Source organism: Girardinichthys multiradiatus, chromosome 10 (genome assembly GCF_021462225.1).
Source record: "Girardinichthys multiradiatus isolate DD_20200921_A chromosome 10, DD_fGirMul_XY1, whole genome shotgun sequence".
NCBI lineage: Eukaryota > Metazoa > Chordata > Actinopteri > Cyprinodontiformes > Goodeidae > Girardinichthys > Girardinichthys multiradiatus.
The window spans coordinates 24,195,028-24,312,774 of NC_061803.1; the positions used below are offsets into that span (position 1 = coordinate 24,195,028).

The 117,747-nt window shown below is 39.2% G+C and overlaps 3 protein-coding genes across 7 annotated transcripts; 1 reads left to right on the plus strand and 2 right to left on the minus strand.

The window, feature by feature from the left end:
* Positions 1 to 2,442: 2,442 nt before the first annotated feature.
* mapk8b (mitogen-activated protein kinase 8b) lies at positions 2,443 to 47,149 on the plus strand. Of its 3 annotated transcripts, none has more exons than XM_047377391.1 (12): positions 2,443 to 2,752; positions 22,737 to 22,917; positions 26,255 to 26,384; positions 26,849 to 26,907; positions 29,482 to 29,620; positions 29,904 to 30,069; positions 32,646 to 32,717; positions 35,445 to 35,627; positions 37,250 to 37,374; positions 39,696 to 39,759; positions 40,657 to 40,734; positions 41,773 to 47,149. In XM_047377391.1, the coding sequence occupies exons 2-12, from the start codon at positions 22,796 to 22,798 to the stop codon at positions 41,952 to 41,954; spliced, it is 1,320 nt and encodes a 439-aa protein (XP_047233347.1). In that variant the 5' UTR covers positions 2,443 to 2,752; positions 22,737 to 22,795; the 3' UTR covers positions 41,955 to 47,149. The 3 variants fall into 3 exon arrangements, with proteins under 3 accessions (XP_047233347.1, XP_047233346.1, XP_047233348.1); XM_047377390.1 differs by lacking the exon at positions 32,646 to 32,717 and adding an exon at positions 33,459 to 33,530; XM_047377392.1 differs by lacking the exon at positions 32,646 to 32,717 and adding an exon at positions 33,459 to 33,530 and having other exon boundaries at positions 41,768 to 41,931.
* A 1,104-nt stretch (positions 47,150 to 48,253) lies between these two features.
* Positions 48,254 to 93,991, minus strand: si:dkey-191m6.4 (rho GTPase-activating protein 22). 3 transcript variants are annotated; one of them, XM_047377386.1, is made up of 11 exons: positions 93,867 to 93,991; positions 92,697 to 92,860; positions 76,367 to 76,566; positions 72,656 to 72,743; positions 60,419 to 60,547; positions 57,325 to 57,532; positions 57,078 to 57,210; positions 56,929 to 57,002; positions 56,720 to 56,841; positions 52,799 to 53,822; positions 48,254 to 51,574 (listed from the first exon to the last, which is right to left on the minus strand). In XM_047377386.1, exons 2-11 carry the CDS (start codon positions 92,737 to 92,739, stop codon positions 51,352 to 51,354), a joined length of 2,244 nt encoding a protein of 747 aa, XP_047233342.1. In that variant the 5' UTR covers positions 92,740 to 92,860; positions 93,867 to 93,991; the 3' UTR covers positions 48,254 to 51,351. The 3 variants fall into 3 exon arrangements, with proteins under 3 accessions (XP_047233342.1, XP_047233344.1, XP_047233345.1); XM_047377388.1 differs by lacking the exons at positions 72,656 to 72,743; positions 76,367 to 76,566; positions 92,697 to 92,860; positions 93,867 to 93,991 and adding an exon at positions 67,865 to 68,302; XM_047377389.1 differs by lacking the exons at positions 60,419 to 60,547; positions 72,656 to 72,743; positions 76,367 to 76,566; positions 92,697 to 92,860; positions 93,867 to 93,991 and adding an exon at positions 59,031 to 60,106.
* An 11,442-nt stretch (positions 93,992 to 105,433) lies between these two features.
* On the minus strand, positions 105,434 to 108,791 carry lrrc18b (leucine rich repeat containing 18b). Its single transcript, XM_047377737.1, has 3 exons — positions 108,561 to 108,791; positions 108,076 to 108,331; positions 105,434 to 106,291 (listed from the first exon to the last, which is right to left on the minus strand). Exons 2-3 carry the CDS (start codon positions 108,322 to 108,324, stop codon positions 105,866 to 105,868), a joined length of 675 nt encoding a protein of 224 aa, XP_047233693.1. The 5' UTR covers positions 108,325 to 108,331; positions 108,561 to 108,791; the 3' UTR covers positions 105,434 to 105,865.
* Positions 108,792 to 117,747: the final 8,956 nt, after the last annotated feature.

Sequence of the window (117,747 nt, forward strand, 5' to 3'; positions counted from 1 at the left end):
TGTTTCATGGGTATTAACACAGATTTTGAATGTAAAGACACGTATAAACAATGATAGGATAAATTCTTATATTAAACCAGGAGCATAATCTCATTTTTTTTTTTTAGAAACAAACCTCTCAAATCTCTAATTTGGGTTTTGTAATGATTGGGGAAAACCCATGTTAGCAAGTAATAACTTTTTGCCTATTTTTCCTTTTTTACTGAATTAGCCGTACCAAAATTACTGGCACCCTGCTGTTAATACTTTGTATACCTCTTTGGCTAATAGAATTAAACAGGACAAGATGTGGACCCGTTTTGAAAGGAATATTCTTGATATATTATCCAGATACATAATGGATCAGAAACGTTCTAAAGAGTTGCCTCCTATCCAGATTTTATGTTAAAGAAAATATGGGCCTAGAGCATCGAGTGCATTCATTAATTTTAGTCTGTAGCTTAAATTTTCTTTTCTTTATGATGCCACTGCAATTTACTTTTCTTTTCTTTTCCTTTTTTTTTTATCACTGTAATGTACCTTTTTCATCGTGTAATTGTAATTTGAATTGTCTTGTTGCTGAAATGTGCTATAAACATAAATAAAAAATACATTTGCCTTGCCTTGCCTCCAGAAAGAGATTTTTGACCATTCCTCTCCTGCAGGGTCTCTTTAGATTGACCACAATCCTGGGGTCCTCTTGGTCCTTCCAGTATAGATCAGGAAACTTCACATGTAGATAGCTTTTAATTTGTTGTTTTGGAGACTTAATGAGCCCAAGATGCCGCCCTTTGTTACAGATCAATGAAAGTGATTTTTAGAGATTTTTGTCCACCTCCCTTACCATCCTGTTCATGTTGCGTGGTGACATGTTAGACATGGGTCCTCATTCAACCTGGAGGCTAAAGGCTAAAGGAAATAGGCTTTATGTCATGTCATTCCTCAGGGATGCAGAAAGTTATGGATTATTAGATACATTTTAACACTCTGATCAAATGAAATTTTTTTTTGGGATACATTCTGGTATCCCCGCCATAAGGCTTTGAAAAGATTTAATTTCCAGGTTGGTTTCAAATGACATTCCCAAGTTTTGCAACTCTACCATTATCATATGCAGATCTGAGTTCTTTGAATACCGTTGCACTCCTTAGTATTAGTCAATCCATTTCTGAGGACTGTGAAGCAAATATCTTTTAGGACAGCAAACACAAACAGGATTATTTAGGGGAAGTTAATACACCATGGCCTTCTCAAATTAAAAGATATTCTGGGCGCCGCATGGCTGAGTGCTAGAGCAGGTACACCATATTTAGAAGCTTTAGGTCTCGATGCATCTGTCCCCATTTCGATTCCCGGGCCTGAACCATTTACTGTCTTCCCCTTCTCTTTCCATCAAGGTACTGATGAATAAAGTCAGTAGTGCCATAAAATCTTGAAATAAAATTTATTTTTAAACCTTTACTACCACTTCTTAAAAGATTAAAGTAAATGTATATTCATATTTAAGACTGTATTTGTTTAGACTTGACATCAACAACTTTCAGTATAGTCGTATGTGATGCTGAACAGGAGACATGACTCTCCAAACAACTGACTGGATTTGTCACACTGGACCTCAAGCAGTCTTCTCCACCGTTCCTTGAGAGTCTGTGACTTTGACTTCCAAGTGAATCAGAAATAAAAAATCAGGCTATTATGACCTATAAGATTCCAGTCCTTTTCTCTAGATACCAGATAGAGTGCTTCTCACGTTGTCTCTGGGTCAGGAGAGGCACAAGAAATGTGACAGCTGTAGCCTGGACATGTCCGTGTGTAGTGGTTCTTGAACCACTCAAGCTGCAGTCCACACCTCGTAAATATCCTCACAATTCTTGAACAGGGTTTGCTTCACAATTCTCTTAAGGCTGAGGTTATCCAGTTTGCTTGTGCACCCTTCTTTACCGTTCCTTTTCCTTCCACTGAACTTTTCATTCATATGCTTGGAAGCAGATCTCTGTGAACAGCAAGCATCTTTAGCAATCCCCTTTTGTGGTTTACCCTTCTTTTAAGGGGTGTCATTGGCAGTCTCCTGGACAACTGTAAAGTCAGCAGTCTTCCCCATGATTGTGTAGGAATAACTGTGTTAAAACCCCCTTTTATTGAACAGATTTTTGGAGAAACAGAATTCTTAATTGTCATCAGCGGGAAGCCACGATCATCATAGTGAACACAAATAAATGCCTTAAATATCACCTTGTGTGTAATGAATCTATTTATTAGTTTCATTTTTTGACTAGAATTCTAAATAAAAATTATACTCTCGAAAATTACATATGCTCAAACGTAACCTAACCTTGTATATATGTTTATGAAAATTTGGCATTTTATAGCTTTTAAAGGCTAAATAAATGTATGTACAATATGTGTAAGCGTAAATAACACGTCGTGTGCGACGTCATTATGAAACGTTGCAAAACAGTTTCTTCCGGGCGCTCTTGAACGTCCCCCGGCTCTCATTGTGCAGCCGAGGAAAGGTTTCGACGACGTCGGTATGAAATGGCAGAAATTGGCCGTGTCGCGGAAGCACCGAGATTAGGCTACGTAGGAGCTACACATGTTTGTTGTGTTGACCCCGGCCTGCTGAACTGAGAGCTAACGGGAGTGCTTTTGAGGGGGTTAAACGTGGATTAAAGACCACCAGGATTTCCTGCCTTAAAAACCCGTCCAGCTTGCGTCTGAGGGAGGGTGCAGGCGGCGGCTGCAGGTCGACAGTGCTGGAATTAACCGGAGAGCGGTGAGCTTTGCGTCTAGATTTTGTACCTATTTTATACGTATTATGGTCAGCCGTGGGGGAGAGGGATGGGCCGAGTGGGGTTGCTCAAAATTTGTGTAAGTGTAGCGTTTAGGCAGAGCAGCACAGCAGGCAGGACAGGTCTGGCCTAAAGGCGAGAAGACAGCCGGACTGAGTGACTGCTGAGAAGCTCTATACAGTTACATATTTATGACGGCGCTACACAGTTTAGCACCAGCCCGGACTGCAAATAAACCGCGGGTCCTGTTTTTACTCACACAATGTTCATCTATAATGGTGACCTCCACTCAGTGCTCATATAAACCCAGAATACCAGTCTCCATGTAAACACTAAGCACCAGTTGTTGCTTTGAATACACCCTGTTTCCAGCTAGCACCAAGTTGACTACCTCAACTTTAAATGTGACTTACTAGCTAATTTGCTAAAAACTGACCCTACGACACCATTATAGTATATATTATACTGTAAAAGCATGTTTGTGTGTCGGAGCGGATTATAATTGCATGCCTTTTCTGACTCAAGACTTTGTTTTTGTGTATTATTTTGTAATACATCCATGCAATACTGGATCATATGTGTATGCCTTCTTCTAATGGTTTGATAATCTTACATTAAAAATACAACTATTTCACATATTTGCAGTAAACTGTTTTTTCCATAAACAATCAATGGGGAGTTTGCTGAAAACAGCTGGGTAATTGGTCAGCCTATTTGCTCTGCTAGAGCCTGCAGTCAGTTGCTGCTTTTAGACGGCCCACTCTAGATTTAAAACGGTGTTGCGAGTTAGGAGTGATTGGTGGCGCTTCTTTCGTTTTTATACCATGACTACTTGTTTTTTGTGACTGGAAATTTCCTTCAAACAGCTGTTTGTTGTTGTTGTGATCAAGGAAAAAGTGTAGTTGCCTTCTCTCAGCCAGCTGACCAGCAGTGTTCAGCAACAGCTGGGTGTGTGGCAGTATTGGTCTACTCTACATACAGTAAGGAAAAAACTCAATCATTTTGTCAGTCTTCTCATTGAAAGGACCTCAGACTGAATAGTATGATGGAAAGTATTATCGGTTTTGAAACCATACATTTTAAAAATCTTGCTATACCTATTCTAGAGATAAGGTTTTGTTTCTGACTTACTCATTAGGTCTGGCAGACACGTCCAGAGTGCAACATTTCATCGCAGGCTCATTGAGGTTAGGAAGAGGGGCCAGTTGTCACATGTGTAATAATTTGTTTACAGTTACTTTATCCATGAAACTTAATTCTAGTACAGACACAAGTAGCAGACGTGCTTCAACCTGTGACATTAAAATATATCAATGCAACATGCATTGGAATATTTTCAGTTTGTTCGTTCTTGACCATTGACTGGATAATCAGAAACTCAATAATCAATCCTTTCATCGGATTGATAAATGCACCGTAATGTAAGCGCTACCAGTTCACACCGGTTGATGTAGAAGTTGTTACTGTGGGAAGAACACACAAAGTTAGCCATTTTTAGTATCAGTGAGTTGTTTAAAATGAAGTCAGATGAAGCTAAGAGATGTAGGAGCTATTTAATCGGAAGCTGTATTGTCTACGATATGTGAAGACTTGTCTGTGGTTTATTCTGGCCGTGAGAGAGCGGAATTTTCAGAAGGCTAAACCAGGTACAAGACAGTTGTTCTGTTTTATCTTTCTGAGCTTTCAACCTCAGGATCTATATTCTTTGGGGAATACACACAAAGACTGCTGTTTTAGTAATAGTAGATGTGCTGACTGTGCTTATTACTAATATAAGTACATTTGTCAGTTCTTTCTTTGATGATTTTGTGGCAGTGGTGGCCTTTATTTAACAGGAAATTGGTCAAAGGGAGAAGGCAGAGACCGTGGGATAAGTGACTCGGGACCGGGGATTCCATTATTTATTGCTTATTGCGACAGGCGTAGTTCCTCCCACTCTACCAAATGAGCTGCACCACAGCTCATTTGGTAATATAATGTCAGTTCTTTAGAAACCTAGTCCTAAGTAAATCTACGTAAAAAATGTTAAAGGTATACACAGTGGGATAAGTGGCTCGGGACAGGGGTTGATCTGCGAAGGCTGCATTAAGACTGGCTGACTTAACACTGGTTCCTCCTAGGCCTGTCACGATAACAAATATGCTAGATGATAAATTGTCCCAGAATTTATTGCACTAAACGATAATATTGTCATTTTAGACCATTTTCAACTAGTATTATGATAATGGCATAATAATGAAAGTAGCTACACCCTCTTAAAGATCAATAAACGTTCATTTCTAAAGAATATTTAACTCTGGAAGACATTTAAATATCCAAATAAAATGGATTATGAAGTCTCTGTAAATTTGCCCCTCAAAATTGCCCTTCAAAAATTATTAATCATTAGGCTCAGAAAGAGAAAACAGGCAAACCTGCTGGTTTTATAAACAAAAAGTGCAAACTAACAACAAAAACCCTTCAGTTGAGTAAGAGCAGATGCCTCGACAGGCCATATGTAAATATGTAGCTACTGTAGTTTGGCAGATTAAACAAATAAACGCAACAGTGATTGTGGACTGCCGACTGACGACCTGTCTCAGTCTTCCCGGCTGGTCTTCTTTTCCAACTGCATTGGATGATTATGTTTTAGGTGCAGATGCAGGTTTGTTTTATTGTCGCATTTAGTTGCTACTGTATTACAAGAAATGCGACATACCGGCTCGCTCAGGTTAAGCGGTTCACCACGGTCATTCGATTTGAATCCAAAGTGCTCCCACACTGCAGCTGTCGCGTTCGGCTTTGAAACCAATTCCATCTCTGTTTTTCCAAATCTCAACTAGCGTTTTCTGGCTTGCTACTCCTCACGGGGCTCTCATTCTAAACTCTGAGGTACGTAACGAGACCATGTACCTGGCAAGTACCTGACGCAAGAGTTCACGCCTCCCTACGCTAAGGAAACGAAAAGGGGAGGGGTGAGTCACAACTGATGTCATCCAGTCTCTTTAGTAGAAAGATAGGGAGACACATAGAAAACAAACAAGCATGCAAACAGAATTTATTTAGCTCATTATAATTTATAATTTGATTATTTTAATTCATTTGTGATAAAATGATTTATTGCTTATTGCGACAGGCGTAGTACCTCCTACTCTACCCACTGAGCTGCACAACACCCTGTCAGTTCTGTAGAAACCTGTGTAGAATGAGGCTCAATGCTTAAATGAGCAGGTAACAGCCCAGGTCTTTAAGCAAAGCTTTGAAACTAATCATTTCAGAGCACTGAGTGTGAAGTTAGATTATTGTACTCATAATCAGTGGTATTATTATTTATCAAGATTCATTGTAGTTGAAGCAGACTAAGATAGGTTTCAGCTTATGTCTTGGCTGTGTTTCCAGTAAATGTGTTTTGTTACACTATTGATCTTGTATGTTTGGGTAGGGATGTTTTGGCTCCGAGGGCTCCAAGACTGCACTGCAAACTGCTGCAGTCTTCCAAGCAGCTGTTCAAGTGAGCAGGGACTTCTAAATGAATGCACCAAGAAATCTGACTCCTTTACCAAAAAGTGAAAGGTGGCCAGTCTCAGCATGCATTTGTACATAAAGTGGGTATAGAGAATAGGTTGATGGGTTTGTTCAATTGTTTTATATGTTGTTTCTCTGTTGTCTGACCCGTTTGCAAAGACCCTGACTATCGCATAAACAAGTGACATTACGTGTCACAGTTCAGTCAAGAGTCAGGTAAGATCTTGCTCAGATCCTCCTCTCTTAGGCGTCAGTGCCTCTTGTTGTTCTGCCATCACTGTGCAAACAGGTTTAAAGCACACATCTCTTGCTTCTGTTCAAATAAGACACAAGGTTTTAAAACAAGGTACATCTACAATCAAACAGTTGGGGATAACATAATTCCTAATTACAAATTTATATTGTTACACATCAGAAGAGTATTTGTCAGCATTTAAAATGGATTAGCATTAGATTCCAAGCAGTGATCAGCAAAAGGACCATTGTGGGGGAAGTGTAAAAAGGCACATACATGTGGAAATTTGCTGTGGTGTACTTTTCTCAGCAACCTCATGATGTTGGGCTGTTAGAGCACGTTGATGCCTAAGCAGAGTATAAGATCTAACAGACAATTGAGGGCATGCAACATCATCATCACCCTAAAAATCTTTGTTTACCAAGTCTACAGAGACTGTTATGACATTTTGAAGAAAACTGTCAGTTTTTCATGTCAGAAATATAATGCATGGATAATAGGTGTTAGTGTAGCGTAGGTGGAAGATGACGGTATCAGGATGGGTTTTGCTTTGTTTTTGCCATGTGCGGGTATTCTTTTAAATTTGGTGTCAGCTTGTTGGGCTCAGATAGATATGTGTCGGTACGAATTCTTAATAGAAACATAACCTTGAGTAAAAATACCACGGTTTATGGGTATCAGGTAATACACCTACAGTTTTCAATAAATAAATATAAAAACATGATTTGATCGCTTTTATTTAAAACACAAAAAACAATTATTCCTGTAGCTATGAAATTATTCTAATAAAAAAACAGACTAAACACCAGATAAATATAGCAATAGTTTTCAAGTTGTTTTTGTCAAGGATATTCAAACCTTTTTGCTGTTTCTCTTTTTATAAAGTAACAAGTACAACAAGCTGATATTAGCTGGTTAGTTAGTCAGGCTATCTACTCAGGTTGTCAGCCTGCAGTTGGCTGCTAAACAGACATACTGCTTGTAGTTTGACAACTGCAGCTTTAAAACTGTTTTAACTTAATAAGAGTAATAGGAGGTGCTGCTTCAGTTTTATCACGATGACTTTCAGTGTTTTCTCCATACAAAATATTTGCAAGCAGACAAATTTGTAGGCATGGGATAAGTGTAGCCTTCTTTCAGCCAGCTCTGGATCGACAGTGTTTCAGCGTTGTGCAACATTACATTCCATAAAGTTTGAGAAAACGTGGTCACTTTTGCTGGCATCTCATTAAAGAGACTTAAAAAAAAAAATATGTGTAATGTCGGTACATTTGGTAAGCGGCCCATGCCTAGCTCAGGTGCCCCCAAGATGCTATTTCTTTTAATTTCTTTCACATTGGTCAGTGATAAGGGAACTGCATATAGGCACAGTTTTGGTTTCATCTCTACTCATAGCAGCAGCCTCCTCCCTGACTGAAGGGAAAAACCCTGGAGGATGTCAGGATATGCCCAGATAACTGCGGAGCTGTTTGATTTATCACAGCCTCTGAGTGATGCAGTGCAGACCTGCAGAGCCCCATTGGAGACAGATAACCTCTTAGGAGAGAGAGTGTGATTGACAGCTGTAAGTGGGCGAGGACCTGGACCAAAGCGCCTGTTCGAAAGCTACATGTAGCTCTCTTTGACACAGTTATCATTCATTTTTACCTGACTCTCAGAGACATCATGTCTCCACAGTTTCTCAAAAGCTAATGGCCACGTTAGTTGTGTTTAATGGTATTTCAGTGACTATATATAACATCTGTGCAAACAGACAGAGCACACTTTAAAACTAAACTAGTTCATTTATGCACACTGCAACCCTTGGCAGGCAGTATTTTTTATTATGATTCTGAGCCTCCTAACAGTTGAAATCAACAGCCTGACGCATCCTGGATCTGCATGTGCAGAGAGCAAATTATTGTGGCTGAAATAATCTGCTTATATAGACATACTTTATGTGTACAACTGCAGGGAGAAAATGTACATCTTAATGTCAGCTATATTTGGCATTTTCATGTTAGAAGTGACTCAGCTCCTGCAACAAATTAAGCTAACAGTTTTTGCTGCCCGTTAAAAGAAGGCTAAATGTGACATGACAGGGTGTTAAGTTGTTTTAGGTGAGGAAACAGACATGATGTGGCTGAAGCATCTCAAAGGTTAAAGATGCTGAGCGTACCAGAATAATTCCCAGCCCCTTACACGACCACACATTGTAAACGTTTATTGCACCATAGCTTGGCTAAGAGTTGAGAGTCAGTGTGTTGACTTGATCCACTCAGACTGTGGAAAGATGCACTGATTGTAGTTAACTTCTAATTTATTCTTTCTGCAACTGACAGGTTGTGGAATGATTCTTGTAACTTACCTGCACAATGTATCAAATTGCAGTTGTCTTTGCACTTTTAACGTGTGCACTATCGCAATGGCAACAGATTGCTTGGATGCAATATTTGGTCCATAACATTCCAAAGGCTATACATTCAAACTGTTGGCCAAAAGTATATCTGGTGAGTTGGATGGACTTTAACTTTTGTTTATTCCCACAACTAATACAGATTTTTGTGACCAATAAGCTATAGCTAGGAGAGATCACAAGAATGGAAACGGAAGAAAAGAGTGAACACAATGCAGATTAATCGCAACAATATCATTATTTAAATTTTCAATGAAATGTCTAGTTCAAAAATATTATGATTCTATAATTATGTCTTACATGTTCTCTAAAATAAATAATGTCGAACTGTTAAAGTGAGACAGTGCCCATAAACACAGTTAAAGAGCAAATAATTTGACTTGTAATGTATGTGCAGTGCTGTGAAAAAAGTGTTTACACTCTTACAGTTTTCTTCGGTGATTTTTTACTTTTTTGTCACACTTAAGTGTTTCAGATCATAAAACAAATCATGAATTAATTGTGATTAAACTACATTTATTAGAAAGCTGAGCTCAATTTCAAACCCAGTCATGATTATTACCTGACCTGCAGATAGATAAGCTAAATAGAACATTTCTGATGGCGTTCTTTGTGAGATTTCTGAAAGGACCGAGGGGGCAAGGGGGAAGTTCAAATCAACCTGCTGCTGTTACACATCTTAGCCGCCAAATGAGCCAGTGAGAGAGCCGAAATGGTTGACTTATGTTACTGGCTTTGTTGCTCTAGTGTTAGTGATGTCAGATTGTCTATGAGACGACCCCTGTTTATAATACTGCTGCCACAGGCTGGTGCGCACCAATCCTCTGTAAATAAATGCACAGGATCTTTATTTACCCCTTTTACATATTCCTGATGGCTTATAAGCTTGTTTTCTTTAAAATGTTCTTGTTTTATTACATTTTCATTTTATTCTCGATTATTAATCAGCCATTTGAAATGTTCAAAAATATTTTTTATATTCATAGATATAAAAAAATAACACAGTAAATAAAGTATATTGATAATGGTAATTGAAATTTTAATTTAGCACAGCGGGAGCGGACATCTCCGAACACATCTTTGCAATTATGTGAAATCTTGGTAAACAGAGCAGACATTTCAGGTTTACACAGCTACATTCTGGCCTAAAAACATTGTAAAACGTATTTACGTGTCACAGAAAGAGTAATATATCCAAATTTATTCACTTCTTTTCTCACTGCTCTGGCAACGTCTTAACAATCTGCTTAGACCCACAATGAATCATAGGTAGGTTGGGCCACATAGTATACACTGGACCCATCCTTCAAATCGGGGAAAAGAAGGACGCATTTGTTGGCCCCCTTTGGAGGTGTCTTCCAATTTGAACAGTCTTCGTTGCATCGCTGTGACGTAATCGACCTGCAAATGCTGCCTTATAAGGATGCAGTTCCTGGATTTGACGCAGCCCTCCTCGACGTCTTTCCGTCGCTACCCTGACAACTTCTTCTACTGAAAAAATTTGAAAACTTTCAGTAGTGTGTGTAAGAGCATGTAGTGTTTCAATAGTGTGTTTGAGAGCAAATTTAGAATAATGTCCCTAATGGCCCCTCATATGTTTGTAAAGCATCATCCAGGTGTCCAACACAGAGACAGTGTACATATTTCCATCTTTTGTTTGATTATACTTTGTTTACAAACACGATGTTTATGATTTGAAGCCCCACGCCCCCTCATGCAGTACAACCCTATAGCCGGGTTCAGGCTGTCCTAAACTTGGCTTTTGAAGTGTACATAAAGAATTGATCTAAAATTGATCTAGAGGGAAATAAATGAGGTTCCAAAACTTGATCTACAGGTCATCATTTAAGCTGTAATCTGACCAACTCCTGTCACCTGTGGAGGAGTTGTAATGTAACTGCACATTCTGAACATGGAGATCACAGAAAATTCTTGACAAATCAGGAAGTTGTTATTTTATGCAGTATCATTAATACCCCCTTGCACTACTCAGTTACTATTGAGTACTAAAATATGTAGGTTTTGGTGAATAACACTTCAGCATTAGCTTTTTATGCATCTAATATTGAAACTCACATACTTTTATCTCCTGTAACCTTAGGTTTGGGACATGTTGAAAAATTTACTTGGAGACTCCACACATACAGGGGTTGGACAATGAAACTGAAACACCTGGTTTTAATTTAATTTATTAGTATGGTGTAGTGCCTCCTTTTGCGGCCAAAACAACGTTAATTCGTCTTGGGAATGACATATACAAGTCCTGCACAGTGGTCAGAGGGATTTTAAGACATTCTTCTTGCAGGATACTGGTGGAGGAAAACGTTTCCTGACTCGCTCCTCCAAAACACCCCAAAGTGGCTCAATAAAATATTTAGATCTGGTGACTGTGCAGGCCATGGGAGATGTTCAACTTCACTTTCATGTTCATCAAACCAAACTTTCACCAGTCTTCCAGTTGGTATTGGTGCATTGTCATCCTGATACACGGCACTGCCTTCAGGATACAATGTTTGAACCATTGGATCCACATGGTCCTCAAGAATGGTTCGGTAGTCCTTGGCCCATCTAGCACAAGTATTGGGCCAAGGGAATGCCATGATATGGCAGCCCAAACCATCACTCTGGGCATGCAACAGTCTGGGTGGTACGCTTCTTTGGGGCTTCTCCACACCGTAACTCTCCCAGATGTGGGGAAAACAGTAAGGGTGGACTCATCAGAGAACAATACATGTTTCACATTGTCCACAGCCCAAGATTTGCACTCCTTGCACCATTGAAACCGACGTTTGGCATTGGCATGAGTGACCAAAGGTTTGGCTATAGCAGCCCGGCCGTGTATATTGACCCTGTGGAGCTCCCGACGGACAGTTCTGGTGGAAACAGGCGAGTTGAGGTGCACATTTAATTCTGTCGTGATTTGGGCAGCCGTGGTTTTATTTTTTTGGGATAAAATCCGGGTTAGCACCGGAACATCCCTTTCAGACAGCTTCCTCTTGCGTCCACAGTTAATCCTGTTGGATGTGGTTCGTCCTTCTTGGTGGTATGCTGACATTACCCTGGATACCGTGGCTCTTGATACATCACAAAGACTTGCTGTCTTGGTCACAGATGCGCCAGCAAGACGTGCACCAACAATTTGTCCTCTTTTGAACTCTGGTATGTCACCCATAATGTTGTGTGCATTTCAATATTTTGAGCAAAACTGTGCTCTTACCCTGCTAATTGAACCTTCACACTCTGCTCTTACTGGTGCAATGTGCAATCAATGAAGACAGGCTACCAGGCTGGTCCAATTTAGCCATGAAACCTCCCACTCTAAAATGACAGGTGTTTCAGTTTCATTGTCCAACCCCTGTAGGTGCCTCTGCTATGGAGTTTATGATAGTGCCACCGAAATATCGCAGCAATGAACGGATAATAACACTATTTAAATGCATGCCATTTTGTTCAGATGCCTAGTCTGTGCTGATAAAGAATCTTTCACCTCGGCATGCTGGATGCTTGAAACAGAAAGTAAGTGCCCTACTTTCTGATGAAATGCAGCTAATAATTATCTGTCCACTTGTGGATGTGCATAATTTCAAATTTAGACCCACGTATAGGTTTGGGCATTGAGTCTCGAGAATCAATTGGAACCGGAACTAACATTCCGGTTTCAATTGAAAACATTTTCCCGAAATCGTTCAAAGTTTGACATTTTTATACCTAGTTTTGATACCTAGTCCGCCGACTGGAAGAAGAAGCCGCCGAACACCAATAAAGAAGAATCAGCAGGGATTGTGCGTACAACCATTGACAGGACGCAGCGGCAATCGACCGTGAGGCTTAACTTTAATAAAATAAATGACCAATCGGCTCAGTGCAAGGCTTGAAATAAGATTATATCTTGATTATATCATGATTATATCATGACCAACATGATTCAACAACTCCGAATTCATGGTGTAGAAGTAACACAGTGTGTCATCTCAAATGCAAATACCCTGCTTATGTTAGCGGGTATGCAAATGTATTTGCATTTGAGATGATGCATTGGGCCCATATACTTCTTCATAGACAAACGACTTAGGTCCTGATCTTCAAAGATCTACTGCCCCCAGCAGAACAAGAGGAAAAGGGAAAAGCAAAGCAAAAAAGGAAAAACAAAAGCTGTGGTGCCTGAAACATACAGGGGTTGTTGCGTTGCATCATTGTGAATGATCCAGTTGCTGATTTTTTCCTTCTATTCCATGCTGCTCTTGCTTTTCTGTTCTGTTACAGTTTGGTTACCTTTCTCGTCGCTATTCACTGCGGCAGGTTTGTTATCTTAGCCTCTGCCCTGACAAGATTATTTTCCCTCTGTTCATTTGCGCTGGGCACTTCTGAGTGCTTAATTGCGCATGCGGAAGGCTGAGTTTGAAGTTGTTCTGCGAGCAGATGCTTTATGTTTGTGGACCGGATGGACCCAGTGAGACAAAGTCTACATCCTGCTTCGCCTTTAATCTGGATGATGGATTACAGGCTATTGTGCAGGAGGGCAGAGATGTGTCCAGATTGGCACGCGCTCTCCGCCATCGGTGCGCATACGGGGCAGCTGGTTGGTGCTGCGTCTGCACCACAGGAAAGCACACAGCTTGTTAACTGTGTTGCTCGATGTAACTCGCAACGGTTGCAGCTTAGAAATTGGCCAATCAATATTAACAATAATAAAGACAGATATGCATGTCAATTAATTTATTAGAGGTTAGCCACCCTTCAACTTTTAATTCTTTTCAGAGACTCAACGTGTCCTTGTTCTTTTTTTTTTGAGTGTTAGATTTTGGAGTTTATCTTAAACAGTCTCAAAATGTAAGCCTGAATGTAATATTAGCAACATAAGAATAATTTTTTGTAAGGGTTGGCTATCGGTATGTTATAGCTTTGCTAATTAAAAAAATATAATTTCACATCACTGTCCTCCAAAGAATTAAAATCGAGCATTTATGTATATAAAAATACATTATTTTCTAATGATTTTATTGAATTCGTTTAGTTTGTTTTGCCAATATTTTAATGATTAACAAGATGATTGATTGTTTGTATTGTTGTTTGGTGAAACAAAATCTTTTTTTACTGTATAAACTCTCCCCTGGCATATGTTCGCAATTAAACAATCTAATCAAACTGATCAGCTCCAATTGCTCTGTAATGTTACTGTCAATAATGCAATGTGTTTCATTTAGTGACAAGTTTAAAGCATACACTCTTTCTCACCACATGGAATAGGCTGCTGTAAAATGGTGATTTTTTTTATCTGCTAAAAAGTGATTTTAGGGTCCAGTTTGCATATTAAGGATTTAATCTGCCTTATAATGACTATATTTCATTCCTATTATTGTATTATCAACATCAAAGCACAGTGGGTCCTGTGCATGATGTGCAATACATTTAACAGGCTGTGAGCGATTGATCACTATGTGCGCACTTCCCCATGATCAGGTTTGTGAGCGTTCAGCAGATGATGATCTTGCTGACAGTGATGGTGCGCTGGAATGATCCAGAAACAAGAAAAAAAGCATTGCAAGTGTTTTATTATGGGAGATATGTCATGGCTTTATTGGCTCTAATTCAGAGCTTAAATGATCCTACTTAGAATCCTCCATTCTCATCTCTTTTTATTATTTTTATTTTTGAAAATCCAAATCTGTTGACACATGTTCAGACGATTCTATCTATGCCTCCTTCTGGCCACAGTGACAGCAGATCTTTTTATGTCCCAGTTAGTACCTGCATTTCAAAGGTGCTAAATCTAGACGCAAAAACAGCATCGCAATCCGTTTCAGGTTTGATAAATTGCGTTGCCAGTGATAAGGGATTACATTTATACGTTCGGGTCTTTATCCTATGTTTTGCATATTCATGAAGACAAACATGCTAAAAAGTTTGCGCCTGCAGTTCCGCTGATTTTACTCACGCAATCTGATTAGCATCAGTTTTGTAGATCGGTTTTGCAGACGTGAACAGGTTTGCATGTAGTTTTGTATACACAAACGTTTTGAAGATCAGGCTAAAATGTTAGCCAGGCAGTTTACTAGACAATATGTGTTGTGACATTTTCTGTGGCACTATTTTATCCAGAAAGAAATCTGGTTTACATTGTTTATTTTAACTGTGTAAACCTTTTTGACCCTGCCTCTCAAAAGAATTGGAATAGGGAATTGCTAGGAACCGGCATCTAAACAAGGAATCGGAATCGTGCTTATTAAAATGATGGCTCACCATTTCTGCATACATGACAATTTAGGAACATGTGGCAACAGCTTTAGCTTTTACCTTCGTTTTTATTGTTAAATTTAGTTACTTGTGTCATTTTGTGAGCCACATTCACTAAATTTACCCGCACTATAGGCTGTTCTTGTGTTGAAAACTGTTCCTTTTCACAGCTTTGGTTTCTGCCTTAACCCCCATTTCCTTGGTTTGCTACAGGGGTGGGATGCAGATCGTTACAGATGCATGTGGAGGTTTACATGTGCGGTCAAACTGAGAGGTATTCTTACAGCATTAAAACTCAGCAGCTGGTAGTAAATCGCTTGTTTTTTCTCTTAAAAGAGCAAAAGCAAGGTATATGGCCTGATACCAAGAAAATCTGTGCAAGGTGTCCCTGATAAGAATATACAAGGATTGTGTTTACAGCTGTTGCATTCTTATCAGTCTTTACTCAAGTGCATGTCTTTTTTTATACTAAACACCCCACAGTCAGCCTCATTCTGTAGGATTAGATGACTGTGTTCTGGCTCTTTAGTAATATGAACACACTCTTCATCTCTGTGGCTCCTGACTGTTTTGCTTAGATGCACTTCTTATCTGAGACGAGGTGAATATGGGAGGAGAGAAGGGGGAATATGATGCAGATGAAATGAAGCAGAAAGCATCAAACATCTGTAGGAGAAAAGGAGGAGGCATATAGTGTTCAGAAATCTTACTGATTTTAATGTGTCACATTACAACCACAAATTTCAGTGGATTTCAGTGTTTTATGTTGTGTATAATTGTTAATTGGAAGGTCAACTACATGATTTTGAAAATGTTTTAGAAAGAAAGAAAAGGTTTGGTATGCATTTGTATTTAACTCTGATTCAGTACTAGAAAAATCTTTCACTGTGATTTCATCTGTAAGTCTTTTAGGGGTTATGTCTCTACCAGCTGTGCACATCTCCAGACATATTTGTCCATTCATCTTTTTATAATAAATCAGGCATGTCAGATTACAGGCAAAATGTCTTTGAACAAACATTTTAAGCATCAATTCTCAATTGAATTTAGGTCTGGACTTTGAGACAGCCTTTGTGACAGACTGTATAAATATGGTTTGATATAAACCATTCCATTGTTAGCTCTGTCTGCACGTTTAGTGTTGTTCTGCTGCAAGTTAATCTGCACCCCAATCTCAAGTCTTTTGCAGCTTCCAACCGGTTTTTCTCAAGTATTGCTCTGTAACTGAGGCGACTGGCTCAGGTGGTAGGAGTTCATCCTGTAACCGGTGGGTTGCTGGTTTGAACCCCCGTTACGTCTGTCGCAGTCACCAATTGTATGGCAACCTTACTTATGTCAGTCTTCCCAGGTCAGCAGTGGGTACATTGTGGCTCACCGCTGTCAGTGTGTGAATGGGTGGATGACCTCGAACTTGAATAAAGCACTATACAGGTACAGGCCATTTACCATCCGTCTTTCATTCAGATCTGCCAGTCTTCCCTGTACCTGCCGAAGAAAAGCATTCCCACAGCATGATGTTGCATGGTCGGGACTGTGTGGTCAGTGTTATGTATTTATGGAGAGCATTAATACTATCTTCTACCTGAGCTGTGGATCTCTGCAGCTCCTACAGTTCCATCGGCCTCTTGGCTTCTTCTTTGATTTTTCTCCTCCTGCCCGACCTGGACTACCATGTCTTTTTGGGCTGGCAGTTGTGATATGTGCTATATTTTCAGATAATGTGTTGAACATTGCTCCGGGAGATGTTCTAAGTTTGGGATATTGTTTTTATACCCTAACTTGCTTTGAACATCTTCACATCCCTGGCCTGTCTGCTGTGCCCTTTTTCCTTATCTTGCTGTTCTTTGACTAATGTTCTCTTAACAGAACTTTGGTAGTCAGAGCTGAGTTCCCCAACCTTTTGCTCATCGTGAACCGGACAGGTTGGTGATGTGAAGTGGTCTGGGGGAGGGGTTTGCAGTATCCTGTAAGAGCGGCTGTGGGACCCATGTGTTGCTGCATATTTGCACCTAGAAATCCATGTCAATTGAATTGAATTGAGGTATTCACAGAACAGCTGTATTTATAGATGAAACTATGCACAAATTGACTTTTTTAGTCACACTAGGTTTTATTTTGGTGTATCAGTGCTGGTCTGTCACATAAAAAGGTGACATGACAAAATGTCTTCAAGATATACTGTATGGTTACAGCAAGAAGAGAGAAAGTGATACACAGCAGTCTTTGGCAACTCCAAGTTTGGGTTTAGTGTGACACACAATGATCTCCAGTGCATGTGTTGTAATTTAATAAATCGGTTCTGCGTCAATTGTCTGATTTTAATCATGCTGCTACTTTTTGTCGTTCACTTCCTGTCTGAACTACAACTAGAATTGGGTCGGGTTCAAATAAACTGACCTGTCCTCCAGTAGCAAGAGGGGAAAAAAACTAAACAAATTAATGTCTATTAATAAAGGGGTGGGAAAAGAAAGGGCTCGTAGGCTAACAAATGCTGAAAGGGAAGGGGTAAGATGGCAGTATTTAGAGAAATCACTACAAAGCCTATACCTTCTCAGTTCAGTGCTCCAAATCCTACTAATGATTTGTCATTCTCATACCCAACATGAAACCCTGCTTCCTTTCTGCCTTTGCCTGGATCATTGCTCTATTACCCCAAACGTTTAGATTTCATGTACACTGCATGTACAGCTTATCTGGGTTATATTACATGACAAGTTTCAGAGGTGCAGTAATCTCTATAATGGATGCAGCTCTCTTTTGGATTGTATGCATGGCTGGATTGATTTTTCTGCCATTTGAATTAGTACTTTTACTGGTGAGTGAGCCTATAGGAAGAGGCTTGCATTTGCACATTTAAGATTGATCATTTTTACAGTAATGGTCTTTAAAGAATAGTTTATTCCACATAAGAGGAAATCTATTTCAAATTATTAGAGGCCAACAGGTAACTGCAGTTGATGGTATTCTATTTTGTCTAACTTCTGATTTTTGTAATATTCGAATCTGGTAATTTGGCCCACTTTGATTTCTCTCTAAGAACTAAAACTGATAGCATGCAGATATTCTCTTATCCAATTTCTGTTTAAATATCTAATTTGACAGATAACAGTACTTTATTCTTAAGTTTTACTGGCCGATATCAATTTTCAGTTTTCTTTGAGGTCTGATCTGCTGATTAGGATTTTCTAAGGATAAACTCATTTGTGTGAACTTTCTTTTAATTCAATGATATAATGTCACAAACATCAGCCATAAAAAAACAAAAAAACAAAATGCAGTATAGAGGCAGTATTTTTGAATCAAACAGAAGATGAAGGGATTACAAATCCCAAATATTGGACTAAGGTCTCGACCAAGTCATTTTAAATGATAAGTTGTGGACGCCTGACTAAATTAAACTGCCCATACCTGTTGTTTTTGTTGTACTATATGGTCATGTTTAATGCGACCAGTTATAAAATCACAGCCTGCTTTGGGGGGCGGGAGTGTTGGAGACCTATGTCACAGGTCTTATGCATGTTTTATTTTAATGACTGCATTTTCCTTAACACTCTGTGTTTTTCACCTTACATTAAATAGAGCCTGTAAAGTATATTTAATATTCTCACTTCCTCTTAGCCTGTGACCTAGCAGTTGCACACTGTCATTCTATTGGCTAACATGGTTGCTAGGAGATGATATGACTTTAATGTGAGAGAGATCAGATCAGAGATCAGAGCGCAGAAACACAGATTTGAGAAAACAGAGTATATTTGAAAGAAAGCAGAAGATTTGAGTGCAAGCTTTACTAAGTTTGAGTACAAGCAGAATTAAATCCTGCTCTCAAATTGAAAATATGTGCCATCAAGAGAATTCTTCTCAAAGAATTAAATCCCCAAGATACACTCATAGGTCAAGGCTCATGTGCAGAAACAAGTGACAAAGGGGATGTGGTTTTCTGCAACAACTGGTTTATTGACTAGCATTGGCGGTAGTGGACAACCAAACACATGCAGCTTTACAGTGAATTTCATCTCTCCAGAGTGGAAACTGAAGTCCTTCTGTGTAGAAACTATGTTTTTTTCCAGGGGACCACGGTGCTGAACTCATCTTGGAGTTTTTTGTAAAGATGTTGCTGGAGTGGAACATCACAAAATGCAGTTTGTCTACCATCACAACAGACAAAACATTGATCTTGAAAAACATTTCAAGATCAATCCTATGTTTGGCTTGACTGTTTTGGCGATAATCTTAACCTAGCTATAGTTATGACACTCAAAATCCAAAAGGTTGACCCAGCTGTATGAGCGTGCAGGCATCTTGTACAAGGTTTCTTTAGCAGCTGGAAAAGAAAAAGCAGCAGTGAACTTGAGAAATTCCTGAAAAATCACTCATGATGTGGTGGCAAGATAGACGTCCACTTTCAAAATGATTGAGAGATTTTTTGAGCAGCAACAAGCATGTTGTGCAATTTTTGCAGCAGACTGGATCTTATGGCATTCAATACCCAAAGCGGTGGTATGCAATCGCTGGAGGGAGTCTGCCAACTCCTGAGTTCTCTTAATAACTTTACAGATTTACTTGGCTCTGGAACAAAGACCACACTCTCCTCTTTAAAGCCTGTTATGGGACACATCACTAACCTACTAAAGGGAAGGATGGGCATGATGACCTAACAAAACAAATAATGATGGATGATGTGCAACACCATTGCTCCTGTGAGAAAGTCAAGAAGCTGCTTAGCAATGCTTGCTTCATTGATCCCCGATTTAAGGACAACTTTAGTCAAAACAAGTATGATGTCATCAGGTTTGCTGAAAAAGAAGCTATGAACCTGCCAGACACAACTTTAATCAGGCGTTTAACCTCAATATTCACCTGCAGCCACTGCTGATCAAGAACAGGGAATCAGCAATTCCACCACCAGTATCAGCTCTCCTTCTGCAAAGAAGAACAACAAATCTCTGACCTGTTTGCTGAAAGAAATTACATCAGAAAGTTGAAGTCAAGCGAGAATGAAAATTGAGATAAAGCAATATTTGACTTACAATCTCATATCCTCTGATGCTAACCCACTGGCATGGTGGAAGACCAGTGTGGAGGAGTTACTTTATCTTAGCAGTGTAGCAAGATAATTTATTTGCATCCCATCCAACAGTGTGCCCTTATAGAGGGTCTCAGTTACACTGGACACATCCTCTCACCTCACAGCTCCAACTAAATTCAGGGATAGTGAACATGCTCACATTCCTGCATCATAACTTGCATAAGAGAAATGTTTATAATTGAGTAAGTCTCCAAATATTTTCAAATTCAGTTTTAGGTTTCTGTCTGCATTTGTTTTATAAGCTTCTCAAAGTATTGCGTTAAGGACTGCATTTATTTTTTAAAGTTGTTTTAAATACATATTTCTTATGTTGCATGTTCCATATACTTTTTAAAAATAAATGACTGTTCAATGGAAACGTTTTTTTTCTTTTTTGTTTTTAAATACACACATTTCAAAATAATATATTTTAGAGCTGTAGTCATACCATGATACCATGAAACCCACGACAGAATGTGTGAAAAATATGAAAAATAAAAAAGGCAAGAGGAAGATATAAGAAACAGATGTTATCTTATTTTTAGACCTAATCAGTGCAGTGGTTTTATGAATGATAAACTAGAAAATCCATCAAACTGCTGTGTGGAATTAAACACCTGCACACTACAGGCATAATACACCAGGTTAGTCCTCCTAATATACACACACAATCTGTTGGTCCGTGGTCACTAACCATCAGTATTAAACGCTTAAAGTAAGAAACCATCCATCCGTCCATCCATCCATCCGTCCGTCCATCCATCCATCCATCCAGGAAACGGATTTCTCACCAGATGTAACTAAAACGTGATCAGTGACCCTTATACAGCTTATCATATATGCGCCAAACATGTTGACAATGCATCAATGATGGGTTAATTAAGTTAAGTTCTTACATTATTTTTTATACTTTATTTAGGGCTTAAATTGTAATCATAATGATTTTAAACAGTCTTGAATTACATTTACTCCAACTTACAGAAACCCCATATTAAAGATAGTTTGCTTTGTGAGTTACTAACAGAGAATTTAGTGTCACATACCTCTCATACAGCTGAACAGGTGCTGGGACACAAGTGGTAGAACAGGTTTTATGTATAGTTTGTGGTTTTCCATTATTCAGAGCCAACAAAGCCTGAATATTCTACAAACATAGTTTGTAGAATATTCTACAAACTCACTCATTTCAACATGAGAGGTATGTTGAAAGCATCCTGTGCCTCAGTCTGACAGTGTGGTATGGGAGCTGCACGGCACAGGAGAGAAAGGACTTAGCACGGGTGGTGAGGACAGCACAGGGGATTGTGGGATGTCGTCTACCGGATCTGGAATGGATTCTGGATTCCATTTATGCTGCATGAGTCCAGAAAAGGGCCAGACACTTTGCTACACACCACACCCACCCTGGCATTGCACATTTTATCCCACTTCCAACAGGAAAAGGATTTAGGAACATCACATCAAAAACAAATAGACTCGGAAACAGTTTCTTTCCTAAAACAGTGAAGGCAGCTGTGCCCCCCTTCAGGCAGATACTAAACATCCCTGCTGACAATCAAACCACCAGCCCATCTCATAGACTGTTTCAGCACAAGTTACACTTTATGTAAATGCTAAATACTACATGCCACATTCCATGTACATATGTTCTCTTTTTCTATAAGTGTTTTTAAATGTTGTAAGTCTTTATAACCTACATGTGTATCTTTTGAACCGGGTCACAGCTTAATTATTTTATAGTGACATAATGACAATAAAGAATGTTGAATCTTGAAACACTGAGTGGAAATCTACAGTTGACATTAAAATTTGCTAAATATTCAACCAAAACGTCAAGAAAAATGTAGGGTTTCAAAATGGAGCTATAGGAGCACTGTGTACCATCTGTACCATCTGAATAGTTTAAGCACAAAGTTTAAAAGCTAGCATATGTAGCAACACAATGCCAACAGTGTGGTTTCGTAGTAAAAGAATGCAGGTACTAGGCAGCATGTAGGCACTGTCTCCAGTTTAAAATGTGTTGCACATTATTAAGCGCAAAATATGACAGCAGAGACCCCAGATTGTTGAGCCACTGAAGTTGTACATCAAGCAAAAATAGGAAAGAATTATACTTACAAAGCTTCAACAATTAGTGTCCAAATTGTCCATTGTGTACACAAGAGAAAAAGTGTAGCAGCCTTCATTTAGCCAGCTTACTGGCAGTTTGCAGTAACGAGTAGTGAAGGGCCAGCGCTGTGTTACTAATTGCTCCATACAGCTGCAGAAAACTCTGGCCATGCTGACACTTTCTCTGGTGTCTTATTAAGAGGACATTTTTTGCAGTTTTGAAAATGATTGGTATACTTTGAAACTGGGGACTGACCTTTGTCTAAAATTCAGTTAATCTTGTATGATAATGATGCTCTTTTAAATACTGGGATAAATTAGTCTAAAATGACTTTTAAAAACACCAAAAATTAAATGTGTTAAAAAATGACTAGTTTTATCTTCATCTTAAAAAAATATTAAATGTATATTCTATTTTCACTCCAGATCGTGAGAGGGTTTCCCTTTTTGGATGCCCAGCTGGAGTGCTTTACCAAGGTTTCATCATGAACCGGAACAAGCGTGAAAAGGAGTATTACAGCATAGATGTCGGGGATTCAACTTTTACAGTCTTGAAGCGCTACCAGAACCTCAGACCCATTGGATCTGGAGCTCAAGGAATTGTCTGGTAAGTCTGGTTTTTTGATACTGAAAAAAGGTTGCCATTTTTTTCATTTTTCCTGTCACAACTATTTGACGATATTTCAATATTTCCAAAAGATGTTAGGCCTAATGTTCTACCTATTGCTCTGGCGAACAGGACATTTACTGTTGACCATACATTAGACATGTCATTGCTTATTTAGGGCCTAGCGCCATAATCTAACCTGTGTTATTCTGTGGAAAGTAGGATGTCTACAAATAGTAAAACTCTAGTTGGTTGGTATGAGGGTTTGTTCAGAGAAGGTGACACTAGTTTGCTATGGTCCCGTCTTTTACAGTAACCGCTTTTCCACATAGTTTTCAGATTTGGTTGGTTTGTTTGATATCCCCCTCCTGAAGCCAAACCATCTCCATGCAACAGGAAGACCTTTGTCTTGGCACAAGCTCTGAAGAAGACCAGACCAAAGACGACTGCTAATGTGGCTCTTGTTTTAGTCTTTGCTCTGTTCCAACGTAATGTTCGAATGAAAACAAAATGAAAGGTTTATTTACGTTTGTTAGCATGTTTGCTTTGTAACATAGATTTGTGAAACATGTCTGAGGTACAGCCGGACCCGAAAGTGGAAGCAGAGGGGAGCTGCTTCGGAATCAGGAGACAGACAGATACAGATCAGTTATATTGACACTATTCCGTACAAAGGTTTCACCAGAACGTTTTGGCATGTTTTTATGGATGGTAATGAAAACAAAAAAGTCACAACCCAGCTCACCGTGAAAGCAAGATAGACTATGTTGTATTGCAACATTATTTTACATATATCTTAAGGCAAAGCATTTTCACTATCCGGTTAAAAATGTGATGGAAAACATGTTTTTATTATTATGGTAAACAATGTATATCACAGATCCATACTGGTAATGAGAGGGAACGATGACAATACCATGCACCAGTTAAACATTGCACTCGTAATTGAAATCCTAACTGGCGCACCAAAAAATAGCTGGATGCAATAAAAGAAGTTGGAAGTGTGTTGCTAGTTAATAGGAAAAATGCACATAGTTACCATAAGGCTATCTTTTTTGTCATTTACCACTTTAGGTCTGATAATGCAATGATTTTGTCAGGATGTGCCGTTTTGTGTTTGTTTATTCAGCTCGTTCTCATATGTTCCCTGGTTAGTACTTATTTGCGTTTATGTTTATTCTCTTAGGTTCTCGTATTCAGTTTCCCAGTAATTCTGTGCCTCTTAGTTTTATTAGTTCTTTTTCTCTCATACTTAGTGTCACTTATCTTCTCCCAGGCTTAGTTATTATAGTATAGTTCTCTGGTTAGTTGCTCATGTTTCAGAATCAGAATCAGAAAAGCTTTATTGCCAAGTACGTTTTTGGACATACAAGGAATTTGTTTTGGCGTAGTCGGTGCAATACAGTACAAATTAAACAGTATAAACATATCTACAATATAATATAAATATATGTGCACAGTTTTAAGTGAGTGAGAGTAAAAGTAGAGCAGTATAAGATGCAAGAGCAGTACAACAGTGCAGGTGATCATTGTGCAAGTAAAGCAGGAGTCCATGCTGAGCGTTAATGTAACACATAGAGTTACAGGTTACAGGTGTCCTGTCAGCAAAAAAAGGTGGGGGTGTGGGGGAAAGGGAGAGTGTCAGGGTGGTTTCAGGGCTTTGTTTACAAGGCTGGTGGCAGATGGGAAAAAACTGTTCTTGTGGCGTGAGGTTTTGGTCCGGATGGACCGCAGCCTCCTGCCAGAGGGGAGAGTCTCAAAGAGTCTGTGACCGGGGTGGGAGGGATCAGCCAGAATCTTCCCTGCCCGCTTCAGGGTCCTGGAGGTGTACAGTTCCTGGAGCGACAGTAGACTGCAGCCAATCACCTTCTCAGCAGACCGAATGACACGCTGCAGCCTGCCCTTATCCTTGGCTGTAGCAGCGGCGTACCAGATGGTGATGGAGGAGGTGAGGATGGACTCAATGATGGCTGTGTAGAAGTGCACCATCATAGTCTTTGGCAGGTTGAATTTCTTCAGCTGCCGCAGGAAGAACATCCTCTGCTGGGCTTTCTTGATGAGGGAGCTGATGTTTGGCTCCCACTTGAGATCCTGGGAGATGATGGTTCCCAGGAAGCGGAAAGATTCCACAGTGTCAATTGTGGAGTCACAGAGGGTGATGGGGGCAGGTGGGGCTGGGTTCTGCCTGAAGTCCACAACCATCTCTACTGTCTTTAGAGCGTTGAGCTCAAGGTTGTTCTGGCTGCACCAGTCCAACAGATGGTCCACCTCCCATCTGTACGCGGACTCGTCACCATCAGAGATGAGTCCGATCAGGGTGGTGTCGTCCGCAAACTTCAGAAGTTTGACAGACTGGTGACTGGAGGTGCAGCTGTTGGTGTACAGGGAGAAGAGCAGAGGAGAGAGAACACAGCCTTGGGGGGAACCGGTGCTGTCAGTTGCTGTCTGGCAGTCAGTTATATTCTGTTATTCAGTATTTCTGTTTGTTTGCTTAGTTCTTTCCATGTCCTTAGATTTAGTTCCTACTAGAGTTACTATTTCATGTTAGCGTATGCTTAGGTTTCCTTTCCCTGTTCCTCCCAGTTAGTTTAGTGTTTGTTTCCCTCAGAGTTGTCTCTAGTTTAGTTTCCCCTCGTGTCTGCGTTTCCTAGCTCCTGTTGCCACAGTAACTTATTCCCTCAGTTCCCTTCACCTGGTCATCACACCTGTCAGCACTCACTCTGATTACCTGCCTCTCCTTCCCATAGTCTCACTATTCACTTCCCTTTGTATATAAGCTTACCGGTTTTCCTTGTTCCCTGTCGCCGCGTCTGTCTTCCTTTCCCTCTATCCATCCATCTTGCTCCAGCCAGAGCCGCTGTCAACTGTGACAGATTGTATGACTTGCTATAAGTAAACAAAAACTTAAGTCTGCACTGTTTATGTCAGTCTGTGTTGGGTTTATTACAATCACAGAACTCATATTGAGCAGGATGGCATTTATATATTTAGGTAATATTTACTGCAGTCCAAGGCGTTCTTTGCAATGCTAATATCGCACTCACTGATATTGCGAGGACCATAAATTTGGGATATTGGACAACCTTTATTAGAATAAAAAAAGAAAACAAAAAAAAACCCAGATGTGAACTATGTCTGCAGTTTCTCACACAACCCCACATATAAGCAAAAAAAAACAACAAAACATAAACAGAATTTGCTTTTCCATATGTGTACTGAACTGAAACACATGAAAAAATAACCCTGTGATCCTCAGAGACAGTAAACAAAAATGATAGAGAAGATTTATTTTTACTGGATGCATCACTGTTTACTGCATTTTTTTGTGTCCCAACAGCTCAGCGTATGACCATAACCTGGAGAGGAACGTTGCCATCAAGAAGCTGAGCCGGCCTTTTCAGAATCAAACCCATGCCAAACGGGCCTACAGAGAACTGGTGCTCATGAAATGCGTCAACCACAAGAATGTAAGAGCTCGAGGTTCTTTAAGCTTTGATTTTAATGATTACAATATTAGAGGCAGCTTTAAATGAACAAATATATTTCAAATCTGAGCCAGCACGGCATCTAGTGCCATGAACAGCAAGAATCAGTAGAGGACAGGATGTTTGGATGGAACAAAGCTGACCCTGAAGAATTTTCTGGAAAATGTTAACCGTCACTGTTCATCCCTTTTAATTAGGCTGTATCTGTCTTCATTCGAAAACATAATTTACTGATATGTGGCCATATTCAGGGAGACATAATGTACTACTGGAAAGTCAGCTGTAAATGAGAAAGCTGCCAGCACACCAGTATACCCATTATACAATAACCAAAAACTACAGAGATTATGGTAATGTTTTTCCTTCTGCTGTTTACTCATACCATTTCTTTTGAAAGGTTAGGTTTGCTGTCATCATTTTGAAATTGTTTTCGTTTTATTCCTCAGATCATTGGTTTATTAAACGTATTCACACCACAGAAGACACTGGAGGAGTTCCAAGATGTGTGAGTATCACGTCTCTCTACAGGACACAGCCTGCTAGCAGCTTACATGTTATTTTGGGCTCATTTGGAGTTGTGCAGTTTTATTGAACAGCCGGATAACAGTTGGATATAATTCGCACTCATTACACCTGTTATTTAGTTGTTCAAGAAAATGTACTGAATTTATATAGTGCTTTTCAGTGACACTGACCAAAGTCTTTTTCACCCAACTGCACTCATAATTTTTGCACACTCATACTCCGTTACGCAGATCCTTTGACAACATGGGGTCAAGTGCCTTGCTCAAGGGCACATTAGCATTTAGCAGAGGAAAGCTGCAATAAACCCCCTAACTTTTCGCATTTAATTCAATAAAAAAATACTAAATTAATCTCAAAGGGAAATTAAATGTTGCTGTAGGTTTCTTTAAAGAGCCGTTGTAGATGCTGATGGCTGTGGGCAGGAAGGATCTCCTGTAGCGGTCTGTCTTACAGCACATCTGAAGAAACCTCTGACTGAAGACACTCTGTTGTTGTACAATAGTCTCATGAAGAGGATGCTCAGGGTTCTCCATGAGTTTCTCCACTTTATGATGAATCGGTCTTTGCATAATGATCTCTAGAGGTTCCAGAGGAGTCCGAGAACAGAGCCAGCCTTCTTTATCAACTTGTTGAGTTTTTTTAAGTCCCTGGCTCTGATGCTGCTTCCCCAGCAAATGATGGCAGAAGTGATCACACTTTCCACAACAGACTTATAGAAGATATGAAGCATCTTGCTGCAAACACCAAAGGACCTAAGCTTCCTCAAGAAGTACAGTCTGCTCTGTCCCTTCTTGTAGACTGCTTCACAGTTGCATCTCCACTCCAGTCTGTTGGACAGTGGTCCACCACCATCCTGTACTCATCTTCTTGTCCATCTCTGATCCACCCCACAACTGCAGATACATCTGAGTATTTCTGCAGATAACAAGAGTCTGTCTTGTACTGGAAGTCTGAGGTGTACAGAGTGAAAAGGAATGGTGAGAGTACAGTCCCCTGTGGTGCTCCTGTGCTGCTGACTACCTGGTTAGACTCACAACCCTTCAGTCTCACAAACTGTGGTCTGTTTGTCAGGTAGTCTTTGATCCAGGAGATTGTTGAGGCCTCCACCTGAGTCTTCTGGAGTTTCTGACAAAGCAAATCAGGTTGAATGCAAGATGTCAACTACTCCCACTTAGCCACAGCTAAAGGCCTTCTTTTGTCACTTTTTAGATTTAACTGCTGAAATCTGTTTGATGTTCTGTGCCACACCTTGGTACAACACTTGAACTGTTGTTATTTTGGATTGCAGCTTAAAAACAAAACAGTTATGAAGTGCTCTACAGCAGAGTTCTTGGGTGTCTGTGTGTGGAAACTAGTCTTAACAATTAGAGGAAAATACTGTAATGAGATGGAAGGGAAATTACTGTTTTATGGTGTACGATGAGAACAAACATGATTAATGCAACACAAAGAAAGTGTGTGTATATGTAATAGAGAGGGTAATCCTGTGTGTTTCTATGCGCCTCTGTCTGCCTGATTGGAGCTAAAAAGAAATTGGACATATCATTGCCTGAGGGCTGCAAGACTAAGTCAGAGTTAGAGGATGAAGACTCCATTTGCCTTGTTTGTTTACATGAATGCATGCGTGCATCACAGGAGCCACGACTGCATGTTGTTGAAATTTGTGAAAATGTGAATTTCATAAGCATGTAACTTTTCTATTTTTAGATGATAGTATTTCCAGCTGCAGTCTAAAATGCATGTGAAATATTTGCAATATATACAGGGGTTGGACAATGAAACTGAAACATCTGGTTTTAGACCACAATAATTTATTAGTATGGTGAAGGGCCTCCTTTTGCGGCCAATACAGCGTCAATTCGTCTTGGGAATGACATATACAAGTCCTGCACAGTGGTCAGAGGGATTTTAAGCCATTCTTCTTGCAGGATAGTGGCCAGGTCACTACGTGATACTGGTGGAGGAAAACGTTTCCTGACTCGCTCCTCCAAAACACCCCAAAGTGGCTCAATAATATTTAGATCTGATGACTGTGCAGGCCATGGGAGATGTTCAACTTCACTTTCATGTTCATCAAACCAATCTTTCACCAGTCTTGCTGTGTGTATTGGTGCATTGTCATCCTGATACACGGCACCGCCTTCAGGATACAATGTTTGAACCATTGGATGCACATGGTCCTCAAGAATGGTTCGGTAGTCCTTGGCAGTGACGCGCCCATCTAGCACAAGTATTGGGCCAAGGGAATGCCATGATATGGCAGCCCAAACCATCACTCTGGGCATGCAACAGTCTGGGTGGTAATTGAACCTTCACACTCTGCTCTTACTGGTGCAATGTGCAATCAATGAAGACTGGCTACCAGGCTGGTCCAATTTAGCCATGAAACCTCCCACACTAAAATGACAGGTGTTTCAGTTTCATTGTCCAACCCCTGTACAGTATTAGTTTATCTAATACAGCTTAGTTTAAGCCAACATGTGATGTTTATGCATGTTTGTCTGTGGTGCCTCCTGTATGTGTATCTATGGTAACATGAATTGTTTCCCTACAGGTATCTAGTGATGGAGCTGATGGACGCCAACCTCTGTCAGGTGATTCAGATGGAGCTGGACCATGAGAGGCTGTCCTACCTGCTCTACCAGATGCTGTGTGGAATTAAACACCTGCACGCTGCAGGCATCATACACCGGGTTAGTCCTCCTAATGTACAAACACAATCTGTTGGTCAGTTGTCACTAATCATCAGTATTTAACGCATAAAGTAAGAAATGAGCCGTCTGTTAGTCCAATCTCCAGCTGTTTTGTTACAGTCTGTTTTTTAGCAGATTCTGTATTGAAAGCCTGACCTGGAATTTTGTGATAAATGTGTTGGAAATCTTAGGTGAAGCGCACTGGTGCAGAATATTTTATTTGCTATAATGGACCTATGTCTATCAGCATTTAAATTTTCCATGGTCTGCTTTTTTTGTGCAGGACCTGAAGCCCAGCAACATTGTAGTAAAGTCTGACTGCACGCTGAAGATCCTGGATTTTGGCCTGGCCAGGACAGCTGCCACTGGCCTGCTTATGACGCCCTACGTAGTGACCCGCTATTACCGCGCCCCTGAAGTTATCCTTGGCATGGGTTACCAGGCCAATGGTGAGTGATGGAGGTGGTGGCGATGGCCATTGAGGTGTTGCTGTGTGTGCTCCTGCATGTCCCAAATGCCACCGCCCCAACCCCCTCAGGATCACTTCCTACACACACACAGTGACAAACTCCCTGATTCTGTAAAGATTACCCTTGGGGGAAGTTAGCATGTGGGGCAGCCTTGCTTTGTGGTGAACTTCCCGTGCGAAAACTCTGGTGGTGGCAGCAATGCTTCAGCATGTTGTTAATATTTTATTAAGGAGTTGCTGGTTTTGAGCTTATAAGGCCTGGCTAAAAGCTACCAATATGAATACAGGCACATGTGCATGCTTCAGCAGTTTGCCTTTTGATCTTGCTAGAGATGTTTAACACTTGGAAAAGTATTAGTACATTTTGTCACACTATAACCACAAACTTCTATTTTCATATTTTATTTGATAGACTAACACAACATAGAGTGTAATTGTGAACTAGAAGGAAAAGGATAAATGGCTTTCAAAATATTTTACAAACAGAAATCTGAAAAGCAAGACTTGCATCTGTATTCAGGTCCCTTCACTGTGATCCTCTTAAATTGCAACCAACCAACCTGTGTGTAATTTAAGTTCAGACGCAGCTGTTATGTGATGACCTCAGAGGTTTGTTAGAGAACAGTGAGTGATGAGGTTGTTGAGAAGTTTGCTCACACTAAACGTGGTGCAGCTGTGATGTGGTCTTGCTGCAGAAAGCCACTCACATTACGATGCAGCCATCCCAGCTCAGCTACGGCTCTGGCTGCGGAAACGGCGCCCCAATAGCAGAAGTTCATGTGGGTTCACGCGCTTTCTGGGAGTTCACGCGAGAACTAGCCCAAATATTTAGCAAGTCTCTCATAAGTAGCCCGTATTTGGCCGCAAAACCACTGTCTCGTAGTTTTCTGCAGCTTGCAGGCAAAACAAAAGAGGAAAATCCCTGTCTGCTCCTTTCTGTTGCTATCCCTCTAAATGAGTAAAAACAGCTATGGATTTCGTTTTCTACTCGTTATCCGTGCGCATAACTATCATTTTTCATTCTCAAGTAGCGCCTCCGTTTCCTCGTTTTTCTCTTTTTTGTCATTTTGTTCACACCAGTTAAGTTAGTGTATGTTGGTGGGTTGATTTTATGATGAAATTCACCGGAACTCTTTCCTTTCTGGCTTCCTATTTGGCTGGTAAAATTTAGGAGCTTGATACAGAAGCTGCTGCAGCATCCGGCGAAACTTCCTTCTTGCGTAAACATTTCGTTGAGCCGCACGGCCTCTGTAACTGCAACCGCACTGCTCCGTGGCTGATATGAGTGTACACATTGATTTTAATTATTTGGGTTCCTTGCGGCGCCCCCACCGCAGCTGCATCACGTTCAGTTTAAGCCCGGCGTAACACATCATCTATAGCTTTGGACATTTGCTGAACCAATACAATACCATTAAACATGAAATGCCACAAACCTACTAAACACAGCCATCCACGTAACAGGCCTGGCAAAGAGAACATTAGTCAGAGAAGCAGCCAAGTCACCCTTTATAACTCTGGAGGATTTGCAGAGATTGACAATTCAGGGGGAATGATCTGTTGACAGAACAGTCATGTACTCCACAAATGTAGTCTTTATGGAAGACTGACTGCATCTTGAACATCCATGGGGTAAAATGGTGGTGGCAGTATCATGCTGTGGGGATCATTTTTCTCAGCAGGGACAAAGAAGATAGTCAAAGTTGATAGGAAGATGGACGTAAATAAATACCAGATAATCCTAAAAGATAAACCGTTTGAGACCAGACAGAACAAAGCTACAATGTAATAATCAAAGCATATTCATGTGTTACAATGGCCCAGTCAAAGTCCACAACTAAACTCCGTTGTGAAGTATGGTCAAAAATGTCAATTTGTATATGTGTAAACCTGGTAAAAAAAATATAAAAATACCCAAAATGACTTCCAGCTGTAGCAAAAAGGCTTCACAGAGGTAGTTTTACAAAGTATTTACTCACAGGGGCTGAATACAAATGACCAGCACACAAAGTTTTATTTGTAAAAAAATGTTGAAAACCATGTTTCATTTTCCTTCTACTTGTGACAAAATGCAAAAAAGTCCAAGGGACATGAATATTTTTGCCAGACATATCTATTCCACTAAAATCAGGGCCAGAATTGGTTTACTTGGTATAATATTAGGAACAGTGTATGGGTGAATCATTTAGAGAGGCTTGGTAAACAGTCAGCTTGGCTAACAGGCCCACCTAACTCTGAATTTGTAGTCATGAGTGCAGGAATGAAAGGTTGCCATTTTTTCTTCTTAATTAAAATAGTGTCCTTTTGGAAACAAGACTGTTGTTCATTATCCACAGAGATTATAGCCAGTAAGATGTCACATGTGAAATCCAATGCATAATAACCCTTTGATCAATTCTTCAGGCCATGCATCATAAAGTGCATCCAGACAAAGCTTGATAATCTTGCAATATTTATGAGGTCTTTAACAGAAAAAACACTGACTAATTTTTCCTGCTGACCTGTTGCATTTTTGGCTCCTTCTTTTCTCTCTCCTTTAACGCTGCGCTCATGTAGTGGATATTTGGGCTGTGGGCTGCATTATGGCAGAAATGGTTCGCCACAAAATCCTTTTTCCTGGAAGGGATTGTATCCTTAAGCTGCTTGCAGCTGTGTCTGGCATCGCGTCTGACAAAACGTTTGCACTAAGTCTTTCATGTTTACTTTTTCTTCTGTCAAATTAAAGTTCCATTTCTCTGATTTTTCTGACACTGACTTGCAACCACCCACCTGCTATCCCTACAGATACACAGACAGCTCTATCCGGTCAAGCAGCAATATTGTTGCTAGAGGCGCTGTGACTGTCACAAGAAAAACCTGAATAGAATTTTAATAGTTAACTTTTCAGCAAAAGTGAACTCAGATATCAGAAAGTAACCTTATCTATCCTCCTACTGCTGTATTTATAGTTTCATCTGTAAAGAAAAATAATCTTTTGTAGATATGTATGAATGTAATTCAGTTTTAAATAGCGATGGTGGGTTGCAGTGAGGAGACAGAAGCTGTGAAAAACTAAGGAGTTCTAGAGTCAGGGTGTCACATTTAAAGAAATTTTCAACATCACAAGAAAGAGCCAAATTGAGGATCATAAACATATTAAGTTCACATCGACAAGAAGTGCTACACAGTAGATAAAGGCTTGTGGGTCCCTGACCTCTGTATGAAAATGCACCGTAGCACATGCAATCATTCTTTTGTCATGCCTGACACACACCACCTCATGTACATCATGAGATTTATTTGTAGGGTTCCCCTTTGTTTTATTGTTGTTTGTTGTTCTGTTTTTGGTTATTTGCATGCTAATTTGGTGGATGTCATTTCATTTTTCAGTTGATGTCTGGTCTGTTGGATGCATCATGGCTGAAATGGTCCGAGGTAGTGTGTTGTTTCCAGGCACTGATCGTATCCTTAAGTTAAACCTCCATCCAGCACCTCCCTCCCCCAATCCTAATGCATTGTTGCCTCAGTGTTTGTCTGACATCTTGATAAAATCTTTGCACACAAAGGTAGAACCTTAAGTCATGTAGTCTGTTGAATGAGTGAAAAAGGTGCAGTCCAATGCAGCAACTTTCAATGCTATACATAACAATCAATCGTATTGGATTCTTAGTTTGGGGTTAAATGGACATTTTTGCTGTTCAGAATTCCCACATTTGGAGGTGTTTTAGCTGAATTTTCCTACTTGGAAATCCAAAATTTAATTGCCAGGTTTTTGTGATGTAAAAAAAATATTCCAAGATGAGTGATTTTCAAACTTTTTCAACCATTACTGTGGCATAAAACCTGGACAACTCAGTGGAAAAACCAACGAAAATCTTGAGGTTACAATAAATAAAAAAAACTTTGACAACATAAGTGTGCACACCCCCTTATAACTGGGGATGTGACTTTGTTTAGAATTAACTACCACATTCAAATTCATGTTGAATAAGAGTTGGTGCCTCTTATTATCTTCAAATAAAGTTCAGCTGTTCGCATCTCACAGCAAAAATGTGAAGATGGAAGCCTTTTGCCATCAAGAAAAACACTGAAGCCTGGCTAAAGTTAGTAAAAACACATTTGAAGTCTCCCCAAAGCATGTGTGAAAATGTGTTATGTGCAGGTTAAACGTTTAACTCCAAAAGTTGTGGCTCAAAGACAAGACATTATCAGAAGAATACCATACCCTGAGTGAAGCATGGTGGTGGCAGCATGATACTTTAGGGCTGTTTTTCTTCAGCTGGACCTGCAGCCTTGGAGAAGGTGGAGCTAGTTATGAACAGTTCCAAATAAAAGTCATTGTTTGCAACAAGGTCTTTATGCTTTTGCTACAGTAGATCCAGTACACAACAGTACATCCATATCACAAAAGGGATGGCTTCACTAGAAGAAGATTCAAGTTTTAGAATGGCCCAGCCCAAGCCCAGACCTGAATGATGAATCCTGAAAAACTGTGGGGTGATCTGTACAGCAGATGCCCTCACAGAGGTACATTTGGAGCGGTTTTGTAAAGAAGAGTTGTCAAGGTGTGCCACGCTAACAGACACCTCCCGAAAAAGACTTAGTGCTACAATAAAAATCAAAAGACACCTTAAATATAAGTTTAAGGATGTACACATTTATGCAACCACATTATTCTATTTTTTTTTTATTTATTAGTTATAAAAAGTTCAGAAATTATTTATCTTTGAACATTTACCAGTTGGGTGTAGAGTTTTCATATGAACTGTAGCTGTTTATTAGGCTACCACAGAATGTTCTGCTTATTCTTCATGTTGATTGTGGTTATCCGGAAAAGAAAAAGAATATGAATTTTAAAACGCTTAATGAAAATATTCCGCTTGAATAGATTAGCTAAAACTATGAAAGTTTAGGATATTATTTTGTAAGTGAGCATTTTTTTTGCCATTTGTTAGTGTCATAAAAATGTTAAGAGTATACATACAGTTGTATTTATTGTAAAGGTTGAACAAAAATGTCGAGGATTTTTGTATGAGTTACATCTGTATTTATGTGTTGTGTTTTTACAAACAAAAAAAACTATTTCTTATATTTCAGCATTTGTAATAATCAAAAGTGAGCACCTCAAACTTCTGCCGCTATGCATAACGTAGCACATGGTCAGTACTGGTATGTAGAACGCCTCAGTGAAGCTGTCTGTGAAACAATCATCTTCAGAAAAAGGTTTTCCTTTTCATTAGCCCAGATCTATAAATTGATTTAATCCAGAAATCCAAAACTTTAATAATTTGAATACATGACCAACCTTACATTATGATTGGGAACTCAGTGTTTGCATATCCGTCCTTGTAGTTTTCCTAATTTTTTACACACAAGATATTGATCAGTGGAACAAGGTGATCGAGCAACTGGGGACGCCGTCTCAGGAGTTCCTCATGAAGCTCAACCAGTCAGTGAGAACCTATGTGGAGAACCGGCCGCGTTACGCTGGCTACAGTTTTGAGAAGCTCTTCCCTGATGTCCTGTTTCCTGCAGACTCTGAACACAACAAGCTGAAAGGTGGGCTCACTATTCTCTTCATATGGTTGCTAATCTGTTAAAAACTGGTTTGACGTTTTAAATGTTGTATTTATGTAAAAATTGTATTTTTATTTTTCAGGTTTAGCAGTTTTATGCACCCTATGATTCTCTTGGGCCAACATGATGTCTGTTTGATTATTGAATTCAATTCAGTTTAGTTATATAGCACCAATTCACAACAAATGTCATCTCAAAGCACTTGCTCAGTCCAGTCATACAGACAGATTCCAACTCAAGAACGTACATTCCAAATTGATCCCAGTTATCAAACAATGCAGTCAAGCTCAGTTTATTACTCAAATTGGTTAAAGCATAGTAACGAGAATTGACTCAGGCACTGAACCTTGTGGTACTCCACAGGTAACCCTGGAGTGGGAAGAAGATGTATAATTCACATGAACAAACTGGAAAATGTCGGACAAATGAGATTTAAACCAGCCTGGTGCTGTTCCTTTGATATCTTCTCTCATGGTAGTGGAGGGGAAACCGCTTCGTCGACATCTTCTTGGGGAATCTATATCTCAAATTCTTTTTCAAGGAGCTCAGACAGCCAGTTTCATGCGGCTAGTCTTATTTTCGGCCAGGGTACAGCCATCAAATACACAGATCGCAGACCGTACTTTACTTTGGATCCAAGGTTTTCTCCGAAGATGCAGTCGTTACAGGGATTCCAGCTGTGAAACTCCTTCTTCTTGGGAGCTGTCATGAAAATGGGTTAATGCTGTGCATTCTGGAATTCACAGCTCTTTATCAGTCTCTTATGTTTTTTGTGTGCTGTTCAGTCCTTGTTTCTCCTATGGCTAGGCTCAACAACAGTTAGGCCCAAAATTATTCATACCCTTGGCAGATTTAGGTTGAAAGTGGTCTTTTAATTTGACCAACATGTCAAATTAAGTAATGTTGAGATTTTGGAGTGGCCTAGCTAGTTCCCCGCTTTAGTCTGAAAGACAGGGAGCTAAAGATTAGGGCTTTGCCCTACAACTTCAAAGACTTGGAGCTCATCACCAAAGAGAAATTGTTAAAATAGCAGTGGAAATATGCAAAAACATAGAAGAATATAAATCATTGTTGACATGCCATTTTTAATATATGTAAAAAAAAATGTTTATAAAAAATAAACAATTTATTTCAAATGTATACTCCTTTTACATTGTAACCTTGGGTTGTATCATGTGCGAAGCATCTTCAGTGATGTATTTTTCCTTAACAAAAGAGCATCTCAAGTGGTGCATAATATGTTTAAATACAACTAGAGACATTCCTACGATGTGTCAAAAAAGAAAACATACTCAAAACTGCTGCTACTCCTATAAGCTACTTGATAAAGCATATAATCTAATTTCCAGAAAATGTAAACTATAGTTCAGCTGTTTAATTCAAACCATTTAAAAATCCTTGTACTCCTGCATAATTTCCAGAAATGAGTATTTTCCCTTCTTTGCTAATTTTTAACTGTGTTACATTTGACAATAGTCACTCTCTGCTTTGTTCACTCCACCACCGACATCCGGTTTCAGCTGGAAATGAATCACACTTCCAAGCCAGATCCACTCAGCTGGAACCAATTAGATATCTAAACTGATTTTTCTCATCCCTTTTAGCAAGCCAAGCCAGGGACCTACTTTCCAAAATGTTGGTAATAGATGCTTCCAAGCGGATCTCTGTGGACGAGGCTCTCCAGCACCCTTACATTAATGTGTGGTACGATCCGACTGAAGTGGAGGCAGTAAGTACTCAAAAAACAAACGACAAACACTTTAGAAACAGTGGGCTATGATGGTCTTTAACTCTCACAGACCATGTGAGAGTTGCACCATGATTTATGACTGTAATCAGGCAGATTGACATATGGAGGAAATTCCTGCTTTCATTCGTCTCCTTTGGGTCATGAAAAGATTCCTCAAAACTGAACATACAGCTTTGACAAGTCCATTTATACACACATTGTGGTCTGACATCTCATTATCACATCAGTTCTCAGCATCTCTCTGAAGAAGATGGGTCATTTCTGGTCTGTACAAACAAACTTTAAATTGTGGATGAGAGTTAATTGTATTTGAGTTTAGTGTTGTTTTCTTGTTGAATAGAAAATATCTGCCCTTGTTTGAGGCCTTTTGTAGCTTTTAACAAGTTTTCCTCCCATTACCCTGCCCAGCTTTCCTGTCCCTGCTGAAGAAAGGTATCCCCACATCATAACCTGTAGATATTTCACTAGGCGATGGAGGGCTGAGATGGATGTCCATTGTTAATTCTTCCCATTATTCAGACCCCTGGCAGATTTAGACTTAAAGTAATCTTTAAATTCACCCAGCATGTTTCTTCTGACCTGACTAATATTTATGTTTTGAAGTGGCCCAGACAGCATTCTGACTCATGGAAAATCTGTGGAGGGAGCAAGCTAAAGATTAAATAAAAAAAATAAATTTAGACTTTATTGATCTAACAATGAGAAATTGTCCTCTGCATTTAACCCATCCCTTAGGGAGCAGTGGGCTGCCATTGTGCGGCACCCAGGGACCATTTATGATCTAAGGGTCTTGCTCAGGGACACAGAGTGGCAAGCTGTGGGATTCAAACCGGGGTACTTGTAGCCTCTCCAGGATACAAATGCCCTGCTTTCTAACTACTAGCTCTCCACTCCCCCATTAGTGTGATGGCAAGGATGCATTCCAAGCTCAATAACTTGGAGCTCATCTCCAAAGATAAACCTGAAATGATTTTGAACATGCCAATTTTTTATTCAATTTAAATAAAAATCTTAATATTTTTTCCAAAACTGATCTTTTGAAAGAAGCCTTTCTCATTTCCTTTCAGAAAGTTCCTTCAAATTGTTGGATGGATCAAAATTATTTTAGATCTCAATCTGCAGAGAGCATGAAGACTTTGAGGCTAAACTGCAAACTGTAAATAGACGTTCTTATGACTTTCTGTATCTCTAGCTGTCCTGTCCTCCTTTCCATAAAGGCCAGATATGTGGAGTCAAGAACTAATAAAAGTTCTGTCAACAGATTCTTCAACCTGAGCTGTGGATCTCTGCAGCTCCTCCAGTGTTGTCATGGGCCTCTTGGCATCTTCTCCAATTAATGCTGTCCTTGCCCAACCTGTCAGTTTAGGTGGATGGCCATTACGATCCTATTTTAAACTTCCTTCCTAACCTATTTGCTGTGTTTCTTGGTCTTCGCGATGCTTTTTTTTCACCAATGTTTTATAACAACCCTCTGAGGCCTTCACAGAACAACTGCTTTCATTCTGAGATTAGTAGCAGTTAGTAAATAGCACATAAAGGTGCTACTTACTAACCGAGAATCAAAACCCTCCCCACAGTTTACAGACATTGTTTGCAGAAGCTTTGGTGAACCATGCTTTTTTTTCCTTCCACTAAACAAGATACACTACCTTGTGTTGCTCTTTCATATCAAACCACAAAAATATACAAAGGATTTGTATTATCTGTTGTGTTTATAAAAAGAATGTGCACGAATTAGACAGGAATGCACACTTTTGCCAGGCAATGTATGATCACAGGGAACATTTCTAATGATGTATGCCTTCATTTAGTAATTCAGTTAATCCAAATCTTTATCAATAGAAATACTTTAGACAGGGTGTCTTTATCCCTGCAAAAGTCTTGCTCACAGGCTGGGATCTGGGCGGACTCCATGGCTGAGGTACTGCATGCAGAACTGGTCCTTGCAGGACCTTCTCGACATAAACGTTAGGTTGTTATCACTAAGTTCTGAAGATTCAAGGTGTGAATTAAAATTAGATCAACAACATGTCACCACAAAGAAAGAGTTTGTAACAACCCAACCACATGGTGCACACAGCGCTTACATCCAGAGCATTTGCCTGTATGGGAGAAATATGTTAGCACCCAATTGTTAAGGATTGTTTCTAAAAACATCTTTCCCAGTTTATAACCATTCACTCTGAAATACAGCCGACTGTCATTTAATGTTGAATATTTTGTTTATTGTTTAGAAGAAAAATTTGACATGAAGGCTAAAGCATACAACCATGTGTTTGTGTCTCTGCCGTATTTTAAAGCCACCACCGGCGATCACAGACAAGCAGCTGGATGAGCGAGAGCACACAGTGGAGGAGTGGAAAGGTAAAGGAGAACCTCTTGTCCTTTTTTACATGCCGTAAGCAACCAACAGTTTATAGCATGTTGTCTAAGATACTTCAGTCTCTCTCCTTAAAGATGTTCAACATTTAATTTACATTCTTCCAGGGAGTCATAGTTCTCCCCCTGCTCACTGTCAGAAATATCCTCATATGGAATGAGTATTCCTAATCTTGTAGTGGACTTCATGGATGTGGAAACATCAGAGTGACACATACAAGTTTACAATATGCCCATGACACCTATGCCCCCTCCCTTGCAAATATAGACAATGGATTGATGGATGACCCTTGCCAGAGTTAGAAGGAATTTTTCACTTTTTATCCTTCATTTATCATGTGGAATAACCTGGCAAGAGTTACTGAATGTTAAAGGCCATGTAGTTTTTTTCAAGTGAAAATAAAGCAGATTTTTAAACTGTTTTAAAATACAAAAAAAGTCACATCTAACATGTTGTTTTCTTACCAGATCTCAGGCATCTCAGTAAGGCCGCCTGGGCTTATCAGAAGGTTTCTGTATAGATGTAATCACACAGGTTATAAAGAACAGTAATCACTAATGGCAAATAACATTTTCATTGTTTTTAAACTGTTGTCCTTCTCCCCTAAACATTTCTAAATTCAAAATATGCTTAAATAAACGGTAGAAAAAAGCTATCACTGAGCTGATTGTGTGATAATGATGGATTTCAAATGGATTGTTGAGGGCGGAACATGTCACTTTAGTTTTTTAAAAAACAGATTATCCTGGATATAATCCACTGTTTTATACATTAAATGATTATATACATTAAATAATTGTGTTATGACACATTTTTGTTCTTTCATCTTTTTAAACGCTTAAATTAACTCAAGAAAAGGATATTTTCTCTAATTAATGCAGAGTTGATATATAAAGAAGTGCTGGACTGGGAGGAAAGGACAAAGAATGGCGTCATCAGGGGACAGCCTGCATCTATAGGTTGGTGGAGTGTTTTTGTATTTGAGCTACCCTGCAGTTTCAACTGAGATTAGAAGGGATATTTTAGTCAAACCTTTACACCGACTCTTACAATTTGTTACATTTCCATTTAACACTTTCTCTGTGAACAGAATTAGCCTGCAGCATCCTAGTTTAGCTACATATGCAAACAGATTAGGTTTTAGCAATTCACAAATTTCCATGTTCTTGCATTTTGTTGGCCTTTACTGACACTAACCTCGAACACTTCTCTTTTTATTCTGTTGACTGAGCTTTGTCGTATGTGCTGCAGTTCTGCAAAGTATTTCAGATTAAAAAGATGAAACTGAAGCCATAAACAACACATTAATGAAAACATACAGTATGTAACATTAAAGTGACTCTACAAGGATAAAGCGCTGTATTAAGCCACAGTTTGCTAGCTTAAATAGTAACTTATGTGGAACTAATTGCTAGTTAACTGTCTAATGAGAAATTCCTGATTACATTTTGTTACAACAGATAAATATTTAGTAATAGTTGTTTGCAATTAATCCCCGATTCTTCATTTATTAACTCATCTGTAAAAGAACTAAGAAGTAACTGTCACCATAGATATTTAACATACAATAAGAAGAACGTCATCATTAATTATCAGGGATCTAACATCAGGTAATAGTAACTAAGGCATCATTTGATTTAATACCATTCAATAATTACATTTAATACTATTTAACTTTTATTTAACAGCATGTGCTCCGTTTATCATTAGAGCTAACCATTAGAAATTGAAATCTGAAAAAACATAATTAGAAATCTATCTTCGGTTAATAGAAACTGTTTTTTGAACGTATTACTTATAATTATTGTCTATATTGTTCATAATCGTATTTATTTAGTCAATTTGGTGGCCCTTATTATAAAATGTCACAAAACATTCATACATTTAGTATTTCAAAGTTTTTCTTTGAGTCGCTGCAGCCTCTGAGCAGCTCCGATTTTCCGCACGCTAACTGTGAATGACTGACCACTGGCCTTTTCCTGTTTCTCATAGCACAGGTGCAGCAATAAGCAGCAGCCCTCAACAGCACCACCAGCACCAGCCCTCCACATCCACCAATGACGTCTCCTACATGTCCTCTGACCCGTCCCTGACTGACACGGACAGCAGCCTGGAGACGGCCAGCACCGTCGGCGGCACCGTTGCTACGGCCAGCGGCCCTGTGGGCTGCTGCAGATGACTATCATCCTCTCCTCCTGGTCCTGGCACCAGTCCTACTTTGTGGTCACACCTTTGGACCACCAGCTTAATACTGGTGCTTGTTCCACCCATAGTACCTTCCTCCTCTTCGTGCTTGTCTCCAGTAGTATAGCGTATTAGTCAGATAGCTGTTTAAGAAATCGGGTCTTTGTCCTGTTTTCTTTTAAAATAATTATCCGTAGTCTTAATTGTTTTCAAAATATCATTTATTTTTTGTCCATAATTTATTGTTTCATTTTTTTATTTTTCAGAAACCAATAATGGCTATCAAATTTTTATTTCAGTTTGTACTGACAGTAAGATCTGTAATATATCATAATCTGATCTGTTTTTATTTTGAAAGATCTTTTGGGTGTTTTTACCTGTAAACTAATGCTTTTACAACTTGCCATATAATTGTAGATTACATTCATACAGATTCAACAGTCGTTAGTTTCAACTTCAATATGAACTTTCAGTGAGCCATTGAAACCTAATTTCATTTCCAAATGCATCGCCTTGGATCTTCCCTTATATGGTTTTGTCTAAAATATGGATATACATTTTATTTGTTGTACATGACATATCCATTTATTGGAAACAAGGTAATTTAGATTAATGTGTAAAACAGAAAATACTGCTCATGAGTACTGCTTTATAATTTTCATATTTTTCACTTCCAATTTGAAAGAATGCTGAGATTTAGTTGATTATCCTTTGTCATATTTAAACTAAAGGAGGGAACATGTCAGTTAAGCAGAAGGAATTCCTTCTTTATTTATAAGTGCTTTAAAGTTCCTCTTTTGTCCAAGCAAGCAGTCAAAGTGGCAGTGTGGATAGACCCAGTTAGGTGGAACAGTTCTGGTTACAGATCTGGACTTTGGAATGATCCTTTATTGTGCTTTGAGAGCTTCATTTAGAAATGTGGAGTTGTGTGAGGTTTGTGAAGTTGGTGATGGTGAAACTAGAATGTTCTTCAGTCAAGTAGGGAATCATGGTATTGGGAAACTAGGCAAACGTGTGGTGCATCTCAATAAATTTGAATATAATCAAAAGATAATTTAATTCAGTAATTAAATTCAAAAAGTGAAACTCTTATTCAATAGATAAATTATACACCGAGTGCTATGTTAAAGTGTTTAATTCTTTTCGTTTTGATGATTATGGTTTACAGCTAATGGAAATTGTTCAGAACTCTTTTTGCATATATTACTCCATCAATGCAGTATGGCATGAAGGTGATCAGCCTGTAGCACTGCTAGTGTTAAGGAAGCCTGGTTCCTTTAAGAGCTGTCTTCAGCTAGCCTGCATTTTTGACTCTACTGTCTCATTTTACTCTTGACAGTACCCCATAGATTCTCTACGTCTCTATGCCAAGTCCTATACCAAGGAAAATAAAATCTGCAACTTTTTCTGCCGGGGTTTTTAACTTCCACTGAACCTTCCATAAACATGCTTCGTTACTCTGAGCAGCTAGCTTGTTTAGAAGTGACCATTTGTGGCTTAAGCTCCTTGTTGAGGGTGTTTTTGCCTCACTGCTGGATAAGTATTAGGTCAGCAGTTATCCCTGTGATTATGTAGGCTATAACATGGCCATAACATAAACATAACAGTGTGTGTCACAAATCTATATAAAACACAAGTTTTTAAATTGAATTATCTAAATACATTTTCAAAGATATTCTAATTTATAGAGTTGCACCTGTATTTGGAGTCATGCAGGGAGAGTTATTCGGTTTTGTGGGAATTGCAGCTTCAACTACTTGTGAAATTGAAAATAAGAAAGTGATTTGTGAGTTGGCCAAACAGACAACCTATTCTTATTGAATGCAATAATGCCGCCCTCTTTAAAGTGTGTTTGATCTTGGTTTTGGAAAGGTAAAGTGCCTGTTTGTCATTCATTCCCGTGTCTGCTGGAGGGGTATGTGTTAATTATGTGTAAGCCTTTCTGGTGTCTTGATAACAGTTTCTGTGTCAAAACAATAATGTGTGGTGGGGTTGTGGTTGTCACAAATGTATAATGTATATTTTTTTACTTGTTTTAAGTTTTTGCCCTGGAGCAGGAGAGTGTCATCTTGCAGGTTTAAACGAAAAATGTATGCAGAAACTGAGGAGATTAAGCAAGTGTTTAAGTCGTTTCAGAGGTCTTTCATCAAAGTGAAAAGAAGTCTCTGTTTGCAATGACAGTGAGCAGAACATGTTAAAAACACATTTTCTATGATTTCCTTTGGGTTATTTTCAGATGTTTGGATTGGTAGAGAGACATTTCTTAACTTTCTAAATTGATGTATATTACTGGATTAAGCAGTTTCTGTTGGAAATAACCTTTAATGGCTGAGTTACAAAAACCCTGTGAAAGACAGACCCAGTGATTCTGACTGAGAAAAAGTAACCTAACCATTATGGGTTGGCTGTTTTCCTACAGCAAATTTGGCTGCCAAGTGATAAGGTTATCTTCACACTGTAGAGTACGCTGTACCTCTTTGTTGTGATTGGTTTTGACATCTAGTTGTCATCTGGAAAATGTCAAGCTTTGACACTGATGGAACCATCGGCTTGTGTGTTGCTGCAGCAGACTTTCTTTTCTGTTCTGAGTTAGTCTCAGTCCTAAGACTATCATGTCTATGACAATATCTGTGTCAAAAAAGCTGACATATTTAAATCTAAAGTTACTAAATCGGGTTGCATCAATAAAACTTCACATGTCCTCTAGAGTAAATACACTAGATAATAATTAGCACCCTTATCATGTCTGTTAACCTGTAATAAAGTCATTATCTGTTATGTAAAAGAAAAAAAGAGAACTGTAAATCCCAGTTACTCTGAAAACAGTAATTTTTATTAGTTTGAAATGCCTGGCTAAATTTATAACTTAGTATATGTGATTTTTTTTAAAACATTTTCTTTTATTTTAATATGCTTTGAAATACTTAGTTTACAAAGTACCATTTGTAATGTTATTTTTTAACGAGGCAAGAGAAAATATCCCACAGTTATTTGATGTTAGTAGCACATGAGCAAACACAAAAAAACACAGACTGCAAAAAGATTAACTTCCTATAGTTTCATAATTCTTATTTATCTAGCTTTAAGTTTGTTCAAAAGATAGCTGTATGAAAGGATTCTTGCTTTCTAATGATTTTTAACCAGAAATGAAAGTGAAAATAACTTCTCTCTTTTTACAAAGGTGGCAAATTTCATGAATCAGTAAAACTTCACAACAGATACAGGGACAACCGATTGATATTAGCTCGCAACAAACCATGCCAAAATATATCTTTACTTCTATACTGATGGATGAGTTATTTGTTATATGAAGTACTGATATTTTGTGATTCAAATCTTTTTGTGAGAAACAGGGTTAGCAATACCCAGTTATACATAATGTCAGTAGCTAGTGGGATTTAATCTTTTATTATGTCATTATGTAATAAGTTAGTAATTGTTTGTTGGCAAATTGTTAGCTTGTCAGCTAGCTCCAAAACCAAAAAACAGATAAAACAAATAGTGTCTTCCTGCAAAGTGACTGTGTTTACTGTTTCACTGTGCAGCACCACATATTAGCTTGTCAGCTAGCTCCGAAACATTTAACACTATAATGAAACAGTTGTCAAATAGCAATCCCCACCACATACAAGAAGAAAAACATTGCCTTTATGGGTTTGCCACATTAGTTAAGCAAACAGTATGTCAGCAGCTTTTCATTGTTTTTAAGTTTTTTAAATATAATAAGTTTACAAGTTAATTATACTGCTTTATATGCATTAACTAGCAGGTTCTGTTCAACATCGAAAAAACATGGTCAAACACTGGTTATGCTGAAACGCTGGGCAACTGTTTATATAACAAGAAACTGTAAGGTGCTAAGATCTTTAATAGCAGATTTTACTTTGTCAATGTATTTTCTTTCTTTTTGTTAACTGGTGAAAGGTAAAATATCTTAGAAATAACAGAAAGCGTATTCTTAGCAGCACAGGTGTTAAAGCAAAGCTTCAGCATTGTCACTGAATTATATTACATTTGAACAGTGATGTATAGCAAGCAGAATGCTACGAAATAGCAGTTCAATTTTTAAAAAAAGGGATTGCCTCGTAGCGAGTTTATTTGGTGCAACCCGTTTTAAAAGAATGCTGCGAATCACGCAACTTTGATGCCCGTGGAGCCAAATCCATAAATTAGAAAACTGCAGGAGTTACTGTAGTTTCTGGTTATAATAAAGTATAAGTTTCCAGTAATAAATAAAAAAGTAGAAACAAACAGTGGCATTTGTTCAGTACTGATATTAGCTAAGAGGGAAAAAAGTGGATAAGAAAAAGTTTTATTGTCGGAAGTGCTCTTAATTGTTTTAACCCAACATTAGGGGCATCAATTTGAGATAAATACATATCCATGGTATCATTTTTTTTACGTTGTTGTTCTAGTAGTATTATTTCATCTCTAAACAAATCTACTCTGATTTTAGTTGACTTTGATGAACTACCTCATGCTGAATTTCTGTCAGTTCTTGGTAATATTGTGTCACCTGCAGAATGAGCTTTCAAAGGTGTGTGAATAACAGATTCCATTATTTATTTATTTGAAAGTGTACTATTTGTCAGTTTCAAGCAGACTTCTAGATTTGTACATTATGTATACTTCACCCAGAAGTAAAATAATTGTTGTATCATTACCTTTTCTTTTACTAAATGTGCAATACCTTCAGCAAAGTGTGCTAGTTGTATGTATAGATTTAGCATTTGTTAGCATTCTCCTGAAGGTAAAGAAAATGTTTGGTACTGTCAATCCATGTTTTAATTTTTTTTGTTTTTTACAGATAGGATCGATTTTTATTTGTGACTTGTTTTATAGTTATGTTACGTAATCTGTCACACCCACCGAAAACCTTTGTCAGGGTTTGATGGAGAGACTGATGTTTCTTTGACTTACCCTGGCCAGATAGATTTTTGATGTGGGCTGTATTAGTATAAGATGCACAAAAAAGTGAGTAAATGCCCACAGGAAATCGTTATATCATACTATGGTGCTGGTTTATAATGTTTGCCAGTAAATCCAGCCATGCTACTAGTTTTAAGAATTCCTGGATCTGTGTATTCCCAATGGAAAAAGTGCGCTAACAGAAAACATGCACTGGGATCTTGTGATGCCACCTCATAAAAAATGGAAAGAACATTACTGCAAATAAAGAAATACACTTTGTTTTGTGGCTGTATGTTTTGTTTCAAAAGTTTAACTTTAATTGCTTTCAAGATTTGTTATCTTATATTTTTGGAGGGTTTTTTTTACACAGAAATTAGTGGTACAAAAATGATTCCCATCCTTTGCAATTTCCATAAAATGATTGTAGCTGAAACATTTTTTTAAACACTTTACTTTTTTATGTCAGTTGACAAAGCTCAAGTAAATGATCAATGACTTCCTGTTTCCCTAAAGGGGTATAAACCACCTAACACAGAGATCCATTTCTCTCGCTCACTCTTCAAATTTAGAAAGTCAAGAGAACATACCATTCAAATATTCCAGATGAGTGTTGATGTTCATTAATAAGAAAATTTGGAAAAGAAATCAACTTCCTTTATCGTGATCTTGTCTACAATCAAACAATTTAAATAACTGGAACTGTGACAAACGAAGCAGAAAAGATCAAGTTAACCACCATGTACAGTGAGCACGGTAGTACGTTTCCATAACAACCATTGAATGCCATCTACATGCCATTCTGCACATAAGCCAGACTGCCACAGGCATGCTGGATGACAGGTGCTGAAGCTCAGATGAAAACTGACAGCATGACCCACTTTTTGATTAGTTTGGGTACTGATTTTTCCGGCCACTTTTGGGCACTCATTTCCAGATGATCAGCTGATCCCTAAATGCGAAAAAATAAAGCGTGACGATCAGAAAAATTATTTACCCCATAATAATGGAGCAAGGCACTTTGAATTGAACACCCTTAAACCAAATACACATACCTTATTTAAAATGGTGGCGGACTTAATGTTCAACAAAATGACCTCAAGTTCCTCATGTTTAGACCCACTTTACAAATTTTTTCAACTGGCCAGTATAGAAGATTGAAAACCATGTTATAGCAGCCTAAAGTTGAGGTTTTTGCCAACAAACACAACCAAAGAAATTTAAAAAAACGTTTTTCATAAATGCCATTTATAAAACAGTCACTTTCCAGTTTTATTGCTTGGTTGATAACAAAACTAATAATTTCCTTATGAAATAAGTCAAATCGTGTTGAATTAGACCTTTGCTTTCCATCTCATATACTTTAAGAATTCAGCTTCACCTTTGTCATGTGTGACAGTTATCTTTATTCTCAGATTTGGCCATTCATTACAACAATGCCATTACAACAGTCATAGGGCCCTTTAAGAAATACCTGGCCCTGTTAACACCTCTGGATATTCTTCTGATTAATGAGAAGATGCCAAAAAAATCATTTTTAATAACCACATGCACTTCTCTCAAAACCAAGATCCTCATTTAGCTTAAAAAAAATTTAAGTGTCACAGGCAGCTTATAAAGGATCAGACTAAAACTGCAATAAGATCTCTTACATGCGCAGCTGTACGTGTCTTAGCACCACTTTGTAAAGGTACAGCTGGACCCAGATACATGGGCTGACTAAGAAAAGGTTCACATCTTACATTTCTATCAAAGGGCTGGTTTTGATCCATAGCACATTCACTATAATGATACATTCTTGATGCAAACCTTCCGAACACTTTACAATTGAGTAAGGAGAACTGGCACCATTAAGGGATTCAGTAGCATCAGTCAGTGGTTCCATATTATAATAAAAAAACAAAAAAACAAGCTGCCGTCATGTGGGAGAATATTTACACCACATTGTAGGACAAGCAAGCAGCATTTTCTTTCCTGTTCAAAAACACTTCCCTGAAATCTTAGCCAGGAAACTCCATTGTTTCTCTGAGGGCAGTGTTCAGCTTCATGTGCCAAAATCAACATGGCTTCCAGACAGGCCACTCTGATCTCATGTGAGTGAATTGCTGATGAGACGGTCCAGCTTTGGTATTTACTGTGTGTCAAACAGTGCAGCAGAAAAGTATTTCTCCTCTTACAGATATCCTGTTTTGATTTTTTACACCTTAATGTTTCAGATCAGCAGTCATGGCATGGCAAAGATAACCTGAATTAATACAAAACACAGGTTTTCCGTTGGTGTTTTCTTGTAGTAAGTGGAGAAAGGCTATTCAAGCCAAACTGGCCCTATGTGCAAAAGTATTGCCACACTCACTAGACATTTAAGTGGGACAGAAAAGTAATAACAGAACCAATCTGTAAGGGAGCAACCACATTTTTTACAACACTGTGAGTCACATGTTCTGTATGATAGATTTAATGCTAAATACTAAATGCTTGAGGAATTGTAAATTTAACCCTTGGTATATAATCTATACATTAGAGGCATATTAACAGTGGGAGGATCAAACCAAAGCTCTAGACTTTGCCATCAAATGGACTCAGACACCATGTAGATGGTGACAAGAGGCACTGGAAAAGCCTGAGGACAACTATGAGATTGAGGCAGCTATGGCAGAAGTCCATTCTGTATGTGTTTAGGTTTCACTTAAGAAATTAAAAGTCTAGTTTACTGAAACCTGCTTTTGTTAATACAGTATACAAACTTAACCTTGAACCTCAGCCACAATGTTTGCAGTACAAATATAGAAAATGCAAGACCTCTGCTGAAGTTATTAGTGTAAATAGTCCATTTAGTTAAGTTATTTAAAGGTAAACTGGTTATCTTGTACTCAAATACTTTCATTTGACCAGGTATGAAGATACACTAATCAATGACCAGGTCTTTCAACCTTCATCTCAGGATCATTGTCTGGTTATCACAATATTTCCACTTCTTTACATTTAATTAATCAACAGAAAAGAAATGATCAACTGGCCCTGCAGTATAAGAAAGTGTACGAGCTGAACCCAGTTAGCTTGGGATGACGTAAATCCGAGATAAACCCAAGCTAACTGAAATTTCTAAATCAAATAAATAATCTGAACAGTACAATATATGACTAAGGCAAACATGTAGCAACCTAGCACCACTTTATGTACACATATTGGTACTATATTGGTCAAAGTATTACTTTACACCATAGTTCTATACAGGTACAAGTACCCCTTATAGTACTTGGCCTGCTCTTACTGGTACCTTTACTGATATAGCATTAAATATTTGCAAGGTAGTTGGGGGCAGATAAACTGTGATGTAAACAGCAACATTTCTTCATCAGAAACTTCTCAAAATTTAAATGCAGAGGAGAACATTTTGTGAATTCCTAGTCGGAACCAGTAATAAGTGCTGCTGCCTTTTGCTGTGTTTTTTCACCTTGGAAGTTGGAATTTGGATTTGGGAAAGAGATTAAACCTAGCCTGTCCAGCCTCAGTTACGAGGCTAACTACTATTAACGATACAAATTAATAATGTTTTTTCTGCGTTTTGTATATTCAGTTGCTGCAACAACATGTTCCTTAGGGGACGTTGTATAGACTGAGTGTGTGAAAGATTTAATGAGATACAAGTTGTCAGAAATTCATATGAACTATTTTATTTCTTTTCTTTTTTCTACCACTGTTATAGTCAAGTAGCCATGATGGATTTAGACATCAGGACTGGCGGGAAACCAGTAAAAAAAAAAAAAAATACCTTACCACTGGGAATTCTGATTTCTAGAGACCTTTTAACAAATAAAAAAACTCCATGGTTTATTTTTACACAGTGTTAAAATTGTCTAAGATGGTGTTTCCCCAAAAAACGTACTTACTGAGGTGGTAACTGTTATAAAAAAGTTTGAGAACCACAGAATGAAGGAAAAGGAATAAGTGGATTTACTTGATTCTCAAACTATTGCTTGTGGATATTCTGGAAATATAAATATGAGTGACTTATCTGCATTACATCTGGGGTTCCTACAATTCTACAGTGTTAGTACAAGATTCATGGAAAGTAGTGGTTGAAAAGGTCAGTGCTCTCAAGTACAAAGCTTAAAGGAAGTTCTCATATGATTTCTCAGTCATGTAACACGCACCTGAGATGTTTATGACACTGCCTTCACAAGAAATATCAGTGGAGGGGGTATGCTAATTACGGGAGACCCATCTTCATGTTCAGTTTCAAGCATGCGAAAAAGTCAACCTTTGTAAGAATCATCTCACAGAACAATGATGACATTTGCTTCCTTCAGCATTTGTTTTTTTCAATACTTTCAAGCATATTGGAAATGTGCAACATTATGCTTTCTTTTCTTCATTTACTGTTAATTATTCCTTTATAGGAATGTCCTGTTGCACAAAAAGAAGTCAAGCCCCCAGACTTCCGGTGACAGTTACAATGCTGAAAAAAGGAAATCAATTTAGAATCAAATGTCGCTTGTTCTTGAGCCCAGAGCCAGATCGTCCAGTGTGGAGAAGAAATCCTCCATCTCCTTCTCTAGAAGACGGTTACGGTTCTCAGCATCTTCCCGTGCCCTGTCAGAGTTCCGGAGTTTGATCTCCAGCATGCGCTGCTTCTTCTTCTCTTGCTCCATCTCCTGTTCTAAACGCTCGACCTGGGCACACAATGCGGTGCTGGACTCTTCCAATCTGAAGGGATGCAGCACAGAATGGATAAGGCTTAGGGGTGATTGCATGAGATGATGTACCCCTAAATCTCAAAATTAAATGTGGCCTCCGATGGAAACAAAATCAAGGGGTCTTAACACTTTGGTTTAAAAATAAATCTAATGTGGTTTTTTTAAACATTGAATATTTATGACCTACAGCCACAGAAACATACAGTTTCAGGCTGAACTGATCAAGTCAGATTAAGCATACCACAATGCATTCAGCTTTGGCAATTACCACCTTGAGCTTTCTAGAGCCACAGATGACAATATCAGTTGGTACAAAGAGAAAAAAATTAATTGGTAATTAAGAGAATAAATCTGATATCACTGAAAATCAAATTCCTTTTTTGAATGGGTAACTGTGAACATCTGGGCCCGTATTCATAAAGAATCCTAAGACTAAAAGCAGCTACTATTGACATCAGAGAGAAAAATCTTAGAATTTCTTGGATTCTAAGATTTCTCTCAGAATTGTCCCTCAGTAAGATAAAACTGATTCATGAAGCACTTAGGCCTTAAGAGAACTCCTAAAGTGGACAAACATGAAGAGTAGTGAGGAGAACTTTTTGCGAGCCTAAGATGTATGTATTCATATATATTATTATCAAATAGATGAAGTAGGAAAGTAACCAGCAAGGTGAGTAAATATAATAAGCAAATCAGAATAATGATGAGCATATAATTAAGCTACGTTTAAACATTTTGATGCTCTGTGACAATTTAGTTTTGCTAAGTCATCATCATGGTTTACACATTTCTGAATCCAGTCTAAGTACTATCATTGGTTAATTTCTCTCCATTGATTACTAGGAGTTAGGAATTTGTGTCATCTCCTCACTTAGAGTTGCTCTCAGCAGCGAGCTGAATCACTCTTAAGCTAAGACTCCTTGGCAGAAATGTTGGCTAAGATAGGAGCTCTCTAAGAAGACTCAGAATCTTTGAGAATACAGGGCTTGAAGTCTTCCCCACATTCACACTGCCTCTATAACTGCTTTGATATAAACCATCCCATCATAATCTGGATGTGTTTCGATAGCAGTAGTCCTGTTGGAAGGTGAACCTCCACACCTGTCTGAAATCTGAAAGGTTTAATCTATAAATTAAATGCAATAATACATGACCACATGTCTATCATCACATGTAGATAATGCCAGGAAGAAAATAATATTTATTTCCTACAGTTAATGGTATTTATACTTACTTTTGAATCCTGGCCTCGTATGTGCTCCTCTGTTTTCTTAAGTCCTCCGTCAATCCCTCCACCAGACTGTTCAGGGTCAGGTTTGTCCCATCTCCATCTTCTGTCAAAATAATGGATGCCACTCCTTCTACCACAGGTATGTTTTCACTTTCGCTGCATGCAGCACTGCTGCTGCAAAACTCTATGGCCTCACAGCTGTCCTGTTTCAAGCTCGGCTCTGTCATCCCCCCTTCCTTTTCTCGCTCAGCCTCCTTCTGGCTCTCTGTCCACTCCACCTTCTGATCACCGTCTACTCCACCTCCGAAGTTCTGCTGCATCGAAGGTTCTCCTCCAGAGTCTGGCACAGAGATATCACAAGAGGAGCTTGACCACGGTGTGCTGGAGACACTCAGAACGCTCCCCGTGCTAGAAGATGAGGTGACATTGTCGTAAGTAGACAGTCTCTGGGAGGACCCGGTGGAGTCACGATCTCGGGCAGATCGCTCACCTGAAGATGTGCGACGGTGTCCCCTCAGGGAGGACAAACCATTGATGAGCCAGTTACCTCCTCCACCACCAGAAGAAGCACTTGTATCTGCCACTGTGCCACTAGTGGTAGTTTGCTTAGTCAGTGGCTGTGAACGGGGAGTTGAAGAACTTTTGAAAGAGTATTTCCAGGAAGGCAAGGTCTTGGCTTGTTTACTTGGACTGACCACTGGGTCTCCTTTCCCTGTTAAAGGCCCCGTTTTTGGTCCAGGGTTTGGGTTAGGGGTCTGGGTGGGGGTGACAGCTGTGCACAGTTTGGCATCCAGAGATGAGGCACTGCTGTGCAGTTCTTGGTCATTGTTGAAAGCTGGACCACTCTGTAGGTCTTCCTCAGAGATCCAGGCTCCAAGGCTGCAGTGTTGGAGCTGATGTCCAACACCGCTGCCTGGGTCAGGTAACTGAGTTTGGGGCAAAACAGGTCCCTCCTGGTACCTCCCTGAGTATAACCGATGGTGTTCCCTAATGAGGACTGTCATTAGGTGCTGGACCAGAGAAGTTCCTAGATAATGTAGACCACGTTCATTGAGAAGGTTAGGCAAGTTCTGTAAAGTTTACTGGGCTGTCGAAGAAAATGTTTCTAAACTTCCCCACAATTTGTCACATTACAACCACAAACTTCTGTGTGTGCTTTATTGCGATTACATGAAAGACTATAACACAAAGCAGTGCAGAACTGTGACGTAAAAGGAAAATGATACAGGGTTTTTATGTTTTCACAATAAAAAATCTGAAAAGGGTAGTGTGCATTTGTATTCAGACGCCTTTTATTCTAAAACCCTTAAATAACCTTCTCTGCATTTGCCTTCAGATGGTCTCAAGCTGGTGAACAGGGTGCACTTTAGTGTGATTTAATCTCTGTATAAATCGAGCTGATCTGTAAAGTCCTCAGAGGTTTAGTAGAGAATATTAGTGAACAGGTTTTGGAGAAAGTGAAGCAGTATTAGGTTATAAAACAATATCCGACGGAGCTCTGCTCAATCCATCATCTGTAAACGGAAATGGCACAACTGTTAACCTACCAAGACAAGAAAGCCATAAGAGGTTTGCAGTTTGCCACAAGTCCTGTTGGTGACAGCTAATATGTTGAAAAAGGTGCCCTGGTTAGATAAGACCAAAATCGAACTCTTTGGCCTTTGTGATTTTTAAGATTTAGTTCATCATTCTTCATTTAAGTATGTTTAATCTTGTTCTGTCTGATGGGAAAACTTCTCATGCTTCATTCAGACCTGTGAACTCCATCTGAATTCAGGTTATTTTACCCTAATTCCTTTTGTAACACTGTTTGCCAGTCCAATGTCATAACAACAAGCAACCTATTTTGCTACACTCATCATGAAAAATAAGCAACGTGATGTTGCTTATTTTCCATTAAATCTGTGACTATAAACAGGTGTTCATTCTCTCCTCATGACAGAGAATACAGTATGCATCCACTTTGCTAAAATGTGTAACTTCTCTCTCAGTCTGCAAGCCTGAAGACCTAATAATCAATGTTTAAAGATGCCTTCCTTTCAGTCTGACCTAGTTTGACGTATTTTATAAATTGTCTCCACAGATTGTAGACATACCCCAAAAGACTTGCACCTACAAATATACAGTGCCTTGCGTAAGTACTCGGCCCCCATGAACTGATCAACCTCTTGCCACATTTCAGGCTTCAAACATAAATATATAAAATTTACATTTTTTGTGAAGAATCAACCACAAGTGGGACACAATCGTGAAGTGGAATGAAATTTATTGGATGTGTCAAACTTTTTTAACAAATAAAAAACTGAAAAGTGGGGCGTGCAATATTATTCGGCCCCCTCGCGTTAATACTTTTTAGCGCCACCTTTTGCTGCAATTACAGCTGCAAGTTGCTTGGGGTATGTCTCTATCAGTTTTTCACATCGAGAGACTGAAATTCTTGCCCATTCTTCCTTGCAAAACAGCTGGAGCTCAGTGAGGTTGGATGGAGAGCGTTCATGAACAGCAGTCTTCAGCTCTTTCCACAGATTCTCGATTGGATTCAGGTCTGGACTTTGACGTGGCCATTCCAACACCTGGATACGTTTATTTGTGAACCATTCCATTGTAGATTTGGCTTCATGTTTTGGATCATTGTCTTGTTGGAAGATAAATCTCCGTCCCAGTCTCAGGTCTCTTGCAGACTCCAACAGGTTTTCTTCCAGAATGGTCCTGTATTTGGCTCCATCCATCTTCCCATCAATTTTGACCATCTTCCCTGTCCCTGCTGATGAAAAGCAGGCCCAAACCATGATGCTGCCACCACCATGTTTGACAGTGGGGATGGTGTGTTCAGGTGATGAGTTGTGTTGCTTTTACGCCAAACATATTGTTTTACATTGTGGCCAAACAGTTCGATTTTGGTTTCATCTGACCAGAGCACCTTCTTCCACATGTTTGGTGTGTCTCCCAGGTGGCAAACTTTAAACAAGACTTTTTATGGATATCTTTGAGAAATGGCTTTCTTCTTGCCACTCTTCCATAAAGGCCAGATTTTTGCAGTGTACGACTGATTGTTGTCCTATGGACAGACTCTCCCACCTCAGCTGTAGATCTCTGGAGTTCATCCAGAGTGATCAAGGGCCTCTTGGCTGCATCTCTGATCAGTCTTCTCCTTGTTCAAGATGAAAGTTTAGAAGGACGGCCGGGTCTTGGTAGATTTGCAGTGGTCTGATACTCCTTCCATTTCAATATGATTGCTTGCACAGTGCTCCTTGGGATGTTTAAAGCTTGGGAAATCTTTTTGTATCCAAATCCGGCTTTAAACTTCTCCACAACAGTATCTCGGACCTACCTGGTGTGTTCCTTGGTCTTCATGATGCTCTCTGCGCTTTGAACAAAACCCTGAGACTATCACAGAGCAGGTGCATTTATACGGAGACTTGATTACACACAGGTGGATTCTATTTATCATCATCAGTCATTTGAGACAACATTGGATCATTCAGAGATCCTCACTGAACTTCTGGAGTGAGTTTGCTGCACTGAAAGTAAAGGGGCCGAATAATATTGCACGCCACACTTTTCAGTTTTTTATTTGTTAAAAAAGTTTGACACATCCAATAAATTTCATTCCACTTCACGATTGTGTCCCACTTGTTGTTGATTCTTCACAAAAAATTAGAATTTTATATCTTTATGCTTGAAGCTTGAAATGTGGCAAGAGGTTGACCAGTTCAAGGGGGCCGAGTACTTTCCCAAGGCACTGTAAATATACAGAGTCAAGCCACAATTTTCAGATTTTTTGAAATAATGAGAACCATATATCCTTTTCCGTCCACTGTACAATTATGCACTACACTCTGTTGGTGTTAGCATTTCACAAATGTAAAGAGGTTTAAGGGTTATGAATACATTTCAAAAGCGCTGCGTATCTGGTGTTCGTACCTTCCATGAGAGTTACTGGGTCCTCCATCTTGGTTCGAAGGATATTTGGCCCAAATACTGTGGCAAGGTTCTGGACGCTCATCTTGTTCTCGTTGCAGTGGGACTGAACCTGATCCAGAAATCTAAAAAACAAAACATTCACAACGTTCTAATTGAAGAAGCACAAATCATTTTTCGAGGTGGCAATAAAGGGGGAAAAAAAAACATACTTGCATATGTACTTGAGGAGATTGTAGTTAGGCACAGGTAGAGTGTTAACTTGGTTCCCTAGCTCCTGGATCCCCTGGTTGAAAACAAAGTACAGCAGTTATTATACAAGTCATGGCACCCAAACACATTACAGGTAAACTGTGCAAACCTCCTCCTCGTCTTTGGCCAAAAGCTGTGCACAGGTTAGAAAGTCCTCATATTTGGAGAAGGGGATGACTGGTTCAGGCAGTTCTCTCAGGTACAACTTCAACAAGGATGCCACTGTGTGGACGTCTGTGTTACTGCAAGTCATTACAAATAAAAAGACAGAAATAGAATAAAAGGAGCAAGAACTGTAAAGGTCAGAGATGTTTCATTTCATCACTCCCATCACTAATTGCAACCCTACTCCTTACCTATCAAACAGAGGCTTTTCTCCACAGTCAAAAGCCTCCTGAAGCTCTTTGACAAGGTTAGCCTGACCCGGCATTCGAAAAAGACCCTCCTCATCCAGGCCCCTCTCTCTGATGAAGTCCACACACTGCTCCACCAGCAGCGGTGCCAGCCGAGGGCCAAACTTCCTCTCAAACAGCACTGTATCCTCGAGACGCTGGCCAAAAATTCCTGAGGACAAACATTTAAAACAGAAAGTATGACCAAATAAAATGGCTTGAAGTGTTACTGTGTGCAGAGAGGTTTGTTATGTATGTGTTTTTGAACATATCTTATTGAGGATTGGTGTACCTTTGTCACTATAGATTACTGGAACTAGAGTCATTAAGCATGTACATTGATTACTACAGTAGACTGCTATTTATTTTTTTTTACTGGTATGTGTGGATTATGATGGTATAAAACTCCATGCACTGCCATTTACTGGCCAACCTCTTGAAAACCCACATAACCTGCACTGAGCCAGAAATGCTGAGAACCTTGGAAATATCTTGCCAGTCCTTTAATAGCAAGAGTAAAAAAAAAAAAAATCAAATAAAAACTAAGAAATGCTTTTGATTTTGAATTTTGAAATAATGATTTTATGATGGTAGAAAATTGCAAATAATTATGCGTTAATTAAAGTGAACATTGTGCACCACTGATTATCTTTTAACTAACATTTTAAGACTGTAATGCTCATGAAAATACTTCAAAAGCAGTAACTGGTAAAAAAAAGAAAACATGTTTTTGTTTTTAAGACTCCAATGGTTTTTATTTCAGAAACAATATTTGTGAGGATTAGTTTGATTGTGAGTTACAGTTGGTCTTACAAGATGTAAAGATTCGCAGGTAGAGTTGTGATGGTAATATCTCAGTCAAATGAGGATTCTGTGAATTCCTGTCTATGAATTTCTCTCATAAAATGAAGGATGGGATGGTAGTGGGTAGAGTAGTAAAAAAATTGTAGATATCAAAAGCAAAAAAAATCTCTTTTAGATAGCATCCACCTGATGAGACATGTAGGAAATCTCTTTGAAAAGTACATGTTGTAAATGTTTGTGCATAAGAGAATGTACTGTAAATGTATGTAAAAATACCTTTTAAGTCTTATTTGTAATACTTATTTTTAGAAATATTATTAGTAGGCCTATTAGGTCATGGTCAAGTTTATTTATATAGCACATTTCCAACAACTAATGCTGCACTTAAACTAAAATGCCACTAAAATAAATAAAAAGCATGGCAATGACATGGCAATTAAAATATGAAACACAGGTAAAAATCAATGCAACAATATAATATAATATAATATAATATAATATAATATAATATAATATAATATAATATAACCCCCATCAGCACTAAACTCTGGGCTGAATATTATGGGGAGATATGTTGCATAACTTTAAAATTATTAAGCATTATTCCTTATTTACTAAATAAAATCTGAGCAGTCTTTACTGAAGCATCTGCTTGACAGCAATAAACACATTTTTCTTTCTAATTACTGTGACTATGTTCAGACAGCAAGGAGTTAAACTTTGTTATACTCTGATACTGGCAGCCCACCCATGTCTAACATGAAGGTCAGCATTTCTCATGGACCCTGCCATTTATACACTTGTACACACTGTCAATAGCATAGCTCTTCTAATATCTCAGATGTATTGCATTAGCTGCTAATTACTGTTTGACTGGCTGCAGCAGTCGCAGCTGGCTGGCAGCTCGCCGTAATCGTAGTACTTCACCATACAGGAGCCGCACGGCAGCAGAGAGCGTCTTTCAAACATCCCAAAACTGCATTTCACCAAGTTAATCCATCCCATGTCTGGCATTTCACTCTGGGAACAGGGAGAATAATCCTCTATGTCCAAACTCCAGACCCGATTAAAAAAAGCTGAGGCAAACAAGAAGGCAGCAGAAGAACATGATGAGGTCTGTGTGCTGTGTCTCTGCAATGTTACTGGTAACCTCAGCTGTGAGAGTTTGCGACAGATCTATTCTGGACCGTGAACTGAGACACACACACCTCCGGGGCCTGTGAAACTGAGAGGGCAGCTAGAGACATAACTGGGCCACAGAGAGAGGAACCACACAGAGCTGAGCTCATTAGCCCACTCATGTAACTGTTACTAATTATCTCCCATTGTCACAGTTTAGGATTACAGTTCTTTATCTTGTAAGGTTTGAACTAACTATAGTTCAGTCAAGAAGACTGGTGCATACAACAAGCTAATGTTACAGTGCCACCTAAGGTAGTTTCCATCTTTTTTGTAACATTTGTACTTTAGTTTTGCACATTTTCAGATTATTCTTTCCATTTAAGAGACTACTTTAACAATGTAGATAAAACAAATAAATTGTGTCTCTTTTTAAAGTAGTGTAAAAATGTATAGGTAGAAGAAGCAGCAGAAGAGTTTCTTTGTGAGACAAAATGACAAATATAATGATTCAGCCTGTGATGTCATCCACTGTATTATTGGTAACTTACACACTCCTATTAATATAGTTCTTGTGGTAACATAAGGCGCTGCTGTTCAGCTGTACCTAGGAACTTTACAGCCAGGAATACTTAGACAAGTTTCTGTCTTCTGTCAAGTACTCTAGTCTGGGATGGGAACCCTTCATCAGAACATCAATCCTTTTGGGAAGATTTAAATCAAGGCCATACAGACCAACAAGTTCCCCTCAACTGGTGGCTGAAACAAAATAGAAGGGCCCTGTGATCTAGTTTGGTCTTTGCCGGAAGTGTATCCTGGAACAGATCGACTAGATCACCATTCTGAAGATAAGTGTGTGATGATGTTGTCGTTTCCTGATTCAACATTGAGATCTTGTTTCAAATACAGTTTGTAGATTCCTGGAGCCTGCATGGCAGATAGGAAAAGAACATTTCTCCACCTTCACATTCTTTAGCATAACTTTTGTTAAGAACAGACCCTAATTTTTTTTTTTAACAGAACATTGAAATAATTCTTTAAAGATTACAAATCAAATATGAAGAATACTAGTTGTCTACGACTGTACAAAAATCATGTATGTTGCACATGTTTTAGACTGAAGATTTGGGTTTACCTCCTCCAAACGGCGCCCAGATAACCCGCCGTATGGCCTTGACCCACTCATCCATGTCCGTCTGCGAGTTTGCCATGAGCAGGAAGGATTCATGGTTTATGGGGGCACGGTCCTTCTCTCCTATTCCACCTGGCAGGAGGCAAAGATGGAGAACATGTGACAGGAGTACAAGTGACTGAACATGGGTACAATAAACATGTGAGATACGTATGAAATGGTTAATAAAGCAGCACTGCATAGGTGGGAAGTTTAAACTAAAGCATCCTAGGGAAATTAATATTTGTAGGATTAGTACACAATAAGACCGGAAGAAAAAGGCCTTCTTGTTATAGCCGGTGTATACTGTTTTTTGGCAGTATATGCAAGTGCAAGTGCAAAATTGGTAGCGGATTTAGTAGATCTAGGAAGTGCAAAGGCACCTAAGCTCAGACTAGCAATGGTTTAAGGCAAATTCGAGACAATAGTCTACGAGGGGTTAAAAAAAGACACAGACTGGTAAAACATCCATAGGAGTTTCTTGCAGATTTTAAATTATCAAAGTGTCCTCAGGAAGTACATCCTGCTTTGTCCTTGTCTGTACAGCTCCTGTGAGTTGCTAGTCCAGTCCAACTTGTTGTCCAGCCACAGCCAAAGGTATTTGTATCTACAACCTCCATCTCCTCTCCCCCAATAAAAACTACTAGAAAGGTGCGGCCTCTGCAGCGCCATCTGTAAAAGGAGAACTCTGCAACAGAATGTCAATTCATACCTTTTGAACTTGATTTGTAGACTTTTTAACTCACAAATCTCAGTGTGTGAGAGTCAATAGCTGTTTTCCAATCAGCTCTACCTTTCTTTTGGTTCACAGGGTTGATACTCTTCTCCCCAACTATACATTTATATACCAAGTACTGTTATAGTACACAGGCAAACAGGCATCTCATTAAATACACAGATGATAGAGTCATTCCAAGTCTTCTAAATGGTGAAGAGCTTCACCATAGGCCTGCTGTGGATGAAATTATTTCTTGATGTGATGAGTAATTTTTCAAGATCGACACCATGAAAACCAAGGATATGGTAACTGACTTTAGAAAGTCATCCGCCTATTCTGCACTTACATTAGTAAGTGGTGCTGCTACTGAACTGGTGGATAGTTATAGGTATTTGGGGGTTGTTTTTAATAAGGCTCTGCCCTTGTTGCCACAACTGGTGTTTTTATCATTTAATCTGAGATGATGACCCTTTTTTAAATAAAAGTAAAAAAAAAAAAAAAGGTTTAGTTAAAGCTGTTTTAATGTTCGGTATCACTGCTTGGTATGGTAATCTGTGTCTGACCAATAATATCAGACCTGTTAACTTGGTTAAAATGGCTTAAAGGACTCAGGTCTAGCCTGGGTCCTTTCAGTTTTAAATAATACGGTTATACAATTAAACAATTCTTTGTTTTTATTATTTTTGTGTTTATTCAGAATACTTTTTAACCCCCTGCTTCCTAAATAAAAGGAACAGAGATGCAAAAAGGCTCTCTCACCACTAGATGGCTCTAGCAATAGTGCTGTAAATGCTTGACCTAATCCTGGATGGATTGTTGTGACTTAATCATAAAGTTTTAGTTATAACATCAGCAGAAAAACAACTAGTACATGACATATGAAAACAATTGATATAAAAAATACAAATACATAATTAAAATTGTAAGATGATAATATTGTTTAGTATAAATTCTATGCATAGGAAAACAGAATAAAAAACAAAAACAACAAAAAAATCTTAATCTCAGCTTTTAATTTTTTTGTATTTCTTCTGGAACACACCTGAGTAAATCAGAGAATGTCTATGTTTTCTTGTTTGGAGCCATTAGTGTCAGCTGGTTGTGTTGCAACAGTCACAGTCATTGTTGTCACAGTCATTTAGCCAAATATAAACAGCAGCTCAATAAAAGTTTAGGGCCATTGTCACTCTGCTTTTTTAAAGTCACACTCTCATGATGAGCAGATATATAACCATACCAACCACAAGAATAGCAGTCATGAAGATAATCTGGCTTTATTCAGGAACGCGATGCGTATAAATTAATAAAATGGAAAAGTAAATGTGGGATTAAAACTGGCTGAACAAACTAGAAGTTACATTAAAAAAGGCGAGGATTCTGAATACATCTAATACCATATCTTCAGTGACACACACTCTGAACCACTGAAGCATTCAAAATAATTCCCACATCACTCACAGAAACAACAAAATCTGGACAAATACCCACTCTAGTACCGGTGCAGAAAAATCTGATGGCAAAGTTCAATGACACGTTTACCTGTGTTTTCCTCTCAAAATCCCTTTGAGGAAATTCAGCGTAGTCCCAGTGCATGATCATCAGACAGAGAGAAACATTTGCGCTGAATATTTGAAGCTCAAACTTTAAAAATTACTACTGGTTTTCTTCTTGAAGGTCAGACATGTTGTGGATCCTTTTGACTTTGGGACAAAAAATATAAAAAGGGGAGTAGAAGAGCAGTTTTTAAAATGCTGAAAGGAGAAGAAGCTGCAACTGCAATGAAGATCATGTTCCTAGCAGTGACATCTCTGCAGTAGAACAATTTTGGCCAACTCTTCTTAGCAAAATTGTTCTAATTCAGCCATACTGGAGGGTTTTCCACCAGGAATACACTGTTTTAGTTCATGCCATCTGGGTTGTGCTGTGGGGTTGGCAGGGTGCCTGGTATTTGGCATCCTGTGGTGGCCTTCCTCTGATGTTTCCTTATGTGGCTCTGGCCCCAGGCCTGAAATTCTTGCCCATTCTTCCTTGCAAAACAGCTCGAGCTCAGTGAGGTTGGATGGAGAGCGTTCGTGAACAGCAGTCTTCAGCTCTTTCCACAGATTCCTGATTGGATTCAGGTCTGGACTTTGACTTGGCCATTCTAACACCTGGATACGTTTATTTGTGAACCATTCCATGGCTTTATGTTTTGGATCATTGTCTTGTTGGAAGATAAATCTCCGTCCCAGTCTCAAGTCTCTTGCAGACTCCAACAGGTTCTCTTCCAGAATGGTCAAGTATTTGGCCCCATCCATCGTCCCATCAATTTAGACCATCTTCCCTATCCCTGCTGATGAAAAGCAGGCCCAAACCCAAGCTTTAAACATCCCAAGGAGCATTGTTCAAGCAATCATATTGAAATGGAAGGAGTATCAGACCACTGCAAATCTACCAAGACCCGGCCGTCCCTCTAAACTTTCATCTCGAACAAGGAGAAGACTGATCAGAGATGCAGCCAAGAGGCCCATGATCACTTTGGATGAACTGCAAAGATCTACACCTGAGGTGGGAGAGTCTGTCCGTAGGACAACAATCAGTCGTACACTGCACAAATCTGGCCTTTATGGAAGAGTGGCAAGAAGAAAGCCATTTCTCAAAGATATCCATAAAACGTCTTGATTAAAGTTTGCCACAAGCCACCTGGGAGACACACCAAACATGTGGAAGAAGGTGCTTTGGTCAGATGAAACCAAAATCGAACTGTTTGGCCACAATGCAAAACGATATGTTTGGTGTAAAAGCAACACAGCTCATCACCCTGAACACACCATCCCCACTGTCAAACATGGTGGTGGCAGCATCATGGTTTGGGCCTGCTTTTCGTCAGCAGGGACAGGGAAGATGGTCAAAATTGATGGGAAGATGGATGGAGCCAAATACAGGACCATTCTGGAAGAAAACCTGTTGGAGTCTGCAAGAGACCTGAGACTGGGACGGAGATTTATCTTCCAACAAGACAATGATCCAAAACATAAAGCCAAATCTACAATGGAATGGTTCACAAATAAACGTATCCAGGTGTTGGAGTGGCCAAGTCAAAGTCCAGACCTGAATCCAATCGAAAATCTGTGGAAAGAGCTGAAGACTGCTGTTCATGAACGCTCTCCATCCAACCTCACTGAGCTCGAGCTGTTTTGCAAGGAAGAATGGGCAAGAATTTCAGTCTCTTGATGTGCAAAACTGATAGAGACATACCCCAAGCGACTTGCAGCTGTAATTGCAGCAAAGGGTGGCGCTACAAAGTATTAACGCAAGGGGGCCGAATAATATTGCACGCCCCACTTTTCGGTTTTTTATTTGTTAAACAAATTTGACACATCCAATAAATTTCATTCCACTTCACGATTGTGTCCCACTTGTTGTTGATTCTTCACAAAAAAGTTTAATTTTATACCTTTATGTTTGAAGCCTGAAATGTGGCAAGAGGTTGAAAAGTTCAAGGGGGCCGAGTACTTTCGCAAGGCACTGTATGTGGAGTGTGAATGAGTGTATGATGTCCATTGCTGTGTGTCTTTATGTTGGGTGTTAGTGTTTTGATGTGTAGGCATGCAGGTAGGAATGTGTGATTGTGACTGTGTGTGTCTTTTTTTGCGACAGGTTGTGTCTCGGGCTGCTCCCTTTCCTGGATTAGCTTAGGCCCCCATCAAATATGGGGACTATTTCCTGTGGGCGCTTTGGTGCGTGCCGGCTCACTCCCGGTGGCTGCTTGCCGGGGCTTGGGCACCCTGGCTTTGCCGGGCCTCTGCTTGGGGTTGATTTGCCCCCCGTAGTCTCGGGTCTCTGGGTCCATGGCTGGATCTGCTCTGGCGTAGATGGCTGCCAAACATCCCAAAAAGTTCCACTTTTGTCAGTCTACAAAATATTTTGCTAAAAGCTTTGGTGATCGTCAATGTGTTTTTTTCTGGCAAACCTGAGATGGTACTTTGAGTTCATTTTAGTCAGTAGTGGTTTTCATGTTGGAACTCTGACTTGGATGTGATTTTTAGCTGATCTCTTTCTTATTGTTGAATTGCTAACACTGGTCTTAACTGATGTAAGTAAGATTAGCAGTACTTTAGATATTGTTCTATGTTCTCTTGTAACCTCCTGGATTTGACAGCAAGGCACTGTTGGAGTAATTTCATTCATTTCTTCAGTCATTTCTACTCCTAGGAAGGTTCACCAGTGTTCCATGCTTTCTCCATTTGTGGACAATGGCTTTGAGTGGCTGTAGAACCAAATCCTTAGAAATGGATTTGGTTCTCCAGCCTACGTATTTTAGCCTACTTCATTTTGTCACACAGGTTTTATTTAAGTGATTTATTGATTATGCAGGTCTGGCACTAAGTCAGCTTTGGTATGTCTAGTGAATGTAAACAAATAAAGAGGTTAAGCATAGTAAATTCATGATTTAACAAGGTGGACAGTTACTTTTTCAGATAGAGCCAGGTGAATTTGAATAGCTTTTGTTGCTTTTTGTGACTGATAATACTAACAATTCACATAAAATAAATGTAATTTATAAATTTGGACTAAAGCCCCAGATTCCTGTGACTTTTCGCAATACCCAACACATAACTGTCCCACATGTTTACCCTAAAGACCGGGTGACAGAAAACAGCTATTTCTAAATAACTCTCTCTTCCAGGATAACTAAAATGCAGGTTCTACACAGACAGTTTTTTTTTAATTTGCAATCCCAACTTTCTAAACTGTATCTCTGTGAATTTCTCCACTAATACACCCAGTTCTGTGCTGGAGGTCAAGTTCTGGCCAAACGCAGGACAGATTTATCTCTCTGCAGGGTTCAGCGACAAAAGATGTTCACTGCAGTTCAGCATGAACAATCCCTAAAATGCCAATGGACTAAACATTAATAATGTATTGTGAATGGAATAAGTTCCTCTAATAATTAACAAACGATCAAGTTAAAAATACAGGTCTTTCTCAAAATTTTTAATATTTTGAAAAAGTTAAATTTTTTTGTCACTTACTTCAGATAATTAAAGTCAGATTATATAGGCGACTGTGGCTCAATGGGAAGACTAGTTGTCTTGCAATCCAAAAGTTGTGGTTTCAATTCCAACTTCTGCTGTCACACATTAATATGCCCCCGAATAAGGTCTTTAACCTCAAATTGCCTACTGATATGTGTATCGTGTGTGAATGTGAGTGTGACTGGATAAATGTGGCTCTAGTATAAAGGGCTTTGAGTGGTTGGTATGACTTAAATCAGCCTGTTGCACTGCAGCCCAGGTTGCTTTGATGGCAGCCTTCAGGTCATCTGCATTGTTCAATGAATTTCCCAAATTTAACTATTTCCACAATATTTCAATTTTCTGAGACACAGAATTTTTAGTTTTCATTACCTCTAAGCCATATTGATCAAAATGCCAAGAAATAAAGGCTTAAAATAATTCAAATGGTATATAATAAACCTATATAGGAGTTTCAATTTCTGAACTGATTTTTTAAAATGTACCTCTGTCAAAGCCTAAAGTGGCAATAAATAGAACTTCTAAGAATTTGTGCACTGCACTTAGCAGTTGAGAATTTTTTTGCATTTGCCTGGTTGCCTCTGAATCTATGTCTTGTTGCCATTTAAAAAGAGAACATTGCAGCAGGGCCTGTCACCAATGCTTATAATGCAATGGAAAAGGGGTCCATTGCATTACACGCGTTGGTGACTAACAAGATGGTGGGGCCTGAAATAAAAATATAATTGGAAGTCTAAAGTGTAGACATGGTGGGAAATGTCAAAAAAAGGATATCAGAAAATGAAAGGATGTAAAGTGAAGTATTAATGGAGCCAGAACTTAACCTTATGGAACACCACAGATTATAGAAAGTGACTTTTTTGTCTTGATGGAGAATGTCCTATCAGACAGATCAGAAGACCCAGAGATGCCAGCCAGAACCTTTAACATGCTCACTTAATTCAAACATTTAAACAGAGGTCGGACATACAGTATCAGTTTTCCCTGATGGTGTAACACAGCTGTAGCTGGGTTCAGACAACCCCCATTTCCATCACCAGCTTGGTCCACCAGACCTGGACACAGCAGCTGCTGCTTCTTTCATGAAAAGTGACTGGAATCTTTCAAAACCCCTTAAATATGCATCATACGTAGTGTTAAAACATTTCTCCTTTCAGTGGTACCTGCATTGTGTTAACTTTTAGTGAGGCAAGTCACAAAACAGAAGTTATGGTTGGGGTGTCTGTCCTGTGCAGGAACTGACTTGAACCATCTCCTGAGGGTCTCACCAGTGTGCAGCCCAGAACACGGTAAATGTGTGAACTGCATGTGCTAAGTTACTTTTTTAAACATTTTGTTTTACAAAACTCACATCTTGGTTTCGTCCACATATGAATAAACCACAAAGGTAAAAGGTGTCTGAGATAAAGCTATTGCCATGTTCAGTACCACAATTCACATGTGTACATTCAAAGATTTTGCAGATCTTGCTGTAGAATATGTTTAAGTTTTCTTCAGAACATGTGTAAAGGCCAGGAGTAGAACTAGACCTGAATCAGTGCCTAACTCAATACAACAAACGTTTGTTTTGAGGCTGCTATAAATTCTAGCCTCCAGCAGACTCAAAGCTGCTCAGTTCTCCTCTTCACTGTCTGCCACACTTGTAAAAACTCTCCTGCATCTGTTTCTCGTTACCTTGGAGATGTTGTTTCTTCAGTCTGTCCGGCTTGCAGCACACCGGCCCCATGTCTAAGGCTGCAGAAGGGACAGACTTGGGCCTAAAGCTGCAGCATACAGAAGCAACTCCAACAACACAGGCTCCTTTTGGAAGCAGATCAGCACGCAGGTAGGTGTGCCGGCGGCCAGAACCTCCTACTAAGGCATGCTCAACTCTAGTAGAAACTAGAACCCTCTGACAAGGGTACTCCTACTCCTCACTCAGCTGCTCTTTTCATTCACTCTTTTCTTCTGTCTCTTTCTCACCCAGTAGTGCAGGCAGCAGGTCTGTACTCATAGCACTCCTGGGGAGAGGCAAATCCCTGAGGAGGGGTGGAACAAGGCTCTCTCACTCTCTCTGAATGTCTGTGAGAAGGAACTGGAAGATGGGCTGTCCTCCAATCGAGGGACAAACTTATACCCACGCACACAGGGAAAATACATAAAGCCAGTCAAGCTCCACAAAGCACAGGCAACACTGAAATTGTATTCTTCTCAAGTCAAAGTAGATTTAAGCCTTGGAAACAATATATGCCTTTATCATACAACACATCAATTTTAAGAACTTTTTTAACAAACTTGGCTGCTTAGCAAATAAAACCTAGACTGACTGTATACGCATATATGCACAGAAGAAGTACCAGCAATATTAGCTTCTGGTTTAAAACAGAAAAGAAATATGTTTCATTATCCCTTAATGGGAAAATTCAGATGTACAAGCAGCAAAGTGACAGGCAAAATCTAAGCATACAAATCCACACAGTTAAAATTTAATACCAATAATAATGTAATAACAGTAGGAGTAATAATAATAATAATAATAATACGAAGAATAAGAAATAAGAATTAGCTGCCTTCACCATGAACCACTGACTAAAACTAAACTCTAAAGCAGCCTGACCACTGACACAGGAACTAGGTTGTCACATGAATGTAGCACTGGTTGTGTTATAACAACTGACATTTATGAGGGCTGTGTCATTGACCTTTACACTTGTGCTGCTGTTTGACATCAGGCAGTAAGGATTAGTCAAACACTATTTATTTGTTATAAGGATTTTTGCATTTAGCTTACCTTGTTGCCAATGCCATTTGTTATTCCCTACCTTTTTGATCAAGCCTTGCTGCTTCACATTGGCTCAAAAAAATGAACAGGAAGTGAATTCTCCCTATAGCTGAACAAACTCATTCACACGCGAAAGCAAAGCCCATCAGTTTGTGATGAACAGTCGAAGTCCCTGGGCTCCTTTGAAAATGGATCTATTACTCCAGCAGCAAAGATGGAGAAAGTACAGGAAACCCAGCAACTGATTTATCAGCACATATTGGAGAACAACCTATTTCATCTCTGAGTTGTCCTGACCACACATTGGGTTCTCAATCTAGAAGTCCTAATCAGATCAGTTTTACCTCTTTTATGACAGGTTTTCCATGATTTGCAGACACAGTGCCGATGCTAATGGCACCGCGTTTACAAATGTGAACATGTATGTGTTGTAATTATGAATATATTATTTAATATTTAATATCAATATTTTAATATTGTATCAAATCATATTTCGGTCTGTTAAGGGTTGTCCTGTGAATACCAGCTCAATAAGGTGGTGGTATTAGGACAAAGTCAAAAGGGATGAGACGAGCTCTGACATTATTGAACAGCAAAACTCTGCACACACATGGAATGAATTCACACAATTTCTTAAAATACAAGAATTTATTAACAAAAATAAGTCAACTCAAAGTCAAACATATTTCAATCAACAAACTCTTCACCATGCTGAAACAATCCAACTAAACTACCAAGCAGTATTAAAGAAAAAGGAAGACTAATGGGCTATGTACAATATAAACAAGTTGATCAAAGATGGTTGAAAACCATGACTGAAGGAGTGATGCAACATTACCATGCAATGTTTATGTTTGAGAACCAAGGATTATCTTAAAGAATCTGGAAATGAAGTTAAGTTAGTCTTGGAACTAACTTAGGCAATAATTGGTACAGCTTTAGACAACCATTCACAATGCAAGATCAGATAAAATGTTATTTTAATAAAATTATATTTTAAAGAATGATCTGCTGAATAAAACCAACCTTCTGGATGATCAATTCTCAATGGTGTTTAATTAGCTGCCTTTATTTATTAAAATAATATTTAAAGAAATATTATTAAGGAAATAGTAAAATGTTTAAGGAAATATTTTGAAAAAGAGCCAAATCTTTCTGGTAAAGATTTGGCTCTCTTTGGGGCTTAATGGTGTTTACTTAGTTATCATGTTTAGTAAAATAATGTTTAGGGAACTATTATTTACTGGACTGAAACCTAACAACCTTTTTGGGTAAATTATCTTAGCAGGCGAGCACGTTCTTAGCTGTTAGCTGTTGGAGCTAACAAAAGAAGCTTATAGCTTAGCATCCGAATCAAACACATACCTTTAAAATACCACTAATAAATCCCCCTTTAAATAAAGTTTGTCTTAACTTTAAAAACACACAAACGGACAGTGACATCACGGGAAGTCTGCTGTCTGCCAGGAAGTAGGTTAAAGCGATTTATTTTGAGTTCCAGAAAAGTTCGTACCGGACTTTCATGTTGTAATCCATGGCTGTGGGTCCCAACATATGTATGTATGCATAAACTGCTCCAGAGCACACTGAAAGCCTTTGCTCGAAGACGCCAAGAGAACCACAAAAACGAGACCCTGTGGTCGCCAAACCAGCAACTCTGCTCTCCACAGCTACATCTTGATATTCAGTTCATAAATACCACAAAATACCCAACAGGATCAAAAAAATAGGCCAGCCCTGACTGAGTTCGACTTTATAGGGTTAGCTGGAAACAAGCTCGACCAAGGATGCAGACACAGCTTTTGCTTTGGTTAAACGGGATTGCAGCCCTGGTATCTTGTACTTTTTCAACATCCCCTATAAAATGCATCATAGGACACAGTCATAAACCTTCTCCAGATCCACAAGACTAGTGGACTGGACAACCGAACATCCTGACCCCTGTTAGCAACTCAGTAAGGGTAAAGGTCCAATATTCCGTGGCAAAGATAATAGTCACACTGCTCCTCCTGAATCCAAGGTTTGGCAATCGGTTGGAGTTTCCTTTCCAACACCATGGAGTAAGCATTCAACACAATGTACAACCTAAAGCTTTAAGCCTTTTCCTTTCCTACAACAGTAAGTGAGTAAAGTCTTTATCATTGTCAGAGTATTAGAGAGACTTGACAAAGAAGCACAGAAACTTAAATTTGTTCCCTGAAGGGAACTAACAGTGATTGTAAATACATTTCTATATGTTATAGTCTACATATAGTATCTTTTCAAAGTATGTTTTTTCATCACCTCATGCTTCTGCATCTTTCCTCAACCTTTATGTTTCCACGTGATCATTTCCCTCTTCAAGTGTCTGAATTTTTTGTCAATCTCCCTTTTCTTCTCCAGGTTCAACTCTGCAGATCCATCGGCTGAAAACTCATGGGGGTTCACACCCCCCTGTAATATTGACTGGTTTGAAACAAAACACACAGACACTCACAAGCCTGTCAGCCATTCTAAACACAAGAAGAGACCAACAACCAAATGCTGAAGGAATTAGTGAGAAATATATGGTTAAGCCTTTCTTTGTTTTTGGATCACAGCACTCCTTAACTTTAAATTTAATGTGGGGAAATTATTTTACATAAAAATCAATTCCACCAATTGTAATTTTTGAAATTGGTGAAATCTCTAAATGTTCATTTCATGGTGAAGGTTTTTATCCACTCATTTGGGCAACAACACAACATACAATATTCTGTTTTTACTGATTAATTGAGTACTCTTCTTGGCAGAATTGGTAGAGTAAATTTAAACTAGTTGGTATCCTTACATTTGCTCAGCTTTTAAGCACAGTGTGGTCCGGATGTTTAACAATAATCCAAGAATCACCAATCCCCATAGACTGAGAGTGTCGATCACGTAAGAGACCCCCTCTTCCAAAACTGAACCATAGAAGTGAAAAGTTTTACTGTCAGACAACAATTTTATCAATTGACCACAAAGCTGGTCAGAGGAATGTTTGAAGAAGTCAAGGTGAGGCTTTCAAACCTAATCAAACCTGCACCTGTTTGCATCTGTTCACTGCCAGTGGTACTGGTGCATTCCAAAAAGTCGAAGGAACAATGAAAAATTACTTCCGCCAAATTCTTTAAATTTGAACATGGTTGGGTGTTCCAAATGCACATCAAAACTGGTTGTGGAATCCATTAAAAATCCAAAATTCTATCATTTGTGATAGGCAGAGTGGTCAAACTCCCAGCTCAGTTTATAAAAAAACTGGATATTATGATAGAACTTAAATTCAAGACAGATTTGAGGTGTTGTATTGATCATCTGAAGCCATGTTTGGTCAGTCTGAAGACATTTACTAGCTACAGGCAAGTCTTCCCTGTGTCAGCTGATTTGTGAAGCATGACTGCTCTCTAACAGCTCTGAAACCTAAAGTCTTGCAGCAGCTTAAAAAGGTGTTGGGTGAGATGCTTGCAATGTTAGGGCATTTTCTGTCACTATCACCTTGGGATTAACCTTCACTTTTTCAATACCTATGTCAAATAATACAAGAGTGTGAGCATGTGGGCAAGTGGCTTGGGAAACAGTGCACTCTGCTGGATGAACATTTGGAGTAAGAATGGAAAAAGACAGGGAGTCAAAGGATTTTTTTGTGGGACCATTGCATTAAATCCGAGAGGACAATGATAAGAAACAAGAAAGGTGTCAGATCTCACCTGGCACGATCTCAAAGAGGTGTCTGCCTGGTTCATCTGGGTTGGCAGTGAGTTCGTTAACCTGACATCCCTGCAGGGGTATAAAGCCCTGAAACACACAGAAAAATGCAGTTAAAAATGGGCATGCACTGACAAAATGAAGCCCATCTTTACATTATTCTACTCTTTTCTATCTGTCTTTCTGCTTTAATCTGACCTTCTTTAGGATTTCTCTAATAAGTACAGATAAAGGTGTCCTACATTCTTTAGAAAAACAATTTTCTCTGTTCCAATAAGGCCTCAATATGCTTCCTCATTCCTCTCTCCCCTTTCTTCTCCTCCTCTTATGTTACACCTTTTAACCTTTTATCAGCCACTTCTGTGATTGAACCAGAACAAACACAGATTATCAGAATACATTATCCAGATCAATACCCATTTAGCCCCCAAGAACTGGGGGCCAAGAAAGCTGCAAGGAGATGCCAGCGCCTGCAGGTCGGACCCCGTTAATCTCCTCACTGCCACCCTCCATCAAACAGTCTGCAGAGTCTGCGAAAATCGTTTCAGCCAGAAGGGCAGGGCTGTCGCCAGCATTAGTCGCCATGGAAACAAATGGAAGGGGTGGAGGGCTGTGGATTGATGGGGCTCAGGGGCATGGCAGGATGGAAATCCCATGGGAGGTGTGTGCTCAGAATAACACGAGTAGTAGCTGGCTGGGGATGAATGGGTAGAGAAAAAAGGCAACACATAACCTGAGAACACAAATCAAGCAGTTGATTGTGCGGGCCAACAGAAGATTCAGTTTAGCCAATGTTTGTAAACCTGTGTGCAACCTCATGACAAGCCGCAGCCCAGTTGGTAAGTTCATAAATCTGTGTTTATCCTATGACAATACCAGGAGGGGAGTGTCTGAATACTCCCTCCAACAGTGCAGCTATATGTTCATTGTTATGGACATACATTTTAGCCTCTTAGAGTTCACCATAAGCAACAAACTCTTTAAACAGATGCATTTTAGTCATTGTTGGGGCATAATTTCACTGATAGATCCAAGTCTTACTTGCTTACTGTATAACTCTAAACCCTAAACTGAATCCAAAGTTTTTAGTCTTTGAAAAACCATTTCAGTCTAAATACATTTAAAATCTGTAATGAGCTTAGTCTTTTTATTTATTAATCTTTTATGTAGATTAAAATTAATCAAACTGTATGTATTGCAATAAGAAAAACTAATCATTTTCTTCCCATTACTCGAGATTGGGTTGAGGTAAGAGGTCCAGGAGGAAAAACCCATACATAGCTCACATCAGCAAGTCTCTCTGGCTCATTCAGGGGGATTCCAAGGGGTTTCCAGGCCAGAAGAAATATATGATACCCAGTGGGTTCTGGGTATGCCTGTGGGGTCTGCTGCCAGTGGCATTGTTTGCAGTTTTACCAAACTTCAGATGACAGATTGTACAATGTAATGAGAGGCTCATTTTACTAACTTCTCCAATTAGTTGCACTGTATTTTATTTAGGGGTAACAGCATGAGAAGACTGAATACAAATGTGCAGTGTTTTATGTGTAAAGAAATCATAAAAAACCACCCATTATTTTTTCTTCCCAACAATTATGCTTTACTCTTTGTTGGTTTAAAATCCCAGACAGATGTAATCAATTTTGCATTTATGTGACAAAATCGGAAAAACATAAACTGCACTTTTTATACTTTTGGAAGGCTTCTATGTACACCATCTCATGCTTATCTCAGTATTTTTTTATTTGAAAACATGACTCAAAGTAAACTTAAGGCATGGTTCACTTTAGATTTCCACATTACTTTCTTAGAGATGATCTTGACAAAACAACATAATGTTTAAGAACATTTGGCAATAAAAAGAGACCGTAAAAGTTTGTCCTACATCTTCACTGTACAGTAATCTTGCATCTGAGGGATTGTTGTGTTTTGTGTTCACTAATAGCAATTCCCATCATCTATTGTCCGATAACTAGAGTCCATTTGTCCTGTAGTGGATTTATCTCTGCATGATGAAAAGAAATAGAAAACCTCTCTAGATCCCCCCTCAGTATTGACTTTCCTGCCACCAATTATCACATCCTTTTATCTCTTTGGGGGTAGTCTTGTTCTGTTTCCGAGATTAGGCTTCTCACCCCCACAAAGACACACACAAACTCTACTCCAGGTCTTTGGATTTCAAATCGATTCAGAAGAAATGGGGGTGTCAAAAGGGTAGAATGACACTGTCACATCTTCAGGTTTTTGAGGGGGAGGTGAGTGTGTCTATACATAAGGGTGCAGCTGAATCCATTGGGAGTTTCAAATCAATACAGGGTGAATCAGTATTGGCAAGCTCTGTGTGAAGACAGGATGTCAGAGCCTTCAGTCACTCTGTGTGGGTGGGATGATGATGATCGAGACTAGAAGGTAGTGATGGCAGTCTGCTTTAAATGAACAGCGGTCATGCAGAGTGAAAACCAGGATCAATACGTGTTCTGAGTTCAGCAGGAATACGGAAAGCTGATTATAATGGACATTTAAAGGAGCTTGAATTGAGAAAGTCCTTTAGATGAAGAATGAAATGTCTTCAACTACAAAAACTGAAGTCCATTTTGTTTTTTTTGCCTTTTTTTGAGTTTAACATCTCTTGGAGGCCCTGTTTACACAACAATGTTGAATTTAAAACAGTTTTTGTTTCTGTTTACACGCACATTAACACGTCTACACGACAACATTTTACTTATAATCTCTGTTCACACGGCAACAGTTGACTTGAAGATGGTGTAATTCCCTTGCCATACCACTAGTAGGCGGTATGTTCTTTGAAACTCAACAACATGTGCAAACACTTCCTGCTTACAAAAAGGGGAGAAAATGAGCACTTCATATGAGAACCGTCGTTAGATTCAAAATAGTCAGCAGCACAGTTAAGTACTCTGCAATCTGACATCTTTATTGTTTATATATTCTATCTTTAAACTGGTCAGCAGCCTTCATGTTTGGCTTTTGTTCATTAATTTCTACTGATTTCAGTCATACTGCGCATGAGCCAGGGCTTCCTGTAACAAAGTTTCCATTTTTCCTGTCTACATGGCAATGGAGATCGGGACTTTTTTAAACCAACTCTGGAACCCATTTTCATATTGTGCCATTTTCACAGAAAACATGCAGAGATGTTGTGTAAACGAATAGTAGAAATGCAACTACACCTTTCCATTTTCACCAGGAAACATTGTCACGTAAACAGGGCCTGAGAACGTTCTCACGCATTAGGATTTTACACTTTTAGAATTCACACTGATAAGTGGTGATCTTTTAGTTTCCACATCATGACCACCCATGTTATTTTGTGACCTGATAAATTCAGTCTCTTTTGTAGGGCAATGGGTACTAGCCTTCTTTCTGCCAGTTGACTGTGAGTTTTACACAGCAAGAGGTGGTGTTGGTGGTGGAAAAACCTCCAGCAACTCTGGCACTTTTTTTGGCTTCTGGTGGTTTTCAAACTGTAACTTTTGAAAAGCTTGACATACCTTGATACTAGGGAACAGGCCAATGGTGTGAAGTTTAACTAGGACTGCTTTTGTGAAACAAAGTACGTCAGCTTCAATCTGCACTTGGATACTTTTAAACAACCTTTTGTTTCAAGTTTTCTGTAATATACTTTGTGGACATTTGTAGTCAGTGTATTTACCTCAACCCCTGACAGTTTGCCAATTTATGAGAAGCATTACCTGTGGTTTGGTTTCTTCTTCATCTTTGTAGAAGTAGAGATGATCTGAGCGGAGCACAAACCAGCGTAGCTGCCAGTTCTTCATGATACTGCGTTGCTTTTTCAGCCATCCAGCCTTCAGCGCCCCCTCCTGGAGGTTGGGGGAGCCTGGCTGGCATGAGCCTCGTGACACCTCACCCATCACCATGCTCTTTGACCTGGCTACAAACACACAGAAGCCACATATACAGGATATTTTATTCCTTTATTTTGTTTGGCTTACATGTTTTTACCTACTTACGAAAAGTGTGGATTAGTTTTTATCTCCTGTCTTCTGTATACTCTGTACACATACTTGCTCTGCAGTTCGTCATACATAACAACTGTCTGGCGCAGGACGCCACTCCTCTTTCTGAACGAGGTTTGGACTGCATACATAAATACTCAGACACAAAAGAGGCATCAAAATGAATATACACACAACTTTAGATGATGGGAATACCCCACTTCAGTTTCAGAGGTCCTTGGAAGAGATTGTTTTGCTCTACCAGGGTAGAGCAGCAGATAATAGGACCACATGGGACTGACTGACTGATTTTCAGCAAATGTGTGAAATCTGAGCTTCGTTAGGAAAGGGTTTAAAAGGCAGAGCAGCTTCACAGCCCAATAGCTGCTCTGCCTTTTATCTCTATATAAAAAGTTTAATGTGTTTTAAAAATGTAAATGTTTTACATTATTATTAAAAAAACAATACAGTGGACTGCATGAATTGCTGTCATTAATTTACACACATCATTTACATTTTATATTAAATACATATTGAATTTTATGCTGTTATGATACACACTGTTGTATTATTCATTTGTTTATTTATATATTAAATTTAGATTAAAAATACACTTTTTATTTTTCATATATAATTTTGTCAGATAAGTTTGAGGCTTTTAATTATTCACTTCAAACATTCATAATTAAAAAACTTGACTTTGCTGAATTTAAAAAATGTGCGGTCCAACATAAATTTAATACTGATAATCTCTAATTTACACAGATTGAACATAATACCTGTAAATGTATAGCTACACTTCCATTGCTAAATGATTCTCAGCAAGTAGCAGAGAAACCACTTTTGTGTTTTTGTAACACCAATTTGATTCAAAGTGTTACAAATCCGATCCAAACTGCTGTCTCTGCTTAAACGATTGGTTAGGGTGCTTAAGGACAACCCATCACCAGGTCTCAAGCCTGCCATGAACTGGAAACTGCACGCGTATGTTTGAGCCTCTGTGTGTAATTGGACACTGTTTGGATTAGAGAAAATCTACAGTAAACCCAAGTTGTACATCAAATACTTGTTTTTAATGCAGAACAACTTCCAGCAGGTATTCTAAATGTAGGACCAAACAGCAGAGGAGAAGTTTGGTTCCTCCCACAGCTGAAGCTTCAAAGCTTTGGGTCATATAAACTCAACTCTGTGTTTTTAAAAGATTTACTATCATTTATACAGATCAATTGTGCGGACAGCCTGCCTGCAGGTCCGCTCTAATACACCCACACACACGCACACTCTCAGACAAGATCAATTCTCAGATGTTGTTAAGGCAAAGGATGGAAGAATAAGTAGGGGGCAGGGGGTAAAAAAATCTATATTTATTATTTTTAATGTCGCACATTGCTACCTCCAACATATTTATAAACCTTAAAGGACATGACTTGTCAGTGTGAAGCTAATCACAGACTGTGTTGAATCCTGAAAAATCCTGTTGATGCTAAGAAATGCATTACAGTGGTATATTTGCACCTAGCATAAGGTGAGTTTTTAAAAGATTTTGCAGAATTTAATCTCAAACTGGATTCCAGGATATAATAATAGATCAAATAAAGGAATGGACGTTCTTAAAACTAATACAGTGATAATGAAGTAATGCAAATTTACAATTTAAATAATGCAAAATGCAGTCTAGTAGTAATCTTCGCCCACTGTTCAATAATCATATGTTACTATGACAACCTCTAGTAAGGTTGTGCAGTAATGAGTAATGTGCTCGTACTCGTACTCGTCGTCTTTCGCTTTATCCGGGACTGGGTCGCGGGGGCAGCAGACTTAGCAGAGACGCCCAGACGTCCCTCTCCCCAGACACCTCCTCCAGCTCCTCCGGGGGGAGCCCAAGGCATTCCCAGGCCAGCTGAGAGACATAGTCCCTCCAGCGTGTCCTGGGCCGTCCCCTGGGCCTCCTCCCGGTGGGACGTGCCTGGAACACCTCCCGAGGAAGGCGTCCAGGAGGCATCTGGTATAGATGCCCGAGCCACCTCGACTGGCTCCTCTCGATGTGGAGCAGCAGTGGCTCTACTCCGAGCTCCTCCTGGATGGCTGAGCTCCTCACCCTATCTCTAGGGGAGTGCCCGGCCATCCTACGGAGGAAGCTCATTTCAGCCACTTGTATCCAGGATCTCGTTCTTTCGGTCATGACCCAAAGTTCATGGCAATAGGTGAGGGTAAGAATGTAGACCGACCGGTAAATCGAGAGCTTCGCTTTTCGGCTCAGCTCTCTCTTCACCACAACGGACCGGCACAGCGCCCCCATTACTGTGGTAGCCGCACCGACCCGTCTACCGATCTGCCGCTTCATTCTTCCCTCATTCGTGAACAAGAAAATGAGATCCTTGAACTCCTCCACTTGAGGCCGGAACTCCCCTCCAACCTGAAGAGGACAAGCCACCCTTTTCCGGTTGAGAACCATGGCCTCGGACTTGGAGGAGCTGATCTTCATCCCAGCCGCTTCACACTCGGCTGCGAACCACCCCAGTGCATGCTGTAGATCTTGGCTAGAGGGGGCCAGCAGGACCACGTCATCTGCAAAAAGAAGAGACAAAATCCTCTGGTCCCCAAACCAGACCCCCTCCGGCCCTTGGCTGCGCCTAGAAATCCTGTCCATAAAAGTTATGAACAGGACCGGTGACAAAGGACAGCCCTGCCGGAGTCCAACATGCACCCCGAACAGGTCCAACTTAGTGCCGGCAATGCGAACCAAACTCCTGCTCCGCTTGTACAGAGACCGGATGGCCCCTAGTAAAGAAGTCCAATAACAAAACAGAGCTCGGATTCAGATCAGGGAGGCCATTCCTTCCGATCACGCCTCTCCAGGTGTCACTGTCGTTTCCCACGTGGGCGTTGAAGTCCCCCAGCAGAATAATGGAGTTCCCGGGAGGGGCACTATCCAGCACCCCCGACAGGGATGCCAAGTAGGCCGGGTACTCCGCACTACCACTCGGCCCGTAGGATGAAATGATTGTCAGAGACCTCTCCCCAACACGAAGGCGGCGGGATGCGGCCTTCTCATCCACTGGGGTAAACCCCAACACTAAACGGCTGAGCTGGGGGGCGACAAGCAAACCCACCTCAGCCCGCCGCCTCTCCCCGTGGGCCACTCCAGAGTAGAAGAGAGTCCAGCCCCTCTCGAGGGGATGGGTTCCAGAGCCCACGCTGTGCGTGGAGGCGAGCCCGACTATTTCTAGTCGATATCTCTCGACCTCCTGCACAAGCTCAGGCTCCTTCTCCCCCAGCGAGGTGACATTCCACATCCCTAGAGCCAGCCTAAGCATCCGGGGATCGGGCCGCCGAGGTCTCCACCTTCGTCCGCCGCCAAATCTTCTTTGCACCGGTCCCTCACGGTTCCCCCTGCAGGTGGTGGGCCCACTGGGGGATGGTCTCGCGTCTCTCGTTCGGGCTTGGCCCGGCCGGGTCCCGCGAGGAGAAACCCATCCACCAAGATTTTTAGTCGTCACAAGGGGTTCTTGAACCGCTCTTTGTCTGACCCGTCACGGGTCAGACAATGTGAGGGTCAGAGTAATGTGCTTGAGGAAGCTAATATTACACTCCCATTCTCTCTATGTTGGGAGTGTAATATCAGTAGTATTTGGTCTTTCTTTTTAAGTCTGCTTTACTAACCTAAGGGCCAGTATTAATACAGCTTGCTTTCTGGAATGAAAAAGCATTGGGCTACTTCTCGGGAACCTAGATGACCTAAATGCTACTTACAATGGCTCGAAAAAGAATTAATTTCCTTTAAAGTTTTGTTCCATTATGACTTCAAACTTTAATGTAGTTTAGTGGAATTTTTTGTGTTGCATTAGCCCAAAAAAGAAAAGGAAAGCTGTTTTTTAAATATAAAAATCTGAAAACTGTGGCATGCATTTGTATTCTAGCCCCCTTTACTCTGATGCCCCTTATTAATAAAGTCCATAATATCCAACTGCCCTCAGAAGACACCTAAACATTAAATAGAGTCAACCTGTGTGTAACCTAATCTCGGTATTAATTCAACAGTTCTGTGAAGACCTCAGCAATTTGTTAGAGAACATTTATGAACAAACACTATAAAGAAGACCACAGGTCAGCAATACAGATGTGCAAATGTTTAAAGCAGAGCAGAGTTATAAAACAACATACCAAGCACTGAACATGTCACAAAGCACTGTTCAATCGATCTATGAAAGAAGAATAGGTATTGAACAATTACAATCCTAGCCTAAAGACATGGGTGCCTAGCTAAACTGGCAGGCTGAGGAATTAGAACATTCATCAGAGAAGCCAAATAGCCCTTGGTAACTTTGACAGACCACTATTAGTCATGGACTCGACTTGTGGAAGAAAACCAACTTTCCATATCACCCTGATAATGCCATCTACAAAGGGTAACATGGTGGTGGCAGCATCATACTGTGGGATGGTTTCCTACGGCACAAACATGGAAGCTCGACAGAAAGAATAAACACAGCCAAATTCAGGGTAGAAAGAAAACTGGTTTAAGATGCAACATGTACAGCATGACAAAAACATACAGGTGCATCTCCATAAATTATAATGTTATTGAAAAGTTCATTTATTTCAGTAACTCCATTCAATAAGTGAATTACATTATGTAGATTAATTACACACAGACAGATGTTTTCAAATCTTTATTTGTTAGCGTTAGACCTTTGTTAGCATCTTGCAGCCAAAGATAACTTGCAATAAATATCTGACAGTGTTAGGTAGTTAGAATGACTATCTCACAGTGTGACATCTGCAACGACCTACGTTTACTAATCCACCAATAGAATTGCAGCATGAAACTGGCAACCTAAGTTGGCCTCTTGTCCCCATCCATGACCATGTTCACATTCTCTGTCCCGTTCTCCATCTCTTCGTATTTGTTTCAACGCACATAAATGCTGCAACAACCAGTACTGTATTCTTCATTGTGTGTTTGTTGTGGTTGTCTCTGGGTGCACAGTTGGATGGCGTACTCTGATGACATTGCTTATTGCCGTACGTTGTAACCGATTTATTGGTAAACGGTCATTGTACAGTGTTCCCACATCAAACTTGACATTGTATCAAAGTTTATTAGATCCACGTCACATAGTGCATCATGTAATAGTCTTATAAGGTTGGTAAAATTGCACAGTGTACGACAAATGTATGACTAATGTAAGTCCCACGTTTCAGATTGTGCGAATAATGTTAAAAATCAAGCATCAGCCTTTCTAAAATCCTTGTTCTTCCCTGTCTGCATTGTCATGCTTTTACTTGAAGTGTAATTACTTTTCCTTATCATGCTCAGCCACTAGGGTCATCAAAGCTCTCTTGAGTGTACCTGCAAAGACAACCTCATCAACTAATTTCACATTAGAATCCCCTAGACTGTTGCGGAGAAGTCTAAGCCTAAGATGCCATCACACTATTTCCTGTTTTGATTTGTATGTGTCAAATGGACTAATATGGGGGGAAATTAAGGAGATTTTGTAAAACATTAAGTCTGCTCAACGTTGAACCCTTGCATTGTATCCTTTTTCATGAGACGTCTACAAGTCACTTTTTCCAAGTCGATGTCAAGTCTCAAATGTTTGAGAGGAGAATCCAAATAAGGTCTCAAGTCTTGAAAGAGAAAAAAACATTTTCTCATCTAGTTGGAGAGACATATGTATAGTCATTGTTAGGAAGCTACAGCTAACATGGACAGATAGGATGTGTAATAAACCATTATTTCTAGACAGTCTGCAAAACACTCCTGTCCAATAAATCAAGCACACCCATTTTGACGGCTTTATTAACTACTTTGACTTTTTTTGTGTTATCTGCACATATCTGTTGCTCAAAACCCTTTATCCATTTATTACACCCAAAACAAAACTAACAGCTCTTGTCCTAACGCCTGCATCTTTAATTTACAAAATTGATTTTTAGGGCAGTTTACATATTTTTTCTTAAGATCATTTCATTATCCCATTTGATATGTCCAAATGGCTCACATACAGGTCCTTCTCAAAATATTAGCATATTATGATAAAGTTCGTTATTTTCCATAATGTCATGATGAAAATTTAACATTCATATATTTTAGATTCATTGCACACTAACTGAAATATTTCAGGTCTTTTATTGTCTTAATACGGATGATTTTGGCATACAGCTCATGAAAACCCAAAATTCCTATCTCACAAAATTAGCATATCATTAAAAGGGTCTCTAAACGAGCTATGAACCTAATCATCTGAATCAACAAGTTAACTCTAAACACCTGCAAACGATTCCTGAGGCCTTTAAAACTCCCAGCCTGGTTCATCACTCAAAACCCCAATCATGGGTAAGACTGCCAATCTGACTGCTGTCCAGAAGGCCACTATTGACACCCTCAAGCAAGAGGGTAAGACACAGAAATAAATTTCTGAACAAATAGGCTGTTCCCAGAGTGCTGTATCAAGGCACCTCAGTGGGAAGTCTGTGGGAAGGAAAAAGTGTGGAAGAAACGCTGCACAACGAGAAGAGGTGACCGGACCCTGCGGAAGATTGTGGAGAAGGGCCGATTCCAGACCTTGGGGGACCTGCGGAAGCAGTGGACTGAGTCTGGAGTAGAAACTTCCAGAGCCACCGTGCACTGGCGTGTGCAGGAAATGGGCTACAGGTGCCACATTCCCCAGGTCAAGCCACTTTTGAACCAGAAACAGCGGCAGAAGCGCCTGACCTGGGCTACAGAGAAGCAGCACTGGACTGTTGCTCAGTGGTCCAAAGTACTTTTTTCGGATGAAAGCAAATTCCGCATGTCATTCGGAAATCAAGGTGCCAGAGTCAGGAAGAAGACTGGGGAGAAGAAAATGCCAAAATGCCAGAAGTCCAGTGTCAAGTACCCACAGTCAGTGATGGTCTGGGGTGCCGTGTCAGCTGCTGGTGTTGGTCCACTGTGTTTTATCAAGGGCAGGGTCAATGCAGCTAGCTATCAGGAGATTTTGGAGCACTTCATGCTTCCATCTGCTGAAAAGCTTTATGGAGATGAAGATTTCATTTTTCAGCATTACCTGGCACCTGCTCACAGTGCCAAAACCACTGGTAAATGGTTTACTGACCATGGTATCACTGTGCTCAATTGGCCTACCAACTCTCCTGACCTGAACCCCATAGAGAATCTGTGGGATATTGTGAAGAGAACGTTGAGAGACTCAAGACCCAACACTCTGGATGAGCTAAAGGCCGCTATCGAAGCATCCTGGGCCTCCATAAGACCTCAGCAGTGCCACAGGCTGATTGCCTCCATGTCACGCCGCATTGAAGCAGTCATTTCTGCAAAAGGATTCCCGACCAAGTATTGAGTGCATAACTGTACATGATTATTTGAAGGTTGACGTTTTTTGTATTAAAAACACTTTTCTTTTATTGGTCGGATGAAATATGCTAATTTTGTGAGATAGGAATTTTGGGTTTTCATGAGCTGTATGCCAAAATCATCCGTATTAAGACAATAAAAGACCTGAAATATTTCAGTTAGTGTGCAATGAATCTAAAAAATATGAATGTTAAATTTTCATCATGACATTATGGAAAACGATGAAATTTATCACAATATGCTAATATTTTGAGAAGGACCTGTATGCTGATACACGGTATACAAAGACCTACTAAACCCACTGTTCTGGCAGCCTTTTATTCAGCCATATTCCTTTACTATAATGACTCTAATCTTTCCTATACTGCTTGTCCGATCTTCACCACATCACATCTCCCTCATTGCTTTATCTCTCCTCACCTTGCCAATGTCCACATATCTCCATATCTCCTTTGTTCAACGAATGAACTGCCTGGATCATAGTGGAGCATGCTGGATGAATCACCCTTGAGTCACAACTTTTTAACTCTGCATGTTTGAGTGCGCCAAGCCTGACTACCCACATCACAAATTGGGACCTTCTACATCGAGTGATTCAGACCTTCCTGGGGTTTGGGTGGAGCTGCTCTGCGGTCACTTACGCAACAATGAAGTACCCTCTGAAAAGAAGCAGTTTCATTGTAAGGGCAACTTTTAGGCACAATCACTGCAATTTAGTGATACATACATCCCCAACAGCTTGAGTTAAGGATGGGCTGCTTCCTCAATGATAATTTATGTAGATTAGCATATGTGGAATGCCATTTCAGGGTTTGTAATTCAAGGTAAGGAGCTTTTCATTCAGGAATAACCACTGGACTGTCTACTTACTCAGTCATGAGCAAAAACAGCACATAATATTATGAACCTGTGAGCGGGTTGCTTTGATTGTGAATTGTACAAACATTTGGTAGGCTTCAAAATACATTCCGATATATAATGTATGCCAATCAAGCATAGTACCATGACCCCCTACCTAATAGTGTGTCAAAAAGACCCAAAAGGCAAGTACTCCACTAAAACCCTGAAGGTGTGATGTGTTCCCCCGTATTAAGGTCTTATAGCTGCAGCTCCTTTAAGTCCCCTAAAACTGGGGACACACTATACAACTTTCACTTTCTTAGCATATTTTTTTAAAGACATGAAGTGTACACTAACAGACTTGTTTTAACAGATTTTTGTTTTTTGACTGAAAGAATCAGGATCACACACTTAACAACTGCGCCTGTTCACGAGAGCCACAGTTTAAAGAGATACCAGTTGGTATTAAAAAGATTATCTCAAAATTCCGAAGGGGAATATCTGTTTTTCACTTCCCCTTAAAATAAAAGGCATTAAAATTACAATACTCAAATTGATTTGACAATACTCAAAATTTGATTTGGATAGTGTTGACTGTGTATTTTGAGAACCAAATGTTCACTTATTGCCTAATATTTTAGACCCAGCAAGAGGTGCCATGATGAAGAGATCATTTCTGTTATTTATTTCAAATGACAGTGGCCAACTCATCAAACATGTGGCTGGACATTCATACAGTTGTTTAAACTGTTTCCTTGCATTAGGTCCCAATCACAGCCAGACGTCTTTCTCAAAGAGTTTCTATCTTCTCCCCATGGGTTATTGGGTTCTCTTCTGGTCCTCTAGTTTCCTCCCACAATCCAAAAACAGGTTTGTCAGGTTAACCGGTGTCTCTAAATTGCCCTTAGAAGTGAGCCTGTTTTTGTGTGGTTGTTTGTCCTGTCCCACTTGTTTCCCTGCGATATACTGCTGACGTCTCGCTTATGTCCACTAGAGATAGGGACAAGCAAAGTTGCAAGGAGCTTGGTGTGGGTAGTGACAATGGATAAATAGATAGATGAAGAAATATTTGATGAGGCAGATAAAATTTAATGGGGCTGTGTTCTTTTACCATTTGATGTCACTAAATCCCACCAACTTTAAAACGAGCCAAGGCAAACATGCTGAAAGATTCAATCTAATTGTAGTTGGATGATATGCAAACTGGGATTTGTTTTTTACTTTTGTCCTGGAATTGTGATGTTTGCCAATCTTCTGAACCTTAAAACTAAGACCTTCTTCTCTTATAAATATATTCATTCAGCAATGATCTGGTAACATCAATGAATACCTAAAGTAAATTGAGGAAAATAATTAATGAAAGTAAAAACTGATAATGCTGAAAATAAGTTCCAAAATCCATTGAACTTGCACTCACACAGGTTCTTAAAAAACACATTGTGAAAAAAAAAAACTGGAATGAGTGTTGGCTTCAGTTCCAAACTTTTGGCCTGCTTTGTACAGGTCCTTCTCAAAATATTAGCATATTGTGATGAAGTTAATTATTTTCCATAATGTCATGATGAAAATTTAACATTCATATATTTTAGATTCATTGCACACTAACTGAAATATTTCAGGTCTTTTATTGTCTTAATATGGATGATTTTGGCATACAGCTCATGAAAACCCCAAATTCCTATCTCACAAAATTAGCATATCATTAAAAGGGTCTCTAAACGAGCTATGAACCTAATCATCTGAATCAACGAGTTAACTCTAAACACCTGCAAAAGATTCCTGAGGCCATTAAAACTCCCAGCCTGGTTCATCACTCAAAACCCCAATCATGGGTAAGACTGCCGACCTGACTGCTGTCCAGAAGGCCACTATTGACACCTTCAAGCAAGAGGGTAAGACACAGAAAGAAATTTCTGAACTAATAGGCTGTTCCCAGAGTGCTGTATCAAGGCACCTCAGTGGGAAGTCTGTGGGAAGGAAAAAGTGTGGCAGAAAACGCTGCACAACGAGAAGAGGTGACCGGACCCTGAGGAAGATTGTGGAGAAGGGCCGATTCCAGACCTTGGGGGACCTGCAGAAGCAGTGGACTGAGTCTGGAGTAGAAACATCCAGAGCCACCGTGCACAGGCGTGTGCAGGAAATGGGCTACAGGTGCCGCATTCCCCAGGTCAAGCCACTTTTGAACCAGAAACAGCGGCAGAAGCGCCTGACCTGAGCTACAGAGAAGCAGCACTGGACTGTTGCTCAGTGGTCCAAAGTACTTTTTTCGGATGAAAGCAAATTCTGCATGTCATTCGGAAATCAAGGTGCCAGAGTCTGGAGGAAGACTGGGGAGAAGGAAATGCCAAAATGCCAGAAGTCCAGTGTCAAGTACCCACAGTCAGTGATGGTCTGGGGTGCCGTGTCAGCTGCTGGTGTTGGTCCACTGTGTTTTATCAAGGGCAGGGTCAATGCAGCTAGCTATCAGGAGATTTTGGAGCACTTCATGCTTCCATCTGCTGAAAAGCTTTATGGAGATGAAGATTTCATTTTTCAGCACGACCTGGCACCTGCTCACAGTGCCAAAACCACTGGTAAATGGTTTACTGACCATGGTATCACTGTGCTCAATTGGCCTGCCAACTCTCCTGACCTGAACCCCATAGAGAATCTGTGGGATATTGTGAAGAGAACGCTGAGAGACTCAAGACCCAACACTCTGGATGAGCTAAAGGCCGCTATCGAAGCATCCTGGGCCTCCATAAGACCTCAGCAGTGCCACAGGCTGATTGCCTCCATGCCACGCCGCATTGAAGCAGTCATTTCTGCAAAAGGATTCCCGACCAAGTATTGAGTGCATAACTGTACATGATTATTTGAAGGTTGACGTTTTTTGTATTAAAAACACTTTTGTTTTATTGGTCGGATGAAATATGCTAATTTTGTGAGATAGGAATTTTGGGTTTTCATGAGCTGTATGCCACAATCATCCGTATTAAGACAATAAAAGATCTGAAATATTTCAGTTAGTGTGCAATGAATCTAAAATATATGAATGTTAAATTTTCATCATGACATTATGGAAAATAATAAACTTTATCACAATATGCTAATATTTTGAGAAGGACCTGTATGTGTGCAAGTAGTGTATGCTAATTTTTACAGTAAGTCATACTTACAGTAAATATAGTCCTCCGAACTAGACCCTTATCAGCAACAGGCCGGTAAAGTTTAGAGATGGGTACAAATAGTCGTGGTGGTTGCCAAAATCATTGGCTGCATTTAATGCATGTCAAAAAATATGCCACTAATAATTTCTATTAAGCAACATGCTCCAAGGTGCTTTACCCAGTGCTAATTTTCAGACTTGTTTTATGCAGAAGCGACCATGCTTCTGATAAAACGCTTACTTCACAGTACCAGACGCTCCAAGACACCCACATATTTTCACATCAGGTGATCTGTTGTAATGTTATGGCTGACTGGAGCATTTCTCCTTGTTAGCTTAATTTATCAGGATTAGTTTAAGATTCTACGTGTGCTGGACCGGAACTGCTCTCTTCTTGAAGAACTCTGTTAATCCTTAAATTGTATGAACTTTTAGTGTTCAAACTGGCAGCCATAGAGCAAATGTTTACTGAAAGTAGACTCATTTATGGGACGTGATGATCTAATGTTGCTATATGCACAAATGTTCATCCACATGCTTAGAACAAAACCCAAGTTATGATATGTGATACAACATACTTACACACTTGGTCCCCATGGTGCCACCTCATAAATCATGGAGTTGTATATTTATAACCAGCAGCAAATGGATATATAGCTTCTACGCACACCAGAGAGCACAGCCTCCATTAGCAAGGTAAAATGGGTAAAGTGCATACATGCATGCACATACACACAGCTGTTTAAACTAGCATGGTAGAGGAATTTAATTTTGCTAATCTAGTTGTTGTTCGGTGATTTATGTTAGAGAAAGCAGAGGAGAGAGTTACAGGTGCATCAGAGCGGAACATCCTGCTTTCCCATCCCTACTGAATAATGTATTTGCTATTTGTGTGTGAGTGTGTGTGTAGCATCAATCCTTTCCTTACTGGAGATGTGGCAGTTGACATACAGGCCTGTTATTTGAACCCTGCTGTGAAGTGGAACAGATCTGCAGCAGTGAGTGTGTGCACCAAATCATCCCCACATGCACATCATCTGTGTGTGAATGTTTCATTTTTTTTTATCCACACCCCTTCGTAATGTATTCAGCCCCGTCAGTTTTCGGTCACACGCCTCAGAAAGGCAGAAAGTCAGCGTGGTGCTGCACTGTAACATCATAAAACCATGGCAACACCGATCAGGAACACAGCATGAGGGAGAAGCAGCTGATGTGTGGGCAATTACAGCTGCTGCTTCATTTCTGGTGCCAGTCACTGCGCCAAGAAACCTACTACAGCTTCAAAATGTTGACAGTTGTAGAGATTACTGAAGCAGAGTAGTGGGAACTTTTTTTTTGCTGGAGGATAGGGCTGTTGTTGATTAAAAGGAACCTCAATGGGAAATTGGTCTCAAACTATTCTCAGAGCTTAACAATGTTTTATACATTGACGTTAACGCAGATTGTGGCTTGTACCAAAAAGTCTCTTTAACATGAAAAAAGCATATTTTCCTTTGAACCAAATTATTTTGATTTAGTCTTAAACTTAAACCTAAAGATAGAATAATAAATACATTCACAGCAATGTATATGTAAGCAATATCTATCAACTAGTAAGCAAACTAGAAATTAGCAAACCAGAAAGCTTGCTGATAAGCTACATAGCTAATTCTGACCATATCTGACCCCCCAAAAAACCCAATCGTGTTTTTTTATTATTATAGTCTAATCTACCACAAATACTGAGGTTTTGTTGAATGGTAGTACCACCACTGTTTAGTATGGTAAGCGTAAAACAAACTAATATTTATACACTTAGATTTAAAATTTAAAACTAGATTTAAAATTTCTATTTTTATTTATTGTTTTCTTTACTTTTTTCTTTTTTCTCTTAAATTGGCAATTTTACATTTAGAACAATTATAACAATGTAATGGGAAAATCAATTGTGAATATATTTATATTTTGTTAAAAGGTCAAAACTCTCAATTTACCGATCGATCTATGTTCTTATTCTCACCTATGGGCATGAACTTTGGTCATGACCGAAAGACTGAGATCCCGGAGCTTCCTCTGCAGGGTGGGTGGGCACTCCCTTAGACATAGGGTGAGGTGCTAGGCCATCCGGGAGGAGCTTTGGGAGTCTCTGTTGAGATTGCTGCCCCAACGAGCAGGTCTCAAATAAGCGTAAGAAGGTGAGTACGAGTACGAGTAGCATAACAGCAATAGGCTGCTTACTTTGGTTTATAAGGAATCATAACCTGTCAAGCTTCATACGACTCAACAAGTCCAAATGGGGATTATAACCGCAAAAAATAAAAAATTGAGATACACAATTTCCAGAAAATTGCCCGAAATTAATCATGTGAAATATAAGCATTCTTCTGTCTAATTGTCTAATTGTCATAATACATTAAGAAAAATATATTTAAGTAAAGTTGTTTATGTTCATGTCTATGAAATCTTTTTTTTTCTTCAGGTTTTTACTAAAAGAGCAATAAGATTGGCAATAAATCACCACATCAGCTGAAGGAGGACACATTACTCCACAACTGATTAACCTCCAATGGCTGGTAGAATCAGATTTATGTTTTTAATGACTGCCTACAAAATTACTATGTGTTTGCTACGTCCTTGCCCATCCTCATTCTTCTTCCTCATCTGTACTTTGCTGTAAGGAAGGTCATCGGTAAAAACATCTCTATACACGAGGCAGATGAATCCAGCCCATTTTTACTTTTGGCTATATGAACCTGAAATGATTTGTCAGCTGTTGTCAGGTGTCCCCCTGTACCTTTAGAATCAACCAGTGTTGTCTGAGAAATCTTGGAAACTGTTGGAACACAACAATGCTTAGCTCACACTAACTTTTTTGTTATGTGCACTGTCCTTTATCTTACTGAATTCAGTGTTTTTGATAAAAGCAGAGAACAATCAGTGTAATCAATCTGTGTGAGAATAAGTTAACAATTGCATTTTTATTGGACGTGTGCCATACTTGAAAAAACAACAGCAGAGAAGATTTAAAATCCAATATTCTATGTGCCACTCACACTAAAGAAGTTAGAGAACACTAGCAGAGCATTCTGATCTCATGGGGTCTCTGTCAGACACTCGGGTGGCGCAGTTGAAAGCTAATTATGCCACAATGCAGAACAGAGATTCTTTATATGCAAAATTCAAGATTTATTTGTGAAAAAAAAAAAAAAACAAGCAACTTTAACACTTTTTTATCTTTACAACCACTTTAAAATTAGACAACCAATGAACTGTAACATGGACAAGTCACACTTAAACTGAAATTATGATTTGTGAAACATATAAAAAATTTTGGCTTAGCTTTTCACAAAAACAGCAAAAATCTCATGTATTCCTGGGATTCCAGTATTGCACATCATCTTGTTAGCTGGATGTATCGGTATACTCTTATCATATAATGTCATAATTAAATTTGTATTACTAACTTGTTCAAAGCCTAAATAGAGGGGGAAAAAAAAACCAGAGCTAGATCACATCAACTGACCTTCTAGGTAATAAATATTCCACCATGTTGGGCTAATGTCAATATTACAGATAATTAGACGTTTATATATAATTAGATGTTTATATCTCCTTTTCTTGTCGATTTTGACGTGACATCATAAGCAGTAACATTTCTAGCACATGTCCTGTGGTTAGTGCTCTGAACTGCTCTGACCCCTGGCTCAGCAGGCGTTACTCCGCTACATCTGTGACATACTCGCTTATTTGTCCTCCTCAAGCAGCTAATGTGACGTTGTCAGCAGATGAGCAGCAATTTACAAGAGCGATGCGGATAATGCTTCTCAGGCAGAATAACACAGACACTTTAATCTTTTTAATTGTGCTACATTAGAAGTAAAGCAAAAATGCATATGATTCACTCAAATAATTTAAAAAGGGAGTTGATTCTTGCATACTAATCATTGTTCTTTAAGTGTATAGTAAACCAAATATACAACCTAAATGTGATTGATTGTTCTACAATAACCAAATCATTGTTAATCAACTTATTTGAGACCCAATCATGCTGCAGTAATCAATCTGTGATAATTTCTAAAATCTACACATGCACAATTACTTTGTATATTTAAATGTATGCAAATATGATTTAATCTACATTAGCACCAATTTTATGCCACTACAGTGAGAGGTTTAAACATCACACTTCCATTCTGAGGATCTATTTGTTTCAACCTAATCTGATCCAGCTGTATAATTGTCGTCATGGAGATTAGTGCCAAGAGAGGAAGGAAGAAATGAGACACACACTTGCATCCACATGCTTATTAATAAATCCATTCAGCAGGGACACGCACACTTATTGCAATGTAGAAGGATAAGTGTGACAGCAGCCTCGAGGTGCTGATGGAACCAGAGATGCAGCTCTCTCCTTGTAACACGATTCACACCAGCAGCATCACCCAGCTGGAGTAAAATGGAAATGCAGAGCAGGAGGTTTCCTGCGTGGGCAAATGTGCCAATTAATTCAGAAATGTGTGACAACATTAGGGTTATGGCGGTGGATTAAATGGTGCAGTATTATCTAAGTCTTAATTGTTTGCATGAAATAGACTTTTTAAAATACAATTTGCACATAAAAGTTTGGATGTGTGCAGAAAATTTGGGATTTAACTAACTGTTTCAATCCTTGTCAGAAACATGACCACAAAGGATAATGCTACAGTGTCAGGGAGCATGCATGTGAAGGCAATCCAACGTACCTCTCCTGGTCTGTCTGATCTTTGGGCTCAGCATAGTTGTCATTGCTCGTCAGCACGCTCTCCCCTCTGCATACTCCTGTACATCCACACACCCCACCCCTGCGTCTTTCCCTCTGTCTCTCTGCACTTCTTCTCCCACTGACCTTCTGCAGTGCGGCCGGGTGCTAGGGGGTTGGGTGAACACGATGAGGGGAGGAGAATGGAAAGAAAACAGGGGTGGTGAGAGAAGGAAGGAGGAGGAGCTACAGCTTAATTTTTTCCTGCACACACACCCAATGTCCTCCAGCCCTCCCCATTACATTATTCATAGCTTTACATATGCCTGTCGGAGATGAGGAGGGTCCACCACCAGCAAAATGTGTGCAGATGCAAATGTTCTTTTCTGCGAAGATTTAGATCTCTCTTGTAAAGACGAGGGAGGGCGTTCATCTGGCAGGTGTCTCCTCCCTCTGCACCTAATTAGCCTGCAGAGGTCATCAGCTTTTCTCCACCTCCTTTAATTACTCCTTTACCTCCACCCTCTTTATGCTTTCTCTCTTAAATAAAGCTTACACCAGTACTTCATCTCGTTTTTAAGGAACATTTCTCTCTGTCTACCTCTGACCCAAAATCAAGCGCAATTGGTTTTCTTTTTGCTATCTGCATTCGTTGGAACCTATATGGGGTTTCTAGGAATGGCACCACCTTCAGTTCAGGATGAGAGGAAACATCAGCTCAGACAGTATGTTGTAATTATAGTCATCATGCATTGCACTGGGATGATTCAGAAGAACCAAGAAGACAGAGAAAAGCAGCTTCCTGTCACCCTGAGCTAAAGCACCCTGTGATTAACACAACAACGTGTGGGGAAGTGCTGCACTTAGGGTGTATTCACACTTGCCACTTTTGGTCCGCTTTAAACGGACCAGAGTTCGTTTCCCTCCTTGGTCCGGACCTTTTGGGCAGGTGTGAATACACTCAAGCGAACCCTGGTCCGGACCAAACAACCGGACCGAGACCCACTTTTTGAGGTGGTCTCGGTCCGCTTCCAAACGGACTCTGGTGCGGTTCGCTTATGGTCTGAATACAAACCGGCCCCGATCCGAACCAACTACAAAAAGCGTATGTCTCTTTGGACATAAAAAGCCACCGTAGCCGGTAGCAAAGGTGTGTGTTGTAAGGTAATCATACCTGATAAGCTGTGTGTTGCTTAGCAACGCTACCGGCTTGTTCTCTGACAAGGAACATAGAGAACGTCGACGTTCAGCACGCATTCTCCGACGGGGTTCCAACATTATAAATGGACCGTCTCAAAGTCTGTGTTGAATGAGGTGCTCTTCTCACAATAATATTGCAGCTTTAATAACGGCACAAATATGCAGAACAGAGGAGCTGCACGCAGCACGTCTACAGCTGTTTTCCTACTGTGTTCTGTCCCGCCCCCATCATTTCTGTCCAATGGGAACAATGATCGTCACCCACGTGGCTTTGTTTACAAGTAAAAGTTAACTTGTAAAAAGTACAATGTGAAAACAAACCGCACCAAATGAAAAAAATAAAGTTAGCTTTTGGTCCGGACCAAACAAGCGGACCTAAGGACTTTCCTGGTGTGAATACACCCTTAAACAGAAGAGTAGTGCTTAGAGAAATTAATCATTTCACCAACTTGATGCACTAACTTTTAGCTGTAAAGTGCTGGTTCAGTTCATTTTCTAGAAATGCAAAGTGCTAAACATTTAGAGGTAAATCTCAAATTAAAATATCATCAAAAGCTCAATTTATCTTAATAATTGAAATAAAAACTTTAAACTCATATTATATAGATCCATTACACACAGATTAAATGTCTATAGTTTATTTATTTTGATTTTGATGAATATTGCTTATTGCTAATGAAAACTCCAAATTCAGTTTCTCAGATAACTGAGTATTACACAGAACCAATAATAATAAAAAAGATATTTCATAGAGAAATGGTATATTATGGCTGACATAATCATGAGGAAGACTTGTGACTTGACATTTGTGTAGCAGTCACAGACACAGACCACTGGTAAGGTATTCCACAAAAGGTTATTAGCTTGTTGTTCACAGAATGCTGCATCCAGGCAACATGGTGGAAGTGGAAGGAAAAAGTGTTACAAGTTACCACAGCCTTGAGAAGTCTGTGAAATAAAGCATATATAAGAGTTTGAGGAAGATTACAAGGCATGTACAGATGTATCCAGGACATGGACTACAACTGTCACATTCTTGGTTTGAAGCCTGTGTGGAAAACATACTAAAAACGGAACATGCAAAGCGTTTTCGGTTAGAGTAACTGGTACAAAGTAAGGTGGTTTAAAAAAAAATGCAGTAGCTGCTTCAGTGAATGCTGTTTAATTGGTGGTTGATGGTTTTAATGAAATAGCATATGTTTAAACCACCATTGTTTTTTTTTGTTTTTTTCAGATTGGAGCCTTACGATAGAAATCGGTCTCGGCTCTTGTTGGGCTAATTTGGATTTATACTCAAAGAAGTCACCAAGAGAATTTTCAACTGAGGGTAAGATATGGTATGCTTGAAACTTTTCAACAGAGCCCTACTTCAAAAATCCTAAACCAACCTTATTCCTAATATTTTACGTACATTAAATGCATCTCAATTTAGTGTGAAATAGCTCAGATGAGAATTAGCTCCTGAGGCCTTGCTTCTTAACTTGAAGAAAGTGGATGGATCCGTCCAGGTTGGGAGTCAGTCTTTGCCCCAAGTTGAAAGTATCTTACGGTTATTTTCAGAAGAGCTCTGTTATCTGGAGTCAGTAGAGGTGGTTTTAGGCATCGGATCAGGATGCTTTATACATGCTTCACTTTGTAGGTTTTCCAGGCATTCACTAGGCTTCACTGGGTGGGGATGCATTATATTACTTTTTGTCACCAGACTATTTTATATTTTCTTATGAGTACTGACTACAAAAATCCCATTTGAAGCTTACTTCAGTTTGGTCCTGGGGAATATGAGTCAGAGGATTTAGCAATGATTTCATGTATGAAATGGATGTTTCTTTGCTCATTAGGAGGCTAACCTTTGTTGTTTTCCACTCTTAGCCATCCTCTGGAAGGAAACTGAAACCTGTCACTGGTGGTGCTCCTGTCGCAGCTGTTTTACCCTCCTCCAGCGTACAAAGGATAATGGCCTTAGTTTCACTGCAATTGAATCAAAACTGGCCTCACATAAACAACAGCTGCTCTTATTACAGACCAAAGAGGGAGAAAGACCCAGAGTGGGAGAAGAGGGGGAGCATGTTCCCACACATAACATACAACCATCTACACACACACAACAAAGATAACCAGTTGCTAAAATAAAGAGGACAGCACACAAAGTGCAAAGCCAAATGGAGTCACACTGGAGCTTGCAGAAACAGAGATTGGGTCAAACAAGCTGAAAGCTGGAACAATGTAAAGCGAAGCTGTGTAGTAAAACGAAAACCAAGATGAAGCAGAGTAAGGGAAGACACACATACCCTCAGAATTCAAAATTAACAGTCAGTCAGTCAGTCATTTCTACCGCTTATTCCATTCAAAATTTACAATTATAATTTATTATGGTGGTGTTGTGAAACCTTTAAATGGCAAACAATAAAAGCAAGAAACTTAAAGAAATTACCAGAGGGAACATAGACTCAGAGACAGGACATTGTAAAATGCAAAGCCAGGCCACAACCAGAAATTCAGTTTTTCTTTAGCCATAAACTCATGACTTTTTATAGACATGCTTCCAACCTCTTTTAGACAGAAGGGGTTGGAAGCAGGGTGGAGGTTTTCTGTATTTGCTTTTCAGTTTTCCCCTTCCTACTTGTGTGGCGTCTCATGGTATGTCAAGTTTTCTTATAGCCGAGGAGCCGGCCTACCATTGAGAATTGCTTTATTTAGACAGGTAAGTTTAGTTAATTTGATTTCATTTGCTTTTCCTTTGTGGGATTCACCATACCTTATGCTTGCTGCTGGCTTGCTCTAAATGACTTTTCTGTTTTTCAGTTTAAATGTACAACATAAATGTCACAAAACTGTTTCCCCTCCCCCAGGGAAGAGGAAACAGTTTTGTTTTGTTGTATACTTTTGATATCTACAAAAAGTCTGAAAATGACTTGTTGCTTGCTACACAGTTGCAGTAAATGTATATTATCACCACAATAAATCCCAAGTCTCAACTACTTTTGTCTGGGAGATCTTTGAGTTCAGCCTCCGTTTTCTCTGAACCACAAAAACCAAAAAAGTTGTATGGAATTTCATCTTTATGATTACAGAAACTGACTTGAATTCAGTGATGTGACATTCACGAACGAGCTGATTCTTTTGATCGGATTTCGTGAGTGCCACATCTGGCATGTGTGGTGTCAAAATCAGGTGAGATCTATCCATGTAATCCACGTGACAATTATTAAATGCTCACAATTAAATAATTAAAAAAGTAAAACGAGTGTATCTTCACATTCTGGGACCGAAAGACTGAAGAGGCCTGTATAGGGTCATACATTAACCATTTTATCTTTTACAGAAGTACAACTATAAGTGGAACTAATTAAATTATGTATGATGATTTTCTCCAGTACTAAATGTAATGAGTGATCTTTATCACTATTAAATTTAAACATATATAAATAGTAATATGACGGAATTAGGATTGTGAACTGACAATTAAAAACCATTAAGGTTTAGAAACAGTCAACTTTATATGAAGGAGATATAATGTTAATCAGTTGTTATGTAGGAATAAAAAGAATGAAGTTATGGGGTGTAACTTTAACTAAAGTAAAAGCAAAAAGCTGAGAGTGGACTGTGTGATACTATGTAAAATTTAAGGTTGAGCAGGTAAGGCAGAGAGCTGCGTACCGACAGCGAGTATCTTGAAGGCCAATAAACAGTACAAAAAAGTCACTGTGATGGGAAGTATTGGGCAATAACGAGGTACTAGGTCATAACAGAGGAGCCTGACAAAAAGGGCTGACCAGTGAGGTTATCTGCACTATAAAAGCGGTGCCATAAAAGGAACTGTGATTGTTTCCTCACAGAAGACCAGTGAGCAAGATTGGACAGAGAAAGACACTACAGATGAATCAGAGGACCGGAGACATAGCCCAGCTGATGATCTGCATTGAAAAGAGGATCGACCCATGAGCCCTAAGAAGAACTGTGGCTCGAAATTGAGAATCATATTTCATCTACTGCATTTTTACCCAGACAACTGAGTGGTCAGTAAACAACTGATTGCTCTGAGTTTCAGGCTTCTGGAAGTCCTGAACCAACCTCTGTTATACCTCAAGGGTTTCCTTCAACTATTCAGGCTCTGGAAGTTTCTGACTATTGAGACATATGACAACGATAGCTACGTTAGCATGCACAGAATTTCGCGATCGGATTAAAATCCAGGAATGGCCGTGTGGAGGAAAAGTTCGCCTTCGAGCTTTTGTCTCTCCAGATATGCACCTCCGTTGTGTCGTCCCGTGAGACACGCTGGAAATGGCGGTTTAAAAGTTTGTTTCTTCGGCTTTTATAGCTCTGATGACGTGGACAGTTAATTATTTGAGACAACTTATGTTTGGTTTTTCATTGGTGGTAAAAATGTACTGTTGCAATGGTTCTAAAATGTTGATAGGAGGTTTTTAAAGGTTGCCTTAAGCCCAAACTTGGGGCTTGTGTTGAGTCACTAAAATGAACCTAACCCATATACCAAGTGGAAGTTGTAAAATTAGGGAATGAGTAGCCATTAGTTGAAGTGACTGTTGGACTGAGTTGGATGACTGCTCTGGGCTACTTGGTCGAACAAACCACCAGTTGAAGAAGGGTTAGTATTCTGGATGTAGGCTGTTAGAGGTTAGGCATGTCATTTCCTGACACCAGCTTAAACAGATCTTTCCTTAAATCTGCTTAGTAAGACCTTTTAGGCTTAGGGAAGTCCGGACCCATTAAATGGAGAGCTGGATTGAGCAGTCCTCTTAGAAAAAGGGAAGTAGGAGGGAGGGTTAGCTCACTGGACAACGGAAGTGGGTGTGAGTTTCACCCATACATGCCAGGTTCCCCAAAGTTAATATATTTAAGACTATATTAGGGATAAAACCACTTGTTCAAAAATAGATTATTTCAACAGCTCTTTTGAATGGCTCTTTGAATGAATGGATCCTGAATATTTGGTTCCTTTCAAAGAGCCACAGTTCCCATCACTACTGGAATGTACACATTTTTCATATGTGTACAATATCAATGGGTTATTTTGGGCAGAAACTGAAATCTTAGATAATTACATGAGAACAAATAGCTGGTCCTCAAGTCAACATTTGGTTATTTGTGGCCACACGGCCTGCAACTTTAACTATTTAAAGAATGATTAAGACTTTTTTACGAGGCTAGCTAACATAGCTCTGCCCATCTCATATGTCTATAAATGTGTTCTTCTGTCGCCTGAGATTTGATGTCGCATAATGTCAAGATGGATAGTGCTCATAATGCTAAAAAGTGCCCCAGATCCATAATGTTTGTTAAACCTTGTGAAATACTGATACTGATCATGATTAATATTTCATACTGGGCCTGGAGGGCCTTTCCAAAACACACACGGGCAGGGTGGCTGCTGAAGGTGAGACTGTTGACTTAGCATTACTTATTGATCTTTTCTGACTGAATGCATTAAAACTCAGCCACCAGTGATTACAGACAAGCTGCTGTGATCTTAAATAAACTCAGTGTTTTATCCACAAGAACATTTTCAATGTTGTGGTGGTAAATACCTTTACACCATGTTGATTTATGAGGCATTCTCTAATCCAAAATAAATTTTTACTGTTTTTAATTTGAAAATCGAACATCACATAAAGCTTTCTTATAGATGTCCTAAGGACTAAATAGTATTTAGTTGGATTTGGCTTGTATGTAGCTAAAACACTTTGGCCACAACTTAACTTCATTTATTGTCTTTCATAAGTAACTGCTGATCAACTTTATGTCATCTCACATCCTTAATTAGAAGAAAGGTAATTCAACTGGTTCCAGGCAGGAGAGAAGTGGGACTGTCTGAAGACTTTCAGGTATTTCTTCATTACTCGTCTCTTTCATGTGATGCTGTCTGTCACTGTTTCTGGCCCATCATCGCCCTTATTACCTTCCCTCTGTTATCTGCCACTGACAATTAGCAAAGGGCCATGGCTTCATCCACTGATGGGTCTGAGATGAGCAGACAGGGCTGATGCATGAACATGGATAGCAGTCTTCTGTATCTGGTTATATCTCTTGAGTTTTCTCCCTTTGTCATTTCACATGTCATTTCTTCTTACATGAGATGTGGTTTTATGTTGTTTTTATGAAGGACTTTGCGATCAAATTCAATCACATTCAAGGGGTCAAATGTATGAAACCTTTGAAATGTAATTTAATCTCTTTTTAAAAATGTGTTCATCCTAAGATGTTTCAGATTTCCTTACATGAACAGTTTCTTCATCTGCAGTGCTTTGAAAATGTATTGCCACATACAGACTAATTCTGTTTTTTCCTTTTTCGTCACACTTAAATATTTCAGATCATGAAAAAAAATAATATCACACAGATATAACCATAGTTTCTGCATCACATTTAGTACGTTTCACAGGCAGGTGCAAACTGGCCTGCAAAAATGTCTGCAGTTTAGTGATGAGGCTTATGGCTTTTTGAAGGGAACCGAATCTTCAGGATCCACTCAGCCATTCAAAAGAGCTGTTTAAATTATCCATTTTTGAAAATGTGCATATTTCAAAGAACAAGCAATTTTACCCTTAATATAGTATTAAATATAGAAATATTTGGGAAACCTGGCATGTGTGGGTAAAATTTTAAACTAAAGCTAAATCATCTGTATTAAGTTTAATACTAATAATATTATTATTTTAAAGGTCCAACATAGAACCAGAGTATGTTCATGCCAAAACATCTCTTTATGTATATATTTTCCATAAAATTAAGTATAAAATATCGAAACATAAATATCAAATACCCATGTAGTTCTTCACTACAAGTTTTGTGTACATTAATAGCATTTCAATGGTATATGTAATATAGAAACAAAATGAAGCAAAGTGTAACTAAATAGAAGAGATAAAAGTTCACTTGAGTTGCTTTGGCAAAAATAAAAATACGGCAACTGCAGCATCAAATATTACTATTAATGCAACGCACTAATGGTAAACAACACTAAACTGGAAACATTAACCAAATAAAGTATGCAGATGTTTTGTTGTGCCACTCGAGCAAGAAGCACACTGTGAGCTATTTCTCCTCCTCTCTCCCACCGGGTCACACGCAGTGCCGCAACCCTACCGCTACGACACATGACGAAGACAAACAGTGAGCAATGAGCATGCACGCTGTATGCTCACACCTACCCCCTTTCGTTTTTTGTATTTAATTGCCTAATATAATTTTAAATGAAATAAAATTGAAAACGTAGCATTATTAACAAGCAATGTATTAAAAAAAACAAGGAACGGCTCTCACTAAGACTCGAGTCCTGTTGTTCAAGGTGAGGAGCCGTTCAAAAGAATCGATTCGTTCATGAATGTCACATCACTACTGCAGTTATTGTGGCTAGAAAGAGGCATACAGTTACAGACAACAGAAATAGAGAACCTTCTGTGCGCATGCCAACATGTTTTGACTGTCAGAAATAAAAATTGTAGCGATATAATCTATCCAGCAATGCTATTTTGGAGCTGCAGCATTATTGATCCAGTATGGGACAACACTGTTATATCTGGATGCACTGAGGAGTGCTATTGTTGCCCAGAAGAGGTGGCGCAGATTATAGTTGTCTGCTGCATGCTTATTGTGGGACTGCAGACAATCTTTATGCAGTTAACCCGAAATAAAAAACAACATGACTGAACCTAAATTTTGTTGCATGACGTGTGTGTGCATGAAAGCAATTTTATCCAATTTCTATGATAAGTACTTAATCTTTAGCTTCAAATATTTTTAAAATTTGCATTATATTTCTTCTTATTGTTATTAGAGTTATTATCCCCAACTCCATGGCTTTGAACGTCTTTCTTATTTTACGGTGCCAAAGGATGCCAGACCAGCTAGAAAAGCCTCTAGGATGCTGCCATGGTGGCTGCCTATGTTTTACTGCGGTTAAACCATCCTCCACTTCGAAAATGACGGTCAAATCAGCCCTTAGGCGGTTTTCTTGTGTGTGACAACATCATGAAATACGGCAGTGGCACTTGCTGAGATTTTAGTAAAACCAATATATTTTAAATGAACCGACCCGAGGTGGTTGATGTCATTCTTGCTGTTATTTATATTAGATATTCAAAAGTCTACCCACGGATATGTAAATATGACATTTTTGTTTTTGTCAGTGTTTTAAAAGTGGTAATTTGTGTGTCCACTAACATTAAGAATGTGCATTTATATTCCATACGCTTCCACACTTATTAAAATAAAATTGTGTCCAGTGACCAGTCTTACTTCAGGTTGACAGAAGAACACCTCCAGATGTCACTTATCAAATTTCACCAACATCTGATGTGGAATTTCAAAATTAAAGGCCTTAAAAATAAGACTTTTGTGTTGATTTTCCCTAAGGTGCTGTGTTTATTGCAAGAAAATGGATTCTTTCCAGTGATTGCTCTCACTTCAGGATAATAAGAGAACACTTCCACGTTCCACTAATTGAATTTAATCAAGATCTGATGTAGAACTTCAAAATTAAAGTCTGTCAGTGTTAGACATTTTCCATCTTTCTTTTAATAAGTTGCCGAATATATTCCTGATATCATGTTTTATTGTCCGATCATTTGTGATCTCTTAGCACTTGAAATATGTTTTAAGGATGACTATCTGTAACTGCCACACCTATTGCAGTCCAGTATCAGAAAAACTGAAGGGGCAGTTGTGAAAATGGGGCGAACACCACTCCATTGATGTTCATCTTGGATCAGCATGAGGGCTCATGTTATCACTTCCGGGTCAGCCTCAGAGTTGGTACATTACCTTCCGTTAGATTTTGTCATTTGTAAATGTGTTTCGGTACTTGTAAGTGTCCCGAAACAAGTAAGTGTTCCGCATGTTGTTAATTTGTTTTTGTAAATGTTAATTTGTTTTCTCAAATCTAAATTTGTTTTCTGAAATGTAAATTTGTTTCAGGCCTTGTTAAATAGTTTTCTGAAATCAGAATTTGTCTCAAGCTTTGTAAGAGTGTTTCAGATTCTGTAATGTTGGTTTGCACCTCCCAGCCACCGTATTACATGGCCACTTTGCACTCCCAAACTGTCCATTTTGACAGCCAGTGTCAGGATGTGAGATTTTGGACTTTGTTTGTGGTTTGGTGTTTTGTTTTACTAGATGATCTTGTTTGAAGTTTTGTATTCTTGTTCATCGCTTTTTGTGTTCTGACAATCCTGGTTTCCTTTTGCCTCCCTGTCTGTTCTCCTCTCATCATTAATTTTCCTCTTTTAGTTGTTAATTACTGTTTTTGTTCCCTTTACATTCATGGTCCCTCTTAGCTCTGTTTTCTTCTGTTTATCTTTATTCTCCAGTTCCTCCTTTAACAGGTTAGCTTTAGTTACTGTTTACTTTTATTCTAGTCATCATTTCTCTTGTTTCATTCTCAGTTTATTCTTTCAGTGTTTGCTTTTGTAGTCAGGGTTTCTTTATGGTCCCCTTTTTCTTAGCCCTTAGGTTCTGTTGTTTTTCCTGTTCCTTCCAGATTCCTCTGTTTCTTCTATCTTCTGGTTATTCTAGATTTCTTATGTTTTGGTTATTTTACCGTAGTCTCCTGTTGTGCTTGGGTTTGTGTTTATCCTTATTGGTTAATCTGTTCCACCTGTACCTTCGGCCTCCCTGTTTCATTGCCGCACCTGTTCTGTGTTTTTTGATTATCTGTCCTTTGTTCTCCTCTCACATCCTGCTGTATATGAATTGGTCTGTGCTCTTTGTTCCCTGCTGGTTCCTTGTTGTTCATCTTCACTCTGTTCTGCCCGCCCGCTAGACCAGGACTCTGTTTTATGTTTGCTTCGTTCCTGCAAGTTCCATGTAAGTTTTTGGATTACTCATGTTTGTACCTGCAGTGTTTTCATTTTTGCCTTTTCTTGGAATTTTTTAAATAAAGTTGAAGACTGTTTTTGAAAAGCCACATCCAAGCCCTTGTCTGCATATTGGTCCTCACCAAAACCGCATCATCACACACAAAATTCTCATTTAAAATAGGCGGTCCAAACCACTTTTGCACCTGTAATCTATTGCGCATGCAATCTTTGTAGATCACCCGCAACACGCCCACTTGTTGCACGAAATAATTAAACTTGTTAAAATTTGGTTTTTAAAATGTATGATGCTGAGATTGATCCAAAAAAAAAAAAATTAAAGGAAAAAAAAAAACTTGTGTTTCTTTACAAACTGTAGTGTTACAACGTTCTACCTCTTCAATAGTTCATGGAACACAAAGCAAAAGCACATAAGAAAAAATTCTGGTTCCTCTACTGTGATTGGATTTTACTTACGAGTAACTTAATAAGATTCTAGTACCAGAAGTGGCAGCAGTTTGTCTTTGCTGCCCTCTAGCGGATTAGATCTATCAAAACATGCAGAGCTGCATTTCAAATGTCAAATATGGGAGGATCCTTTTAAAAAAATATATAATAGTAAACCTAATATATTTCAGTAAATCAATTGTATAAAAAAAAAGCTTATATATTATATAGATTTATTACTTATTTCAGTCAATAACAAAAAAAAATATATAAGTCTATATATTACAATATCACATAAGACAAACAGAAAAGTTTTTTGAAGAAAGAAATGTGATGATTTTAACATGTCATGACTTTATGAAGACATCTGACTTGACTTTTATCTAGCAGAGAGTCAGTGAAAGCCTCCACAAGCATGGTAAGCTACAGATACTCATTTGTGTAAAAGCTGGTTGGTTGTCCAAGTAATCATTGGAAAGTTGAGTGAAAGAAAAAAGTGTGGCAGAAAAAGGCTTAAGCAACATGAATAACTGCAGCTATGAGATGATTTTGAAGTAAAACCTAGTCAAGAGTTTCGACCAGGGCTGTCAGTGCTTTTAGAACCACCATACACAGACATTTTCAGGACAATGGCTGCAATTGTTGCATACCTTGTGTTACGCCTACTTACTCAGAATCAGCGTGAGAATTGTCTTAGCTGGGTTAAGAGAAAAAAGACTGGACTGTTGCTTAGTGGTCGAACATCCTTATTTCATTTTAAGGTAACTTTTTGTTTGGAAACCAATATCCCAATGTCTGGAGGAAAAGTGGGGAAGCATGGAAATTAAGTTGCTTCAGTTGCATTGTGAATTTTCCAGTCAGCAATGATTTGGGAAAACATTATCCGCTAAGGTTGGTCCACTGTGTTCTATCAAGTCCAAATTCAGAGTAGCCATCTATTAGGAAAGTTTTGGTACACCATCTACTGACAAGCTTTATGTAGATGTTTCCTTTTCCAGCAGGACCTGGCACCTGCCCACACTGCCAAAGGTACAAGAAACCGGTGACCAATTGTGTTACTGCTCTTGCTTGGCCAGAAAACCGATCTGAGCTAAAATACAGAATCTAGCAAACCATCATCAAAATCAGATGAAGAAATAAATGCCTGAAATACAACACTCTGTGTGGTCAGTGGTGCTTTTTCAGGAAATACACCACTAACTATATTCAGAGGTTTCTTTTATTTCATTAACTTAATTCACTAAGTGAAACACATTATATAGATTAATTCCACCCAGACTGATGTTTTCAAGCCTTTATTTTTGTTGATTATGATAACTATCTGCTTACAGCAAATAGAGAAATAAATTTAATATTAGAATATTACATCAGACCAATAAAAAACATTTTTAATACAAAAATGTGGGCTGTATGTACTATTATACAAATCTTGTATTAGATTTCAATGAAACTGATCAAATGTTCTGCTGAAATTTGATCAGTATTGCTAAAAAGTATTTTTATTTGTTTTGCATAGAAAACCAAACTTAAATACACTTTAAAATTTTTAATTGGTAAATAAATGCAATTTCATACTTGAATGTGCTTTTAATAAAACCTAAGTTACTTTTACCTAACCGGTACTGAACACATCCACCATAAAAGTAAGCATGGATTAATAATCCTCTCACTAACCACGATGTTGCATGAATGCGTTCACCCCCGGATGTTGCTAGTTCCAACAGACGTCCGTGTTTTCCATCTTCTCCTTTTGAGTTTGACACTTATCCAGGCATTTCTCACACAGAAGACTCTCTTTGACCATGTAAAAACTGTCTGCTGCCACAGCCATTTTGTGTCCAGGCATCTGCTGGGTTAGGAAGGGGTTCCTGTCTAGGTTGAGCCTCTCCAGTTTCTTCAGCTTTCCAAGGCAACTGGGGACGCAAGTGAAGAGATTGTCGGAGAGGCCGAGTTGTTGGAGCTCCTTCAGGTTGCCGATGGTGCCAGGGAGAGCTGTGAGCTGGTTGAGTCCCAGGTACAGTATGTGGAGATTGGTCAGCAGGCCGAGCTCACTGGGCAGGCTTGTGAGACGGTTGTTACACAGGTTTAAGGCCTTCAGGGCCTGGAGGTGTCCAATGCTCACAGGGAGTTCCTCCAACTGTTGTCAAAGAAGTCACATGGAAATGGTCACACAGTGAAGCATGTTTTTCCAACCAGGAACAAGTACAGACAAACAAGAACAGAGTCACACCCTTAATAGCCTCAAGGGTAACAAAATAACTAATGGGGTTATAATGTTGATGCTTGCATTCATGTTTTTAAGCTTCTGACTATAGTGAAACTTTTGCCAAGAATTTCAAAAAACTAATCTACCAGTGTACACTTGTTCCCATCTTAGTGATGATGTGGAGATTTACAGTGCTTCGCTGAAGTATTTACACCTTTTGAATTATTTTTGAAACATTATAACAACAACCTTTAATGTATCTTGTTGCGCTATTATGACAGACCTGCGCAACATATGATGGACACTCCAAAATAAATCAATGGCCTTTAGAAGTGAATAGTGAATATTGGAGCTGGATCAGTTTGATTACGCTGTTTAAATGTGAACATATGCCAGAGGAGGGTTTATATAGTGAAAAATTATTTCGTGGCACCAAAAAATTATTTAAACAATCGTTAAAATCTTTGCAAAACAAACAAAACAAATTCAGTAAAATCATTGGAAAATATAAAATTTGTACGTCTATAAACGCTCCATTTAAATTCTTTGCAGGACAGTGAAATGACTTTATGTTTTAAAATTTGTTATAAGATAGCCAGACAGTTAGCCAACAGCAACATCCGCCAACTATTTTTATGTTGCTAATATTATGTTCAGGCTGACATATTGTGGCTGTTTATAATAAAATCTGAACTCTTTAAACATATACTCCCAAAAAAAAAAAACACAGCAAGAAAGAATAAAAAATTCAAAAGGGGGAAAACTTCTAATAAATGAATAGATAAACATGGTTGTCTTTTACATTGTTAATACTGATTGGCCAATTTGTTGCGAGTTACGTCGAGCAACACAGTTAACAAGATGTGCACGCTCCTATGTTGTTGTCAGCCTAGACCAGCTGCCCTGTGTGCACACCGATGACTTGCTGCACACACTCACCATCCAGTCTGACTGAGCTTGTTTTTATTTGCAAAGAAGAATGGTCAAATCTATTCTCTAGCTGTACAATGCTGGTATAGACATACCCCAAAAGACCTGCAGATGTAATTTCAGCTAAAACGGGTTCTATGAAGGATTTACTGAAGGGGCTGAGAACAGCACTTCCCAACAATGTACCACTTTATTTGGGTCTATCACATAAAATCCCAAGTTAACACATAATGGTTTGCTGTTGTCAAATGACAGTTTGCGAAAAAAATTCAAAGTGAATGAACACTTTGCAACACATTGCATGCCTCAATTGTCACTAAATAATCAAATCGGAGCAGGTGAAAGAATAATTTCATATTCTAAATATATTTGCTCTACTTTAAATGTATTTGCTGTTACTCAACACCAACGGTTCAGGAAGCAAGGAAAACCACAGAAATCAGACAACAGTCTTTAGCACAGGGATGGAACTGTGTGATAATAAAAAAAATTGCTTTATATAAGCTTACGGAAGATTCAGCAAAACCAATACAGCAATTTCACTAATCCCAAACTTTGGAAAGTTGGCAGAAAACATGTTCAAAGATCATTCTGTTCTCCTGTATTTTAGCAAAAACTTTGTTTGTATCCTGACTTTCATTTCCATCATGCTTTTATAAAAGCTTATAAAACAACATCACCTTCTTGGTGAAATACCTGTCTGACACTTGTTTCTTTATTTGACAACCATCTCAAACTAATTCTCACAAATGAAAATCAATGCATTTACTCCCAGTCATACTCACATAATTGCTGTGCAGATCCAACACTGTGATGCTGACAAAGTGTTTTATAAAATCAGGTATCTTTCTCAGCAAGTTCCTGCTCAGGTCCAGTTCATCCATGTCAAACAACTTCTGGACACACTTTGGCACTGCGGTGATGCCTTTAAGACTGAGGTCCAGCCTTCGTCTCCCATCCAGGGTCAAGTCCACGCAATCCTGAACCGCTCTCAAGGTGAGCGTTTTAGCCTTTCTGTGGGTTTTCTTTCCCATGGGCACTCTGTTGCAGAATACACAGGCAGAGACACATTTAGCAGTGAAAGGTTTAGTAGTTAGTACTCAGAAACACTGGACAGAGTTAAATTAGATTTTTTCTAAGTTTGATCTTAGTCCTCGAAATAAACACATTTAGTTTAGCTCCATGACAACACAGTTGAAAACACCCAGCAAAACTTTGCACTCTTTTTAAATGAATCCTGTTTTAAAACCCTACAAATCTTGTTCCTTACCAGAATTAATGAACTGAACCTTTAGATTGAAGGGATCACAAAGCATGACCAAAACCCTGCAGACTGAAGAACTTTTATCTTGTTAAAAACAACCACTAAAAAGAGTAAAAATCCAAGCTGTTGTTAGAGCATTAACGCAGTCTGGACATGCAAATTGTTTTCATTCGTTCCCTGGCAACTTTTGTTTGATGTGGACAGCCCTGACCATCCAACAGCTGCAGTGGGACAGTTTGTTCCCTTGGCACGTCTCTGTTTGGAGAACTTTTTAAAAATATGACAGGATCTGTTTCTATGATAATAAAAAAAAAAACAATTCTTTTTTTTAAAAACAAACTTGCACATCTAAGTGAAAAGTGTCAAATAAAGACAACAGAAATAGTGCTATTACCAACTTTTATTCAAGATTGAACTTAAAAAAATATGACAATTCATCAGAATATCTTCAACTAAAATTCACTTTTCATTGACACAATACAAATATTACTCTTAATATTACAGTGGTGTAAGCAGTGTTTTATTCCAGTTCCCTAAGTAATCAAAGAATAAACACACATAAGAAAATGTTTTCACTTTATCTAATGTAGTTTATGGGTAAAGTGAAAAAAAACATTTTGCCAACATTTTGTAAAACAAAAATCAACCTTTATAGGTTATTCTTCTCTGAAAACCCAGCTCTTGTCCTGCATTGCTGACACACAGAGCCTGCTGCAGTTATTGGCTCCCATGGTAAAATTACTAAACGAAATAATTTTTTTTATTGTAGCAGCATAATCTGACACTGGAGTTTTTTTTTAAAATCCAACCAAATTTGATTACATGTGTTCAGTGGAAAAAATAACTCTTTTTCAAAATATCCCCAGTTGTCCAATTCTTGGTACCAACAATTCCTTCAGAGTAAATGTAACTTAAGCATTGCTTTATTTAACTATTTTTAAGCTCATTTGACATGTCACACAACAGTGTTTTGCATGTTTTATCATGTAAGCACTTTCAGTTTATCCAATCATTTGACAGGATCTGACACATCTATTTCAGCAGTAAGGGAAACTCAAACAAAGTTGTAATTTAGCCCCAAGAATTCAGATGATTTCCGTTTACTTGCTATAAAAACACACAGTAACAACTTTGTGCCAACAGGGGGCAATGTCAGATTGACTATAGGTTCCTTTAAAAAGACAGAAAGTACAGACTGTACTTCTTGAGGAAGCTTAGGTCCTTTGGTGTTTGCAGCAAGATGCTGCATATCTTCTATAAGTCTGTTGTGGAAAGTGTGATCTCTTCTGCCATCATCTGCTGGGGAAGCAGCATCAGAGCCAGGGACTTAAAAAAGCTCAACAAGCTGATAAAGAAGGCTGGCTCTGTTCGGGGGACTCCTCTGGAACCTCTGGAGATCATTGTGGAAAGATGGATTCTTCATAAAATGAAGAACATTATGGAGAACCCTGAGCATCCTCTTCATGAGACTGTCCTACAACAACAGAGTGTCTTCAGTCAGAGGCTTCTTCAGATCTGCTGTAAGACAAACTCTACAGGAGATCCTTCCTGCCCACAGCCATCAGCATCTACAACGGCTCTTCGAGGAAACCTTCCTAATATGAGCTACAACAACATTTACTTTCCCTTTGGGATTAATAAAGTATTTTTGAATTGAATTGAATTGAAGAACATACGCAGTTGCTGGATAAATGGAATGCTGCTAATCAGGTTATTTGTTTTAATGAAGAAAATACATACCATAGGTGGTTAAACTGGCAACTTAAACAACATTATTCTAAAAGCTTGAAATGTTGCAGTGGAGGAGGATTGGTTGAAATATTGCAGTGTTACTTAGGTTTGCATTGACGGCGATTATGTTGAGTTTAGGCACAAAATCAAAAAATAGTCAAATCAAACAAGATGGTGTAAACCTGGCTCTTTCTTTTAGGTTTGCCTGCAAACTTACATGAAGCACCACATTTAATTAATTCATAGAATATAAAGATGATGGTATTTCTGTTATGAATTGCATTCTGCAGTGGAAAGCACAAGCACCACTGGTATTGGTAGTGGTGGAAAAAAAAGCCAAACCATTTGTATAAAGAAACCATTGACCCCTAAAATCTGTTTGCCTTGTCTCTGTTAATATTGGCCTCCTTGTATTGCTTTATTTTTAAGTTAGCTAAAAGAGCTGTCTAATCTGGACGAGTGATTTACCCGCAGGAAGACAGGCGGTGGAGATAATGGTGCTGACAAAACTGAACGAGATTGAGTTCAGATAACTATGGAAATGCCTCAAGCCACTGCACAAACACAGAAAGAATGTGTCAGAATAATTACAAAACTCTTTTCATTTATCTCACGTAATAAACGGAGTTCAAGGGTTAGCATTTACTTGTGTTATCTCCCTTAATAAGGATTAACGTAAAAAGAAATAAAATAAAAAACTAAATATGGTTGAATAATCCTCCACAACCGAATTTGGCATTTTTGCAGATGTGGACAATATGATAATCTGTGAGGTTGACCACTTTCCCCAACACTAAACACTTAGATTAAGTCCATATCTGTCCTGAACAAAATAAGCAGCTCTGCTGCATCTGTTCATCATCCATCCATCAATATTTCCTGTAACACATTGTTCATATTTAGAATAGAATAGAATAGAATAGTCTTTATTGTCTTTGTACTGGGGCTACAACAGAATTGAGGATGCTTACGCTGGGCTACCATACACCTATTTTCTTTTTTTTGCCTTATTACCTGTAACATAAGATGGCAAAAATAAATGTGTCATGGTTGAGGTTAGTTTCTTGTCCCACGTGCAGAAACCGCACAGAGCAATTTAGTCTGGATATTTATTAAGAGAATAACGGAGGTATGATTTTAGCAAGGGCGGCTCATGGATCTGAGAGGTGGCGGCGCAAAAGAGGGACAATCCCGTTGGTTTGGAGGTAAGTGTAGTTCTGGATCTGGAGAAGGCTATTGTGCCAGGATTTGTTGACAGATGGTATGTTGGAGAATGGGGCAGGCAGAGGAACTCATGGGTAAAGGGCTGAGATTCTTCTAGGGAATTACTGAGGGTTTGGAGTATAAGTTGACAATCAGTGGTTGCCCATGAATCAGTGGCTGCTTATGAACCTGGGCAGGAGACGAGGAGATTGCTCTCAGGTGTGGGGACAACCAGCTGTGTCTGGCATGCACACTACTCTGAACCTGTCACTTCAAGCATAGGTAAACAATGGCACACCCACCACACTCACGCTACAAACCATGACAAACTGCCATGCCAAAGAATCCAATACAGTGGGTTGTGAGAGGACATCTTGCTTTTGAAGCTTTAAACTAGGAACACCTGCTTTATCAGTATATTCCATTTAGAATTTAGCCTTTCAGAGTTTGTATTTACAGTTTTTTCATTACATATCAATCCACACTGCATATTTTCCATATTACAGTTTTTCTATTGGATTCTTAACAAATTGCAGTTCTGGAAGCAGTATACCAGCTAATATTTATATTTGGTTTGTGTTTGACTCAGAACCTTTTAGGACAACTTAACTCTCTAATTTAAATGTTGCATCTTTTTCTCTATAAGAGAGACAACTTTTAAAAATAATACTAATAAAAATGACAAAGCAGTTAAATTGAGGTTTTGAAGAATTCATATGTATTAATTTCTTTGTATATTTGGAGCCTTAATCTAACCTGTGTTATTCATTGATGTTCTTGCCAACCAGGGGCCCAAGAGAACCTCAGCAGGCTCGCAGTGAGCGTTTATTCTGCAGTTATAATGAAGTTACATCTGATTCTTACATTTTGAACAAAATAAAAAACAAAACAAATGATGTCAAAATTTGCCCAGAGAGTAATCAATATTGATAAAGTGTCTATTTAAAATGAAAACAATTGTAAATGTTTAAGGACACAGCTTGCAGTGCAGATCTGCTATATGGTTTAACAAATTCAATTACAATAGTAGATTTAAGCTGAACTCCTCTTCTGTAAAACAGATTTAATCAATGTGATCAAATTATCTGGGAAGCACCAGTGCTTTCCCAATTCCGTGAACCTTCCCCAAAAGAGTAAACGTACAAAGACAGCCCATCTATGCCAACCTCCTGCTGTGCCCTCTGCTCCTGAGCCCTCCACCTCTCCTAAGCCTTCCATCACTCCTGTGCTCTCCACGCCTGAGCTGTCCAGTGCTCAGGTTGCATCTGTGATCTCAAGTTCTTCATCCACTATTGACCCTGCATGAATTAACCTACGAACCTACAATGATTCACAACTACACAGTAGTGGAGTACCAGAAGATCTACCATGAAGAGGTTGAGAACCTGTTGATGTCAGTTTGAAGCAAATACTTATATTTTCCATATACTGCATATAGGTCAAAACATGTAAAACATACAGAGAAAACTGAATCCTGCATCATTAATCTGTATTTTATGTGCCTTCTTAATCTCAGAAGTTAAAAACAGATCTACCTCATTCCTATTGTTTGGAGCTTGGTTGGCTCATCAAGCAAAGGCTGTGGGAGAGGCTGAACAAGCCCACATTTACATCCCCTGTCTGAGAGGACGGCCTTACAACTGTGAAGGTGTCCTATGGGAGTAGAAAATATCCTCCTTTTAACTTTGTGGACACTTCAGGGGAACCAGAGCCTTAATGAAGCTTAACTAACTGAAACTTTGCAGTTGGTTAAGAAAAACGTTGCAAATTGTTCTTCAGTATATAAATTAAACTTAATTGACTCATGGCTCTCATTCTATGCATTTGTGCGTGGAGGAAATATTGGAATAAATTGGAAAGTGGAATTGTGTTTATGCTTAGAGGTTCTGCTGTACTATAAACACGAGTAGCACTATAAGAAAATAGAGCTGTTCAACTCTGCAGGCTACAGATGCTGAAGTATAAAATTGGTAGATTCCTGTTTTGTTTAACAAGAAGAATCTACCAACATAATAATAATAATAATAATAATAATAATAATAATAATAATACGTTTTTTTTTCTAGTTTCTTAATGAAATCTGACCTCCTTCTGATTATCTATTGTCTAAAATCTAAAATACAAAATGCCCTAGCCAGAGCCTGGAACTATTTCTGGGAGGAAATCTAGGGGGGTCAACCTTTGCAAGGCAGAGTGAGCAAATACTGTATAATCAAGTCAATATGTGGGATCTAGACTCCTACCATAAAAAAGCTGAAATTGAATTCAAATGTGCTTCAACAGAGTTTTTATTTAAAGGTCGTAACCTTTTAATTTTTATATTCCCTGTAACCAATGGATTAGTTGGTTTTTCTGTTTAATTATGGAGGAAAAATGTCACATTAAAGGCAAAAATGTTTTGAAAGGATCATGGCATTTTGTTTTTTACATTGCATTATGATACAATGATGTGTACAGTTTTGACAGACACTGTACTTTGGTGTCTTTAATATTCTATAAACCTTCTCATTAAAAACAAGAGAGAAGCAGCTTTTGCACAGAGATAAGTGATAGACTGTTTAAGAAATGTTTAAGAAAGCTGGCACCATGGGGGCAGAGGCAGTCATGTGTTTATTTCAGTATTGAGGAGATGTGGGTTTTTACTTTCCTTCAAACTGTGTTGAATTTGTTTAAGCACTACAAGTTCAAAGAGCTACGTTTCTTTTGGAATACTGTTTTTTCACATTTCTCTCAAGGGTCCCTAATGCAGACTAGAAATAATGTTTGTCGGGGCTCTGAGAAAGATTTGGAAGGTTAGGGTTAAATCACTGCCACAGTCCAGAAACAGGTGAAAAATTCAAGCTCTGGAATTAGAAATAGATTAATGACTGTCATAATCTAGAAGTGTTTGGGTTTTAATTTTCTTTTGTGTAAATGTTGATCATTTTATTGTTATTGTCTTCAGGTCTTGCCTTTTTTTGTTCATTTCCTTAAGCTCTTTATTTAGTTGTTCCTGTGTTAGTTCTCAGTTCATTCTTGTGTTCTTTGTACTTTTAGACTGTTTATCAGTTATCTTTGCTCAGTTCCATGCTTTGATTATCCCCCAGCTGCTTTTCATTTTGTTGATTGCACTCACCTGGTTTCTATGAGGGGTCAAAGCAACAAAAATTAACTTGGAATGAATTGAAGGTGCATCATTAGTCTCAAATACGAGGGCGGCAGCATCATAGGATTGTTTTGTCACTCGTATGAATGAATGAGTGTGTGCATGGTTGTTTGTGTGTTGCCCTGCGATGGACTGGCGACTTGTCCAGGGTGTACCCTGCCTCTCGCCCATAGACTGCTGGAGATAGGCACCAGCTCCCCCGCGACCCACTATGGAATAAGCGGTAGAAAATGACTGACTGACTGACTGAATTGAAGGTGTGAAATACTGAACATGGTAAGATTGAGTGCCTTAAAAACCAACATGTGATTAATTTCGCCTCTGTAAAAATTAAAATCTCTGAATTTGGAGGTCATTAAAATGATGACATGGTAAATATTAATGCTGTAAATATTAAAGTTATCAGATTTAACGTTGCCTGTTTTCATTCACTGCCTTGATTTTAGCGGCTCCATTTTTAACACTTCAGTTTTATCATTCATCGCGTTCACACCGTAATTTTTGTTACTTCCGGTAGATCAGAATACGGCAGCAGCCCCGGCGCGGCAGCGGAGTTTTGTAGTCCGTGACCCACAATTTCCCATGATTCATTGTGGGACAAATAGGATTGGTTGAGCTCGGGCGGCAATGTCGGAAGATGGTGGCAAAAATTGTGAATAAAATTTAAATAATACGCTTTCTGTGACCGAAAATAAATGTTTAAGATGCTTTAAAGTAAGAATGTAGGTTTGTTGAATTCAAATATCTACTCAGGTTTATTCATGTTCCACTTAATAAAAAAAAAGATGTTCGGTGTTTCTTGGCGCCAGCTTGCTTGGGCAGCTGTCAGCCGGCTGAGCAGTGTTCTTTCCCTCTTCTGGAGAAGGCGCCTCATTCCAAGCTCATCGTGTTAAAGAGAGACTGAGGTAGAGAGTCAATCTGGGCGCTCTTCGCTTGTGACTCACCGTGGCGCCACCCTGTGGTCAACGATATTACTGCCGTACTATTGAAAATGCATGGCTATGGACTACAAGTACTCCGCTGTTGCGCATGGGCTGCTGGCGTATTCCGATCTACCGGAAGTAACAAAAATTACACTGTGAGCATGTACTCGTACTCGTACTCGTACTCGTCGTCTTCCGCTTATCCGGGACCGGGTCGCGGGGGCAGCAGACTCAGCAGAGACGCCCAGACGTCCCTCTCTCTAGACACCTCCTCCAGCTCCTCCAGGGGGAGCCCAAGGTGTTCCCATGCCAGCCGAGAGATATAGTTCCTCCAGCGTGTCCTGGGCCGTCCCCTGGGCCTCCTCCCGGTGGGACGTGCCTGGAACACCACCCGAGGAAGGCGTCCAGGAGGCATCCGGTATAGATGCCCGAGCCACCTCAACTGGCTCCTCTTGATGTGGAGGAGCAGCGGCTCTACTCCGAGCCCCTCCCGGATGGCCGAGCTCCACACTCTATCTCTAAGGGAGTGCCCGCCACCCTACGGAGAAAGCTCATTTCAGCCGCTTGTATCCGGGATCTCGTTCTTTCGGTCATGACCCAAAGTTCATGGCCATAGGTGAGGGTAGGAACGTAGACCGACCAGTAAATTGAGAGCTTTGCTTTTCGGCTCAGCTCTCTCTTAACCACAACGGACCGGCACAGTGCCCCCATTACTGTGGCAGCCGCACCGATCCGTCCTCATGAGGGATTCTTGAACCACTCTTTGTCTTTGACTGTGAGCATGATGAATGATAAAACTGTAGTGGTAAAACTGGAGGCGCTAAAATCCATGCAGTGAATGAAAACAAGCAACATTAAATTTGATAACCTTAATGTTTCCAACATTAATATTTACCATGTAATCCTTTTAATGACCTCCAAATTCCCGGATTCTAATTTTCACAGAGGCGAAATTAATCACAAGTTGGTTTCTACGGCACGCAGTTTTACCATGTGAAGTATTTCACACCTTTTATTCATTTCTAGTAAATTTTTGTTACTTTGACCCCTCATAGGTTTCATCACATCCACAGCGTTTAGGCTCTCTGTTGGTTGTTGTTTGTCACTGGATTCTACAGTTTGCTTGTCCGTTTCTTTGCTTGTTTATTTCCATGCCTGTTTTTCTGCCCTTGCCCCGGGTCCTGTTCTCCTCGTGTCACACTGTAAGTTTTTGCGTTTTTTTTAATCATTAAAAATTTTTCAATTGGCCATACTGCGCCTGCCCTTCTTACTGCATCTAGGTCTGACTCCAAGAACCACGTTTCATGACAATGATTACCCCTATATTACATAAGAGATGTGAACTTTCGTTTTCTCCATATACATGTCAAAGTCTTCATTGGTGTGTCAGTGTATGCATGATAGTGGCATAATCAATATGCAAAAATCATCAAGTTGATGGTGCGTTCTACTTGTACACAGAGTTCTGACTTAGTGTGACGATTTGTAGGTGTTTGCGTTTTATTTTCCTTTTGGGATTGTTTTCAGCATCTCTTCGTTATTTTCAACTCTTTTCTTTATACATTATTGTTTATGTTCTCCAGATTCCTTTCGGGTTTGGTTTCTTACTTATTCTTGTATTCTGTTATGGTGCATTGAGTTTATGTTTTGTTATATCTGTTAGAATTTTCCCGTTATCTCTGTTTAGTGCTATTCACGTTTAAGTTCCAACTCTCAGCCATGCACTGCCACTATATAATCACTGTCATTCAGTCCACCCGTGCTATACCTATCAGCTTCCCTGTTTCAGCTGTTCGTTACACCACATATATTGTGAATTCTATTTTCAAATAGGGCTAGGTAGGTTTTGATAGCTATTTTCCCTTAATAATTGAAATAATAATGTGAAAATACATATTTACAGTTTATCTTTGTCTGATATTAAGATTTGTTTGATGATCTGAAACACTTAAGTAAGACAAAATGTAAAAACAAAAGAACTCTATGATGGGGAAATACTTTTCTTTGCTGTAAACATCTGTTTCTCATATTTTCTTACTTATTGATTGGGAACTTAGGAAAACAAGCACTGCCCCACAAATTTATGTGTGTATTTTTAAATTAACTGGACTTGGAGGACAGTGAAATATCTTTGTGAACTTGTTAACCAGGATGGTTAGCTGGGTGCTTGTGTTGGGACACCACTCTGTTT

Bases quoted from the DNA above. Each gene is read 5' to 3' on its own strand.
- lrrc18b (XM_047377737.1), bottom strand. From the start codon at position 108,324: ATGGGAAAGAAAACCCACAGAAAGGCTAAAACGCTCACCTTGAGAGCG. The intron at 106,292-108,075 runs GTGAGTATGACT...CTTTGACAACAG, and splicing joins TGGATCTGCACAGCAATTAT to TTGGAGGAACTCCCTGTGAG.
- mapk8b (XM_047377391.1), top strand. From the start codon at position 22,796: ATGAACCGGAACAAGCGTGAAAAGGAGTATTACAGCATAGATGTCGGG. The intron at 32,718-35,444 runs GTATCCTTAAGC...TTTACACACAAG, and splicing joins CCTTTTTCCTGGAAGGGATT to ATATTGATCAGTGGAACAAG. The intron at 37,375-39,695 runs GTAAGTACTCAA...CGTATTTTAAAG, and splicing joins ATCCGACTGAAGTGGAGGCA to CCACCACCGGCGATCACAGA.
- si:dkey-191m6.4 (XM_047377386.1), bottom strand. From the start codon at position 92,739: ATGACAACTATGCTGAGCCCAAAGATCAGACAGACCAGGAGAG. The intron at 76,567-92,696 runs GTACGTTGGATT...GTGTGTTTGTAG, and splicing joins GATCAGACAGACCAGGAGAG to CCAGGTCAAAGAGCATGGTG. The intron at 60,548-72,655 runs GTGAGATCTGAC...GCCTCCTGCCAG, and splicing joins CCTCTTTGAGATCGTGCCAG to GTGGAATAGGAGAGAAGGAC.